Source organism: Ornithorhynchus anatinus, chromosome 3 (genome assembly GCF_004115215.2).
Source record: "Ornithorhynchus anatinus isolate Pmale09 chromosome 3, mOrnAna1.pri.v4, whole genome shotgun sequence".
Classification (NCBI taxonomy): domain Eukaryota; kingdom Metazoa; phylum Chordata; class Mammalia; order Monotremata; family Ornithorhynchidae; genus Ornithorhynchus; species Ornithorhynchus anatinus.
The window spans coordinates 32,798,478-32,942,656 of record NC_041730.1 but is presented as its reverse complement, the minus strand read 5'-3'; the positions used below and the strand labels follow the sequence as shown (position 1 = coordinate 32,942,656).

At 42.3% G+C, this 144,179-nt stretch overlaps 3 protein-coding genes and 1 non-coding gene across 4 annotated transcripts; 1 reads left to right on the top strand and 3 right to left on the bottom strand.

Moving 5' to 3' along the window:
• Nucleotides 1–31,990: 31,990 nt before the first annotated feature.
• On the bottom strand, nucleotides 31,991–32,127 carry LOC114810980. Its single transcript, XR_003758668.1, has one exon. It is a non-coding gene; the product is annotated as a small nucleolar RNA SNORA7 (small nucleolar RNA).
• A 32,988-nt stretch (nucleotides 32,128–65,115) lies between these two features.
• CCND1 (cyclin D1) lies at nucleotides 65,116–85,129 on the top strand. Its single transcript, XM_029060316.2, has 6 exons — nucleotides 65,116–65,132; nucleotides 67,400–67,623; nucleotides 69,368–69,583; nucleotides 70,598–70,757; nucleotides 76,622–76,770; nucleotides 81,782–85,129. The coding sequence occupies exons 2-6, from the start codon at nucleotides 67,426–67,428 to the stop codon at nucleotides 81,935–81,937; spliced, it is 879 nt and encodes a 292-aa protein (XP_028916149.1). The 5' UTR covers nucleotides 65,116–65,132; nucleotides 67,400–67,425; the 3' UTR covers nucleotides 81,938–85,129.
• A 10,099-nt stretch (nucleotides 85,130–95,228) lies between these two features.
• On the bottom strand, nucleotides 95,229–108,431 carry LTO1 (LTO1 maturation factor of ABCE1). The gene is made up of 5 exons (XM_029061542.2): nucleotides 108,318–108,431; nucleotides 101,769–101,874; nucleotides 100,510–100,580; nucleotides 96,919–97,036; nucleotides 95,229–96,594 (listed from the first exon to the last, which is right to left on the bottom strand). Exons 1-5 carry the CDS (start codon nucleotides 108,365–108,367, stop codon nucleotides 96,526–96,528), a joined length of 414 nt encoding a protein of 137 aa, XP_028917375.1. The 5' UTR covers nucleotides 108,368–108,431; the 3' UTR covers nucleotides 95,229–96,525.
• A 10,621-nt stretch (nucleotides 108,432–119,052) lies between these two features.
• Nucleotides 119,053–126,440, bottom strand: FGF19 (fibroblast growth factor 19). Its single transcript, XM_029059488.2, has 3 exons — nucleotides 125,340–126,440; nucleotides 123,251–123,354; nucleotides 119,053–120,754 (listed from the first exon to the last, which is right to left on the bottom strand). The coding sequence occupies exons 1-3, from the start codon at nucleotides 125,617–125,619 to the stop codon at nucleotides 120,431–120,433; spliced, it is 708 nt and encodes a 235-aa protein (XP_028915321.1). The 5' UTR covers nucleotides 125,620–126,440; the 3' UTR covers nucleotides 119,053–120,430.
• Between the last annotated feature and the right edge of the window lie 17,739 nt (nucleotides 126,441–144,179).

Below are 144,179 nucleotides of genomic sequence, written 5' to 3'. Positions count from 1 at the left end.
GGGCGAAGCAGATTTTTTGGAAAGGAATTTTCTAGTGGCAAATTCCTCTTGTAGCTTGAGCCTGCCCAGGGCATAGTTTGGTACAAGGAATCCTGACATCAACATGTCTTTTCAAACAGTAGTGAACCTACCAGACTATTGTGTCCCCTTACTCTGTGAACCTCCCTAGGGTCAGGGACTGTGGAATTCTCTCCTAAATTCTTTCCCAAAGCTCAATACATTGGTCTGCACACAGATAAGCGCTCAATAAATACCATCGATTGATTACTGCTATTACTACTAGTTCTGTCACCCCAACATCCTGCCACCAACCGAGAAGATTCGTAGGAGAAGAGAATAACACAAAGCCCAAGCACTCCATAAAACCAGCAATAATATGGGTAGTCTTATGAGCCAAAAGGAAGATTAATTCCCAATCAAAAATCTCTTTCCCCCTTAAGTGAAATCAGAAGGTTTTAATCAATCAAACTTCATTTTTCACTACATAACTGCTTGGTTCTGTGATCCAGATTATTCTAAGCCATCATTCAGTATACATCTCTCTACTCCTTAAAGACTTCCAGTGGTTAACCATTTGCCTCAACCTCAAGCAGGAACTCCCAACCCCAGCCTCTAAGCCAATTCTCAGCTGTCTGCCTGAACGTACCAGCTCTCTTCTCCCATGACACCTCAGCTCTCTCTCTTTGTTCCTCCTAAACTAGCTTTCTCATTGCATCTCATTTTCAACTGGCTTTCCTCCAGACCCTTGATCACCTCCCCTCTCCAAACTGAAATTTCCTGAATAATAATAATGATGGTATTTCTTAAGCATTTACTATGTGCCAAGCACTGTTCTAAGTGCTCAGATAGATACAAGGTAGTCAGGATGTTCCACGAGGGGCTCACAGTCATAACCCCCATTTTACAGGTCTGTCTCTCAGGATGTAGTGTGTCATACTTAAATTCTCCCATACACAGAGGCAGAGAGAAGTTAAGTGACTTGCCCAAAGTCACACAGCTGATAAGTGCTGGTTAGAACCCATATCCTCTTTATCTTTAATTCTGCCTGATCACTGCCTCTTGAAAACCCACCTCCTCTAGTTGGAATTTTCCAGTTGTGCACCATCTTCCTAGGTCGCATTAAACCAACAACCACACTCAGCACTTATGCTGTAACACCTACCCTTAACACTTATGTAAATTCTGGACTTAGATTAACCTACATTTATTTATGTGTCTATCCTTCCATACCCCTGCTATCAGCCCCTGCTGTATCATTTCTTTCCTCTTCCAGTTCCTGTAAATAACATGTATCTGATGGTCTCCAGCATTCAATTGTAAGGTCCTTGGGTCGGGACTTCACTTCTGACTTCACTGTACTCTCCCAAGTGCTGAGAGCTTTCAGCAAACTAACCAAGCAACTAGGAAGGGGGAAAGATCCAGAATTTTCTAGAATGAAGAAATAACTCACTCTTCAGGACCCCTTCCAGAAGAAAGACTGTTTTGTGTGGAACATGAATCATTTACCTGGTGACATCAGTTGGAATATATCCTACCCACTCAATCAATTAGTAGCATTTATGAGCACTTCCTGAGTGTAAGGCAATGTACTAAGAAGGCTTTGAGAAGTATAACAAGTTAGTAGACACAATCTCTGACCTCAAGGAGCTTGCAATCCAGCAAGGAGAATATAGGGTAGGCGGAAGGGGTTAGCAAAGTGGTTAAGAAATTCCAGGATGATAAGGAAGGAGTCAAGACATCCAAAGAGAATGAACATTAGGAAGCTGATGTTCCCCAGATAGACTGGGGTTCAGTCAGCAGGGTGGATACTCAAAGAAGCACCTGAGAAGCAGTGTGGTCTAGTGGATAGAGCAAAGGCCTGGGAGTCAGAAGGATCTGTGTTCTAATCCCAGCTTCACCATTCGTCTGCTGTTGGACTTGGGCAAGTCACTTAACTTCTGTGGGCCTCAGCTACCTCATTTGAAAAAAAGGATTAAGACTGTGAGCCTCATTTAGGACAGGGACCATGTACAAGCACAGTACCTGGCACATAGTAAGTGCTTGATAAATACAATTTTTTAAAAAAAGGAAAAAAAACAGGACCTGTACTCAGTATGCATACAAGAAAACTGCTAAGATAAGTATAGCAGTGTGTTCGGGGATGGGTGGAGGTTGCTGGGGTAGGGGGAAAGGGTCAGTTTAGAAAACACACCACATCAGAGATGGATGGTTTTCCTGGATCTAGTTTAAGATTTCATTTTGTACCAATATGCTTTATGCTTCAATCATAATGGCTTGCAGGACCTGGGACATCACAAGTGCTGTTGCGGTTTGAAACCTTTCACAAAGTAAATACTGACTATTTATACCAAAGTGTATGCCTGTGTAATCCTTCCACCTTCTGTGTGAAACCTGCAGCATCAGAGACTCCCTCTCAAAAGGGGAGCGGGGTATTCACATTTGACCTCCAAACCTTTCAGTCAGATATTAGGAAGCAGGGCAAATGCTTTCCATGCCTTTCAGGGTTTAAATTTAAGAGTCATAGTATTGTGACATCAAACTATTTGGGACAACCTTGGAGCTACCCCCAATGAAAACTGCTGTGGATATTAAGACTATTGTGCTCCATCGAGCTTTGTGTCCAGTCTCAAAATTGACCAGAAATATCACAATCGTTAAATAATAGTATTGATGAATTGACTGACTACTGAACACCAATTCTATGCAGCTAGCAGTATGCAAGGAGCGTATTTGATGGAAGCATAGTGTGTTCCATACCATATAGGAGAATTTAAGTGTGTCACACTACATCCTGAGAAACAGACCTGATCTGTACTCTCATGGAATTTATCACCCAGTGTGCAGAGCCTATAATCCAATCAATTAATCAAGAACCTAAACTCCTTGGGGTCATGGACCATTTCTACCAACTTTATTGCATTGTAGTAATGATAATTATAATTGTGGTATTTGCCAAGCACTACACTAAGCACTGGGATAAATACAAGATAATCAGGTCCCATATGGGATTCCCAGATTCAGTAGGAGGGAGAACAGGTATTGAATCCCTATTGTGCAGATGAGGGAATTGAGGCCCAGAGAAGTTAAGTGACTTGCTCAAGGGTCACACAGCAGATAAGTGATGGACCTGGGATTAGAATCCAGGTCCTCTGACTTTCAGGCCTGTGCTCTTTCCTTTAGGCCACACTGCTTCTCATATTTAATACAGTTCCTCTCGTGCCTCTCCCAGATGCTTAGTACAGTGCTCTGCACCCAGTAAATGTTCAGTAAATATCATTAATTGATTGATTGTTTTTAAGGAGCATCTATTCCCTGCAAAGAACTTTACTAGGATTTGGGAAACTACAGCAGAATTATGATGCATGAGCTCTGCCCTCAAAGGGTTTACAATCTCCCAGAAAAAAAAAAGACACTAAAATAAATTGGATAGAAATTATAGAGTATAAAGATATGCATATAATTAGTACAGGGAATTGCAAATACCTGCAGTGCCCAGGAATGAGTATATATAATGGAGAGATTAGAAATTAATCAGTAGAAATAAATCAGTGAAGCCTCCTGAAAGAGAAGTGATTCCATAAAGGGTTTTGAACATGGGGAGAGATATGAAGGGGGAAGGAGCTCCAACTAGGGGGGAGGGCATGAGCATGATGTCAACAGTAAGAGAGATGAAAAGGAGGTCCAAGTGAGTAGGTTGGCTTGAAAGGACTGAAGAGTGAGAACTGGCTTGTAGTGGGGGAAGGGAGTGGATTTAGTAGGAAGGAGGGAGTTAATTGAGTGTCTTAAAGTGAATGTTCCAGAGTTTCTGCTTAAAGGAGAACCAAATAGGCAACCATTTGAGATTTTTGAGGAGTGGAGAGAATAATATTTCTGAAAAACGATCCAGGCAGCAAAATGAATTATGGACTGGAAAGAGGAGAGATTGAAGATAGGGAGATCAATAAGTGAGCAGTTGTTAGAGTGACAGGAGTCAAAGTTTCTGCTTAAAGGAGAACCAAATAGGCAACCATTTGAGATTTTTGAGGAGTGGAGAGAATAATATTTCTGAAAAACGATCCAGGCAGCAAAATGAATTATGGACTGGAAAGAGGAGAGACTGAAGGTAGGGAGATCAATAAGTGAGCAGTTGTTAGAGTGACAGGAGTCTGGATCAGCATGAGTACCATTCCCATTGAGAGGAAGGTGGGGATGGTGGGAGTCTTGGAAATGTGAAGATACAACTGACAGGATTTGGAGACAGGTTAAATGTAGAGGTTGAAAGAAATGGAGAAACATGGATAATGCCACAGTTAAGGGCTTCAGAAATGGGGAAGATGGTAATAATAATAATAACTATAGTATTTGTAAGCACTTACTATGTTCCAAGCACTGTTCTAAGCTACTCCAGTGCTGCACTGGAGTAGATACATGGTAATCAGGTTTATCCACAAGGGGCTCACAGTTTTAATCCCCATCTTACAGATGAGGTAACTAAGGCACAAAGAATTTAGGTGCCTTGCTCAAGGTCACACACAGACAAGTGGTGGAGCCAGGATTAGAACCCACATCCTCTGACTCCCAAGCCTGTGCCTCTTTCCACTAAGCCACACTGCTTCTCAACTCATCACAGTTGTGGTGTTGACAACTGTGATGAGAAAGTTTGGAGGAAGGGAAGATTTGGGAAGGATATCAGGAGTTCAGTTTTGCACATACTGAGCTTGAGATGACAGTGGCACATGGATGTAGAGAAAATGTGAGATTACAGAAAAAGAGAGAACAGAACTTTGAAGTAGATTGGTAAGCCATCTGCATAAATGGAGTCATTGAAGTTATGCAAGTGTATGAGCTCCTCAAGGGAATGTATTTAAATTGAAGAGACAGAAGAGACCAGAACAAACTCTTAAGGAACACCCAGAAATAGGATGTGGAAAGCAGAGGAAGAACCGAAGAAAGAGGTTAAAAAGGATCAACCAGAAAGGTAAGAGGAGATAGTGCTTCCAGGAGAAGAGTGTTTCATAGTGTTGAAGGCAGCTGAGAGGTCAAAGAACGATTAGGATGGAGAAAAGTCCACTAGATTTAGGAAGAAATGAGTCACTGGTAACATCGGAGAGAGCAGTCTCAAAGGAGTGAAGCATGCAGAAAACAGATTGTAGAAGGCAATTAGAGGAGAGTAAGTGGAGGCAACAGATGTATATTCAAACTATTCAAGAAACCTGGACAGAAATGGGAGAAGAGAGATGGGGCAATAGTTGGATAGTGTTGTAGGACCCAGAGAAGGATTTTTTTGTAGATAGGTATGATGTGAGAATTTTTGTGCAGGGGGGAAAGAAGCCATCAGCAAGTGAGCAGTTGAGGGTAGTGGTCAGGAAGGAAAGAAGAGTGGAAGCAGATGCTTTTAGAAAGTGAGAAGGGATGCGGTTGGAGACACAGATAGAGGGGATAGATTTTGAAAATGGAGAGGAGACCTCTTCCTTGAGAGGCAGCCAAGGAGGTTAAGAGACTACATATGAGAATGGAAAGGAGTAGGGAAGGTAAAAGAGAGATTTGAGGAGCTCACTCTTGGTGACTTCAATTTTGTCAACAAAATAGTTGGTTAGGTCAATAGGGCTTAGAGATGAGGGAAGTGGACTTTGGGACTTTCAGGAGGAAGGTTTTTCCTAGCTTGGAGGCCCCCAAAATTGCAGTTCCTGGGTAGGTGAAGCAGGAGGCCCCACTTCTAGTTGGATTCTCAAGTAATTGCCCTGCCTACACTCCCTACTAGGTTAGCCATTAACAACCCTCATGGGTACTGGACAGGCACACTTGATGTCACAACATGCCAGGAACACTGCATAATGCAATGACATCATTCTGACCATTTTGAGAAAGTCCTTCTAAAGCTATCCAAATCTAAAGCATTTTCCTGCAGGAGCAGAGGGGTGTGGGAAGAATACCTCTGATCCTCAGTTGCTCCAGAGCCTTTATGTTTCCCTCACAGGCGCCTCTATAGCACGAGCACCACTTCCGGGCCATGGTCCTTAGGAGCAAGAGCTGGGACAGAGGGAGGCTGAACCCTTAAAGTAAAAATACCAGATGTAAAGGCATCCAATGCCAAATCTGTGTCAAACGGATAATAGATGAACTGAAAAAGGGACTGTCAAATAATAATAATCAGGTCGACCCTTAGTCAAGTCGACCCCCGACCCTGGTCATCGCCTGCTTATTAACACTATTTTATTGTATCATACTGTATCATGTTACTATATTACCAATTTCGCATGATATTGTTTATTGTTGTCAGTGCTGCCACCTACCTCCTGGCCTCACCATGTCATTCCACCGCCCCCCATCCCCCACCCCTTCTAATCCTCCCCTTCCCCTTCCCCTCTCTTGACCAGCTCTTTCCTGCTCTCTCCTCTGCCTCCTCCGCCCCTCCTCTCCCCCGCCCTAGAACCCCACTTTACCAGCGCCACCCCTCTTCCCCCTCCCTCTACTCACCTTCCTTCTCTCCTTCTCTCTGCTCACTCTGATCCTCGGAGACTTCAACATCTACATGGATGTACCCGGTGACTTCTCTGCCGCCCGCCTGCTATCCCTCCTCGACTCTGCCAACCTCCTGCTCCACCATACCTCGCCCACTCACCGACTCAGTCATACCCTTGATCTTGCCATCTCCTACTGCTGCACTACCTCTTCCCTCACCAACTCTGATATCCCTCTCTCTGACCATAACCTTCTCACCTGCCTCATCTCTCACACTCCCTCCCCCTGCAAATCTTTGCTACTCCTCCACAGAGACCTCCACTCTCTTGATCCCATCCATCTCTCCAAAATCATCTCTCCCCACCTCGCCCCCCGTCCTCTCTTCCCACTCTCGATGGTCACCGCTCTCAACTCCACCCTCTCTACTCATCTCAACTCTCTCGCCCCCCTTTCCCTCCACTGCTCTTGCTCCACTAACCCACAGCCCTGGGTCACTGCTTCTGTCCACCTCCTACGCTCCTATGTTTGAGCTGCCGAGCGCTGCTGGCGAAAGTCCGAGCACCAAGCCGACCTCATACATTGCAAATTTATCCTTTCCTGCCTTAACTCTGCTTTCTCCGCCAGGCAAAACTTCTTCTCCTCCCTCACTGACACTCATACCCGTCACCCCCGCCAATTGTTCCGGGCCTTTAACTCTCTCCTTAGGCCTCCTGTCCCTTCCCCTCCCCCATCCCTCACCCTCAATGATCTGGCCACCTACTTCATCACAAAAATTAACACAATCAGGTCTGAGCTCCCCAAAGTCACCCCTTCCCTCTTGCCTCCCCCCCACCAACCCTCTCCCCTACTTTCCCATCCTTCCCTGCAGTATCCTCAGAGGAGATCTCCTCCCTCCTCACAAGTGCCACCCCCTCCACCTGTGCCTCGGACCCCATTCCCGCTCACCTTATAAAAACCATAGCCCCTTTCCTTCTCCCCTCCTTAACTTCTATCTTTATCTACTCACTCTCCAATGGCTTCTTCCCCTCTGCCTTCAAACATGCCCATGTCTCCCCCATCCTAAAAAAACCCTCTCTCGACCCCACTTCCCCTTCCAGTTATCACCCTATATCCCTACTACCCTTCCTTTCCAAGATCCTAGAACGAGTCATCTACACTCGCTGCCTAGAATTCTTTAACTCCCATTGTCTCCTAGACCCCCTCCAATCTCCCTACCTCTCCTCCCTTCTCTCTTTCTACTGCCCACCCCGCACCCTCTGCTCCTCTGCCTCCCACCTCCTCACCATCCCCAGTTCTCACCTATCCCACCGACGACCCCTGGGCCATGTCCTCCTGCGGTCCTGGAATGCCCTCCCTCCTCACCTCCGCCAAACTAATTCTCTTTCCCTTTTCAAAACCCTACTTAAAGCTCACCTCCTCCAAGAGGCCTTCCCAGACTGAGTTCCCCTTTTTCCTCTGCTCCCTCTACCCCCCCTTCACCTCTCCGCAGCTAAACCCTCTTCTCCCCCTTTCCCTCTGCTCCTCCCCCCTCCCGTCCCATCCCCTCAGAACTGTACTCGTCCGCTCAACTGTATATATCTTCATTACCCTATTTATTTTGTTAATGAGATGTACATCACCCCGATTCTATTTATTTGCCATTGTTTTAATGAGATGTTCTTCCCCTTGATTCTATTTATTGCCATTGTTCTTGTCTGTCTGTTTCCCCCGATTAGACTGTAAGCCCGTCAAAAGGCAGGGACTGTCTCTATCTGTTACTGATTTGTACATCCCAAGCGCTTAGTACAGTGCTTTGCACATAGTAAGCGCTCAATAAATGCTATTGAATGAATTAATAATAATAATTGTAGTGTTTGCTAAGTGTTTACTACGTGCCAAGCACTGTATTAAGTGCTGAGATAGAGACAAAATAATCAGGTCAGATACAGTCCCTGTTCCACATGGGACTCACAGTCAAAGTAGAAGCGTAGGTATTTAATCCTCATTTTACATGTGAGGGAAACTGAGGCACAGAGAAGGTAAGCAACTTGTCCAAAGTCACATAGCAGGCAAGAGGCAGAGTGAAGTGCAAAACCTGGTGAATGGTTAGCCTTGTGCCCAAAGTAATGCTGTCACTCCTTTTTTGAAAACAAATGTCAGTCTTGCTTTATGCAGTCTTTGCCCAAACCCACCAAATTAACCAAATCTGAAGGGGCCCACCTTCCAGGTAATCAGAAAAGGTGATGTACATGCTTGATTAAAGAGGTTGTGCTTTTTCTGCCTCTCCATATTTGAATAATGCTATTGCTGAGTCATCTTTGTTAGCCACAAAATTTTTACGGCAATAGCAAGGCAATGGTCAGGCACTCTCCCTAAAAAAATTATTTTCTCAGAAATTTCAGGAACTATTTCTGTTCTTAAAGCATAAATCCTGTTTAACCATTTGTATTTCCCCTTTTTCATAAGTTCATATGGGGGATTAGACGTAACTCAGATTTTTGTTGCTCCTGAATTACGTAACTTTCCAAACAGGAACTGTAGGAGAAATTCTGTTTTTATTTTGAGACAAAATCCGGACTCCAGTGTAATTCCAAAATTGAATTTGGGTCATTTTCGGATGTTCTCAAGTGTTTTTCTTATACTGCCCTGATCTTACTTGTGAATTTCACAAATAGCCTGTCTATAGAGGCCCCCTCAAGGAAATGTGCAAATAATGAAGCAGTTAATGTGTTGTTCTTCATCTTGCAATGTGTTCATCTAACCTCCTGAGGCATGATTTCTAGGAATAGAGACACTCACATGTACTGCCCATGACACATATGTGAAAAGTATGCATAGTTTCAATTCAGTTTGAGAAGGAATTCCTTCCAGAACTGAGAAGGGCTTTATTTCAGCAAGGTGGGAATAAAACATAACTGGCCTTATCAAACAATTAATCAATCAATCATTCAGTGGTATTGAAATTCTTATTGACATTCTAATTTTTTAAACTGAAGAAGGTATCTAGCTAGTCATAAACTACTGGGTGTAGGCTGCCCAGGGCAAGTTCAGGTTTTGGAAGAAGATTTTTCTAGTGGAAAATTCCTCTTGTGTCCTGAAAATTCCCAGAGCCAACCTAAACCTTGGCACAAACCAGGGTTTTCAGGATGGGTGCCATGAATCCAGGGGCGATGTCTTAGAGCCAAGAACGACTAGTTCTGCCCCAGAGCCCAGCTTGGATTCCCTGATGACAGGGCTTTTCTGGGCCCCATCCCTGTCCTCTCACACTAACACCCTGACAGACCTCAGTACAGTTCACAGAGTTTAGAGAGGCTGACAGTAGGGAGTGGGCTGTAAAAAAAAAAGACCCCTGGCACCCCTGTCCAGTAGCTGTCAATCAGACTCCTAGATCTGTGGGGAGTCATGCAGGAGAGCCAGATTCAGTGGGGCCCTTCAGTGGAAGGTGGGGCCCTCCGGTCAGCTATGAGAACAGTATTGTTTGGTATACTTTAAAAAAAAGATACCACTCCTACTCTGGAGGTTACTGACCCATCAGTAGGGACCAAAAATAGGACACCAGCAGGGGCAGCAGCAACATTTGCCTTTATTATAATGCTCACTGTGGTATTTGTCAAGTGCTTACTATGTGCCGAGCACTGTACTGTGTACTGAGGTAGATACAATTCAGTCAGATCACCCCATCTCCTTCCCACCCAGGGTTTACAGACTAAGAGAGAGGGAGAGTAGTTATTTAATCCCAACTTTACAGATAAGGAATAGAAAAATCAAATAACTTGTCCAAAGTTACATAGCAGGCACATGGTTGAGCCAAGATTAGAACCCAGGTCTCCCAGTTCCCAATCCTGTGCTCTTTCTCCTGGGCCATACAGCTTCTTGTTATTCATTTGAAGATGATGGATGTTGCTGCTGTGTCCTCTGTAGGAGTCTAAATTCCACCAGGGTACTCTTTCCCAGTACATAGTACAGTGCTCTGCACACAGTAAATGCTTAGAGAATTCCTTAATCTCAATCTCTCCCCTTTCCTGTCCACACTTCACTCTGTTGCTCAGATTATTTTCCTAAAATGTGGTTCTGCACAAATCTACCCACTCCTCAGAAACCTCCGAAGATTCTCCATTCTTCCCACATCAAGCAGTAACTCCAGGCCACTGTCTCTAAGACATAAGACACACAATCAGCTCTTTCCCTCCTACTTATCCACTCTCTTCTCCCACTACACCAGAGTTTATAGTCTCCATTCTTCCCAAATTCACCTTCTTTTTCGCAGATTAATCTGGTAAGGCCTCCCGGAAGAGATGTGATTTCAGAGGGGCTTGAAAATGGGGAGAACAGTAGTCTGTCAGATGTGAAGCAGAAGGGAATTTCAGACAGGCAGGAGGGCATGAGCTAGGAGTTGATTGTGGGATAGTCCAAGCAGAGAGTAGGTATAGGGGGAGAAGAAAGTAGATAAGAAAGATGAGAGAGAGCTGATTGAATACTTTAAAGTAAATGACCAGGAATTTCTAGTTGGTGTGGTGAGGGATGGGTAACTATTTGAAGGTTTTTCAGAAATGGGGAGACATATTCAAGAGCCCATTTTGAAAAATGATCTGGGCAGCAGAGTGAAGTATATATTGGAGATGGCAGAGACTGGAGGCAGAGAGAGCATTGTGGAGGCTGATTCAGCCCATAAGTCACACATGATAAATGCCTGGAACCAGCATGATAGCCATTTGGATGAGAGGAAGTAGTGGATCTTGGAACATCCTTCATTTCCAGTGCAGATTCCATCTAAAGCTCTAGATGAATCCAAAAAAAATATCTGGAAGCCAGTCTATTTCTCTGAATTACATCTTTTCTCTCTCACACATGCTCTTTACTCTCTCTCTCTCCCTCCTTCTCTTGGCCTCCTCTTCCTTTCTTTCCCTTGTTTCCTCATCTCTGCTTGCATCCCTCCCTCATGCACCTCTGTAATATATATTTATATATTTTTATAGTATTTGCTAAGTGTTTATTATGTGCCAGGCACTGTACTAAGTACTGGATAGATACAAGATGTTCAGTTGGATACAGTCACACACAGGGCTCACAGTCTTAAACCCCATTTTACAGATGAAGTAACTGAAGCACAGAGAAGTGAAGTGCCCAAAGTCAGACAGCAGACAAGCCAGGATTAGAACCGAGGTCCTCTGACTCCTAGGCCCTGACTCTTTCTACTATGCCACACTTTCTCTCTAGATAACTTTAGTGATGACTTGAGATCCAGGTTACAGGAAAAAAAGAGTACCGAAAACCAAGTTAAATGGTTAAGTGATAAGTATGAAAATATGAGAAATAACTTTCTATCATTTTATAACATACATCTTGGAAACAGCCTGTTATGTTCCTGTTTGTCTCTGCAAATCCACAGGGCCTTGGAGAGTCTGAAAATGAAATGTGAGGGTGAAAATATTTCCTTTTATATGAAAGGTAGAACAAAGGAAAATTCCATGCCTGTACCCTATAATGGAATACTTTAAATGTGTCAGGAAGCAACAGGCATCTATTAGCATATCTAAAGAATAGCTTAAAAGTCTGTTGATGTGTATGTTCAAAAATATTAACCTGGGAAGGAAGGGGTTGTTCATTTTAAAGAGGGCAGGGCCTACTCACAAAGAAGTGATAATGGAGATGCCATTGACAACAGGTCAACATGCAGGACTCTCAAAGATTCCTCCTTTTGTCTCCAGGCAGATCACAAGGACAAGGATTCATTCAAATATAGAAAGAGACCATTGCTGAGTACTTGAAGGAAGTTCTCAGGGTCCAGCCCAGATAGAACCAAATAAGTATCTTTTTGTTCATTTAAAAAAAAAAACCCACCTCAAAAACTCTTCAAAAAAAAAAGGCTTCTCTGTTGAAAGGCTTTCCTAGGTATGCACAATTGAGTTTTCAGTCAGCCTAAACTCCCCCATCTGGAAAAGAGAAAATCCCACCCACAGAACAAAATGCCTTGTAAGTTTTCTTCATCATATACATACTTTCTTGAAACTGTCACATTCTTTTTTAGCTTCAATTTCTCAAACCTCTAGATTTTTTTCCTCCAATTAGATCATCTTTATTGTTTATTCATTTTGGATCTAGCTGTGTCACTTTGACCTCTTTGTGAGGCCTGGGTAAATCCTGAAGATTCTGGGGCCACAATTCTTAAGAAGGAAACTTCACGTTCTTTCTGCTTCACTTCCCCTTCACATGTCTGAGGCAGTTAATGTTGCCGCACCATAGTCTGCGTGGCAGGAGTTGTGTGCTAGCTGTGGCACCTATTGTCTGCATTTTTCCTCTCGTTTGTCTCCTTGGCCTTTTATTGTCTTCCTCCTGCAGTGTCAGGTCAGTCTTAGTGTAGGTCTCCCTTCTCCGAGGACCCCTTTCCTTTCGTGGATGACTAAACAGGACAATTGCTCGATCCATCTTTTCAGGGCCTATTGTGGAGTCCCCTCTGAGCTGAGAAAGGTTTGATTCACTGGGAAACCTTTTTGGTCAAAGAGAAGTCTGACTATGTGTCCCTTTAGGAACTCTGTCTTAATCGCTGACTTTTTTATCTGGGATATGAAGAGGATTCAGGACATCAAAAGGCCTGGGAGTACATGGGTTTGACCACATTTTTCCTGGAAATAATGGGAAACCTCCCCTGAAAAATGAGCTCAATTACAATGGGAAAACAAGAAGGGAAGCCACAGAGCACTCAAAGGTTCTGAATTGTCCAATTTTCAATGGCTTCCACTGAGGGGAAAAATAAGCAGAAAATGTAAATGGAATGTCACCATTAGTGTATCTCAGAAACATGGCCTACTTGTTCTGTTCAAAACTGAAGCTTTTTTTGTTGTTTTAAATGAAGTCAAGGGAAACAGTGAGGGACCAAAGCACACCCCCAGCTGGCTGGTCCCCTGTTTGACTGGCCAGTCTCTGGGCACAAAGCACAAGGAGGGCTTGTTACTGTACAGGTCGGGCTCTTTGGAAAACCTGCGAGTGCTCCCTTTGTGGCTTTACCTTCACCTTTGGTCAGAAGGATTTTTCTGGGACACAAAAGTTATTTAGAGCTCTGAGTCATTGTTCCTCTGGACAACAATATGTATTCAGTCCTTAGAAGGTCTTGTGGTATGATCAGGTCTGAAGAGCTCTTTGGAGTTATATGTGGTTTGCTTTAAAAATCCTTTTACCCAGAGAAAAGTTAGCTTCTGGCTTCTTGAACCTGATCATTTTCAATAATCCCTCCAGTGGCTACAAGGAATTAATCTGTCCTGAGTCTGGTCACTTTGCTCTGAACCCTACTGTTTTTTTCTTCTTGTGCTTGGAATCTTTTTAAATGTGAAGTTGATCTTCCCCCTTAAGCTGAGAAGCTTTTAACCTGTTAACCCATTTTTTCTAAAAAACATCTTCCATTCAGCAGGGGGTTAACCTCCCAAATGGAGAGGAAGGGGAAGACATGGAGTGTGTACAGAAGTCTGGCCAGAGGCCTGGCAATTGGACAACACATGCTGGGAATTTGAAATCACTAGAAAGCCACAGGAAACCCTAATTCCATGATTGTTAGTGCCTCCTGGCCCTCCCCTTCTGCCCCAGAGGGAAAATTCCCAGCACCATGCTAACAGCAATCAATGTGAGCAGTTGTATTTATTGGGCACATAAGCAAAATAGGGTGCCAGGTTTAGCTTCCCTGACTATCTCTTTCCATTTCCTTGCTTAACTTCTGAATCTGAGACATAGTCAAAGGCTGAATTCTACCCCATATGGAAAGAGAATTAATGAGTAACTTCAACATTCAACTGTGACTCTACAGATCCCTCTGATGCAATTTCCCCTTTCATGTCATTTCCTTTACCCTCCATTTTATGCTTTTCTGCTGTTGCCCAGGTGGACCACTGCAATGAAGGAGAAGGGAGTGGGAAATTCTGCAGCAATGAAACTTTGCAATCCCTCATGCATCCCTGTGTCCCCCACCCAGAGTTTCAGGATTTTCTCCCCTCCCCTCCTTTAAGGATTTCTTCTCTGGTATCCTTTATACTACTCATCAAAGTTGCCGGCAGAAAAATCACAGTAGGAGCTTTTAGCATTTAGTGAAGGTACATCATCCAACTAAGGGTAAACCACCCACTGACCTGACTGGGAAAGAGGGTTTCCCTGTGCCTCCAGACTGGTTGACTGAGACCGAACAGTAAGCCAGTTCCCAAGTTAAACTCCCGCTTTTAAGAGCCTTCTGTGGAACAACAAGGCAACCCAAGCTGCCTTACTCTTAGCAGAAACCAAAGTTCCTGCAATCTGTTTCAAAAAGGAACTGCTAGGACATCTAGTCTCTCCCAGGAGTGTTGCATTACCAATTTCCAGAGACTCCCCATTCTTTCTCCCATCTAATCTCCACCGTGCTGATTTCTAAGGACAATTCCACAACACCCAGGAAAAGATAACTGCATTGTCTTTCTGTCATTCCTGTTTAGAAGTGTTGCTACCCTTTAACCTTCATCTCTGATCTTGTTAGACTGTTTCTTCATTTCTTCATTTTAACTTCACTGTTATATGGGAAGTAACTCCTTACCATAGGTCTCCTTGGGCTTTTTCCAGGAGTGAGCACTAGAGCAAAATAAAAGGATTCTACCTTGTATCTACCCGAATGCTTAACAAATACCACAATTATTATTATTACTTGGGGATCACCGTAACACTTGTCACTGATGCTCTCTATTTCAATCAATCAATCAATCAATCATATTTATAGAGAGTTTACCATGTGCACAGCACTGTAATAAGCTGAGAGTTTACTGTGTGCACAGCACTGTAATAAGCACTCGGGAGAGTACAAGATAATAGACTTGGTAGGTACGTTCCCTGATCCAAAGGAATTTACAGTCTCCAGTCTATTTTGCTGGTCTGGTGGTTTTCATGAGCCTTCATAAGCCAACAAATATAACCTTTTGTCTCTTCAGTTAATCAAGTAACTAATAAAGAATTCATAGAAAGCAGCACCACTTGTAAATACAACCCAGATTATCTTGTTTTACTGAATGAGTGTATCCTTTTTATTGTCTACCAGGACAATCTGGAAAAAAATTGAATTGCTGGTCTATGCAAATTGTTTAACTGGTATTAACTTCACAAGAAATTCACATTGACAGCACCCTTCTTGGCAGGGAACTAGTGGGAAAAAAATAGAGTTATTTCACCTTTTCGATGAAGAAACTGATGCTTGCTTTTTTGTCTTTTCTCCTCCAGACTTTGGTGTGTAAGGAATTGTATAACCAGGGGAGTAAGAAAATTTCTGATGTGGCTTCTAGTTCAAAGTTCCCTAAGATTTCATCAGTGTAAATTCAAACTTTAACCTTTAGAGAACACTTGGCCTACTGGAAAGAGAACAGACTTGGGAATTTGAGGCCCTGGGTTCTAATCCCAGCTCTGCCACTTGTCTGTAATGTGGTCTTGGGAAGTCACTTAATTCTCTGTGACTCATTTGGAAATAATGGGAAACCTCCCCTGAAAAATGAGCTCAGTGACTCATTTGTCTTATTTATAAAAATGGTGATAAGATACTTGTTCTCACTCCCCCTTAGAGCTAGTGTGTGTCTGATATGATGATCTTGTATCTACCCCAGTGCTTGGCCCATAGTAAGTGCTTTACAAATATAATAAATAAGAAAATAATAATAATAGAATATTTGTTAAATGCCAACTATGGGCTGTACTGTTAACATTGTTTCAAGATTAAATAACCAGTGATGACTTTTGCAGTCTTTCAGTCTTTTGTCAATTTTTTGACAAAGTCATTCTATTGGCCAGGTTCTTGTCCTGGTTCTTCCTCTAACTGATTAATGTGGGCAAAGACTACAACTGCACTTTTCAATGTGCAATGTGCTTAGTACAGTGCTATGCACATAGTAAGCGCTCAATAAATCCGATTGAATGTGCTGCTCCCCGTCTACTCATTCATTGCTCTCCATGCCACAGCGGTAAAGTAAATGGCAGGGACACGAGAGTGTGAGTGATCTATGTCATTTTGTAAATCGTTGATATTTATTGAGCACTTTCTATGTGCAGAGAACTGTACCCTAAGCACTTGAGAGAGTACAATGCAGCAGAGTTGGTAGACGTATCCCCTGCCCACAGAAGCTTACATTCTAGAGGGGAGTGACAGGCTTTAAAATAAATTATGGATAGGGACGTGAGTACTGAGGGGCTGAGGGTGGGGTGAATAGCAAGTGTTTAAAGGGTACAGTCCTAAGTACAAAAGCAATGCAGAAGAGAGAGACAGTAGGGAAAATGAGGGCTTAGCCAGGGAAGGTCTCTTGGAGGAGGCAGAGATGTGGTTTTAATAAAGCGTTGAGGTGGGAAAAGTGGTAGTCTGTCATAGGATGATGATGATGATGATGATGGTATTTGTTAAGCGCTTACTATGTGCAAAGCACTGTTCTAAGCACTGGGGGGGGCTAAAACTGGGATTGGGGCTTGACCTATAAACATTAAACATTTTGTTTATAAGTCATTTTTAAGCATGTAAAAAGGTTGCTAATCTACAGAAAAACACCTTTAAAACTCCGACTTTAGAGGCATTACTGGAGAATTATTTCATTCATTTCAGGCTATTTTTATGTTAAGCTATTGACATTGTTCTGTGATTACTACTGTGCCTTTTGCTTCTTTGTACACTCTATCTGTGCAAGTCTCACAGTCAATTGTCAAATCAGCTCTTTGTTCTTATTGCCAGACTGCAAGGTTCTGGATCCTAACCATGCTGGCAATTTACATTTAGGAGGAAGGGAAAAAATGATCCATACATTTCCCATTGGCTTTGGAATGCAGAAACACCTGCTTGAATCATGAGTAGCCTGTTAGCTGAGTTCAACTCTAAGGGAGACCTCAGGATGGTCCCATAGCAGTAGTTAATGCCGATTTACTAGAAAGGGTTTGAAAGCACATGGGAAAAAACGTGAGCATTGAAAACAGAGGTATATATCTGGTAGGCCTACAGAGTACTGTATAGTAATTTTAGAACTCCTGGAGAGAGAGGGAAAATGGCTTGGAAATGATTGAGGCAACGCTTTCGAAGATTGCTTTCAATGGAATCTCCAGCAATACGGCTTTTCTCTCTGTGTGCTGACGGATGAATCTTCTGTGTTTTTTCCTGCTCAGTGGAGAAAATTCTGGTGTTCTGCTCACTATAATCCTGGACTAACTTTGCCAAATTTACTGATGTTCTGATAATGTTCACTTTCCCACTCTTCATGCACAGTATGTTTCTAAGAACAAGAAATGCCTACTTTTGTGGGCACTGATCCAGTCTCCTCCATTCATTTGTATGGGCAGTTCACCTTCTTTAATAAGTGCCTGAAGCTCTTTTAAACAATGTGGAATCGACTTCTGCACTGCCTCAAGGGTTTTCAGTGGGTGAGGTTGGAGAAGTACGGTAACTCACAGGGAAAAAGAGAAGGAAAGAATTTATGAGATCGCCAAGGGCATTAAGCAGTACCTCAGAGACACCACCTGACATGGATTTTAGGGTCTTACTTCTGGTTTCTAGGGATCTGAAGGGTGGGAAAAGTCATTTTCCATTTGAACACGTTGTAATACTTTGGCTCCTTATTCGGTCAGTCAAGTTTGTGGGCAGACTACCTGACAAAGAATAACTGAGCTTTTGTGTCATCTGCTGCTTTCCTTCTCTGATCCGCTTCCACAATTTAGTTGCAATGCATGGGAGAATATCTGTTGTGCAAAGGCAAAGACTTCAGAAAAAAGGTGTTTAGTTTGAAAGTTACTAATGTGAGCTGATAGTTCTCTTTTAGATTCAATGAGGTATCAATCCAGAGTCTTTCAATGCATAAGCTGCTCCCTGAGTGCGTTTGCCTATTCTCAGGGACTACATTTATTCTTCATTATTTATTTATTCTTTTAGGATACTTCTTTGCTAGTTCCTAGCAAAGCTCCCAGACATTTCTGGGGTCATGGTTTGGGGCAAAATCTTGATCATGTTGCAGGTGGACCCAATGCCAATATAAAAGTAGAATAAAGCCCGTTCATCATCCTCAATGGACGACTCCATCATCTATCATTAGGAAAATCATCTGAGCTGTATTTCAAGCCCTAGAGTACCTGAACAACTGGTGATTAGTTCAGGTGTTGGGAGACAGGGAGGAAAGTTTATTTTAGTTTTAAGTAGATCCTTCCAGACCACCTCCCAAATCTCAGGATACCCAACTGGTCCCTATGACCCAGACCCAAATTTTAAGGATCCTCTGGCAGCTAGGCAGTCTGTAATTTCCATGGTTGCATGAATAGCCAAAATTAATTGAGGAGAGTGGCCATTTTCCTCAAATCACACTACCACACAGTTCCACAGACTTTGAGTATCTTATGTTACGCAGTGTTCATCTTCATAGAGTCATAGAATCACAGAGCTCAAGGAGATCTTAAGTGATTTCTCCATCATTAGCCCTGACTTTAGGCAGAATTGCATTAAATTCATTCCAGAGAGTTGGATGACTTTCTACTTTTGAAGTTCTTGTGGAAAGACTGGTATTTCCCTTGATAAATCAGATAGAAATGGTAGCATTCAGTGCCCTTACTTTTAAGCAATAAAATATCTCTAGTCATAAGTAAGGGTGTTATACCCAAGTCACATTTCCATAATTCAATAGTATTTATTTATTGAGTGCTTACTATGTGCAGAGCACTGTACTAAGCACTGGAATGTTCAAATCGGCAACAGATAGAGTCCCTGCCCTTTGACGGGCTTACAGTCTAATCTCTCATAATGAGCTCATAAGTTTTCCATTTTAGGAATAAAAGTGTTTATATAAAGAAAATATGAAGTGTTTATATAAAACATTTTACGCATGGGAATTCTACTTTGGGGAAAGAGGTTGGAAGTTCTTTGACCAGAGAAGCTACACTCAGTCATTGGACAGCAAACCTATAAAATCACTCTAAATTATAGGCAGCAGCACCCCTGTTCAAAGCTCCGTACTATGATGCAGTACCTCACTACTGGAAAAAAATAAAAGAAAATACTGTATATCTAACCAATCTGTTCTCTTCAATAAGCTTAGCACAGACTTTTCCAGAAGGTGTTGAGAATGGCAAATTGCATAGAGATCTGAGTGCAAAGGAAATTCATGTTTATTCTGCCCCATTATTGGCTGGTAGTTCTATGAAGAGGAGGATTACAAAGCATCATTATGTTCCTCATTAGGTGAATGCCTCAGGGAGGTGGGGCACACACTGTCTGCTTGTTTGCTCCAGGTGTAAAACTGGCTTCTGAGGACATGGCATTGGTGAAAATGTGGGCTGGAGAAAAATTTTGTGGGCCAATGGATTTTTTTTTTAAAAGCTAATGGCCAGGTTGGGATCAACCATTTCTGGGAGATCCCACGCAAGCTATTTCCCCACTGGCTCTAGAACTGCGGTTATCAGTCATGGGTTGGCATTTTAGGCTTGCTGATTTACAAGTTAAAAATTCCTGACCACACCCAAGAGAAGAAGCAAACTGGTGTTTGCTATTCAGTGTTTCTGTTTTCCTGCTGAAATCTACAAATACTCCCCAGAAAAACAACCCCAAACCAAATTCTGCCTTCTGTTGGATAGGAATTCTTTTCCATCAGGATACGGTAAAAGAAGGCAGATGTGGCACATCCCTTACTAGATGAATTTCTAATACTGATAGTTACTTGGTTACTAAGGCACATGACTGAGAGATATTAATAAATCGTAAGCCCAGAAAGAATGTAGTGGAGTCAGGCGAACAGAGAATTCTTTAGTTACCAAGTCAAGAAACTGAATTTGCTTTGTACCTTCGACTCTACAAATTCCGACTGAGAATTCCGAATGACCCAAGGCTGAGTCACATCCATCTCAACTTTCATCCATTAAAGTGAGTTTAGAAGCTGATGAGTCATTCCTTAGAGTTTTGTATAAAGATTTTATAAGTTACCTTTCCAAGTCCATTCAACATTCAACCTAATGACCACTGGACAAGGGGCAACGTGCAGGATAATTGCATTCATAATAATGTGGTGAGCTGAAAACTTCTACAGGTGTGTTATCTTAAGAGATTCTGCAGGTATGTCTTCTCCTTTTTAGCATGTTAAGACGCCATCCGTGGAATAGCATAGAGCTTACACAAGCAAATAATAAAGTCCTACAATTATTTGCTATCTAAGTATCACCTGCAAAATGTGGTATGCTTCAAAGACTCCAACCCTCTCCAGTGGGTGTAACATATAAAAATGTAAAACAGCCATGGAGAAATTGGGAAGTCTCACCAAGAGAAGAGGATTATTGGGAGTTTTTCTTATCGCATTCAAATTCTTTCCTCTTCACCTTTTGATAGAAAGCACCATTGAAAGGCCTTATGGAAGAATTAGGTGCTATTTAGAGATTTTTAAAAGGAAATTGTTAGGTGGAAGGCAGTGTGGTCTAGTGGAAAAAAGGATGGGCATCAGGAGACCCAGGTCTGCCATTAGCTTCATTTATTCATTCATTCAATCATATGCATTGAGCGCTTACTAGGTGCAGAGCACTGTACTAAATTCTTGGAATGTACAATCAGGCAACAGATAGAGAGAATCCCTGCCCAACAATGGGGTCACAGTCTAAACAGGGGAGACAGACAATAAAACAAAACAGAACAAAACAAAACAAGTAGACAGGCATCAATATCATCAAGATAAATAGAATCATAGATATATATGCATTATTAACAAAATAAATAGAGTAATAAATAATATATACAAATATGCATAAGTGCTGTGGGGAGAGGAAGGGGAGGAGCAGAGGGAGGGAGCAGGGGGAATGGGGAGGGAGGAGGGGCACAAGGAAAGGGAGGGCTCAGTCTGGGAAGGCCTCCTGTAAGAGGTGAGCTCTCAGTAGGGCTTTGAGGAGGGGAAGAGAGTTAGTTTGGTGGATATGAGGAGGGAGGGCATTCCAGGTCAGCGGTAGGATGTGGGCCAGAGGTCGACGGCGGGATAGGCGCGAAATAGGGGCCGTGAGGAGGTTAGCAGCAGAGGAGAGGAGTGTACAGGGTGGGCTGTAGAAGGAGAGAAGACAGGTAAGGGAGGAGGGGGCGAGGTGATGGAGAGCTCTGAAGCCAAGAATGAAGAGCTTTTGTTTCATGTGAAGGTTGATAGGCAACCACTGGAGGTTTTTGAGGAGGGAAGTGACATGCCCAGAGCATTACTGTAGAAAGATGATCTGGGCAGTAAAATGAAAAATAGATTGGGGCAGAGAGAGACGGGAGGATGGGAGATCAGAGAGGAGGCTGATGCAATAATCCAGTCAGGATATTATGAGAGCTTGTACCTGCAAGGTAGTAGTTTGGATGGAGAGGAAAGGGCAGATCTTGGTGATATTGTGAAAGGTGAGACCAGCAGGTTTTGGTTACAGATTGGATGTGTGGGGTGAATGAGAGAGCAGAGTTAAGGATGACACCAAGGTTGCAGGCCTGTGAGACGGGAAGGATGGTAGTGCTGTCCACAGTGACAGGGAAGTCAGGGAGAGGACAGGGTTTGGGAGGGAAGATAAGGAGCTCAGTCTTGGACATGTTGAGTTTTATGTGCTGAGCAGACATCCAGGTGGAGATGTCCTGAAGGCAGGAGGAGATATGAGCCTAGAGGGAGGAGGAGAGAGCAGGGGAGGAGATGTAGATTTGGGTGTCATCTGCGTAGAGATGATAGTTGAAGCCATGGGAGCGAATGAGTTCAACAAGGGAGTGAGTATAGATGGAGGACAGAAGGGGACCAAGAACTGACCCTTGAGGAACCCCTACAGTTAGTGGATGGAAGGGGGAGGAGGATCTCATGAAGGAAACCGAGAATGAACGGCCAGAGAGGTGAGGAAAACCAGAAGAGGACTGAATCCATGAAGCGAAGGTTAGATAAAGTGTTGAGGAGAAGGGCATGGTCGACAGTGTCAAAGGCAGCTGAGAGGTCGAGGAGGATTAGGATAGAGTAGGAGCCATTGGATTTGGCAAGAAGGAGGTCATTGGTGACCTCTGAAAGAGCAGTTTCAGTGGAGTGGAGGGGATGGAAGCCAGATTGAAGGGGGTCCAAGAGAGAGTTGGAGTTGAGGAATTCAAGGCAGCGAGTGTAGAAGACTCGTTCTAGGAGTTTGGAAAGGAAGGAGAGGAGGGAGATAGGATGATAACTGGAAGGGGAAGTGGAGTCAAGAGAGGGTTTTTTTTTAGGATGGGGTAGACATGGGCATGTTTGAAGGCAGAGGGGAAGAAGCCGTTGGAGAGTGAGTGGTTAAAGATGGAAGTTAAGGAGGGAGGAGGGAAGAGGCTATAGTTTGCTGTGACCTTAGAGAAGTCACTTAACCTCTCTGAGCCTCAGTTTCTCATCTATGAAATGGGGATAATAACTCCTACCTCTCCTTACCTCATAAGGCTATTGGGATAAAAGATCATCTTTCACATAGATGTTTTTAGAAAAAAATAATTTTTAAGTTTTGTAAGGCATTAGTTTTTATTCAATACTGTATCCTCATGGAATGGTGTTTTTTTCCATGCTGGAGCTAGGGATAGAGATGGTACAGTGTGGGGCATATTACTCTGAGAAGACTGAGGCATCTCCTGGCCAAAAGAGCCTGAAAGGACTAGGTATTAGAAATGAGTAGCAGGTTGTAGGGGAGAAGGGAGAAGTTTGTGTTTTGCCTGAGGGGTTGAGGACACATTCATAAAGTCGTTCTAGATATCTGTCTGTCCCCTTGAGAAGCCCACCATTCTTGGGAGGAAAACAGCAAACTGCTGAGCTCAGTTCACCAGGGACCAGCACTACCCAGCCTGCTCCCACCCCAGCCATCCTGATCGGTCTTGACCTATCTTGACCAAGCAGGACTGGAAGAGATGGAAGCAACAGCAGAAGCAGATTTTCTTAGGAGGCAGTGGCTGGTCTCACTGTTCGACTGTGGACAGCCTGCCTGGCTGGTGAAGAGCCTGAAAATGGCTCCTTCCACCACAGTGAAGCTCTTATTGTGTTCATTGTCTTGGGTTCTTATGTTTTCTTATTTTTATGTATTCAATGTTTCCTCAAGTGCCTGTCACCAACCTCCCAATCCCAAGGACTATATCTTATTTATCCTTAAATGTATTATCCTTATATAGTGCTTTGCAAACAGTTGGTGCTCAAAAATTGTGTGCGAATGACTGAATGACTGAGAGACCGACTGACTGAATAAATGAATGAATGAATAGATTAGGACGTATGAATCAGCCATTAGACATAGAACAATAGGTGGGACTATATTCTCTGATTTATACCAAGTCTCTGCTCACCTCTTTGTTTATATTATAAATATTAATCAGCAACTATCTCTTTTACCTAAGTGACACTGATAGTGAGATGTACCTACACTAAAGTATGTTGTTACCACATGATATACCACAAAACAAATCTGCTTGCTCCCAGGACTCTGCAAAGAGCTAAATTTGTTTTCCAAACTTCTGAATTCATCCAAGGCAAGGAAATGTTTTTAAAGTGTCTTTTTCTTCTAAATTTTTGAGAGAAATTTAATCCTTATGCTTCAAATTCATTTACACTTAAATCATCAAAATGCTTTCTGCTGCCCAAGGAGTTCTTTTTATAAGCAATTTTGCTTTGAACCAGGAAAGCACGTTCTGGGAGCTAAAAATGAACGCAAACCCCCAAAGGCTCCAGTTTGACTCAGAATTTAAAATCCACAAGATTGGGAAGAGTTCTAAATTTGGCCAAACTCGTTCTCTTTCCTTCTATACAGTGAACCTCAACCTCTCCATGTTCACAGAAGCTGTATAACCTAGTGGAAAGAGCATGAGCCTGAGAGCCAGAGAGCCTGGGTTTTCTAATCCTGACTGTCACCTGCCTGCTGTGTGACTTTAGGCAACTCACTTGATTTGTCTGTACTGCAGTTTCTTCATGGAAAATCAGGAACTGTAACATGGGGATTCAATGTCATGTTCTCCCTGGTACTTAGAATGTGGCAGACTGTGGAATAGGGACTGTGTACAATCTGATTATCTAGTGTCTACCCCTGTGCTTACACATAGTACAGTGCTTGACACATAGTAAGTGCTTCAAAGATGCCACTATTATAATTATTCACAGTAAAACAAGTTGGTAGGAAGGTGCAAGATATCATATGTGCCTCATAATAAGGGGAAATAAGCCATCAAGGCTCCCTCTCCCCCATGTCCACCAGGTCAACAGAATCCAGCAAGTGGACCATGGGTGCAGGGTCAAATCCAGAGAAAGACTTGATGGAGCTCCTGCAGTCTAGATGCGGTGATTCAGACTTCCAAAAGAAGGTTTCTAGCCTTTTTCTTGTTGCAGCTGTCAGCCCAGCACCAATCCACGGCTTTACATTTAATCAGTAGTGTGAGACTGAGAAATTGAAATCAATGGGGCCAATTCCCTTTCTGTGCTGTGTTTAGTAGGTTGAATAAGGCTTGGGAGAAAGACTCAACCCTTTTTGAGACAAGGCCTTCCCTTGTGGTCAATAGGAGCTTCACACAGAGAGGGGTGTAAGCAAGAATAACTGAGGAATAATGAGTGTGTTTGTTTATATTCACTGTAATTTATCTAATCATTATGAACATTTGCTACAGGGCATTTTGTTTGGTTACAAGAGACTAAGGTTCTGAGGCAGTAGAGTTAGAAACCTTTCTTTGAAGTAAGTGGTGAGAATAATCAGGAAGTGTGAATTTAATAATCATAAAAATAATCACAATATTAATCATGGTATTTAATAAGCACTTATTCTATGCTTAGCGCCGAGGTAGATAACAGTGCAATCAGATCGGATACAGTCCTTGTCCTGCAAGGGGCTCACCATCCAAGGAGGAAAGAGAATAGGTATGGTACCTCAATTTTCCAGATGAGGAAACTGAGGCAAAGAGAAGTTAAGTGACTTGCCCAAAGTCACACAGCAGACAAGTGGGAGAGCAGGATTAGAACCCAGGTCTTCTGATTTCTTTCCAGCTCCCCAAAAGAAATGATAAATATAAGATGTCTTCAGCTTTTTGCACAGTGGTAGCACAAATGAGTGCTCACAACTTTCTATGTGGCTAAACAAGCCTGAAACTCTGAAAAATGGAAGCAGATCATGGAGTCATCATCAAATTCCACTGATAAAACGCCAAGCCCATTTAGTGTGTAGCCATAAATTATAATCCATGTTGAGAAGGATGTTTTATTAAGTTAACCCTTAATTTTTACTGACCCTGGCCAGCCAAAAACTAAATTTTACCTCAACTAAATGGAATGATTTTCCAATCAGTATATTAATATAACTGTGCCATGAAATGGCACTGCTGTATTGGAACTACATAGGTATTTATTCTAAAACATTTCTGAGGTACTAGTAAAGTGATGATGTGTGCTTATTCTAAGAATGATCTTCATCATTCAGAAATAAGAAAATAAATGTTTAGCAGCCACTTTTACATATCTCCACCAGCTGTTCCAATTGGTTCTCTGTCTCTCTAATGGGCTCCTCCTCCACCTCCCTCTCCCTAAAAGTTGGAGACTCTCAAGTTCCAGTTCTGGGTCACCTTCTATTCTTCATCTACCCCTACTCCTTTGGAGAACTCATTCATTCTCAATGGCTTCAACTACCAGCTCTTTGTGAATGATTCCCAAATCTACAACTCCAGCCCTGATCTCTCTCCTTCTCAGCAGTTTATATTTCCTCCTGCCTCCAGAACATCTCTACTTGGATGTCCTTCTGATACCTCAAACTTAACATGCCTAAAACAGAACTCCTTGTCTTCCCACCCAAACCCTTTCATCCATCCTTCCTGTCTCAAAAGCCTGTAAATGTGGCATTATCTTCAACTCACCTCCTTCATTCAACCCACACAGTGCTTTGCACATAGTAAGCGCTCAATAAATATGATTGAACCAATATTTAATGTCACCAAATCCTGTTGGTTCAACCTCCACAACTCTGCTAAAATCTGCCCTTTCCTCTCCATCCACACTGCTACCACATTAATCCAAGCATTTAGCCTATTCCACCTTGATTACTGCATCAGCCTCTTTGCTGACCTCCCTGCCTTCTGTCTCTCCTAACTCCAGTCCATACTTCACTCTGCTGTTTGGATCATTTTTCTATAAAACCATTCAATCCATATTTCCCCTCTCCTTAATAACTTCCAGTGGTTACCCACCTACCTCTGCATTAAAAAGAAACTCCTTACCATTGGCTTTAAAGCAGTCAATCACCTTGCCTCCTCCTACCTCACCTCTCTACTCTCCTACTACAATCCAGCCCACACACTTCATTCCTCTAATGCCAACCTATTCACTGTACCTCTGTTTCATCTATCTCGCCGACAACCTCTCACCCATATCCCACCTCTGGACTGGAATGCCCTCTCTCTTCATATCTGACAGACAATTGCTCTTCCCACCTTTAAAACCTTATTAAAAGTACATCTTCCAGAGGCCTTTCCTGACTAAGCCTCCATTTCCTCTTCTCTCACTCCCTTCCACATCACCCTTGAACTTGCATTTGCACTCTTTATTCTCCCCTCCCTCAGTCCAAAACCACTTATGTATATATCTGTTATTTATTTATTTATTTATATTAATGTCTGTCTTGCCCTGTAGACTATAACCTCATGAGGGTAGGGATGGTGTCTATTAACTCTGTTATACACTCCCAAGCACTTAGTACAGTGCTCTGCACACAGTAAATGTTCAATAAATATGACTGATCGATTGATTCCAATTAGAGATGACAGCATACTTTTGCACTAAAATAGTTAATGGGAAACAAAACATTGCTTTTCTTGATGATAGCTCTGAGAGTGAGAAAGGAAAGAGTGACAAACGTAATGGAAAAAGCACAGGCCTTAGAGTCAGAGGACCTAGGTTCTAATTCTTACTCTGTCACTTACCCGCTGTGTGACCTTGGGCAAGTCGCTTAACTTCTCTATGCCTCAGTTTCCTCTTCCATAAAATGGGGATGCAATACCTTTTCTCCCTCCAGCTTAGATGCTGAGCTCCATTTGGGACAGGGGCTCTATCTGATCTGATTATCTTGTATCTCCCCCTGATACTCATGGTATATGCTTAACAAATTAACTGTTACTATTGTCAGAGACTGTTTCACAAGGTGTTACGATAATGTAAAGAATATGTGCAATCCTATTGGTGCTCCAGGACTGACCATAGGATAGGAACATTGTATCCTTCCCAGGTAAACAGACAGCAGTAACCCCCACACACAGCGGTGGTGGGAGGGAGCTGCAGATTTCAGTAGTTCCACTAGCTAATGGAAACTCAACAATTCCATTGGACTTCAAGGAACAGATATCAATGGATCCCATTGTTTCTATTTGTTGCAGTTCTGAGCAAAGACATTACTGATGCCAAAGATGAAAAAGTACAGTAGGTTGGAGATTGGCAATCTCTCCAGCTAAATATGTGTGGTTTTGTGTTTTGTTTCAGAGAGGGGGTTTGGTTGTTTTTTTTCAAAACTGTTTCAAAATAACTTGGAATTAAATGAATAATGACTTAATCAAACTTCATTGATTTTAGGATGAACTTGCCATTTTAGTTCCTTGGCGAATCACTGATTTCTAAAACCACAGAAAGATATTTTCAGGTTTTTATTCAGTCAGCAATGACAACATTCGTTAAGGCTCTGTATCAGAGTTCTGTCTTGGGGTCTTCCCTCCTCAGTGTCATACCAAATGTCACTGGGTGAAGGAGGGTTTAAAGTCCCAGTTGTTCCTACCATTTTAATCCCAAAATTTAGAAATGGAAGCTCTCTCAGCCACCATGCACATATTCCAAGCCCCAGTCATGAAAGTCATTTTCAGAGTCAATCTGGCCCTGTAAGGAGCCTCACTGCAAGCTTTTGAGAACCACCAACCTAAAAGGACAGCAGATGGGCCTCCTGACACACAGAATGGACCCTCTAAGATTTAAGGAGCCCTGAGGATGTGCCCAGTTGCTCCAGTGGTAGCTCCACCCCAGGTGAAATGTCTATATAAGGGTAATTATATACCATCCCATTGAATAGGTGATGAAAAATTCAAAAGATTTGGTTTCAATAGTTCCAATTGACAATTCTGGGTCAATACTAGCTCAGTAACTGTCTCAGACTATCGGAAATAGGCTGCATTCTAAACCTAAGGCAGTTCATATATACCTCAACATTTTTTGTTACACAACCAGCAGAGTATTCTGAGAGCCGCTTTTCTAAGGTTTCACCACTTCTCCTTTAGGAATGACCTCTTCCTCTTGTAAAGACACCTGTAGGAAGTTCCTAAATGCCTGCATGGCTATTTCGGCAACTCTAAATCCAGCAGCAAATTGGGAACCATCCAGCAAGTTAACCTTATTAACATCACATCTTATATAATCACACCTCCTTAATAAAATCACATCTCAACCAAGAGGCCTTCCCCGGTTAAACCCTCTTTTACCCAACTCCCTTTCCTTTCTGTGGCACCTATGCATTTGGATCTGTACCTCTTAAGCATTTGATATTCACCCTACCGTTCAGTCCCAAAGCCCTTATGTACATATTCATAATTTATTTATTCCTATTAATGTCTGTTTCTCACTTTCAACTGTAAGCTGTGAGTTCCCTCTAGACTGTAAGCCCCTTGTGGGCAGGGAACATGTCTTAACTCTGTGATATTGTATTTTCCCAAGTGCTAGTACTGTGCTCTACATAGAGTAAGTGTTCAATAAATATCATGGTTTGATTAACCAGTATAGAAACAATTTATTATAATTCTTCCTCTCTCTGAAATCTATCAGGAGTTCTTCCACAATTAATCAATCTATTGATCATATTTATTGAATGCTAAATATGTGCAGAGCATTGTGCTAAGCATTTGGGAGAGTGCAATATAACAGAACTAGAAGACGTTCTCTGCCCATAATGAAATTACAAAAAACAAAAACAGAAAACCTGATTTTTTTGGTAACAGAGAAGAGGGACAACCACAGTAAGTGTTCTTTTCTGTAGTGGTGATGATGGAACCAATATGATTCAAAAAAGAGTATCTTCTGTCCCATATTGAGGTAGGCAAAGCAGAAATCAAAACCTACACTTAGTGTCCTGAGTGAATTAATTCAAGTCTGGAAATGAGGCAATGGTGGCAACTGCTTGGACCACCTATATCTCAATTCATTCATTCAATCATATTTATTGAGCACTTACTATGTGTGTCTGGGTCAGAGAGTGGCAGCAGCAGCTGCAGCAGCTGCTCACATGAATGTTATCACTGTGGCCGCCACCATAAACAGTGGCTGAGAGCCATAGGAAGCCCCAAGCCCTAACTACCAGAACTGCTAGAATCTGAAGTCCAGCTATCCGAAGAAGTCCTCTAAAATATTCTATCCCTTCTTTCCTGCCTTTCTCTTCCCTCCTTGTCATATCACCCTTTTCCTCTATTCCTCTAATATATTCCAGTTGCCACTGAACCCTACCTAGAATTTCCTGTCGATACCAGGTTGGATCAAAGTAAAGTCTACTTCTTTTACTTCAGATAAAACTTAATGGAATTCCTCTGCTTAATAGGGAGGGATGATAGCCACCTAAAGGCCACCAAAGAAGAAGTGTAAGATGAGAGACGGGAGTGAAGGGGGAAGACAAAAAGATGAAAAGGAGAGAAATGCATAATATGGAAGATAGGACTTTTTGATTTTAGAAATTCTTCCAATCTTTCTGACTTGAGTTTGTACCATCAAAATTTTGTTCTTACCTGCCCTCCAAATACCGCTCTTCTATGAATTGTTTCACTTGGCAGCTAATGTGTACAGTAAATTTTCAAAGTGCTTTAAAATCATTTACTATCACAGAGGTATTATCCCCATTTAGTGAACATGGAAACCAATGCAAAGAACAATTAAATCACAGCAGCAGCATGGCCTACTGGAAAGAACAAGGGGATGGGAGTCAGAAGACCTGAGTTATAATCTTGGCTCTGCCCCTTCCCTGCTGAATTGCCATGGACAAGTCATTTCATTTCTCTGGGCCTCAGTTTCCTAATCTGTGAAATGGGGATTCAATATTCTACTACTTAGACAGTGAACCCTAGGTGGGATCGATCAATCAATGGTATGTATTAATTGAGTACATCTATGCAGATCTCTGAACTAAGAGCCTGGGAAATTACAATAGAGTCCTCTAGACTGTAAAGGTGTTGTGGGTATGGAATGTGCCTGTTTATTGTTGAATTGTACTCTCCCATGTGTCTAGTGTAGTACAGTAGTGCTTAATAAATACAATTGAATGAATACAATAGGATGGCATCGTCCCCTGCCTCCAAGGAGCTTAGAGTCTAGAGGGGAAGATAGGCATTAGAATGAGTTAGAGATAAGAGTTGTGTCCAGTCTGCTTATATTGTAATTATCCCAGGGCTTAATACACAGTGCTTGACACTTAGTAAGAGCTAATAAAATGCCATTATTATTATTATTATTACTATTTTTTATGGAATTTAAGTGCTTACTATGTGCCAGGCACTCTTCTAAGTGCTGAGGTAGATATAAGCTAATCAGGCTGGACACAGTCCCTGTCCCACACTGGGCTCACAGACTTAATTCCTGTTTTACAGATCAGGTAACTGAGGCACAGAGAAGTGAAGTGATTTGCCCAAGGTCACACAGCACACAAGTGTCGGAGCCGGAATTAGAATCCTGGTTCCTCTGACTCCCAGGCCCATGCTTTAGCCACGAGGCCATGGTGTTTCTATTAGTAACATATGTAAAGTCACAAGACTCACTAACTAATGACAAACCAGTATTGTAAATGAAAATCAGAAATGCCAGATTCCTACACAAACTCTGTGGTCTAGATCAGGCTCTTCCATTTCCATGGATGGAGGAGAGCTCAAGGGAGGGGAAGCTGGAGCTTCCGCCACCACTTCCTAATTCGAGTCACCACTCCCTAGGCTCCCCCTGGAATCACTGTTGTGGCTTCCCTGGATTGCCGTAGTATGCAGTCCACTAGTCCACTGCCACTAGTGCTACTGTCACTACTAAGCCCCCTCACCCCTTACAAGATGTTGAGGGGAGACTGGTCGGTCTTGGGAGTAGGATCATGAATTCAGAGACTGCAGCCATAGTAGAGGGTGTCTAGCAAATGGCCATCATGGGTCAGGTTTTGGTTTGGGGGTTTTTTTGCGGGGAGAGGGTTTGTTATGGTATCTAGACTGTAAGCTTATTGTGGGCAGGGAATGCTTCTGCTTATTGTTGTATTGAATTCTCCCAAGCACTTTCAGTTCACACAGTAAATGCTCATTAAATACGAATGAATGAATGAATGAATGAATGAATGAATGAATGAATAAATTAATGAATTGTTTAGCGCTTACTATATATGCCAGGCACTGTTCTAAGAACTGATGTCTTGTCTTGTCTTATGCTGTCGAGTCATCCCCGACCCATAGCAACAGCATGGAAACATCTCTCCCAGAATGTCCCACTTCCCTCTGCAATTGTTCTGGTAGTTTTTCCATAGAGTTTTCTTGGTAAAAACACTCAAGTGGTTTACCATTGCCTTCTTCCGCACAGCAAACTTGTCTCTGCCCTCGACTCTCACCTATGGCACTGTTGCCTAGCATGGGGGAGTTTTGACTTGTAGCAGATTGCCTTCCACTTGCTAGCCACTGGCCAAGCTAGGAATGGAATGGGCATGCCTTTACTTGACTCTCCCTCCCATATCGGGACTGGTAGAGTACTGGAAACTCTCCAGGTGCGACACTGAGAGGGGAAGAGCTGGGGTAGATATGAGCTAATCAGGTTGGACACAGTTCATGTCCCACGTGGGGCTCACAGTCTTAATTCCCATTTTACACGTAAGGTAACGGAGGCACAGATAATTTAATTGAGTTGATCAAGGTCACCCAGCAGATGACAAGTGATGGAGCTAGGATTAGAACCCAAGAACTTCTGACCTTCTGACTCCCAGGCCATGCTCTATCCCTTAGGCCACCCTGCTTCTCTAGGGCTGTTGTGCCAACCTAGAAGGCATGGCTTGTCATCCTCTAGGGTGCCTACCATATGTAGCTCAGTCCTGATCTCTGTGGTACGGCTTGCTAATGTGGAGAGAGAAATTTCTAACTGAAACATCACTTTTGAAGCAGAGTGGATTTCTGACATGTCCTCATAAAAACCCACAAAGGAGTTCTCCCAGTATTATTAACAGCAGAGCTATTCATTCATTCAATCGTATTTACTGAGCGCTTACTGTGTGCAGAGCACTGTACTAAGCTCTTGGAAAGTACAATTCAGCAACAAAGAGAGACAATCCTTGCCCACAAGAGACTCACAGTCTAGAAGGGGGAGACAGACATCAAAACAAGTAAACAGGCACCAATAGCATCAATATAAATAAATAGAATTATAGATATATGCACATCAAAACAAGTAAATGGGCATCAATAGCATCAATTGATGCTCCAGTTATCGCCCTATCTCCCTACTACCCTTCCTTTCCAAAATCCTAGAACGAGTCGTCTACAATCGATGCTTAGAATTCCTTAACTCCCATTCTCTCCTAGACCCCCTCCAATCTGGCTTCCGTCCCCTCCACTCTACCGAGACTGCTCTCTCTAAGGTCACCCATGACCTCCTTCTTGCCAAATCCAATGGCTCCTACTCCATTCTAATCCTCCTTGACCTCTCTGCTGCCTTTGACACTGTCGACCATCCCCTCCTCCTCCATACCTTATCTCACCTTGGCTTCACGGACTCCGTCCTCTCCTGGTTCTCCTCTTACCTCTCTGGCCGGTCATTCTCGGTCTCCTTCGCTGGCACCTCCTCCCCCGCCCATCCTTTAACTGTTGGAGTTCCTCAAGGGTCAGTTCTTGGCCCTCTTCTGTTCTCCATTTACACTCACTCCCTCAGTGAACTCATTCGCTCTCACGGCTTTGACTACCATCTCTACGCAGATGACACGCAGATCTACATCTCCGCCCCTGTCCTCTCCCCCTCCCTTCAGGCTCGCATCTCCTCCTGCCTCCAGGACGTCTCCACCTGGATGTCGGCCCGCCACCTAAAACTCAACATGAGCAAGACTGAGCTCCTCATCTTCCCTCCCAAACCCGGTCCTCTCCCAGACTTCTCTATCACCGTGGATGGCACGACCATCCTTCCCGTCTCTCAGGCCCGCAATCTCGGTGTCATCCTTGACTCGTCTCTCTCGTTCACCCCACACATCCTATCCATTACCAAGACCGGCCGGTTTCACCTATACAATATCGCCAAGATCCGCCCTTTCCTCTCCACCCAAACGGCTACCTTACTGCTACAGGCTCTCGTTATATCCCGGCTAGACTACTGTGTCAGCCTTCTCTCTGACCTCCCTTCCTCCTCTCTCGCCCCGCTCCGGTCTATTCTTCACTCCGCTGCCCGGCTCATCTTCCTGCAGAAACGATCTGGGCATGACACTCCCCTTCTTAAACAACTCCAGTGGTTGCCTATCGACCTCCACTCCAAACAAAAACTCCTCACTCTAGGCTTCAAGGCTCTATATCACCTTGCCCTTTCCTACCTCTCCTCCCTTCTCTCTTTCTACCACCCACCCCGCACGCTCCGCTCCTCTGCTGCCCACCTCCTCACCATACCTCGGTCTCGCCTATCCCGCCGTCGACCCCTGGGCCACGTCCTCCCGCGGTCCTGGAACGCCCTCCCTCCTCACCTCCGCCAAACTGATTCTCTTCCCCTCTTCAAAACCCTACTTAAAACTCACCTCCTCCAAGAGGCCTTCCCAGACTGAGCTCCTCTTCTCCCTCTACTCCTTCTGCCACCCCCCCTTTACCTCTCCGCAGCTAAACCCTCTTTTTCCCCTTTTCCCTCTGCTCCTCCACCTCTCCCTTCCCATCCCCACAGCACTGTACTTGTCCGCTCAACTGTATATATTTCCATTACCCTATTTATTTTGTTAATGAATTGTACATCGCCTTGATTCTATTTAGTTGCCATTGTTTTTACGAGATGTTCTTCCCCTTGACTCTATTTATTGCCTTTGTTCTTGTCTGTCCATCTCCCCCGATTAGACTGTAAGCCCGTCAAACGGCAGGGACTGTATCTGTTGCCGACTTGTTCATTCCAAGCGCTTAGTACAGTGCTCTGCACATAGTAAGCGCTCAATAAATACTATTGAATGAATGAATCAATCAATCAATATAAATAAATAGAATTATAGATATATACATATCAAAACAAGTCAATATGCATTAATATAAATAAATAGAATTATAGGTATGTATTATATGGGAGCTATCTATCTAATAAGTGGCCTTCTAAATACAATTTGCAAATGAAATTGAAACCAAAAGGATAGGTAAGTTAGAATGTGAGGGGCGTAATACCTCCTGAATGCTTATAATTCCTTGGCTAATGCTTAACGTAATTAAGACATGGACTTTAAAGAAGTTCTCCTAGATTACTTTAAGAAACAGCAAGTCTGGAAGATGATATTTCCTGGACTGCAAGTATATCACGGTGAAATCTTCAAGTCATCATTTCAACACAGGAAGTTATCTGTTACCTAGGGCAATAATGTGCCCTCAAGTACAATTGCCCTGCTGTTATGGAAGTTATTTAAGGAGAAGAGACATAAGCATTTCCCATGAGACTGTCAGAAAAAGGATCAATTGAGTATTCTAAATCAACATATATGAAATTCCTTGAGATATCTGGTTTGCTTTGATGCAAAATGAGAAAAGTAAGCTGTGCTGAATTCTTTATTCTAACTTTTCCAGGTGTCTGTCATTTCCAAATTAAAATAAAAATCAGGTCTAGCCATATTAGCACGCTCTCTTTATTTTTTAACTCTATATTTCAAGCTCTTTTTAAAAAGAACTCTATAAAATAAAATATTGGATGTTTTCCCTAACCCAGTTAGTCAATGCATTCCCAGAAAGAGCTTAACTCCATTATGTTCAAAAACAAGATACCAATTTCTAAAAAATTTAGGCAGTCATCAGAAGAAGGAAAAAAAGCAGCCTATTGCTAAACTGTGTACAATGATTCCTGAAGAAGCTTAGCTCCTAACATGTAATGATCCTTTATGAAGAGATTACGGAATTTCAAAAAAGTTTAGGCAGTTTTCAGAACAATGACCAAAAAAAAAAAAAAACCAGTCTATTTCCAAACCGTGTACAATGCTTTCCCAAGAAGCTTGGCTCCTAGCATGTAATAATCCTTTCCTTAAGATGGGAACTAGAATAGGAAGTTCCAGAAGAGTTCATTTGTGATATGTCAAGTGAAGCTTCACTTCAGTGGAGCCACAATTGTTGTTTACATTTTTGCTAGTAAGAGGATTTTCTGAACATTTCTAAATTGTTATGATTTTATCACCTAGCATCTTGAGTCAAAAACATACCAATCAGTAGTCAGTTAGTGTAAAATGATTAAAAATGCATATTAGGTACATGTATAATGACTTTTGATGGGTAAAAAAATTTCCTCTGGAATCTAAGCATTTTTCCCACCCCCATTTACATTTATATTTCAGGTAATTGTAATTGGTTTGGTTTAACATCATTCCTTAAAACTGCATTTTTCAAGGATATAACTACAGCACTAAGTGAGCTGCTGAACTCACTTTCTCCCTTGGGGTTGGTCTAAGCAAAACTGTAAAAGGGATTGTTTGAAGATATTGACCTGCATATGCAGGGATAAAGCAGGATTTCACCAGATCTAGGATTCTGTTCTCTCCCTCTACCCCCTTAAAATGAAACATTACACCAGATTTCGTATATTTTAGTTTCAACCATCTTCTTCAAACCCACCTAGTCTGCATTTTTATACTCTGGCTCCTTTAGGACAAAGACTGGACCTCCCTCATCTTATGTATGGGGGCCATGTCACTATTGGGATTGTTCTTTTGTTCATCCATTCATTCATTCTTTCTTTCATTTTTATTAATTGTTCCTTTCCATGAGTTATCTTAGGGCTGCAATGATCAGCTATCAATTTTATAATTCATTTGTCCATTTGATTCCATTTCATTTAATCCCATTTCCTTCATAGTTTAGAGCATCCACTGTTTGTACAGATTGTAATAGGCACTACAGTGTTTTCTATTACTTTTGTCCAATGCCCAAAGAACTCCTTCAGCAATGGCAATATGTGATGAAAGCATGATGTACTTTAGAGAACTCTCTGGGATGTGAAACCAGGAACACAGTGTGTAACAGCCATTGGTCACAGCATTGGTTAGACCGTCTGGAGTTCTAGGTCCTGTTCTGGGCTCCATGACAATAAAGGGGTCTAGTTTTGGTGATCATATTTATGGACACTTAAAATGGGACAGAGGTTAGAGCCAAGGGAAGAGGTCTTCAAGGAGAGAGGGCTCAAAGGGCAGGAAAGATAAAAAGAGAAGGAGCTTTGCCTAGTAATGGAGCACAGGCCTGGGAGTCAGTAGGACCTGGGTTCTAATCCGTCCTGCCACTTGTCTGCTCTTTGATCTTGGACAAGTCACTTAACCTCTGTGCACTTCAATTACCTCATCTGTAAAATGGGACATTGACACGTCCAACCTGATTACCTTGTATCTATCTCAGCACCTAGTACAGTGCCTGGCACATGGTAAGCATTCAACAAATACCATAAAAAAAAACAAGAAATAGAGTCCAAGATAGGTAGAGAAAAAAAATTTAAAGAAAGGAAGAGACAGGGAAAAAGACACAGAGAGAAAAAGGCAGAGTGAGAGACTGGGGAAACAAAGAAGAGGGACAAAGAAAGGAACAAAGAGAAGGGGAAAACAAACCACACACACACACACACACACACACACACACACCAAGAAACACACACCCACACATATTCCCAGATTCACACTCACCCAAAAACACAAATAGCCACAGATCCACAACAAAAAAATATACTCACACATACAATTGCCCCTTCATTTGTTTCTGTCAGGAGCACAGTGACAGATCTCTTGCCACCACTGGAGTGTGGGATGGAGCTCCCACTGCTGCCCCCTGAAGTGAAGCAATGGAGTTGCCATCACCCAGAGCCCTGGTGAAACAACAGTCCCATTGGCAAATGCTTTCTGAAAATTTCAGACCTCAAAATTGTATCATAGTGGCCACACCAGAAACCTCCAGAAAACAGCTGGCAAAAGGCCAGCATTATCATCATTATCATCATCACTGACCAAAAATCTGTTGAGTTCAGAGAATTATATTTGGGTCTTGTACATATACAATAGAGGTAAAGATATTCTTGCTTTCACTCCCAAGGGTACTTGCAATCTAGTGGAGCCATGCCAATCACAGTGGTGGAAGTAATATTTATTTAGGTAAAGTAGTAAAGGGAAGGTACTGGCTTTATTTCCTTATGTCTGCTGCTGCTGCTGCTACTGCTGCTGCTACTGCTGCACTGTCACCACCATGGTTGTCAAGTACCATTTTGCTAGCGGCTAATCCTTGAACCCTAATGAGTCCCACAAGAGGCTTTTCAAGTTGTGGGATAGCCCACCTAAACCAGGACACATTAGACCTAAATGGTCAAGATCTGGAAAATAAGTTATATTTGAAAAGGAACTTGGATTATTCCATTTAGAGAAGAAAAAGCTGAGAGGTGTTTTCATGTTTTTCAAGTATATAAAAGGTTCTTATACATATATCCCTCATTTATCGATAAGTATGCTGAGCATAACAGAATCAAAAACCTTGATAAGCTAAAAACAAGATATAAGCTATTGTTTTCCCCAAAGACTCAGGTTTCCAATTAGAGGGGAGACTATTCCAGCAGTGAAACCCTTAGCCATGCCCATGAATAGGAAAGAGCAAATCTCTGTTCTGGGTACCCTCCTTCTGTGCACCAAGGTGCAGAGAATACCAATTATGACCTTCTGCCTGGTTATACCAGCCATCGGCGCCCAGCTCCTGATAACTAGAAAACTTAAGACATCATTAGATGAAACAACTGAACCTCAGATTCCTGAAAAAAATGAGTACAAAGTTATACAGTCAGTAGGATATCATAAAGCAAAGTATCAGAAAATGCTGCATCCCAGCTGAAAACTGGGAGGTAATTGCTGAGGATAGTCTAGCATGGCACATCAGCATTTCAAAAACAGAGAGGCTCTCTTGAAACAAAAAGCTTCATAAAGGAAGAAAGACAGGGAGGCAAAAATGAAAATGGTGTCAGGTGCTGCAGCATGGCCTAGTGGATAGAGGTCGGGCCTGAGAGTCAGAAGGCCCTGGGTTCTAATCCCAGCTCTGCCACTTGTCTGCTGTGTGATGTGGGGCAAGTCACTTAATTTCTCGGTGCCTCAGTTATCTCATCTGTAAAATGGGGATTAAGACTGTGAACCCCATGTAGAACAGGGACTGTGCCCAACCTGATTAGCTTATACCTACCCCAGTGCTTAGGACAGTGCTTGACACGTAGTAAGTTCTTAACAAATGTCATCATTATTATTAAGCATGATAACACATGGAACAGACTTTTTGTATGCTCCATGTGACTGAGACTGTGGTCTCACATTTGTCTTTGCCATCACACATGCACTCCTATGTGGACTTCAAGATGCGTAGTGTTTTCCTCCAATATAAGGGGAGCTAAAGCTCAGGGACATGGCTTTTTGGGAACTAATGAAGCTTCTTTCTTACTACCTCTTTCTTCAGAAAAGCCAAGAAGATGATGGGGAGCTTTACAGAAAGTCAGATAATGTTGGAATTGGAATCATGTAGGATAAGGCATAAAACACAATGTTTATTTAAATTGATTCAATCAAAAGATAATAAGAACATATTTTTAACTCACCAGAAAAAGAAAAGTCACTGTCTTGGCACACTTTATAGTCAAGATTATGACTGAAATTTAGTAAGAGTCAAAGCCAGTTCACAGAGGGGTTGGCAAAGTCTGCATGCAGTATGTCCCACTTAATGTTTCTTTGTTAAGCAAGGCAGCAGTGTGATTCAGAAAACTGAGAGGCTAATTGTCCAATATATCTGAGCAAAAATACCTCAATTTAAGAAGCTCCAGCCATCATATCATCCTAGTATTTTCTTTTTTTTTTCATTCTTGCTGAAATGGAGCTTTTGAGAATCAGTGAAGAGTAAAGAATGTAGAAGGATGGAGTGTCAAGAGCAACTTTGTGAATGGATTCCTTGATTATGAGGACATGAAAAAATGGTGAATTTCCCACTGCTCACACACTTCCTTCAGTTACCTATAAATCCTACTGTCAAAGAAATCACAAGTTTGTTTTTCTAAAGAAAATAATATAAGGACGATGACACATTTACCATAAATGTTCTTCCAAATTCTTGGCAGTTGTTTTTTTTTCTAAAAGATGAAAACTTTCCCCATTAAATAATAGTAAGGACTATTTTGCGTAATATTGCTGTTAGGCTAAAGAAAAGCAACAGATGCAGTTTAACAAGCTGGATTATTAAAGTGTTTCTTGCAATATGAACACTGGATTTCTAAGATCCAACTTTTGCCTTGCATGAAAATTGTGTTTTCTAAAAGGGTTAGTAGGCATTTTTCTCTTCCCGGTCACCTAAAAATCCCAGAAAGACATCAAAAGTCTCTGATGCAGATATGTGGAGTAAATGAAACCTCTTTGAATGTGGTTTCCTTTGTAATAACAGTCTTCTTATTTGTTAGATACTTATGTAACTTAAGATGAAAAGACATTTTATAGCTTTCTGGCGGGAGGACTGAGCATTAACAGCATACCTGTGGCTGCCTTTAGCCAGGGAAAGAGTCAGTTTCAGGCCATGGGAAAACTGTAGCTTTGCATCGCTCACTCCTACTGATTTACTGGATTTCAATATTTCCATACACATACTTCTCATAAGGGTGTTAAAAAACTACTTCAAGTAATTGGTCTTGAGGAAGGTTAATGGTTTTTTCTTTTTTTTTTTTTTGCCCAAGAGAATGTTGAAATTAACTGCCTTCTGAGAGGATTTGTTATGATTTTAAATAATGAAAGAAGTCTGACTACAACTTGGGCTGGGGACTAAGCAGTGGAATTCCTGGGTTTCATTCCTGCCCTACCACCAACATGCTGGGTGATGTTGGGCAAGTCTGTTATTCTTTACAGGCCTCAGTTAACCCAGATGGTAAATGGGTATAATTATACCCACTGAGCTGGAGTGTTGTGATGCTAAATTAGGGTTTGAAAGTGCTTTGAGATTCTTAGATGAAAGATGCTGTAAAAGTGCTAAGTGTGTTGTTATTGTGGAATGCAATCAAATCTCTTCCTCTTCACTATAAAATTCTGACTGCATTAGCTAAATTCTGTTCCCTTTGGCAATAACCATTAATATAATATGCCTCCCATCAGAAGTTCACTCCTCTTGCTCTCAGACTCTGTAAAAACCTTTTTTTTTTTCATTTTACCAAGAGCAATTATATGGGACATTAGGGGTAACACTGATATTAGGTCAGAAAATTACCAAGCAGTTAGCTATCCAAATTCTATCAAGCAAGATAAATGCAATTTAGCTTTTATTTATCTAATTTTATTTTATTTTTTGTTTGGTTTAAGACAACCATGACATCACAGTCAATCTTGCATTAAGATAACTAGGCATTTATTTATGTGCATATATCTGCACTCAGCAAGCCTGACAGGAGTTTAAAAAAATAAAGAAGGTTAATGGCTCCCACCTGTTTCCTGAAAGAGTTAATGATTCCCACCTTATTTTCAACTCAATGAAAGAAACAGCTTGATAATTACAGTAGCACTTTTTGTTTTCTGCAATTATTCAATCAATCAATTGTATTTATTGAGTGCTTCTTATGTGCAGAGCACATATGCAGTTGGCTAGAAAACACTGGCTTATATTTTCACAATGTTTTTCAGTGGATGGAGAAAATAGGACAGATGTTGTTCAATTGTTTCTATAAACATCACTCCTGATAGCCCCAGGATACTGATGATATTCCATGGCCACAATGGAGCTTGTGACCTTCAGCTCTTCCTCAAAGAACAGGCTTCCTGAACAAACTCCGGGGACTTCCCTGAGGCTACCCAAGTTTTCAGTAGGGTGAGGAGACAGGATTTGGGACATCCTGATACCTGAACTGTGAGAGTGTGCTGAGAGGCAGGATTTAAGGAACAATTACTGACTACCATGACTGCAAATTTCAGTCACCACCAATATTAGATAGGGACTTAGTGTGGAATTTGTCCCTTGCAAATTATCTTCAAAACACATGACTGCCCTGGAACACACTCATTCTACATGCTTCCACTTTGGGCCCCTTGTTATTGCCTGCCCTGCTGGGTCATGTTGTGGGATATAAATACAGGTGAAATGAAGATATAGTATGGTGACAGTGAGAACCTAATTGAAATGAGAGGAAACAAAGGCACCATTGTAATTCATGGCCATATGATCTCCATTCATTATAAGAAGTATATTTGGGAATTTTACAAACTCTCATTATATTGGGATTTCCCCGTAAAACATTTTGCTTCTGACATTTGAAGTACTGACTGGGCTGGTATGGGTGGTGTGGTACCATTCTCTTGCTAACAATCTTCAAGTGGGCAAGTTGACTTTCCTTCACCAACTTGATTGAAATTGACCAAAAGTACTCCTGTTATTCAAGCTGAATAAAAATTTCACTCTGGAATTCTTTCCATCTGATTTACAAAGGAAAGTGAACTTGCACTTTTTAGAATTACACTTTAAAATTGGGGGATGTAGTCTGCTTTTTAGGAAACTCTTTCTATCCAGCACCTGGGTTTTGTAGTCACTAAAGTTTGCCTTTAGGTTTTTATTTCACCCTCTTGTTAAGCTTTCAGGGATTTTCCTCTGTTGGCACCCAATTTACTGAAAATGTAAATTTTAATAAGGAAAATATTTGGACATCTGGATTGAGAGGAAAGTTCTGAATCTGCTCACAAATATCCCAAAAGAGGAATTGAAAGAATTGGGAGCAGTCTGGGATTTTCCATATTCTGTCAGCAAGTAAAACTATCTCATTTGGCTCAGGTTCCCTTACTTAATGGGGCCAATAAGTTTTCTGCCTTTTCACTGGTGGTGGAAATTCTTGCACAGCTTACTCTGATCAACAAGAAGGCATACTGAAACTCAGCCTTTAATTGTAAAAGATAGAAGAATAAATCAATCATTTGTAATTAGTGAGTGCTTACCTGTGATGAGCACTGTACTAAGTGCTTGGGAGAGTATAACATAACAGAGCTGGTAGGCACATTTCCCACCCACAAGGAGCATACAGTTTAGTAGACACAAAAGTTAAGCTGGCCTCAAATCATTAAGCAGTTACAGTGGCCACTACAGTGTCATGCATTCAATCAATCGATCAATCAATTATATTTGTTGAGTGTTTATTACTAAGTTCTTGGGAGGGTATACTATGATGGGGTCATAGCAGTCACCTTCCCTGCCCACAATGAGCTTACAGTCTAGAGGGGGAGGCAGACATTAATACAAATAAAAATTTATAGGTATAATTTAAAGATATGTACATAAGTGCTATGGGGTTAAGGGTGGGATGAATATCAAATGCCCAAAGGGTCACAGATCCAAGTGCACAGATGATGCAGAAGGAAGAGGGAGCCAAGAAAAAGAGGACTTAATCGGGGAAGGCCCCATGGAGGAGATGCGACCTTAATAATGCTATGAAGGTGGGGAGAGTGGTGGGAGGGAGTTCCAGGGTAATAGAGGACATGAAAAAGGGGTCGGCATCAAGATAGAAGAAATTGGGGCACAGTGAGTAAGCTGACACCAGAGGAGTGAAATATGTAGGCTGAGCTGTAATAGGACATCAGTGAATTGAAGTAGGAGGGGCCAAGCTGATTGAGTACTCTAAAATCAATGGTAAGGAATTCCTGTTTAATGTGGAGGTGGATGGGCAAACACTGGAGGTCCTTCAGAAGTGGAGAGAATGGACTGGACTTTTTTTAGAAAAATGATCCATGCAGCAGAGACAGGGGAGAGACAGGAGGCAGGGAGGTCAGCTAGGAGGCAGATGCAGTAGGCAAGGCAGGATAGGATAAGTGCTTGGATCATCATGGTATCACTCTGGATGGAGAGGAAAGGGCAGATTTTAGCAGTGTTGTGAAGGTTTTGGTGACAGACTAAATATGTGGGTTGAACAAGAGAGATGAGTCGAGGACAACAACAAGGTTTTGGGCTTGTGAGATAGGGACGATAGTAGTATTGTCTACAGTGATGGAAAAGGCAAGAGGAGGACAGGATTTGGGTGGGTATGTACGGAATTCAGTTTTGGACATGTTCAGTTTAAGGTGTCAGTGAGACATCCAGGCAGAGATGTCCTGAAGGCAGGAGGAAATGTGAGATTGCAGGGAAGGAGAGAGGTCAGGGCTGGAGATGTAGATTTGGGAATCACTTGGATAGAGATGGTATTTGAAGCCATAGGAGAGAATGAGTTCTCCAAGGGAGCGGGTGTAGATGGAGAATAGAAGGAGACCTAGAACTGAGCCTTGAGGGACCCCCACTATCACAGGGTGGGAGGCCGAGGAAGAGCCGGCAAAAGAGAATAATAATTGTAACAATGACATTTGTTAAGCACTTACTATGTGCCAAGCACTGTTCTAAGTGCTGGAGGGGTACAAGGTAATCAGGTTGTACCATGTGGGGCTCATAATCTTAATCCCCATTTTCCAGATGAGGTAACTGAGGCACAGAGAAGTTAAGTGACTTGTCCAAGGTCACACAGCTGATAAGTGGTGGAGGCGGGATTAGAACCCATGACCTCTGACTTCCAAGCCTGGGCTCTTTCCACTGGGCCAGGTTGCTTCAGTCTGAGAAGGAGCAGTCAGAGAAATAGGAGAAGAAATAGGAGGAGAATCAAGAGAGGACAGTGTCAGTGAAGCCAAGCTTGGGTAAAGTTTCAAGGAGAAGAGGGTAGATCTACAGTGTCAAAGGCAGCTGAGAAGTCTAGAAGGATTAGGAGAGAGTAGAGGCCATCAGTCCTCTCCCAGGGTCACACCTGGAGAGTTTCGAGTACTCTACCAGTCTTTGACTATGGGAGGGAGAGTCAAGCAGAGATGTATCCATTCCCAGCTTGGGCAGCAGCGAGCAAGTGGAAGGCAATCTGCTCCAAGTCAAAACTCCCCTCTGCTGGGGAGCAGCAGCATAGGAGAGAGTCGAGTGCGGAGACTCAAGTTGACTGCACAGAAGGAGGCAATGGTAAACCAGTTCCATATTTTCACCAAGAAAACTCTATGGATATATTACCAGAACAAGTGTAGATGGAGTGTGGCTCAATGGAAAGAGCACGGGCTTGGGAGTCAGAGGTCATGGGTTCTAATCCCGCCTCCACCACTTATCAGCTGTGTGACCTTGGGCAAGTCACTTCATTTCTCGGTGCCTCAGTTACCTCATCTGGAAAATGGGGATTAAGACTGTGAGCCCCACGTGGGACAACCTGATTACCTTGTATCTACCCCAGTGCTTAGAACGGTGCTTGGCACATAGTAAGAGCTTACCAAATACCATCATGATTATTCTAGGAGAGATATGTCCCTGGTGTTGCTATGGGTTGGAGACGAAAGACAAGATATGAGGCCATCAGATTTGGTTAGAAGTTTTGGCGCACTCAGCAATAGTAGACATTCAATAACTGCTTATTTTTAATAGTGTCATCATAAATTGCTTCCCATCTAATAAATATTGTTTATTACTCATCAACATAATTACTGAGTGTCTACTGTAAGCAGAGCACTATACTAAGTGCTTGGGAACCCAAAATAAAAGTAAAATATGCAGTCCCTGACCTAGGAAAAAAGTGCTAGTAGTAATAGTAATCCTTAATACCCCTTAAGCACTTTGATACTCACCCCAGCCTCTCAGTGCTTACATAAATAGTCTTAGTCTCCATTATTTCCTCTACCTGTAATCTTTTTAAATGTGTATTGTCCCCTGTAAAATGTAAGCTCCCTGTGGGCAAGGATCATGTCTACCAATTCCTGTTGTACTTTCCCAAGTGTTCAGTACAGTGCTCTGACACAGTAAACCCTCTAAAATACCACTGATTGATTAATTAGCTGATATTATAATTTTTTGAACACACACAATGCAGTGCATTGGACTAAGCACTTGGGAAAGTAGAAACAGAAGTGACACATTCCCTGACCACAAGGAATTTATATTCCAGTGGGGAGTACAGACAGGCTTACAGAGTAATGAAAATAAATAATTAAGTGTGCAATTGAATAAATGCACAAATGTAGTTGCTGAGGTTGGGGATAAACAAGAACGTGACCATTAAAGATGGTTATTGGGCTGAGATTTTATCTGGAAAGACTCAATGGAGGAGGTGGCATTTCAACAGGGCTTTGAATATGGAAGAGCTGTGGTTTATTGGATTTGGAGAGGGAGGGCATCCCAAACAGGGGGAACAGTGTGAGCGAGGAGCCAGAGGCAGAAGAGGTGAGATTGAGTTCTGGTTAGAAGGTTAAGTAGGGGGAAATGAAGAGAGTGAGGCGATGAGTAAGCCAGTAAACACAGCGATACATAAGATAGGAAAATTTGGTGGAACACAACTTAAGGAGCTTACACTTTAATGAAGGAGACAGGTGAACCCATATTGTTTACATACAGGAAGTCAAGGAATAAGGGCATAGATACAAGTGACAAAAACAAAAGTAAACTTAAATAAACATAAAGGCTAAGATGTCCATTGAACCAACATGACCCAGGCAATCAGGATTTACTCAATTTAGTTTTCAGGCAGTTGGCAGATCTGCCTTAGTAAGCAACATTGTTTAATGGAGAGAGCACGGGCTTGGGAGTCAGAGGATGTGGGTTCTAATCCCACCTCTGCCATTTGTCTTCTGTGTGATGTCTTCTGGGTGACCTTAGGCAAGTTACTTAACTTCTCTGTGCCTCAGTTACCTCATCTGTAAAATGGGGATTAAAAGTGTGAGCCCCACGTGGGACAGCCTGATTACCCTGTATCTACCCCAGCGTTTAGAACAGTGTTTGGCACTTAGTAAGCACTTAACAAATACCATTATTATTATTATTAGCCGCCCCTTTCTTCTTAGGGCTGATTTTTTTTCTCTTATATTATTTGTTTCAGTGAATCATGTCTCAATAACTAAGGTGTGATGCTTGAAGGAACAGTGTTTACCCTTGAAAGGCACCAAATGACTGAATGGGTCCTACTAGGTCCTGAGACTTGGTCTTTTCCATACAGCAGAAGTTCTCTGATGTGGCCTGGAAAACTCAGTGTATCCCTAGTCATCTATCATCTCACTCCTTTTCCAGCCTGGCAAGGCCAAACTGAATGACCTACAGTAGGAAATGATGTTTGATTTGAAGTCCAGCTGCCCTAGTAAGAGACCCAAGCACATGCTTCATTGGCCTGCCAAGTCTTATTCCCACCATACCACAAATTCCTTCCTCTTGAATCCTAACCCAGAAAACAAAATGGCATGTCCAGCATTTGGTGAATCTTAAATTGCACTTTTTCCAAAACATGCTGGTGTAGCTGAAGACTCAAGTCAGTACTGGATAATCTTAATCAACAAAACTCCAATTTCCACATAAAGTCAATAATAGCCACACAGAACTAAAAATAGTTTTTTCTTAACATTGGAGGTAAAGGAGGTTGTTGGCGATTGACTAAACATTCCCAAGAAGTTGAGAGAAAAATGAAGAAGTTTAGACTGGCCTTTCAACTGTTTGGGTCTTCTATGTATGTTGTTATTGTACGCATCAACTTAAGTGGAAGCCATGGACCAGTGAGATAAACCAAGGAGATGACAAATTAACATTTTTTACCCCCAGAAAATTCTTCGAATAAGCACAAATTAGGCCAAAATCTGACCTTATTTTACTTTTTGGTACACATATATAATTGAACAAGGTCAACGAATGGTTTGTTTTGGAGCCACAAATAGAGAATAAAGGTTGGAATCATGAATTAAGTGTTGCAAGGGGTTACACCAAAAACCATTTTTGTATATCCATAAAGTCTTAAATTGAAGTCTTCTAGCTCATATCCCTTAGAATCTGTTCTAGATGTGAAAACTCTACTGAGCTGCCATTTTAGGAGACAAATCATTCTAGTGTTATTATTCTAGTAAATTCAAAACAGGAAGCCAATGGAGGCACATACTTGATCCCTCTGGAATGCCCTGTGTTCCTAGCTAATCTTGTTTCCAAATGATCTTCAGTATACCAGTAATCAAAAAAGAAACTTCTGATTCAGGCCTCCTAGTTGAGATGTCACAGTCCCTATAATGGAAGGGGCTTACAGTAGAAAAGGAGGGAAGAGGTGTTATCCCTATCAATCAAAACTAAGGCAAGAATTCACACATTCATATGACAGAGAGAAAAGAAACAGGCATATGAAGGTCTTATCCCATCACAGTTCTCACTAAATGAAAAGAAATAGGAATTTAAATGTTCACGAAGAAAGTCGAACAAGAATGAAACTCCTGCTTCTTGAATAGAAAACTCAAAAAACACCTTAAAATCACCTTTTGCTCAAAATATATCTTGATGTAAAGGGATACAACAATTCAAAGTTGCCATTAAGCAAATTCCCACACTGTAGCTTTAAACCTTGATGGTCTGTGAAAGTTATTATGGCATGTTTTTAGCATTAAATTTCATTCTAAGAGAGGTTTATGATTTGTATTGCAGAAAAATACTGTTAATCATATTAAAATTGAAACTTCATAACATAATTAGTTTCAAACATTTTGAGCAAAATACAACTTTTCAGAAAATCCAAAGTAGTTTATTAATTCTATTTTCTTATTTTCCCCATATGTTAGAAATTCTAAGGAGATAGTTCATTGTCTCCTTCAAATTACTGGAAGCAAAAAAGTTAGCATGATTTTTTAAATTTTCAGATCTTAGTGGTCCTTTCTCTCTTTTTCTCATCTTTCTCATGTCTTCTCCATATCAGCCTCTTTCCATCCACCCTACAAAAATGTAGTTAAAATATCTAGTTAAAACAGATATTTTTTATAAATGGATGCATTCTTTAAAAATTAACTATATGGCTAAATATTTGATTACTAGCCACCTGGAAACCCTATCTGTATGAAGAAAAAAACATTTTTAAATATAAATGCTAATGCATAGAATGAAAAGTTGTAAGGTTTTTCCAAAGCTCTGGGTTTATGTAAATCCATACAAATGTGCCTGTTCTTATCCATCTTGTTCCCACTCTCTGATCTCCACAAGAAAGAATTTTGAAGAAATGCAACTGGACAGGTGTTTTTCAAAACATTTTATTTCAACAGTTGCGAGTTTCCCAAAAATGGGTGTGCTTTCATATCAAAACAATGACCTAGGGAGAAATAAAAATGAATTAAAACTGGGCTGGGACTTGAGTATGGGTTCCCCAAATCTTTATGAAGCCATTTCATCTTTCACGACTTTGAACTGTGCAACCTTCTCCATTACCAACTTGTTTATGGCTGGCTTTAATCACAGGTGCTGTTTGTTATGTCTGGAAACAGCATAAGATTTGCAAGTTCTTCACATTAACAGGACTTAAGCTTTTTCATCCAAATTACAGACTGATGCTACAGAATAGTCCAACAATCAAGTCTTCCCTTTAAATGTTCCTCAAGTACAAACTCTCTTAATCAAAATCCACAGAGTATGGCAGCCCATTCTACAACAGTGAATCAAATCTTATTTTTCCAATTTTGAAAATGAGCTTAGCAGTTTCCTTCTAATTTTTTTTTAAACAAAAGTCTGGGTTCAGCAGGAAGAAAGAAAAATTAGGTAAGGTCCTAAAATTAAAAGCTTTGGTGGTTTTCCAGTTGAGTTGAGTGCTAAATCTCTATAGAACACTAAATAGAGCATGTTCCCTCCATCTTTTTAGATGTTTAATGAGTAAAAGTTGCTGTAATGTTAGCTGTTTAACTGTGCAGTTACCTGAGAGGGTAAGGGGAGCCATTTAAAGAGCAGGTTAGCATGATGGGCAGAGCAAGCAGGGGCCACCCTCCTGCCAAATGGATCGAAGAGCCCGTCACATCAGCAACCTGGCCACGTGCTTGGTGGTTTGTTTGGATGAGCTCTCAAAGGAGCCTCTGGTCTATAAGACATTTGGTCAATGGCTGGGGTGTAGGGTCTGTGTTTGTACGGGATCCAGGAAGACTAAAAAAAATGCTTAGTTTGGAAATCAACTCTGGCTAATCAGGGCCTGGTCATCTGTTAAACCAGGATCAACAGAAAAATCAATTTGAGGCTTATTGTAAAACAGTGATTGAGAAAATAGTTCTACCGAGACTTAGCCAGAGAGTTTTACAATACAATTAAGATTCCTAATTTATATGAATGGGTGAGAAACCAATAGCAGATGGCCAAATCTGTCTGGTAATCTACCTAAAAAGAAAACCAATCAAGAATGCAGCAGCACAAGATCTATTCTGTTTTCAAACCTGGAGTTGTGGCTCAACCCCATGAAAGCACAGTTTATTTATGGTAGCACAATTTGATATATTATTAAATGTCCTGTAGTAAATTTTGGAAAGAGAGAGAGAGAGATGAAGTGTTACTAGACCTCATTCTACCTTTCTGCTATTAAATCTTTTCTGCAACGTGTGGGATGATCAATGGAATTTTTGGAAAGTGTTAGTGGGTTCGTTGACTGTCAGAGGGAAAGCATGCAGTGTTTCAAGATAGTGATAAATATGATCAAAAATCAAAATGTCACTTTTCATCTTCAGCATTTTTTAAATTCCAGCTGATGAACAGATATTGTAGTTATAAATTAAAATGTAAATTTCTTCTTCCTACCAAATCATTACTTCACATGAACTAAAATACAGATTTTTTGTTATGCTTGAGTGGAATGGTAGTTCTAAAACGACAAGAAAAGTTTATTTAATTAATCACATGGAGTAGCAGGAGGCAGTAACATCACAGAATCTTTTAAAAGCTAGTGGGGAAATTCTATGAATAGAAACCTCATAACAAGGTAAAAGAATGTCAACAGGGAAAGTGGGGACTAAAGGAAGCAGAAAAGGGAAATTTAAATTAAGAGATGTTTACTATTTTGAATGATAAATGAAAACATATAAAATTGAAGCAATCTGTTCTCTACAGCTAGAACTTTTGCTTAGTGACAAAATAATAAATCAAATGTGCATTTCAATGATAGTACTCTTTAATTACTTTTAAAAGTTAGTTAATACTCATAAAACACCCGAGAGCTTCATTTAAAGGTACAACAAATCCCACTCTTATTGCTATTACGCACTCATTTACTAACACGCATGATAGGTTTGGCGGGCCAATTCCAGTGAACCGGTGTGTCTACACTGAATGCTGTATGATTCAGTCTTAAAGTTTCCCAATGGGCTATTTAAAATGCAGTGCAAAAGTCATGGGATATTAGAATACTCTTTGGGTATAAAGTCAAGATGAGGATTACTTGGAGAGCTGGGACACTGAATTGGCAAGAGTCTCCTGCTAGATTCTATTTTTTTGAATATCATAATGTCTCCATCACTGCAGAGATTCTGAGCCTATTTTGTCCATTTGTTCGTGTTGACTTTTATTGTTTCATAATAATAATAATGGTATTTGTTAAGCGCTTACTATGTGCCAGGCATTGTACTAAGTATGGGGTGGATACAAGCAAATCAAGTTAGACACAGTCCCTGTGCCATATGGGGCTCACAGTCTCAATCCCCATTTTAGAGACGAGGTAACTGAGGGCCGGGATTAGAACCCACGACCTTCTGACTCCCAGGCCCATGTTCTTTCCACTAGGCCATGCTGCTTCTCAATACTTCTCATCGCTCCTAATGCGTCTGTCTCAAATCCCTTTTCCCCATTTAAACTTTTAGGTCATGAGCCCCACTAGGGACAGGGAGAGTGTTAAGTTCCCACCTGTGTATTCTCTCCTAGCACTTAGTACAGTGCTTTGCACACAATAAGGGCTTAATAAACACTGTTGCTATTACTGTTACTTCTCCAAAACACATCCTCTCTGTTGGATGCAATGAGAGAAGGTTTGGTGCCAGTGGAGAAATTTTAAGGATACGCAGCACATAGTAAACATTTTACATAAACCAAGTCATATGAAACTAAGGAAAAGGAAAGCAATAACATTGTATCTGAAAATTAGCCATGTCCAAGGACACTAGAGTCAAGAAAATATAAAATAAAAAAGACCCAAAGAGTTCTGAAATGAAAGAATGACCAGGCTAGCTCAGATGCCAGAGAACAAGTTAACTAGCAGAACAGCCCCTAGGGAAAATGAATAGGGATAATTGTCTAGGTCCTGTGCTTTAAGGTAATGCACACTTGATCAAGAACAAACCAGCTAGTTTGGAGTTTTGGAACTGGGGGAGTCTGGGCTGGGGAGACAAAGGGAGTTGATTTAAAGAATGGAACTACCACATCTCATAAGTAGTTCTTCTCATCAAACTCCTCTCCCCAGCCCCAGGTGGCCTTGGCATAGCCCTGGGAATTGATCTAAGAAGGTCTAAAACACTGAATAGGTGAACTTGAAGGTCAAGCCCATTCTTTATGGGGTAAATAAAATGTATATAAGGAAATACAGTATCCAAAGATTTCTAGGTTGGTGCTTGTTTAAATAAAGGCTAAAGGTCCTAATGACATAAATATCAAGTCTCCATTGCTTTGGAAGAAACACTGAAAATCTACCTGGATACTGCCCATCAATCGACCTACGGCATTTATTGAGCACTTACTTTGTGCAGAGCACTATGATGAGCACTTGGAAGAGTATAATACAGTTGGTAGACATGATCCCTGCCCTCAAGAGCATATAGTCTAGGAGGGGAGATAGAAATGAAAATAAATTACAGGTAAAGAAAGCAACTGAGTATAAGGATACAAACATGAGTCCTGTCAGGGTGGGTAGTACCTAAGTGCGTGGGATGAGGCACTAGGGAGGGAAAGTAGGATGGATATGTGAGAGTTTACTCAGGGAAGGATTCTTAGAGGAGATATGATGTTAGCAGAGTTTTCGAAGATGGGGAGAATGCTATCAGGTAAAATATGTAGTGGGAGGGAGGAAAATTTGTGGTGGCTGCATCTGGGAGAGATGACTAGAATCTTTTGACAGGACAGAAGGGGCAGGGACAAGGGGAAAGACAGGGGAACAAAAAGAAGGGAAAGGAAAAGGGGGAGAAGGGAGAGTGGAAAAGGGGGAGCAGGGAGAGTGAAAAAGGCGACAAGGAAGATGAAAAAGAGAGGAGAGAAGATAATCATTTTCAATCACCACAGTTTATCTCCAGTGTGATCGCCATAGTTTGACAACAAGTATGAGGATCCAGTTGAGCCAAATCGGCTTCTGGAGTCATTGCCACTCTTGATATCAAAATGTGCATGTCTCCCCACTCCTCAAAAAACCCCAGTAGTTTCGCATTCCTCACTAGATCAAGCAGTGTGGCCTATGGACAGAGCATGGGCCTGGGAGTCAGAAGGACTGGGGTTCTAATGCGAACTCTACCACTTAGGTGTGACACAGGGCAAGTCACTTAGCTTCTCAGGGTCTCAGTTACTTCATCTGTAAAACAGGGATTAAGAGTTTGAACCCCATGGGAGCCATGGGCTGTGATCAATCTGATTTATCTTGTATTTATCCCCGTGCTTTGTACCAAGCCTGGTACATAGTAAACACTTAACAAATACCATTAGAAAGAAGAAAGAAGAAGAAGCAGAAACTCCTGATGATTGTCCTTAGGCACACAATCATCTCCCTCTCCTAACTTATTTTTGTTTTTCCCCACTACACCCCAGCTTGCACCCTGCCCTGCCACCGACCTCTTGCTCTTGCCCTCCCTTCTGTCTGGAACTCCCTCCCTCTTCACATATGGCAGATCACTGCTCTCTCCATCTTAAAAGCCCTACTGAAATTTCATCTCTTCCAGAAGAACTTCCCTGATTAATCTCTCTTATGTTCACGCTCCAACTGCCACATTGTTCTAATTAGAATGATCATTATTATCATCATTATATATTTATTAACACTCACTGTGTGTCAAGCATTGTGCTAAGTGCTCGGATAGATATGAGTTAATCAAGTCGGACACAGCCCGTGTCTCCCATGGGGCTCACAATCTAAGTAGGAGGGAGGAAGATTTAATCCCCATTTTACAGTTGGGGAAACAGAGATGCAGAGCAGCTAAGTGACTTGCCCAAAGTCCTACAACAAGCAATTGGCAGAACTGGGAATAGAACTCAGGTCTTCTGACTCCCAGGTCTGTGCTCTTTCCACTAGGCCATGATGCTTCATGCCATATCAGCACATCCACATCACCAAAGCTCTTAGGTATTCACACTCTCCCAAGCACTTAGTTGTGTACTCTATTGCTTCCTTCTGCCTCAGTTCCCTCATCTCCAAAAGGGGTTTCAGTACCTGTTCTCCCTCCTACCCATACTGCGAGCTGGTCCCCGGGGCCTGATTATCTTGTATCTATCCCAGAACCTAGCACAGTGGTTGACACGGTGCCACTTGTGGTTTTATATTAATGTTTGTCTACCCCCCTAGACTGCAAGTTTGTTGTGGGCAGGGAACATGTCTACCAAATCAAATTCTATCTGTAATTCGTTTTACTGTCTCCCCCATAAATTCATCGAGGGCAGGGATCATGTCTACCTACTTTATTGTACAGTCTCATGTGCATAGTACAGCTCTCACTTAAAGTAAGTTCTTAATAATTGATTGATTGATGACTCAGAGGCAACGGTGGTGGCCCCAGCTCATGGACCCCACCCTGGTTTGGGCCATGAAGGCTGCCATGACCTCCGCTGCCATTACCACTGCACTGGCTAGTTGAGTTGAATACTCTGATAATCCTATCACCTCCTCTAGATCATAAACTCATTGTGGGCAGGGAATGTGTCTATTGTTATATTGTTCTCTCCCAAGCACTTAGTACAGTGCAGCAACAGTACAGTACAGGGAAGCAGTGTGGCTCAGTGGAAAGAGCCCGGGCTTGGCAGTCAGAGGTTATGGGTTCGAATCCCGACTCTGCCACTTGTCAGCTGGGTGACTGTGGGTGAGTCATTTAACTTCTCTGTGCCTCAGTTACCTCATCTGTAAAATGGGGATGAAGACTGTGAGCCTCACGTGGGATAACTTGATTACCCTGTATCTACCCCAGCGCTTAGAACAGCGCTCCGCACATAGTAAACGCTTAACAAATACCAACATTATTATTACAGTGGTCAGCACACAGTAAGCACTCAATAAATATGATTGAATGAAACTAGTAAAAGAAACAGGAGCCACATGTGCCCCCACAACGGCTGTTTGACCACCTTAAAGGCCAGGCATTAAAAAGAGTTTCAGACTCAACAGGAAACAGCAGCTGCCACAAAAACGTCCACCAATTTCCAACTCCAGAGTGGGCTTCCTCTATCCTGCTGCCTGCTGCAACCATTGCCACTGCAGAATGAAGAGGGTACCCTCCTCCCACTCCTGCCGTTTTGGAGTGTCTGGTCACATTACATATGTGCCCACAACTGGCGACACCATTTTAAAACTATGGAAAACTAGGGAAGCAGCATGGCTCAGTGGAAAGAGCACGGGCTTTGGAGTCAGGGCTCATGAGTTCGAATCCCAGCTCTGCCACTTGTCGGCTGTGTGACTGTGGGCAAGTCACTTAACTTCTCTGTGCCTCAGTTCCCTCATCTGTAAAATGGGGATTAAGACTGTGAGCCCCACGTGGGACAACCTGATTCCCCTATGTCTACCCCAGCGCTTAGAACAGTGCTCGGCACATAGTAAGCGCTTAACAAATACCAACATTATTAAAACTAATCATGAAAACAACTAGCAGAAACCTATCAACCATATACTTTCAAAAAATACTTGTATCTCTCTGCCTTTCTGCTTTTTTCAATTGTTATCAGTTACTCAGTCTCTATCAGTCTCTGCCTCCACTTCTGCCCTGGCCTCTCTGTGACTATACATATTCCTCTCATAGTTGTTTTTGAGAACTACTTTTTTTAAGGGGTTTGGTTGGCTCTCCCAATCTTTGGTCCTTTGGAGCAACTCTGATGTTCGAGTACAACAATTTAGGAGAATAACCATACTACTAGAGCAATACGGTGTATATATGGCTGTCTTTCATATTCGAAGAAGACACTATTGATGGCAAAAAAAAACTCACTATGAGTCTGTGCCTGAAAAGACCAAAATGGGACACATAGTCCCAGACACACTGTGCACTTAAAAAAGCCAATCTTTGCGTAGTGAAACACAATATACTCTCTCCATCTTCAAAGCCTTATTGAAGGCACATCTGCACCAAGAGGCTTTCCCAGACTAAGGCCCACTTTTCCTCATCTCCACTCCCTTCTGCATAGCCCTGACTTGCTCCCCTATCTCTTTCTCTCCCCGGCCGCCCGCCCCCGCCCCCATCCCCAGCTCCACTGCACTTATGTATGTATCTGTAATTTTATTTATTTGCATTGATGTCTGTCTCCCCATCTCTAGACTGTGTGCTCATTGTGGGCAGGGAATGTCATTGTTTGTTGTTGTACTTTCCCAAATGCTTTGTGCAGAGCATTGCACACAGTAAGTGCTTAATAAATACGATTAAATGAATGAATGAATGAAATGGCAAAGTTGAAAAGTCTTCCCTTAAAGCAGAGCCTAATGTTCAATGCCATGCATCGCCCATTCTTAGAAAAATGGGGGGCTGAAAGGAAGTATAAGTCCTGCAATTTTTAGATACTTGGATGTAATGCAGATGTAAATATGAGGATAAACACAACCTCACTTTCCAAAACCTGTCCCATGCCAGGGTCCTGAAAGAAATCATGCAGCAGGCTAAAAGTAATTTTTTAAGTTCCATTCTTCTCTTGGTCAGATTCTTGCTTTCCTTTCCTTTCTCCTCTCTTTATTCTTTCTCTCTTGCTTCTTCCTCATTGAAGTACATATTTCAACACATTCCTTATTGTTATCTCAAACTTTTTTATCTTTCTTTCCAAACAGCACCTTTCTTCTCCCTTTTTGTCACAGTTTCATGGGAATTTTATTGTGCATGAACTCTGAATTTGCTAAGTTGCAGATAGGCACCCAGAGATATGGGAGGTGGGGGGAAGGGATGAGGGCAGCCAGAGTAAAAAGACGGACAATTTTTGCAGGCAGCGATTTTATAGCTCAAGGGTCTATATAGCCTCCTGCCATCCTGATGGAATGTTTTCAGTTAATTACTTAGCAGTAATGTATAACTCATATATTATCCTTCACACTTCCCAAAAAGATGCTTCTGATAGATATAGCAGATAGAAACAGAGAGAAATTGGTCCAGAGCGCAAAGGACCATTTGTTCAGCAGACTTCCTGTAGCAGGGTTAGAGAGGCTTTCTGCTCCTGTCAGGAAGCATTCTAATTGGGTTTATGACCTTATTTTTAGAATGGGAAGAGGGTGGCCATGATTGTGTTTTTTTTCCATATCTCCTTCATATTTAACCCTGAGGGGTATAGCAAGTCCCTTAAAAAGACACCAAAAACAATGAATGGAACACTGCATTCCTGAGACAGGTTTGGTTCAGTCTTGTCTAGAGCTCCCTGAGTTTCTGCTCCTTACTGCAGCATAGTATAGTGGATAGAGCATAGGCCTGAGAGTCAGAAGGTTGTGGGGTCTAATCCCGGCTCTGCCACTTGTCTGCTGCGTGATCTTGAGCAAGTCACTTCACTTCTCTGTGCCTCAGTGGGGATTGAGACTTGGAGCTCCATGTGGGACAGGGACTGTGGCCAACTCAATTTGTTTGTATCCACCCCAGCGCTTAGTAGAGTGCCTGGCGCACAGTAAGCGCTTAACAAATACGACTATTATTATTATGCAGTAGTCCCAGTATGTACCCAGCAACGAGGCCAGGGAGACTAAGTCCATTCAGGGCCCTCCCATTGGTTCATGTTGCTGAATGTCCAGCATTGGTGTGGCCCTGGAATAGATCAATCCAAACTAGAATATGGACATACCTTAGCAGGACAGCCAGCCAACACCTGCTGTACTCATAGTCTTCAAAAGCCCATCTACAAGGTAGGAGCTTGGATAGATTAATCAATCAGTGATGTTTGTGAGCACTTACTTTGTGCAAACCACTGTACTAAACACTTGGGATAGTACGATACACTTTGCAGACAGGATCCCTGCGCTTGAGGAGCTTTCAGTCTAATGGAACTTAGAGTCTAACAGACCTCTGCTTCCGTTTCTCATAAACTGGGTAGTCATCTAAGTCATTCCACTTCATATGCTGTAGGCCAACATATTCTGTCTGCTGCTGTCACTTCTAAATCAATCAAGAGTTGGCTTTAAGGTGGATTTCACAAGACACTTTTACCCATTTCATGTTGCTGAACCTCTTCACTGTTCCATATAGAGCAAATTGCTTAGCTTAGGCAATTACCAATGTGTATTTGGAGAACTGTCCCCTCTGCCATGGTATTTATTGAGTGCTTACTTTTTACTGAGCAGCTGTTCGAAGCAACTAGAAGAATACAGTACACAACCTCTGCCTTCAAGAAGCTTATGGTCTAGTAAGGAAGAAAGGCTTCAGGAATCATTCAATTAATAAGTGGTATTTATTGAGCACTGTGTGAAAAGCACTGTACTAAGTGCTTGGGAGAGTAGGATACAATAGAGTTGGAAGACACTTTAGAGGGGGAGGCAGACAGTGAAATAAATTACAGGTAGGGGTAATGACAGGATATAAGGATATGTGCTGTTGTGCTGAGGATGGGGTGAATATCAAGTGCTTAAAGGGTTCAGATTCAGGTACATAATAATAATAATAATAATAATAATAATAATAATGTTGGTATTTGTTAAGCACTTACTATGTGCACAGCACTGTTCTAAGCATTGGGGTAGATACCGGGTAATCAGGTTGTCCCACGTGAGCCTCACAGTCTTAATCCCCATTTTACAGATGAGGTAACTGAGGCACAGAGAAGTTAAGTGACTTGCCCACAGTCACACAGCAGACAAGTGGCAGAGCAGGGATTCAAACCCATAACCTCTGACTCCCAAGCCCGTGCTCTTTCCACTGAGCCAAGGAAGGGGAATGAGGTCTTAGCCTGGGAGGTATAATTTGAGGAGGACTTTGAAGACTTTTCAAATGATTCACAACACCTTAGTCATATGAATCCAACTACCACCCTTAGAAGATATGCATTTATTTTCATCCTCAACACTTATGCACAAATTTATATTCTTGAGATTTTCATTTGCATAATAAATTATATATTCTGCTATTTCACCCTAATGTAGTTGAACTACTTCCTATTATATCTATTATATTACACAATTTGTAAATAATGTTTATCCTTCTATCTCCCCCATTATACTGTGAGCTCCTTGAGGACAGGAAATGTTTGTCTTGCTTTTGTGGTACTTTCCCAAGTGCTGTGTAGAATATTTTGCAATCAGGAGGTGTTCAATAAATACCACTGATTGAGTAATTCATCAGCTTTTTCAGACAAATGAATTTGCTCAAACTGAGAGGACAGGAGTAAAGGAAAAAAATAATACAGAGACCATAAAATTCTTGGTGCAGTTAGAGTAACAGTTAATGGCTTGCCTTAAGCTAGGGGTCCTCCTTTCCCACTACATTTCAATCTGCCTGAATAAACCTCTTCACCATTATCCACATTCCAGTTTTCACATCTTTCACTTTATACACTCCAACCCACCTTTCAGATCTACCTCCTTGCTTTGAATACCCTTCTCCATTATTTCATACTTTCCAAATCATATTCCACTCTCCAGCATCCTGTGTCCGTGCACTGGGAGAAGCCCTGTGGAAATTTCCGAGAGCACACTTAGGTGCTACTTCAGGGAGCAGGTCTACCAAGTCTACTGGATTGTACTCAGTCCAAGTGCTTTGTACAGTGCTCTGCACACATTAAGTGCTTAATAAATACCATTGATGATTGATTGATTGATTTACTTTTGGGTTGGGTCTTGTGGTGCCTTATAGATCAGCTCCACAGGAGGCAGAAGTTTAGTTTCTTGCTCTAGTATGTATAACTCTTGTTCATGGAGCCACCCTATAGGGACCCTTTACTTTGGGGAGATTCATTCATTCATTCATTCAATCGTATTTATTGAGCACTTACGTGTTGCAGAGCACTGTACTAAGCACTTCGAAAGTACAATTCGGCAACAGATAGAGACAATCCCTACCCATCAACGGGCTCACAGTCTAGATGAATCTATCTACCCAGTGGTGTATTCCTCAGTTAAGCTATGGCTCTCTCAACCTGTTTATTCAATTTATAATGTTTATTAACTTGCATCTATTTATTTCAGTTCTTCCATTTGTCATTATGGCATGTTTATTTATGTCTGTAGTCTTCCCTATTAGATTGGAAACTTCTTGAGGGCAAGGAATGTCTTTAACATCTTTTGTATATTCCCTGAGGGCTTAGGAAAGAGCTCCGCGCCACTAGTAACTAAATAAATGCCAATAATGATGAATGTTATCTATTTTATTTATTTAAATTCAGTAACTACTCTATAATTCTGTATGATATAATACTGTATAATATAATTGAAGCAGCATGGCTTAGTGGAAAGAGCACGGGCTAGGGAGTCAGAGGTGGTGTGTTCCAATCCCGGCTCCGCCACCAGACTTTGGCCAAGTCACTTAACTTTTCTGTGCCTCAGTTATCTCATCTGTAAAACGAGGATTAAAACTCTGAGCCCCACGTAGGACAACCTGATTACCCTGTATCTACCCCAGTGCACAGAACAGTTCCTGGCACATAGTACGCGCTTAACAAATACTATCATTATTATTACTAATTCATTTAAATTCAGTAGCTACTTAAGGATAGGTATTTGGCCCAAGCATTCCAAATAATTTTACATGGAAATATCAGCTCAGACATTAATTATAAAACGATATCATTAAGGAGCATGTAATGTAATCTCATCTATACCCATGGCAAACTTAATTTGTCGTCAGCTCACCCAGGAGTGAAATCATTACGGAGATTGTAGAGGATAGTGCTCCAGACCAAAAATCTCCTTTGCATCTTGAGCATATTTAATTAAATACTATATTGTAACCTGTATTAAACACATAATTACAAATTGTCGGTTATTGTAATGAATGAATTAGGTTTTTTTCACCTGAACTATAGTGACTTTTGCACTCTCAGAATGGGATCCAAAATATCAACCACCTGGCACAGATAAAAATTATATAAAAATGTATTATTATTGTCATTTCAGAAAGTTGTATGTTCTCTTTAGTTTTAAATCATTTAATTGCTTTGGGAAGGGCTATAGATTTTTTTAATATAGCAAGATTACTAATATTTTACTGAGTTAATTTATCATGATTAACATTAGAAAATACACTCAGATATTTTAAAATGTCACATAGTCCTTTATCCTTTTCCTACCTCAATAAAAGATTTTATAATACAGTGTCCATAAGTTAACTTTTTGACATATAGGTTGTACAGAATAAGGCTGGCCAATATGAGGTTCATTTCCAGGCATCCAGGGGCTTAGTGACTTTATCTTTTTCTAGATGAATAAAAGGTTTTACAGTACAAGTGTTCACAATGTCACTTTTTGACTCGTAGGTTGAACAGTATAAGGCTAGGCAATATGAGGTTGTTTTTGTTTTTTTTTTCACAAGCATCCAGGGGTTTAGCTGAAGGTGCAGCATAGGATGAATTCACTCGAAGTTTGTCCTTCACTCTGAAGCAGTCACACAGGAGGTTTTTCTTTTGTTTCTCTCCAGCCCCTTTGGTATACATGAGAATAAAGGGCTAGGGCCCCTTACAAAAGAGGAATTCGAGCAGATTTCTGAGTCTAAGAGCTCCGAAAGTTTCTTAGAATCATCTCAGGCTCAAGAGGGAGTCATATCTACACTGACTCCACAACTGCCCCCCGACCCTCCAAAACCAGATATATTAATAAGAAGGAACTCGACTATATAACCAAATTATGTAGATCCGTTTATTTTTTCTTTATTAATTTTTAAATTGTGCACCAATATGCATGCCCAATTCATTCATTTATTTAATATATTCAAGAAAAGGCCCCCCAAAAGTAAATTGGAAAGTCACTGCAGTGTTTTTTTGTTCCAAACACTATTGACACTTTGGTCTTGGAAAACAGCTATATAGTTTCACATAGACAAAAGGTATAAAGGTCTGTGCTACTAACCGACTTTAAAAAGCCAGGTAAAAACTGCAAGAAAAAGGTGAATGCCATGTAGTCTAGTTTTCTAGAATAATATTTCTGTAATATTTATAACCTCAATTAGACATCACATATAGGCACCATTTCAGTCTTTCTACATAGTTTACAGTACATCGATGGAGTTTATCCCACAGAGGGTGGGAATTTCAGAGCTTTTCCACGTTAACTTTGAAAAGCAATTAAAGCAGAATTAGTCTGTCGCGCCAGCTGCTCCGCTGTGGGGATGAATCGTTGTCCTTTCCTTTGAAAAATCGCGGAACTCGGAGAAAATGCGGGAGGCGAGGAAAAAAAGCAAATTTGTCTTTTCCCAGAAGCGGGGAGGCGCTGCTTTTCTAGGCATTACGGTAGGCGGTGGTGATAAGAGAAACCATGTGGACTTGTTAACATAGGCACAGGCAGGAATGTGAGGAATGTGCAGCGCTTCCATTTAATGATCAGGAGGCAGAAGCGCCTCAATTAAAGTGATAGCAGCCTCGGCTTTCCTTGGGGCTTAACGCCCGCGCAGACACACACGTGCACTCACACTCACCCCCACATTCCTGTTTATCTATTTACCTTTAGTTACTTGGGTCAGCCGGGGAAGGAGCTTTAAAGAACTCTCCCTAATGCAACATTAGCAGTGAGAACCACTCCAGGACCTTTCTACAGTCCTGATAGAGGGAGAGACACAAACCGCCTCCCTCCACATCACGAACCCCATTTAAAACTCCTACAAGGTGGGTCCCGCCGGAAAAAAGTTACCCCCAAATCCTGGCCTCTGCAGCCATGCACAGGTTTCCAGGGGAGAACAGGAGGGAGGGAGGGCCCCGGTGGTTTGGTTATATATAATACGTCGCAACTATGTGAAGTACCTCCTCCCCTCATCAACAAGAAATTTCCCTAAGCGAACGTTAAAAACGTTTACCATTTAAAAACTTATCTGTTAATTTACAAGCAGTTTCCTTTTAAATTCTCCTTCCTTTGAGCCCCCCCCCCCCCCACTCACGCGCACACACCCACACACATACACACACCTTTAAATTCCAAGGTAAGAGATGGAAATGCCTCTGGCCTGGAGAACAATGCTATTAAGATCAAGGGCAGGACAAGGCGAGTCTTGAGAGTCGTACAGTTTATAGTCGGGGAGTGGGAGGGAGGGGAATACAGTGTGGGGGAGGATAGTTACGAGGACGGCTTCAGAAATCTTCCAATTTGATAAGGATATGGGAATGGAGAGGCCTATTTGATTGCCTTTTTAGGGGTATTTAGCTTCAAGACTGACTCTCTCATTGCATGTACTAAGATGCATTTAATATACAGTATATACAAATGATGAAAGGAACATCTTGGCAAGGCCAAAATCAGGAAATCTCAAGCGCTATAGGGATTCACGGTAGAATTTCCATTTCAAAGTCAGTTTCCATTAATGAATGAGGGGGCGGGGTATGTAAAAAATAGAAGTAAGGTATGGCACTTGGGTTTGGAAAACAAGGGTCACCTCAACCTCTTGGATATGTATTAATGATAAGAAATGTTATGTGCTTACTGGGTGCCAAAGTACTGTGCTAAACTCTGGTGTAGGTACAAGATAGATCTGACCTGACCTAAAAGTCTCTCACCATATTTCCTCATTTCCTGTGTTATTTCTACAAATTCTTTAAATTTAGCTTTTTAACTAGCTATAAGAATATATGGATTGGGGAAAAAGAACAGAGTGTATAAAAATGAAAAGATTCTTCACTCACCACGAATAATTTAAATAACTAGAAAAAACTATTGAGGATTAGTAGATAAGTAGTTTAACCAACTTGTACGTAAAAGGGCACTTATTTGGGAGTTATTTTTGCTTAGTGTGACTATTTTGGAACTCATTTTCCAGGCCACTGTTACTGTCACCCATCTGCACTAGCAAATTTCCTGAAATACTTGGGGGTCGAAATGGTTTTGGTCTTAATTATCCAGGTAATTAGCATAGACCTGGCCCTTTCCCCTCCCCCCCACCTGCAACACATCTTTCTTTTGCCTATCCTATCTCGACATCTTCCTCCAATATTTTTTCTAGGTGCTCTGGACCTCGGTAGGGTCCCGTCCTTGGCTCTTTTTAAAATTTTTCCAGTGCCCCTGGGAGAGGAAAGAGAATAGGTTTGGACTGGAGTTCATTCATAAATGAATGACATGTACTATGTACACGCTTGTAAGAAACACCGGTTTTGTAACCTCAGATCTCATTGGGCTTTCCAAGCAATTTCTGCGGGGGGTGGTGAAAAAATACCAGGGTAATTCATACCACAGAGGGGTAGGAGTTAATTGCTCTCTGCACTAAGCGACGACTTTGGGGGTTCTGCAGAAATGGCCTTATTTCGCGCAATCTCCATAAACCTGAACAGAACACGTGCTCTGCCTGCCTGGGGAAGACTGATCGGAAAGAGAAGTACTTGCGTGCATGTTTTTAAGCAACCCCTAAGAACTTAGCCAACTGAAATGAGAGCCGGGCTTGAACTAGGGAGCATTTTTCAATGAAGGACTTAAAAAAAAAGTTTAACAATGAAAAACATTGACTGATGGGATTGGGGGGAGGGAGGAGGCGGAGGGGAGGAGGAATGGGGGAGGAGGGGAGGAGGAATGGGGGAGGAGGAGGAGGAGGAGGAGGAGAAAGGGAGGAGGGGTCTCGAAACCCTTTAAACTTGCCGTCAGGTATCTGGCTCAAGGTGATTCCACCTACACGTGTGGGAAGTGGTTTGTTTAATCTATGGCATTCTTACAAACAAAAAAGAGGATGGGTATTCCTGCCGGGGATCGGAGTAAAACTTTCGACCGGTAAAGCCATCCAAGGGCTAGTCCTCAATAATGCTGTCTCTCCCCCCACCACCCTGCCCTGCTTCCCCATTCTGCTCCCCAAGGGGCTACAGAGGATGATTTTTAGAGATTTGGAAAGTTGCCTTCTCCTCTCCTTTCACCCCACACCAACCTCTGCCCGGTTCCTTCTCTGCTTCTCCCCCGCCCCCCGGCTTCCCACACCAAAGGGCGCTCGCGAACACGACGTTTTCCAACTAATTTGCAGCCTTGCACGGTTTGAAGTCATTCCAAAAGAACTTTGACTGCAAGGGAGGGGAAGATAGAGAAATTATTTTAATTGCATTTGGATTTTCCTTTAAATAAACGTGGTTTCACTCTTGGGTAAGGCGGTCTTTGTCTCCCAATCATAATCATAAACTAAGTGTAGTGCACTCTAAAATCAGTTCATAATCCTCGGATGCTGCTTCGTGGTGGGTTTGAAAAAGACAGCGCTCAAAATTTAACATTTTGAACACACTTTCTTTTTTAAATACCTTCTCTTTAAAAAAAAAACAAACCCACGACTTTTTTTTTTTTTTGCACTCCGGAAGGCATTTTTCACCCAAGGTCTGAATGCTTAGTTACCTCGGATGTTTAGACATGCAACACGGTATAGCCGGTGGAGGTCAACCGTGGCCGCCTTCCCTCCCCTGACTTGGCCCCGAAGAAGAATCCCCTTCTTAACCGGAGGTTCCTTGACGGCGTTTCACGTTTCTCAGTTGGCGTTGCACTTTTGAGTCCCTCCCTGAATCGTCGCCGAAATCAACGAAGTTCCTCGTTCAGATCTGCCCGATCCGCCTGGTAACAGATCTATTCCCCTATTGGCTTATGCTAATTCCAGTTTCCTCTTGTATTTCAACCCGGTTTGGGGGAAGTTCCCTCCAGGAATTAGAGCCAATTTTGTTTAAGTGGGCGATCTCCTTTATGCAACATTGCCACACGCAGAAGCGGGGCAGTCGTTGCACCGTCAGCTGGGTGGTGGTGGGTGGAGGGGGGGAGTTCTGTCTCCCTGTCGACAGGAAAAACTGTAGATGATACCACTCAGGCTCATAAATCATCCGGGCTGCCACACCGTCGCGGATTTTATGAATGAAAAAGCCGCATCGCTTGCATCGTGCTAGGGCTGATGCACAAGAGGCATCGCACTGTTGAAATAAAAGGAAATGTTTGTTGCAGGGGGAGGGGAGGAGGGGGGTTGTGTGTGTGTGTGTGTGTGTGAGAGAGACACACAACCAGTCTCTCATCCATCCACCACGCATGGAGAGGTCTTATTGTATATTCCGGTTCACTGCTAGGATTACCAATTCTTGAAGGGACGGAATATCCTTGGGATGACTTGGAAAAATCACTTGGAAAAAGGTCAATGCTCCAAGCAGCGATTTATCCGTCTCCTTTTTGAAGGAGGCGGGGTGGGGAGGGGGGCTTCCGACCATTAAGGATTATTATAACAAAAACAGTTCTTTCGCATGAGGCAGGTAGGAAGGCTCAGGTGAGCTTCACGTGGTTCTCAAGGTGGTCCTCGAGTTTAAAGCTGCAAGCATTAAAAGCGAAGTAGTGTCTTAAACTGGACGTGAAGTGGAGTAGCATTTTTTTTTTAATTAAAGAGAGAAAATCCTCCTTTGCTTTTTATAGGTGCAGATGCATCTTCGCTCAAGTTTGGGAAAATACACTGTTTCAGAAAAGTACTAGAGTGCCGTAGCATTAGAACCTGATAGAGTTTTCACATAAATCAGTATTGCATACAAACCGTAACTGGGCTGCTCTACCTGATTATCTCTCGCAACTTGGAAAAAGTTCAGGCTTTATGTGGGTAGTAGTAAACTTTTTAATACCACGGGAAGCCCTTCCTCTCACCCCCCCAAAGTAAGACTTGTCAAGAAAATACAGGATTATGTGACATGGAAAAAAGCATGTTAAATCCCTCCCGTGAATTTTTATTTTGAGATTCTTGCAACCAAATCTGGGGCTATAATCAGTTTAAATTGTTAAATTCTTCTTTTAGAAAATTAGTTAGCGCTAACCCCATGGTAAATTTAGGAACTGTGGCAATAGACTATATAAATTTTCAGTTTCCTGGATTTTTCTTCCTTTTGAAATATAGTGCAGGAAATGCAATCCACCATTTTGTTATGATAGTCATGTATGGAAGATTTTAATTTTAAATATATATGTGATCTCTTGCCTGTTTAGGGTTAACTTGCTCAGTTTCGATGAACTATCACCCATCTCCTGTTTGCTAGGTGAAAACTTAAATGAAAAAAAAAAACCCTAAAAAGCAGGAATTGTGATCTTTCACAAGTTTCCAAAGTTTATGTAATATTGCAAATGAAAGAAAAAAAAGCATACCTCATTGTATGTCCCTTACATTCTTAGGGTTTTTTTTTCTTTTGCCTACCCTAAGAACACTAATATTTGGTGCAAGTGGCCCCCAAAGTTCGCATATGTACTTGAACGTCTGGCTGTGTGTGGCCTGGTTTCATTCATAATTTGTCACACGCTGCATAACCATCTCCATTTTTAAAACGATGCATGATCCACAGAGATAATTTGGATTTTCCTGCACCTCTCTTCCCTTCTTTTAAAGAAAGCTAGTCTGTCTGATTTGCATTTCTATTAAATCCTGCTTCTGTTTAAACTAAGCAAAGGGGAAGGACTTGGGAGCCTATGGGATGGCTTTAAGGCTCTGCCCCTTGCTTTTGGCTTCTCTTCTTCCCCCTCACCCTCCCACCCCCTCTCCCCTCCTCCCCTTCCCTCTCTTTCTCATTCTCTCTTGTGCTTTGATCTCTGCTTAACAACAGTAACGTCACAAGGACTACAGGAGAGTTTTGTTGGAAGTTGCAAAGTTCTGGAGCCTCCAGAGGGCTGTAGCAGCAGTAGCAGCAAGCAGCATCCAAGGAACTCCTGGAAGGGGGGGAAGAAGAGAGGGAGAGGGAGGGAGAGAGGGAAAGCGAGAGCAAGAGAGAGCGAGCAGGGGGGAGAGAGAGAGAGAGAGAGCCAGAGCAAGAGAGAGCGAGAAGGCGAGAAGGAGAAAGAGGAGCAGGAGAGAGGGAGATAACCTTATTTCTTAGGAAGCTCAACTGAGAAGGAGACCGTCATGGAACATCAGCTGCTGTGCTGCGAAGTGGAAACCATCAGGAGAGCCTACCTAGACGCCAACCTTCTGAATGACCGAGTCCTGCAGACCATGCTGAAGGCAGAAGAGACCTGTTCGCCCTCTGTGTCCTACTTTAAATGTGTGCAGAAAGAAATCTTGCCGTATATGCGGAAAATTGTTGCAACTTGGATGTTGGAGGTTGGTTTGCTCAGAGATTTCTTTAAAACCTTCTGCGGTTATCGACCCCAAAACCCTTGGGTTTTTTTTGCACCCTTTTCCAACCCCTTCCTCTCCACCTCCAACCCTGAAGCCTTTTCAGAACCGTTTTTGAATGATATCGTGGATGGTGGGGGGGGGGGGAGGTCAACTGTGTTAAAAATAGATATGTATTATATCTTTTAGCAAGAAAGAAATGGGGAAGTGTATGGTGGGGGGACAGGAAAAAATCCAGGGTGAGGGGTTGTCTCCTAGGATTATTTGCCGGGGGGGGGGGTTTGAAGTCGATGCCAGAGAAATAAAGCATTTGGGAAAGTTTGCGAACCCCTTGTCAAACCTCGATGCGGTTCCTGCTTTTAGATCGGCCACCGGGTAGACACTGTATCTGCCCGCTCCTTTGCCTCGCCGCTGCAGCCCAAATCCGCCAGCTATTGGGGGGGTATGTGTGTGCGGCGGGGGGGGAACTGATTTTATTTTAAATTAATATCCATGTACACGTATGCAAGTGCTGCTCGTGCCAGTATTCTGCGCCATCTTTGTTCTTTTATTGCAAAGCAAAAGTGTTTATTAATAATTAGGGGGTGGGGAGAGGGGGGAGGCTTTCCTAGAGCCACGCCGGAGGTTGGGGGGGGGCGTTGGGGCCGGGCTGAAGCCGGTGGTGGGGGGGGTCCCCGAAACTTTTGGGGGGAGCCGGCCCGGGGGGGTGGGGGGGCTTTCTTTGTTCGGAGCCCGAGGGCGAGCCGTGACCCTCAGACATGCTGGTGCAGAGAGGGAGTTCTCCCTCTGCAAGGTCGCATGGCCCCAGAGCAACGGGGCCGGGCCCCATCCTTTTTCCCCCACCCTCCCCACCCCGGCCGGCCGCCTTGGGAGGCCTGCCCCAAGGGAGCTAGGAAGGGGGGCAGCCGGTCCTGCATTTCAGGGGGGTCTGGCCGGGAGGTATTTTCGATTAATTTCCCCCCCGAATGCGGCGTGGTGCCCTTGCAGGGAGGAAGTGTCGCACGCTGCTTTCTGGGGGAAGAGAGGAGGGAGGGGGGGTCGGCCGAATTTCCTTTCGGGGGGCGCCTCCGGGGCCACCTTCGGCCCCCCTCGGGGCCGGGATCGGTAAAGGGCCTCGCGGGGGTCATTTTCAGGGGTTTTTCGTGCGGGTGGGGATTTTTTAAATATTTTTAAATATTTTTTGAAAAGATGACGTCTGGGGAAATGCGGCGGAGGCGGCTCAGGACGCCACCTTTGTGTCTCGCAGCAGTAACAGCAGCAGCAGCAGGAGGAAAATCGGATAGCAGTTCTGTCTGCCTGCCGCCTGCACTTTTTCCCCCCCAAAAATGTATTTTATGTCTCTGCTTGCTCGCTCACCGCCCCCCCCATTTTCTTTTCTGCTGGGGATGGATCGTCTGGAGCTCCAGGGAACAAGAAGCACCCCCCTAATTCCCCTCGAGATAGAGATGAGCAGCCTTTCTCCCTGCCACATTTTTCACTTCTGCACTCCCCCCCTTTCGACTTTCTCTTTCAGTTTCTCGAGGTTGGGGGGACCTTGACGGGTGGGTCGAGGAAAGACGGAAAGGGCCGATTTTCTTTTAAATTTGCTCTATACCTCGTCCCACCATCTCTCCCCCCCTCTGTTTGCCCTTCAAGCCCCGATGGCCTCTTCTGTACACATGTTGTTTAAAACATAACATCTGCTTTTTTTTCTCCCCGAGTTTGCTTCAAAGGTCTCTCTCTGTTGCAGGTTTGCGAAGAGCAGAAGTGTGAAGAGGAGGTGTTTCCCCTGGCCATGAATTATCTGGATAGGTTTTTGTCGCTGGAACCCCTGAAGAAGAACCGATTGCAACTGCTGGGAGCTACCTGCATGTTTGTGGCTTCAAAAATGAAGGAAACTATCCCTCTGACCGCAGAGAAACTGTGCATTTATACCGATAATTCCATTCGACCTGACGAATTACTGGTAATTTCCTGTTTACCGCATCCGAGAGGGAAAAAAAAAATATCGAGGGAGAACGGCTGCATTCCCCCCACCCACCCTTTTTCCCCCCAGTCCGGGCCCTTTGCAGACTACCTAACCCCACGATCTGCAGGCTGTTAATAAAAGAGTTAGAAATATAAAGACAACCAAGACATCACCCTCCCAATTCACTGCAACCCCTCGAGTGCACCACGAGTCGGGGACCCGTAAATTTCACCAACCCGGGGCTGCAAAGCCTGCTATGGTGTGGAGAGGCCCAGGAGGCGACCCTACATGGGCCGGCCTGCACTTATCTCCAGGCCCCATCTTCTCCCGAGGGGGAGCGGTGCCTGCCAGATACGGCCTTCGTGGGGAGAGAATCGGGTTGAGATCTACCCCACACCCAAAGATGTTCAATAACTATCGTCACCACACGGCTTTTCCCCTCCCCACCCCCAGCCGGCCCCTTCTTCTTCCTCTTTCTCCCCCCGCCCCCCCCAGGACCGCCCCGACTCGACTATACCGCGGTTGTCACAAGTACAGTAACGTGGCTGGAAAAATGGACCTCGCGCGCCCTCTAGCGGCGCTGCTGTTTTCTCACTCCGCTAATTAGCTGAGCATTTCGTTCCAGATGGTGGGAGGTCTTTTGTCTGCCCTTTTGCAAATAATCCCCCTCATACTAATAATATTTTCACAGAACACCTTCTGCCCTTTTTTTCCTAATGGAGGAGGCAGGTTGTTTTTCCCCTGCGCTATCGAATTATGTTCCTCCCTACCTCTCTACCATAGGGTGCATCTCGCCCAAAGGGCCCGGCCCTGCAAACCAGTATCCCATGAAAGCAGTAAAGACCGGACGATGACCCAAGTCTTGCTCTAGACATCCCCCTTCCCCCCGCCCTTGGTCTCTCTCGAGAAGTGGCTGACAGCTTCTCCTGGAGCAAAATGTCGAGCGGAAGCCTCTAACCACTTTTATCTCCCCTCTCCTTCCGTTTTCTCCCCTTTCTCGCTCTTTCACAGCAAATGGAGCTGCTGTTGGTAAATAAGCTGAAGTGGAATCTGGCCGCCATGACTCCACACGATTTCATTGAACATTTCCTTTCTAAAATGCCCCTGGCTGAAGAAAACAAACAGATCATCCGCAAACACGCCCAGACTTTTGTGGCTCTCTGCGCTACAGGTATGTGAAGCGACAGCCCCCACCCCTCACTCTGCACATTGGGCAGGGAACTTTTCCACTAATTCTGTTTCATGTAATCTCTCAAGAGTTTAAAACGGTGCTCCGCACATAGTAAGTACTCAATAAATGCCATTGATTGATCCATTGAATAAATGCCATTGATTGATCCATTGATCGATCTGGAACCCCTCCTACCCCCTCCCTCTCCTCTTGAACCACTAGAGCTCCAGAGGAAGGGTGCAGCAATCTGGATCTGCCTTGCACCGCACCTCAAACCGGTAAACCGGTAAACCGGTGGGACAGGGGCTTTAAGGAGGTTTTAGCCCCATTGTGTGCAAGGTTAGATCCCTGCCTAGGGCATCGGGTGCCTGGGAAGAGGGTGAGTGGAGAGAGATGTCTTTTAGAAAAGCAAGTAGGTGTGTGTGTGTGTGTGTGCGGGTTTCTTATTTGTTTGTTTGGTTTTATTAATCTTAGTTGGAGTGAGGCGGGGTAGGACTCAGCCTGACTCTGAAATTCCCCCCACAGAGCAGCACAGCTGCAGGCAGGCGGGGCCTTGGCTGCAGGGCTGGAAGCAACCCACAGTCTTGCATGCAAGCCGGGACCCCGGCTGGCTGTATGGAATTTGGGGGGGGGGGATATGGGGGGGCGTGGGGGAGGGCAGGGGGAAATTCCCTGCTGTTGTACCAACTTGCAGGCAGGTTTCAGCTTCCGGGCTGAGGACAGGAGCCGCCTGTCTCCCCCCGCCCCAAGTCCCCATTCCTCCCTCCATGCATCCCTGAAGCGTCCCATCGCCCCCCCCTCCCCGGCCTCTCGCTGGAGCTGGGCCGCCAGCCAGAGGGGGCCTGGTGGGGAGGCGGGGGTGAGGCAGACAGGCAGGCAGGCAGGGAAGGGGCGAGCCCCAAGCAGCCTGCACCACGTGCTCCCTGCAGCCTGGCCATGTGCGGGGGCGGGGGCCGCCGCAGGAGAAGCTCTGGGCACCGAGGCCCCTGGCCCAGTTGTGCCTCTGTGCCAAGGGCCCGTGCGCGGCAGAGGGCGGGGAAGAGGAGGAGGAGGAGCGGTGGCATTGGTGGCGCCGGCAGCCGCGGTCTCCGTTCCTGCCAGAAGGAGGGGCGTGTTGGAGCCAGCTCTGAGGTGGGTGGCTGCAGAGGGAGATCACCTCGTTCTGCCTCCCTGCCTCCTCCCTCCATCCTCCACCCTCCACCCCCGGGCACCACTTTGACCCAGGTTGCCCGCCTCACGTGCTCCTAGGGTTTGCAAGTAGCCCCCAGCCCCCAGACCGATCCTGGCCCAGCTCCCGCCTTCAGTGCTCCACTCCCCCCCGACCAGTTTCCTCATCCTCATTACTCTCTCCTTTAAGTCCATGCCTTGCAGGGCTCCCAACTCAGTGGTTTCTCTCCTGATCACTGATCCTGGTCACACAGGCCTGTGGGAGGGGAAACTGGCAACAAAATGGGACTGTTGACACTAAAGGGCACAGAGTGTGTCCTCGTTGTCGCCCCTGGCTTTCACCCACCCCCCTTCCACCAAAGGAGACCAGGCTTCAGAGGGAGTGGGCAATCCCTCTTTCTACCCGGACTAGCAAGTGCGGGAAAGGCCACTGAATAGGGTAGATGGAGGGGTGAAGGGGAATATTGCAAAACAAACCAAACTCTCCCCCTTCCCCATTCCCTACTAGGCAATAAAGGCTTAACTCTTCTACCAGACAGACTTCCCCCTCGCCCCCCCACCCTTTAATAAAATCTGGACTGAGTTCCGCTTTAGGAATTGTGTCCCTGGTATTTCAGGATAGTTTTGCATTAGACAAGAGCTGGGAAAATTGCCCCCCTGGCCATTCAACTCTGAATCCTCAATTGCTCATTAATCACTCACCCATTTGCTAAGTTCAGATTTTAGGGGGGGCTCATGGAGACTCCTTAGGAAACAAGCATAGAATTTTCTGTGGGTTTTGATTCTATTGCCCTCCCTTGGATTCCTCACAGAGCTATTTCCTGATCCTTCTGGGAAGCCATGACTCCTCCCTAAATATTAAGAAAGGGTTGTGTTTCAGGGCTTTACCCTACAGTGCTGGGGCCCAGGCCCTCGGTGGGAGTCCAGTTCAAATGTCTGACCCAAAGGTGCGCTAAGCAGCTAAGATATTTGAAGCTTTCACATACCCTTTTACGGAACTGGAAATGTTTTCTTAGAATCAAAATCGCTGGAAGATAAATAATGACTGCCTCAAATCAGTGGTTCTGCAGTAAATACATACAGGGCCTATCCTACCGGTTGAGTCCACTTTCAATTGGATGTTGTTCCTGGATGTATGTGAGTAGATGTGTTTAGTTATTACCAATCTCCCATTTGAAATTGGGATGTTTAACCTGGGTTGTGCTGGCAGTGGCAGTGGAGAAAACAAGAATAGTTCAAAGGTTGTCGACTAGCTAGGATTCCAGTACTTTGATCTACTGTCAGTCAATGTTGTTATGTAGAGAGGGCCTATATTTAACACTGTAGTGCATATGACCCTAGTTAATTGAAAGTATTGTACCCTGAGGAATGTTTCAAGATTTATGTTGAAAATGATGATCTTCATTTTTAGTGACCTTTTTCACTCCTCCTTTGGTGTTACCTTTCTTCCTCCTCTCCGCCCCCCCCACCATTTTTTATAATAAGGTCTGCGTAGTTATGTAATGCTTATTGGAAATTTGGGATTCCAAATCGGGATAAAGAATATCTAGTTGGAACAATAGCATCACTTGGGCTTCTTGTAGATTTGGATGTGTGTATGTTGGGTTTTCTAAACTCTGTTTAGGTTAACCTAATTCAGATTAATTGCAATCTGTGTTTTATTTGGTCTGGCCACTTCGGTTGAGCATTACTTGAAATACAGTCTGTGCCCTAAGCTATGGGGAGATCACTTGAGAGGAGTCAGCGAAGTCATTTAAGTAATTTTTTTTTAAAGTTCTAATAAAGGCAGAAGAAGGGTTTTTCTTTTCCACGAGAAAGGATGTTTAAAGGTAATGTGGAGAAGAATTATGATTCCATTTGAATTCTCCAGAGAACAGGATTATGTTTTTTCTTCCTATTAATATGTGCATATATGTATAAAATATACACTTTTTTTTAATACCAAGGACCTTCTTTGTGCTGCGGTAGGTTAGAAAAAAATTACCAGTTTTGTTTGAAGTTAACACATAATTGAGCTTAATGAATGGGCCTTGGCAAGGGCAAGCAATGCAAGGATAACTCAAAGAAATGAGGCTCTTTTGCCCAACCTAAAGAACAGTGTTAAGGAAAACTCAGCCCTTTACAACAAAACAATGAATAGGAACAAATATTGGAGCTTCAGCATTTAATTATGTACCTCTCCTTATCTAAACATATGAGGCCTTTCCTCCACCCCCTTTAATGGAAAAAAAAGCCTTTGAAACAAGTTTGCCACAATTATTCTATTCTATACGCTTTAAAATTGAGTCTCAAGGTATGTGACCAGTTGGAACCTGTTGCATCTTGCAGAAGTGATTTATGTGTGCAGTTTTGATTTGCCTCAATGAAAAGATTTTCATTCATAGCTCCCAGCTCTCAGACTGGATGGAATTGCCCCATTTAAAAAGGAAAAGAGGTGACTCGCCTTGTTAGGAATTTTTTTTAAGTCGTTACAGCGCCTAGATGCTTGCTTTGTCCTCCCTTCAGGGTGGCTGGCATTCTTCTCTCTCCCCCTTCTCTCTCCCTCTCTCTCTTTTTAACAACGCTGAAGTTGTTTATTCTTTTTGGATGAAGTCTCAGATAGGCTACTGGGGATGTGTGCTTCAATTGATGGGGGCCCCTTCTCCATTGTGGCTGTGTCAGGTCTAATTCATCTCACCGAATTCCCCTTGTTCCTGAGCGCTCAATAGCGCAAGATGAGGCGATGGAGGTTGACAATGATGCCACACTCTTAACTTGGGGGCATCCAATTACAGGCGAGAGGGGCCCCCCTGATTAATATGCTGAAATTAGTGGCCTCTGCCACAAATAATTCCTTGTTGAGCACAACAAAAAGACAGTCCATGCTGCTTGTCTGGAGTGGTTATGGGCCAGAAAGGGAAAGACAGAATCATCATTTAAACTTCATTATCACTTTTCCACCTTTAAATAATAAGTGAGTGGGTGTTTGTGTGTGTGGGTGACTGAACTTCTCTTCTTGTTTATCATCCTTTCAAGAAAAGAAAATATTCCCAACCATTAGAAAACTTGTTCATGTTAGGACTCTGTCTACTAATTTGCTTTTTCACATTATAGTTTCATAGAAATCAGTATTAGTGTAATTTTTTTAGCATGTTTAAGGAAAAAGGTAATAAAATAACCATATGCTGTAACTGCCTTTTGTGTACATTTTCAGAAAGGTAAGCACAAGTCTCATCTCGGGGAGGGAGAGGGTGGTTATGTGTACGTTGAGCATCCAGTGACAGCAAACGGGAATCGGAAAATTTAGGAAGGTAGGCAGCAAGGTGAGAATGGACACATCAAAAATAATGGGTGATTCTTCTGTTTACTAATGTCAGTGACTATCAACTTTCTTAAATGAATCCCTAATCTAGATTAAGTACCCAGAACAATTAACACTTTGGGGGAAGTCTAGGATGAATGTGAATCTGTTAAACAGTGCATAGAGAACTTTGTTATAAAACTCTATGGTGTCGTTTCATTTTTCCAGCAGATAATTAATTCCCAATAGTGACAGAACATATAAATCACTTCTCTTGTGCTACAAAATGCATTATGCCAGGTTGCAGTCCTTGGATTACTTTTTTTTTTTAAAAAAAAAAGCATGTCAGATGATTATTTCTTCTAAGTGATGATCGTGTAGGTGATTTTTAAAATTGTTGATGGTTATAGCTTTTTGAAATTCCAGTGAAAGTCAGGTTCATTAAAGGTGCTTTGCCACTAACGTTCCAATCCCCTTCCACCCAAAGCCCCCTGGGGAAATTAAAACCTTGAGAAATTTAGTAGGGCAAAATCTTTCTACCTTTCTCTTAAACTTTGCCACAAATTAAATGCATTCCTAATTAGAAGAAAGAGCTTTAAGCATCAAAATGTGGATTATTCCATAATGCTACTACTAATAATAAAAGAAATAACTTTCTAAATGGCAGAGATAGGCCCCTCAAGGAATCATGGGAGTGGCTTTGTCAAGCGACCTACAGCAATGCGGTCTGGACTGAGGCCCAGGCTCTTGTCAGCATGGTGTCACATCAGAATGTAACTGATTGTCCGCCAGTTCTCCGGACCCCCGTCACTTAAGTTATGCCACATTACATTAAATCTCTGTTGCCAGGATGGATAGCGGCCAGTGACAGGAGACTAGGTGGAGACAAAGAATTTTTAAGATGAAGCCTTCATTTAAATATGTATTATCCAGTGGCTGATAGGTTTGAGCAGTGGGGCTGGGTTTATATACACAATATATGCGTATGTATATTAATGTTCCATATGAATGTTAATGTATATGCACATAAACATTTAAAATGTGGCCTTTTTTGTTTTCAGGTCGATGTGTAGACCTAAATAACATTCTTATGTCTTATCCCTTGCATATCACATTTGCAGTGATTTTGTCGGGCTTGGTAGGCTGTCTGTAAGTAATAGAGTTCAGGAACGTGCCCTACCTCTTCCTATTATCTAACCCAAAGTTACATATTATAAAATAACGTAATGAGTCTCTTGGGACTTTGTAAAAGTGAAATGATCAATAGTTGCTGGGGTATTATTAGGGTGTTTTTTTGTGTGTGTTCCCCAAAATTTTGAAGGGTGAAAACTTTCTCTGATATTTTGGTGTCACGAGTGAGAAGCCTATTCCTGTGCTGAATTTTTTTTCCTTTTTTTCTTTTTTTTGTGTGTGACAGATGTTAAGTTCATTTCAAATCCACCCTCCATGATTGCGGCAGGTAGCGTGGTAGCAGCAGTACAAGGTCTCCACTTGGGAAGTTCTAACACTTTTCTCACCTATCAACGCCTCACACGCTTCCTATCACAAGTTATTAAATGTGACCCGGTAAGTGATCATTGTTATGGCTCTTGGATAGAAGTAGAGATTGGAAGTAGTTTTCTCAGACGTTCTGCTTAGCTCTCTTAAACCCTCACAACCGAGGATTTCATTAAAACCAGAGGGTTTCATTTTCATCAATAACTGGAGAGTTTCCCAGCAGCAGTCCGTTGGTGCAAAATGCCACAGTCAGGTCTAGGGTTCCTAATGGTCACCAAACACATCAACAAAGCAAAGGAAACTATTAATTGGTTTGGGACAATTACAGAGCCCTGTATTCTGTTTGTAGGTAATTAACCAGTAGCCTGCTTAGGACAAAACCTGTAAAATCAGGCTAGAAAATAGTTCCCAAGATTGCCTTTAAATTGGAACTCATGGTATCTCTGACCTTATCTTTGACCACTACTGAGACTCTTTATTGTGCCAAGTGGTGTGAAAAGCCTTTCTGAAGGGGGTTCTAATTATCTAATTTGGTTTATTATGTGTTAGACCTGCACAGTAGCTGGTATTGAATTCCTCTTGGAGTGAATGCTTGTCTCACGACTTTCTGACAAGGTAGATGGTCATCGCAGAACTCTCATGTTACCCTGTGGCTTCCAGGAGATGCACATCAGTAACTAGTGAGCCATAAACCTTTCATGAGTGAATGGGCCAGGAAGAGAGCCTACAAGGAAGGCCTAAAGTCAATGATCCATGACATAATGGTGTGTGAAGTTGGGGCAGAGTTTAGCTTTGTTTGGTGACAATATGGACGACCAGTAAATAGATGGTTTAAAAAGGTTCTTGTGAGGTCCTACAATAATGGACAATAAGTCAGATAAAGACAACCCTTATTTTATATCACTATCTTTGAGATCCTGCATGAAATTCTACAGTTTACCAGTTGTCCCTTGAAATATTAAATTGTCTTCTCTAGTTCCTTTTTGGAAAAATGACAGTTCTCCAATTATTTGCAGTTTATCGGTAGGTTTTTTTTTCATTAAACGTGGATTCAAGTTTTAAAAGAAAGCCATACCTCCATGAGGGTGTATGAAGTGAAGCAATAATTAGTTTGTATGCCCCAACCTTAAGAAATACCACGGTTCTTCTGTCTCCTAGTAGCTGCAAAGGTACAGATAGGATTCTGACTGCCTCCTAGTGGTCCATATTGGTTCAGCATATATTATCATATCATTCAAGCATTTACTACTCGGGTTAATTTTTATTAATCACCAGGCTAGAACCTAGAGATCCCAGCGGTGTTTGCTGAGAGTTTGGAACGCTAAGAAATATGCCATGTGATATTGTAAAGTACACATATATCAGAGTGTAGCTGACATCTGTCTAATTCAAGACCTAGGAGTCTGGTATTCCTAATTAGATGCTGCCCACGTGGGTAATGATAAATTCAGAAGAGTATTTTTGTTAGTCACCACCACATTTAGTCTGCCACAGCATAGGAGTTTGAGCCACAGAGAAGAGCATATATTGGGTCCTGATTTAGCCGTCGTCAGCGTTCCTTAAACTTTAAGGGAAGAGTTGCTTGATTTTTTTTTTATGGTACTTGTTAATGTAGGTAGATACAGGCTAGTTAGGTCAGACTCAGTCCCTCTACCCCATGGGGCTCCCAGTCTAAGTAGGAGGGAGAATAGGATTGAATCCCATTTTACAATTGAGGAAACTGAAGCACAGAGAAGTTAGGTGACTTGTTCAAGGTCACACAGCAAGCAGTGACAGAGTCAGGATTAGAACCCAAGTTCTCTGACTCCTAGACTCGTGCTCTTTCCACCAGGCCATGCTGCTTCTCTTGATATTTGCCTCAGCTCTGCCTTTACATATAAAATTTTGCCTAGAATTCTTATTTGACTTATAAATAAATGACTGGAACCACTAATATGTAGGGTCATTTAAAATTATTGCCAAAGCCTCATTGAATCAGTTCTTCTCATAACCTTCTTCAAAATAATGCATTAAGTAACCCGGAGGATGAAAAACTAATCGGTTAACTGATTGGTTACAGAAATTGAAAAGCTGGCCCTGTGTTCTTTATAGGGTCATTAAAACTTAGTGATGACCCCTCTTTTGTGGCTTAAAATAAAAAAAACTAGCCATCTAAGTGTAATATCAAGGAGCTGCATTAAATTATCTTTAGTAGGAATCAGTTTATTTTAATTTGAAATTAAATTAACAAAACAATCATCTTAAAACATGTCATGGGTTCAAATAGTAATGAATTTGTTATATCCAGTGAGCAAACTGATTCCTATTGACATGCCAAAGCACAGAATTTTGTTTTATTTAGAAAGAACTAAATATTTTTTAAATATTTTGTACAAAAAATGTTTAAAAGTTATTATTCCTGGCTAATTGGTCATCTTTCTCTAGATGTGAGCAAAGGAATGTTACCTGACTGAAATACATATAAATTAATGTAATAGACTAATTTCCCATATTGTCTTTGATTAGTAATCAATCAGTCGTATTTGTTGAGCACTTACTGTGTGCAGAGCACTGTCCTAAGTGCTCGTGAGAGTACACTATGACAGTTGCATAGCCACGTTCCCTGCCTACAACGAGTTTACAGTCTAGTAGTAATTAGAAATCAGATTGTCAAAGTTAGGATTTTGGTATTGACTGACTTCTGTCAATCTGCTGCTGATTCAGATTGGGTTTCTGTTAATATAGTGGGATTTGCTTGCCCTCCTCTTCCTCCCTTCCCTCAACTAGAGACACCTTCACATATGCCTCTTATCCACAGTGATCTAGGCAATAAATAAAGAATTCCCATGTCCATGATGGAGGTTTGGTGGGATTTTTGTTTTTACACTAGGTTGAATTTCATTGTGAACATTTTATTGTGCATGCTTTATTAGTAAAACTTTTTGAACACCTCCAGGTGAGAACTTTTTTTAATACATTGATAAGAATAATTAAGCACTCAATGAATATGATTAATTGAATGAATGAATAATGAATCAATCCAGGAACTACTGACTATTCCTAAAGCACCCTCTACCCCCAGTCTTTCCTGCTAGATTGTAAACTCCTGGAGAGCAGGGATAATGTGTTCCCTTCTATTGTACTCTCCCAAGCGCTCAGTAAAAGTTGATGGATTGGTGATCGATTGATTGAAAGAATTCGGCTATAGTAATTCATTCAGGAGCCCCTGTTCTGGTTATGTTCTATTAAATTCAGCATTAGGCCTGGTACTGTATTCAGTTGAAGCATGTGATTGATAACACTTCCTCTAGATTGTGTTCAGCCTCTCCTGGAGGTAAAATCAGTGTATATTTTTCCAAGGGCTTTTAAAATTTGCCAATCTCAAATCCAATTGTCATTTTCTGAGCTGGTTGAATTCTCAAAAAACTCAAGGCAGCCAAGTGGTAGTTGTGCTGGCATCATTGGATTTTAAAAAAAAAGTACATAATATATATATATATAAAATACAGTCTCACCTGAAGGGGGAATACCAAGGTAACGAATAGGGAGGCAGAAGATCTGCTCAGGGTAAGAGGAAGAAGCAAAAGGTATGTTGATTCCAAAGACATGACAACTTTAGGATATGTGGCATTTCTTTTTTCCATTTAAAATGCTGTGTGTCTCTGTCGAGAGGAAATATTACACTGGGGTTTAAACCAGGAAAGGTCATAGGTTATGTGTTTTCAGTGAGCTGTAACTGATGGTCTGATCTGCTTAGAGGTAGGATTAACCTCTCTCCCCCTCAGAAAGAACTCGCAGGGAATTGTTTGCTTGAGCTTCTGATCTTATTTTACCCTAAATGCCATGTGCCCTCCTTGGTGGCAGAGAAGGGTCTTATGGTTGGTGGAAATCAGTGAAAAGCTGGTAGATCACACAAGATGCCTCTGAATGGAAGCAGAATTGAAAGTGGGAAATAAAGAAAACAGCAGGCAGGTCACCCTCTCAGAAAAACAACATTCATTCTCAGTCATGCACATCCTAACACTTTTGACGGCAATTTATCATGGAAGACTGGGTTCACGGCAAGGGCTAACGCATGTCAGAGGTTAAATCAGAAAAGGCAGTGCTAAAAGGAAACTTCAAAGTCCTTAATAAAATGGAGTTAAATACATTGAGAAAAGCTGTGGTATTTGTTATAAAGATATGAGTAAATAACCTACCGGAAGAATTTCAGCAACATGCTGTATTGGTGAGTATTTGTTCATGTTGGGTTGGTCATTCTGGGCCCTGGCTCTGGGGCGGTAAATGGAGGGGAAGAAGATAGCTGGCATGTCGAATCAGTCCTCTGCTCCCTTAGCACTTCTTACTATGGATCAAGGTGAATCTGTCTGTGGGCCAAGAATTCAAGGGCAGCTGCAGCACAGGGAGAGATCACATGTAGGGGGGCCTAACGGAACACTGCTACACTTAGAACACCTTGCATTTGGATGGGATGGGCATTTGGTTGAGCCATTGTGCAGGGTGATTTGGACGTGTTAGGCCGAGTACTAATAATTGGCAGGCCAAGTGGAGTTCCTCCCCTGAGAACCCATTCACCAACAACATGAATGGTGCCAGATAGGACAGAAAATGTTCAAAGAAGGCAAGGCTGGCTATAATAAGATATAGATGTCTTCAGACAGATATAATAATTCATTAGCTCAAGTTTTGACTTCTCTCTGTGAGGGATTGAAGGGTCTTCCTTGAAGGGAGTCAGCAAGTTCTTTGGCTCTGTAAGATGGCCAGATACTTCCCCAAGGTCCAGGTTGATCATGCATCTTGATTTATATGCCCATTTTGTGGGGCCAAATAACCTTTATTCACTACCTTTTACCAAGCATCACTCAAGCCCAGAACTCAGCTCAAGAAACTAAAGCCTAGAGAAAGTGGCTTCTGCCCTTGAGGCTTGAGTATTTCTTTTGATCCGAAGCAGAACCTCCTTGGAGTGTTACTTCCGAACCTCCTTGGAGTGTTACTTCTGAACTGTGTTTTTGTTTATTTAGAAGTGTTACTTGCCTTGGGCATCTGGTACAATTTTCTAAAATGGTTGCTATCTTCTTTTTATCACCTTTTCAAACTGTAGGATTGTTTACGAGCCTGCCAAGAACAGATCGAGTCCCTTCTAGAATCCAGTCTGCGTCAGGCACAGCAGCACAGCGTATCTTCAGAAACAAAGACTGTTGAAGATGAAGCAGACCTCTCTTGCACACCCACTGATGTGCGAGATGTGAACATTTAAGAGGACTCTTATACTTGTGGCTTGCCGAGCAATAACACAAACAAAGCAAGGGCATCTGGGAAGGAGTCAGCATCGCTATCCCCCTACAGAAACCCTTTCTCCAGGACGTTTTTATACCAGAAGGGAAAGCTTCACTCTCTTTGTTTTGTTTTTTTTCTTGCTCTTTCTCCCTTCCATCTGTGACTTAAAAAGCAAACAAAAAGTACCACAAAAACTGTCTTAAAAAAAAAGAGAAAAATAGTATTTGCATGGCCCTGAAGGGGGGTGGGTCGTGCTACAAAAATAGAGGATTTTATACAACAATAATCAACTAGTTTTTATATTAAGGTGTTTATGTCTGTATGTTGTAAAAATAGGCATTAACACAAGAAAAATGTCTCCAGGGGAGGTATTAGATTTGATTCCTTACATGTAAAAAAAAAATGACAAAACAAACCATTTTTAAAGTAGAAGAGGGTCTTTAGATAGAAGAAATATTCCTTTTGCTTTTCTTTGAAAGCATAGCTTTAACGCAGTTCCTAGGCTTTTCTGTATCTTGCTTGCTTATGCATTTAGTCACTTTATAATTCGTCTGTAAATTTATTTTATTTCGTAGGTTTTATCCTCTTCACCTTATAAATGGTTAATGTAACCCATAAGTTACCGTATCTTAGTATACAGCATTATTTTATGTTAATCTTTTTGTGCCTGTGGATTACCTGTGCATAAGGCTTGTAGGGTGCCAGCTTAGCATTGCCTGAAGAGGCTCAATGTACTACTCATACGATACTCTATTATAAAGAGAAACCGAAATAGTGACATAATATATTATATTTTTGTAATCCTCATATTTTTGTAGTTACCTGTGTATAAAGTGCTGGTTTGACCCAACAGATTTGCAGCCTGCTCATGCCCAGGTTAAATCCACAGCTAGTTTTTGTTTTTATATTCTAAAACCATTCCATTTCAAAGCACTTTCAGTCCATTAGATATAGGAAATACATTCTTTTATTGTGTGGGAAGTTTTTTTTTTTTTTAATGGAATGGTTTGGAAATATATACGTGCTTGTGTGCAAACTTGGAATTGCAAAGCAAGTGCATTTAACTATGGTGTTAGAGAAAAGGTGATTTTTTTCGAAGGTTGTGTTCCGGTGAGAGAGAATTGCATTCACAAATTGCCAGGATATATTCCTTTCCTTTTCTATAGAAAAGTTGAAGTTTAGAAATCCTTTGGTGCCAACTGATGTTTGTAAATTAGGGGCCTTAAAGGTTCACCTATAGAACACGTAGTTTAAGGATTATCTCTAGATGTTTTACAACTGAAGGTTTTTAAACACTAAAATATATAATTTATAGTTAAGGCTAAAAAGAATATTTATTGCAGAGGATGTTCATAAGGCCAGTATAATTTGTAAAATAATGCAATCTCCCCTTAATTTTAAAATATCTTTCTGCCCTTGATGTTGCAGTTTTAACACAGCTTCTCAATGAAAGAGACTCTTTTCCAAAATACCTGATACGGCCCCATGAAAACATTTTCAAAAGCAAGCTAACCATGAGAAACGCCATAGTTAAAAGTGTAGAATTGGTGTACTTGAAAGAAGTTCTTGTTTCAGTGTATTCCCCCCCCTTTTTTTTTGTTTAGCTACAAATAGAAAATTTGCACATCTTGGCTATGTATCTTTTTTTATTATTATTTAGAAAGTAGTTGAAGGGAGGTGGACATAGCTGTTGAAGTTGATGCTCGAGGAGAATGTGATGGTGAATTGTATGTGAGAAACTGCCGTTAAAGGTGTTGATTGTAAAATTAAAAAAAGAAAAGGAGTGGATGATACTCCATTTTTATTGAGCTGCTATGGATAAATTCCCAGCATGGTTTGAAAAAAATTAACATTGCTTTTCTGTATCTTTGTCATTGTGTTTTGCTGCTATTTTGTGGATCAGTTTTTTTTGTTATACAATGTCATATACTGCCATGTTATAGGTTTTTAATTTTCTCATAGAAAATTATATTATTGACATTTTTTGTAGATTTTTTTATGTGATCAATTTTTACTTAATGTGATTACTGCTCTATTCCAAAAAAGGTTCCTGTTTCACAATACCTCATGCTTCAGTTAACAATGTTTAGACCAGGTTTTAATGTTTGATACACAGTGCCTCATAGTTCTACTGCAAACTGAAATGCATTTGAACGCTATTATTTTGAATGGGTCTCACGATTTGCAACGAGGTTGCATTAATTTAAAAACAGACATTTCAGAAGATCAAGTAATGTCAGTTTTTTTTTTGTTGTTGTTGTTGTGCGTTTATAAAGCTGGATTCTTTGTCTGATCTGGGGTTTATCATCATAGTAGTTTTAAGCTGTGTTACTAGCCACGTTGATATATGGAAGGTGCATTATTATAACTTTGTCTTATATACCAATTTGGGGGTTATCCTTGGGCATCACCATTTGGTATGATAGGATATCTTCTGGAACTCTAAGTATTTTGTGTGTTTAATCTGTTATGATATACTAGTTTTTGTTAATAATAGCATACTGCTAATTTAAAAGAAGCCTGTAAATCTCATAATTAAGCCAGCTAACAGAGTTGTATGCTGAAGAATAATCTAGCTGTTGCCTGTATGCTGCTAAACCAAAACAGAATTAGAACTTACTTTGAGGGCAAATGCAGTTAAGATCCTACACAGTATATACATGCATGGAGAAAACGCATTGCAATGCTACTAGCAGGACCCGGGAGGACTGGATGCATCCTGTCCACATTTCAGGAACATTTCTTACTGCTTACCTCAGAACCATTTCTGTTTGTGGCATCTCTGTGTCTCTGAACCAAACAATAATTATTGAGTTAGTGGTTTGTTGGTTGTATTATGCGTTAAACTCAGTGGCAGTGCGTACTTCAAGTTTTTAAAAAATATTGTATGTACTAAAAGGCCAAAGGCTGATAGCGGGTTCATGTGTCAACAGAGATGCTTTATTTGTCACATTATTTACAAATTTGTAACAATCTAGAGTGAGTGAGCAATTCAGATTTGTACATGTTTTTATATTGTACTTTCGGCATCCCTGGTCTGAAATGCACATTTTCACAAACAGACCTGTAACAGACAAGATTCCAGCAAAAAAAAAAAAAACAAAAAAACAAAACAAAAACAAATACAAAAAAAACCAACCTAAAGTCTAGAAATAAAATTTGTAAAACCCAATGACCCAGCTCTGTGTTCTTCATTGACTAAAGTCTTTCCCCACCTCCCCGCCACACCCCAACCAACCCTCACCATACATTTCAGAAAAGTTACTGACATACTGATGTTAAAGAGCAACACTGTTGAAATCATTATTTTTTTGGAAGTTGAGGATTATAGCAATATTGTGAGTCTTAAATAGTAAATTTGACCATTTGCTATTCAACAGGCATCATAACAGCATGAACTCATTATCTCAGCCCCCTTCTGACAGACCACTAGTGAAAAAAGGCAAGGATAGGGAATTGGTTAAGGGGAGACAGACTTGTTAATGGTCCTTTATGAGGTTTTTTTTACATCCCCCACCCCCTTTGTGGCTTTTTAGTGATTAGAGTGAAAAGTTAGGAGTGAGATCACAGGTTTAGCTGTGTAGTATTAGCTCATGTACTTGATAGGCTGGCCCTTAGCATGGTGACCAGTTTATCCAGATGTGAAACAGAATAATTGGAGAAGACAATAAGAAAAACAACCAAGAGTTGTTTCATTGTTAAAAAAAAGGTTTTCAAGTTTCAGCTTTAGTTTGGTATGACCTAATTCACTCCAGGGTTGTATGCCAGTCTTGCAACTAACTTCTAAAACATTAACAATCCCAAACACATAAACAGCTTATCTTTCTCATGGGAGGTACAAGGCATTCTTTGCTACTTGCCTGCATAAAATGATATAGGTATTTGTAAGGCAGGACTTTGTTAAAAAGCAGCCCAACAAATTAATTTGCATGCTTTAATTCAGTTCTTAATGTATTAGACATAATTGAGCTACCTTTAAAAAAAGACCAGCAAGAGGTTTGAATATCTTAAACCAACCCAAAAGAACAACTCAAATCCTAAAAATTAGCAGTGTGAAAATATGGCCATGGCAACATAAAACACAATTTGGTTTAATTCTCGGGATATCATTTTTGAGTGACTCCATTTTCCTTTAGAACAACTGCTGCAAAGTTGGAGTACTGTGCTTTTCGCTATTTGGAGTTGTAACCAAGATGACGATGATTGTATCTGTTAAGCACATATGTGTCAAGCATTGTCTTGGGTAGATAAAAGAGAATCAGGTTTGACACCCCCATCTCAGGGTTCAGTTTGTATATAATAATAATAATGATGGTATTTGTTAAGTGCTTACTATGTGCCAAGCACTGTTCTATGACCTCCAATATCTATTAGTGGCTGACAATCTCACCTTTGATTACAGATGTAGAAGTCAGTTTGGCATGAATCTGGAAAAGGGTGAAATGCTGAAAGGGTCAACCATTTTCTGGCGGCTATGGGAAAGTTGTGATGGTGGAAGCTTACAAGAGTTAAGTCAACTGCTGAGAAAAAACGTCATCATTCCCTTGCTTAAATCCAGCCCAATTAGAGAAGTGATTATCTGGAATCACAGATACCAGTAATTATCCTTTGAAAAGTGAGGTCTGCCTTGAAGAAATGGGGAGAGACTCTCTAACCCAGAACAGGCTTTGTGTCCTCCGAGAGCACAGGTGAACTTGGGGAGAGAAAGGAAAACCTAAACTTGAATATGGATTGGGTACACAATATCTGTTGGGCATAAAGGTTTGAAACGTTCCTTGGTACAGATCATATAGCATAAATTCAGAGTAAGGGGAATTCCTTCACACACCACCACCACTTGTAGTCAGTCACCTTTAGAATTAAAGAAACTAATGGGGTTTCTTGAAATTTATGTGCCAACTTCTGAGATGCACAAAATCATTCTTGTTAATCTTACCTGCACAGGGGTGATCTGGCCTAATTCTCAGCATAATTTTTTGGCAATTTCTCTTATGTGTTTTTTACACTTTATCTGAAGTTGCCCCAACCCTTTTTTGCTGTGCTATCAATCTGAAAAAGATGACATCCCTGATTCTAGGCTGGGCACAAAATTTATGGATTTTTCTTAGCCTCGGCTGTATTCTGTGCTCAAGAGGTAAAATTTTCTTGTTGGTTTTTAGCATAAATTGTGTTGGATATTTGATGGAAAGCTATCATATTTGTGGTAGGCCTATTAGGACAAATATTCCTAATAGGTCATTCCTATAACAAAAATATTTATAGCATTTCATTCCCCAAATGAGCACTTAAACCACATTACAATTTTTACATATAGACATTAACAAGAAAAAACAATTAAGGATGCACCCAGCTCCAACCAGTGGTCAAGAGAACATCACATTTGCAGCTGCCCTACAAGGAGATTCAGAACAGATGTAACTTCAAGGTCCTTGTACAAATGATAGTATTATCTGTTAATGTTGACCCTTCATTTACATTTGATAATGAAGAGTTCACATTTTCATTCCTTTTTATGTGGCAACTATTTACAATGAATTTCTTTTTCTTTCAGGAGGCTAATAAAGGTCTAAAATTTTTAGTGTGACTATACATATATTGTAAACTAAAATGCAAGTTAGAGAACAATGTATGCATGTGTTTTTAAACTACTATTCGTGCAGTCTGGTCAGGACTGTGTGACACAGTATACAGTGTTTTGTCATCCAAGGAATGTCTTTGATCAAGAGTTTATGCAAGAAGGGAAAAAAAGCCATGAAACCCTAATCCGTTCCCACAGTCCACTAAACGTGAGCTGGACAAACACTGGACAATAGCAGTAAAGCTTGCTGCTTGAACAATAGCAGCAACTAAAAATTAAAGGGCTGCTGACTCACAGTTCCTACATTCAAGAAAGATTCCATGCAATATTGATTATTCCCTGGGATTCTGAGGATGCTAAAGATTAACATTTTGATTAGTATATGGCATGAAAATAGAAAATACAATGTTCCACTCCAAAGACAAATGCTGGTATTTGTTCTATTAAGGATAAAGTCCTGCCTGAACAGAGACCACTTAGGCTTCTGATAATCTTTTTTTTAATCTATTTGCAACTTAAACTTGCACCTTGATTTGAAATTCTTTAATGAATATTAACAGTGACATTTAGAGGGGTCTAACTATAAATACAATACTTTTCTTTTCTCTGGCTTGTGAATGGTTTACTACTAAGCACATTGCCTTTTCCAAACAGTACATATGTATTTAAGGTACTACTACATTCCATGTGCTAATTTAATTGCATGAGCATAAGACAAGCTTAGAGCCATGTAAAATGAACCATCAGTTCTGCTAAAGGTTGCCTAGGATATTAGTGTGGCCTGAATTTCACCTTACATATATTTTTTACTAAAAACCAGTAAAATCATGAGTTGTGCAAAATTTTCCAAATCTTTAAAAATACCTGCCATGGTACGCTTAGCTCAGATTCATGAAAGATTAAAGTTCTGTGTGTTTTCAATATTCCACTAAAAAACAAGCATTCCTAACGATCTGAAGTCTAGAAAATGAGAAGTGCATCTTTTTCCTTATTTTAAAGAGACCAGTCCACTGCCTGAGCTCAATTAATCAGAATTTAAAATAACATCATTTTGTTATAAATGCATGTAGCTGCTTTAAAAAAACAAAACAAGAGGAGGTCTACATGGGAAACACGATGAACAAGACTCATCAATCCCCAAACCAAGCCAAATAGCTCATGTAATCACTAAAGCATCTGAGGGCCACTTCAACTGGTTGGAACTAGATTTTGGGAGTTTCCGATTCTATTTCAAACAACTATCTATGAGCCAGCGGTTGCTAAGAGACTGTCTGCCATTTTAACTCTTACCTTCACTGTGACCTGTACAGCCAGGAGAGGTTGTCTCTGTTTAGCTTTTACCTTCACATTGCCATGGCTGAGCCTTTCTGACTGGAGGCTCATAATCTTGTCTGAGGATATCAGTCTCCAGGCAAGAGCTCTGCAAGCCTCATTTCTTGCCCTGGTGCCCACAGTAAGATCAAGTTGCCTGAACTTTTCCTCATGAATGTTTAGCATCCCTTCCTCCCCCAGTTACCTTCATGGTATAGCAGTGTCAACAACAGTTGCTATTAAGCATCCAGAGTCATGTTCTGCCACTGCTTCCATTACTGTCACAGAAGAGTAACTTTCTGAAGAAAACAGGCGGTCTATTTAGGAAGGGGCTTGGCAACTCTCTCTAATGAAATACTAAAGTTGAATTGATTTGTGAGCAGGAATAGTCAGGCAAAGTCTACCTAACACTAAAGATCTATGCAGTGCATTCATCACAGATATCTCCTAGACCATGACACCCCACATTTATAATGACTTTTAATGGGTGTGGGATAACCACTTTTCATGAGAGTTACTACGCAGACAGAGGGGTTGGAAGGCAAAATGCTTAGATCCATTTCCAGATTTACCAACCATTTGTCCTGGTAACATGGGCAAAAGGCAATCTCTCAATGTATCAGGTTTCCCAGTTGAAAAATAATCTACTCAGCATGATGCCAGACAGCCTGATTTATGAATATCCAAAAGTACTCTGCAAAATTAGATGAAATAATATGTAAAAATAAAAATATTCTCACTATAACTTCTTATCAGGTTCCGGCCCCATCCAGTTGTTAAGTTTGACAATATCTTAAGAGTTGCTGTGCTTTATTCCTGTTACAGTCCAAGAGAACAGTAAAATCGCTTCTCTTCTTTTAACTGATTTCTGAACTACCAGAGGCTTCCTACAAGAACAGAGTTTCAGGGACCCTGAGGAACCTCCATTTTCAAGTAATTGACAACACAGATCACACAAAAGTTTCAGGAAAGTTATGGTCCTGAAAAATAACATGGCATGAGTCACACTTTCCCATCAGTGCCAATTTTTTAGAGTAGAGGTGGATAAAAGATGACCTTCTACAACAAAGGTTGTACAATATACATTGTGCACTAATTTTAAGTTTTACTTCTCATTGTGCTTCATTTATGCCTTCCTGGAAACTTAATGGTAACAGTCTGTACTTTCAGTTTTTCCTTTTCCAAGTAGCAAACACTAATTTCCCCCCAACAGATCTAATAGAGCCAAAGGGCCACAATGATTTAGTCAGTTGTCTTAACTTATAAAGAGCATCATCACAGATGTCAGCCGAATACTTGAAGTAGCAATCATTAATAAACTTGTGCTCCCTCTTCTGGCTGGCTACTTTGGAAGCACTGGTTGCAAGGATTGCAGGAATAGACATTTTTCAGTGGTGGTGATTATACATAAAAATATATCTATATTTCAGTCAAGTTTGTAATAGATTTAAAGAGTAATATCCTGGTCTGAAAATCCATACTGTCACAACATTCATTTTAAAGTTAAGTGTCTGGTCTGGGTCATAAGCAAGAGTAAAACTAAATTCCAGGGTTTTTTTGAATTTTGGAATACATAGCATATTTTAAATGCTATGTAAACAAGGAGCAAAAATGTAAAAATATTTTCAAAATAATCTTAGATTTAAGTGCCATTCATGTAATGCAATAAAGTCATATTTGTTTTTTGAATATTTTCATAACAAATCAAGAGGCATGTGATTTAAATTTAAATTCATTCATTCATTCAATCATATTTGTTGAGTGCTTACCGTGTGCAAAGCACCGTACTAAGGACTTTAGAGAGCATAATGTAACAGACACAGAAGTGATTTACTCTTTTTAACTAGACACTTGCATTTCATATCAGATCAGTGCTCTGCACACAGTAAGCGCTCAATAAATACAATTGAATGAATTTACATACTTTAGAACTGCTATATCCCATGGAATTCCCATGGAATTCTGAGATTTTTGTCTTAATACATTTATGCAAGCATATAAATTCTAAATGCAACCAATCAAGATTAGGCCCTTCCATCCACTACTCACTACTTGGCAAAATTTTAAATGATTCATGTTACAATAAATCTTAGTGAGGAAAAACTTCCACAATCCATACAGAACTGATGAAATGAAACAATGCTTCTGGTGAAAGTAGTTGGAAAAAATACTTAACTATAATTTCACTGATTTAAATTTATACAGCATCTTAATTTAGCATTGTTTCAGTAAAGGTATAATTTAATTTTTTCCTAGAGGTAGGATTATGTGCATACTTGTGAAAGTTGATAATATTTAAAACTTTAAATATGCAATCTTGAAGGCGACATTCCACATTTGGCATGGCCCATATTTAATTTACACGAATGCAGAACAAAAGGTGTTGACAAGCTGGATTGTAGGGATCTAAAGTTTCAAAATGCCTATTCATTCAAGTGAACATATTTCCTTTAAAGGAATAACATTTTTTGGCTGTTATATTTTAAAAGAGTAAATAACCTGAGAAAATGTATCACTGATATACCTCCATCTGTCCCAAATACAGACTCAGGAATGAATGAAATAAAACAAAATTATATCTTGGAAATAACAGGATCTATTTAACAAACTTGGTATCAATTTGTGTTAAACAGTTTACTGGACATTATCTATCCATCCAGACAAGATTTTCCCTAAGACTTACTATATAAATCCATGGTATATCACGGTATGTTTCATCATTATATTCACGTGTTAGGACAGTGGTTGACACACTAAGTGCTGAAATACAATAATAACAATGATAATAATTAAATTCTCCCAAACAGTCATTTGCATTAAGTTAGAGTAGTTAGAGGTAACATCATACAATGACAAAATCATGGGTTGAGTTTCTGGGGACTTGGGTTTCCAAGCTCTCTTAGTTAGCTTTGAATAAGTCATTTAATCTCTCTGTACCTGAATTTCCTCATCTGTAAAATGGGAACAATGACCCATCTCACAGGGATGATGTGAGGAAAAAATGTGATAATTGATGTGAAAGCACTTTGGCTACATAAAAGTGCTCTACCTATTGAAGGTATCATTACAATAAATGAATTTTGTTAGCTAAGGCAAACACAAATATCAGATCTCATGCTTCTTAACCAGCGCAATGTTAGCAACCTTTCTTCCTTTCTAACCAAAAAAATGTTTGGTAACTAGTACTTGGAATAATTCAGCTGGAATTATTATTATTACACTAAAGCTGGAAAATTCCAGCCTGGTCTCAGGGAAATGGGGTATTTCTTGTGAGATTAACAGTGTGTCTTAACTCTACGGTACTCTTCCAAAACTTACTGCAGCGCTCTTCACAGAGTATGTGCTCAATCCATATTATTGATTGACTGTTTTGGATCATTTCCTCAGGAGTGCAGGCTGATTGGCCAAAGCACTGGCAAATTGCCTTGTACTTTTGCAACCTCGTTCCATTCTCTTGCCCAGCCTTTTCAACTCCTCACTCGGATATCACATCTTTATTTGGATGTCTTACTGACACCTCAAACTTAACATGTCAAAAAGAAAACTCATCTTCCCATCCAAACCCTGTCCTCTCCATGATTTTCCTATCACTGTAGCCAGCACCACCATCCTCCCTAGCTCACAAGCCTATAACCTTGGCATTATCTATTTCTCTCTCTCATTCAACCTTCATATTCAATCTGTCACCAAATCCTGTTGGTTCTATCTTCACATCTGTAAAATTTTCCTTCCCTCTCCATCCCAACTGTTCCCATGTTAATCTAAGCACTTGTCCTGCCTTGACTTTCCCCACTTTAGTCCATACTTAATTATGCTGCCCAGATCATTTTTCTACAAAACCATTCAGTTCAGTTTTCTCCACTCCAGGAGAATCTCCAGTGGCTGTCCATCCACCCCTGCATTAAACAGAAACTCCTTACTATTGACTTTTAAAGCACTCAATCACCTTGCCCTCTCCTACTTTACCTCCCTGATTTCCTACTACAACCCAGCTCACAGACTGAAGTGGAGTGAAGTGGGCTCCTCTGATGCCAACCTACTCACTATACCTCAATCTTGTCTATCTTGCTGCCAACCCATCATCCACATCCTGCCTCTGGCCTGGAGCTCTCTCCCCCTTCACATCTGAGACCATCACTCTCCCCACCTTATTAAAAACACAACTCTTCCAAGAGGCCTTCCCCAAGTAAGCCCTCATTTCTTTTTATCCCACTCCCTTCGCCGTTATCCTTGCATTTGAATTTGTACTCTTTATTCACGCCACCCTCAGCCCAACAGCACTTACGTATGTATCTGTAATTGATTTGTTTTATTGATATATTTAATGTCTGTGTCCCCATACAGACTGTAAGCTCCTTCTGGGCAGGGAACATGCCTACAAAAAGATGCACTTAAATATCATAATTATTGCTATTTTTAGTTATTATTAATAAGTTTTCAGAGAAATGAATTTAACTGAGGCCCTGCTTTCAAAGAAGTCACAACCTAGGGCATAAAACAGAGAAAGAATTTATAATACTGAAATTCGGAGAACAAGTGCTGCCACAAGAGGTCTTTTGAGGCAGAGCAGTGGAATCTGTCCCATCCCGAGTTTACAAGGTTCTGCTTCACATGTCCTCTGCCTCTGTACAGAGGCAAGTTCTTGGGCATCGTGATAGGACGTGGTCTGGTAGAAGCACAAAGAGGGAGTGCAGGCTGCACTCCAAATTCATTCACCCTCCATCCCCATGGAGAAATGAGCCATAGATACTGCAAAGTAAATTTTGCCTAAAAAACTTTTATAAAGACTTATAAAAGTCTTTAGCTCATTATGGGCAGGGAACATGTCTGCTAATTCTGTTGTACTATACTCTCCAAGTTCTTAGTACAGTGCTCTGCACATACTAAGTGCTCAATAAAAACCACTGATTGATTGAATACATTCTAATCGTTAACATTACCCCTTTCCAAGAAAAAAATAAATTGTATATCTCTGCAGAACTTCATGGTAAATCACTCTTTCCCAATTCTCCCTCCCAAAAAAATCCAGTACCAGCTTCCCCTTTCCTGAAGGCAAACCCCTAAATCCTTTCCCTTGTATTCAGTGGTATATAGTTTATTTCTGAGATTCTTAGAGATCCATCTGAGGTCTTCTAAAATTTAAACTGTAGATCATCTAGTTTATTTTATGCCCAAATTGTCCAAACTAGATAGCAGACTACCCTTCATTGGCAAGGGCTTTTTCTTGCATCATAACATCCACCCAATATGAACTATATTGTTTTCAGTTATTCACTAAAAGGATTTTTTACACTAGTGAAATTTACAAAAACATGGAGTTCAGGTATATTTCCCTTTTATCGGAAGAGCCCAATTAAAACTTGTGGGTTGAAAAATAAGCATGTAGTACAGTACTCTGCACACACTAAGCACTCAATAAGTACCACTGATTGATGTCTGCACAGTTTTTTTTTAAAGGCATTTTTTATGCGTTTACATTCAGGTTGAACATAGTCCCTGTCCCTTAATGGGCTCTCAGTCTAAGAAGCCTACAGTTAAGATGACTATCCCCAAATTATATTCCATTTACTTCAAATCCCCAATTATGACAGCCTTGTACCACAATCGGCCACATGCTCCCCAGTTCATGGATTTTGCTCTTACCACATAAATTCAGATCAATGAGTCATCAGTAGTATTTACTGAGTGCTTACTCTGTGCAGGGCACTATCCTATGGGGTTGGAAGAGTTCAATCGAGAAAGTAGACACAATCCCTGCCTTCAGATACCTTATAGTATATCAGGAGAGACAAGACATTAAAATCAATTAAAGGGAAGGGAAGCACCTGAGTATAAGGATACATACATAAGGGCTGTGGGGATGTGGTGAGTACTTACATTCATAAGGGGTAGGACTAAGTATATGGGTGAATCAGTAGAGAGGGAAAATAGGATAAAGGGAATGAGAGCTTAATCAAGGAAGATTTCTTGAATTTGGGTAGGATTTTGAAGATGGGGAGAGTGCTCTTCAGTTCAAAAGCAGCAGAAAATTGCAGAAAAATAACAAAGGCTACTGAATCCAGCTAAAATCTTTACCCTTTTACCTTACCCCAACTCTGTGCTATTTTTGGATGAAGCTGAGGAACTCCAGCCTCCTTGCTGCAGAGGAGTAGGTTATCGTGACTGACCCTGAAGTTAGAATTTTAACTCTGCCACCATTTCAGACTCTTGCTATTAATCTTATTTTACTTCAAAAATAAGTATCAGTTGACTATGTTTTCCTCATGTCACTATCATTTTGGATGCCATGTGGTTCAAGCATGTATATGCTTATATGATCGGAGGCGATAGTCAACAATGCTTGCTTTATACCATCGATTACTAAAAAGAAGAAAAGAAATTCAACTTTTAAAAAAAGTAGCATTTATTTACATATACAGTATTCAGAAAAATAATTTTTGTTAAAAAAACTCCCATATTCCCAAGCCCCTGAAGAATAATATGGACAATATCATGTTTAATTGGCTATTTACAGGGTATCGTGGAAAAGAGTTCTTCCAATAACTCCCAAGCAATCAATGGTATTTATAGAGTACTTACTGTGAGCAAAGCAAGAGGGAAGCAATTTTTTAAAGGAAAGAGATTGAAGTGTCAAGCTCACCTAGGTCTTCCATAATTATGATAAAAATGAGGCTTCGGTTTTCTTAACAAAAGACTCTTACCTTACTAAATGTAATTCACTTTTCTGGCACAGTCATTTTCAAACTTATTTTCAACTGAAAATTAAAAGAATTCTGTATGCCCAATTAAATGAATAATGGGTGAAATAGTTTCACAAATACACACTTCACATGAGTGATAAACCTGTTAATGTGTTGAATCACCATATAAATATGATTGACCCTGTATTGGTCTCTAAAAATAATTGTTTTTAATAGTGTCAACATGAATATTTTGTACCAACTATATTTCATCTTTTGAAAACAAACTAAATAGCGTATCCATTTTGGGGGAAAATAATTAAATGCTTGCATTTCCAGATCCTAGACTGTAAGCTCCTCGTGGGGCAAGGAATATATATTAATCTATAATATATCCCTAGTCATTGTCATATGCTAATATAAAAATATAATGGATCAGATGGCATTCTCCATAACCCAATGAAATAATATACTAACCAAGTTTTCCTGTCTCCCTGCTATTCAATAACTAATAATCAGTTAATGGAATTCTGTAGTTTTCTTACATCAGTCATTTGGATTTGTTACTCTAATTACCCACTCAAGCGCTCATATATTACTTTTACAGATGCTAAAATCCATGGGGAAAAAACCTATATGAGAGTCTATTCAGATTCAGAAGACTGCACAGCCTCCTCTGCAGAGGATTAGGAAAACCAATAAGGAAAACCAACAAAATTAATCAGAACTGAGTAAATGTTTTCTAAATTAGGCTTATTTTAAACTGCCAGGCCAGCAAACCTTTAACAGAGGATAGGCCTGCACATACAGGATTCAAAGAAAGGGTCTGAAGACTGTAATCTGAAAACCTAGGAGGGAAGTCTTTTCACTAGCAAAACTGTAACCCACCCTTCAGGACAATGAATAATCACGCATTGCTTTGACTTTAATCTCATTTGTAAACACAATATACACAGATACTTGTTCCTTTAATGCTTCATCTCAGTACATCTCTTATGCTCAAAATGACAGTGCAGAACAACCTGACTTATCTCTAAAATCGGGTTGAACATTTAGCAATGAGCAAACCTGAAACGACAAGACGTATATGTACATTAAGGGCTGCATATATTTTTCAGGCCATTTCTGTTCTAAGATCATGACGTGTTACCAATTGATATTCAATGACCTCATCCTTTACCTTTAAAATATGTATGTGGGTATATATATACACACATGTATACATTTATATATGTGTGTATACATATTTGCAATCAGGTCTGATCAGACACCAGTAACTGGAGAGAATATGTATATTTCTATGAATCTCAGAAAGCAACATTTTTCATTTATAATGTGAAACCCAAAGTGAACAATTTCTGACTTCCTCTGCAGGGGTTATATAGTAGTTACCTGTTTAAATTTTCCTCTAATTTTCTCTAAATCTTCTTGAAGTTTGTCATAAGTAGGGTCATCAAGTGGGAATTTCTGAATCATCCCTATTAATGTTTCTAGGATCTTCATTCTTTTGCTGTAAACCATTAAAATACAGGAATTTTAGTGTCATCCAACTATTAAAAAATAAATCCCCTAAAATTAAGCATAATCTATTTAAAAGTTGAATATAATTCTTTATTTATTAGAAGCACTTTAATACAATTTCATTAAACTTGGTGACATTTCAACAAGCTTCCATTTTCGTCATCATCATATTCATGTCTCACTGATTAACAGGAACAAGTTGCTTTCCTTACTCAACAATAAATTGGCAGTCTGTGCTTATGTGAGGGTAATGAACCATCAGGGAGACTGATACATGACTAACTGAACATAAGGAAAAAAAAGTTGGTTATCAAAGAGTTTCTATTCTGGTGACCAATTTCTATTTTAAAAGATGTTTAGGTACCTAACAATAATGGAAATAAAAAATCAGCCATATACATAAACATTTTAAAAACATGCCCTTCTAAAGCCGGATATGAAATCTAAACCAGCAGTGTGTTTTGATGGAAAATCCCCTCAGCACCAGGTGAGGGAATCAAAACATCAAAAGGCTAATGAAAACTGCATTCACCACAGAATAAATGGACCCAGTTTCCAGGTTATACTCATGGAGGGGGAAAAGTTACTTGGCTGTGATCTTTGTGATGCTCAGAGCAGTAATGATTAACTTATCTCCCTTACTTATCTCCCAATGCTTTAATGGAAAAAAAGAAAAAAAAACCCACCAACCTACTTGCTCAAAACAATTGTGGCTCAAATTGGTCATCTAGTATTGGAGATTACATGATCCAATAATGGCAATTCAGAAGGTCAATAGCATTAAATATGATCTAAGGTGTTTTGAGATGAAATAAAATGTAAGTGGCTATCTGAATCGATATATAAGAATCTACCAGAGCAAAGTCAAACTGAACGCTAATGAAGATCAATCAATCAATGGTATTTATTGAGTGCTTACTGGGTGCAGAGCACTGTACTAAGCACTTGGAAGAGTAAAATACAACAGAGATGGTAGTTATGTGCCCTGCCCACAACAAGCTTAGAGTCTAGAGGGGGAGAAGAGTTACTGCATATATTATAATCACTGACTAGAACAGAATTAACCACAAACCCACTGATCATCCTCAACCATGGCCCTTTTCAAAACCAATTTCAAGTTCATACACTGATCAGAAAAAATGCTAAATTAAAGCCCTCATATCTCTCATCACTTATCTCCCAGAAAGGGCAGATGAACAGGGTCTGCCAAATCATAATAAAAAGTTTTGCAAATTACTTGAGAAAGGCTCAGTGTTTAGCAATTTTTTTAACCTTCACACTACTACCAGGGGGTGGGCAAAAATATTAATAAAAAAATTAACTGCCAACCAAATTGCTCACCAGCTATGTGAAATACAGTAGTTGCTTGCTAGATATCAGCAGAGGAGTATTTCCTTTCCCCCATCATTCCTCTACCCTAGATGGAAGGAGCCACTGAAGCTGTTGGAGAAAAGGTCACTCCACTAGCAGAGGCAGCAACAATCAGCAGATATGGAGAGGGAGCCCTGTCTGCAATGTCAGGAAGGTTGAGGACAATGGGAGCTAGTTGCCTCCAAAGAAAGCTAGTGGCCAAAGGAACTCACATGAAAGGTCTGAAAAATAATAATGTGGACTTAAAAAAAAAAGATTGTATCTGATTGATTGTGCTGCTGAAGACCCCAAAAATGTTAATACTGGATTGCTCCATGACTTTGCTAAATTTTAATCTATGACTTGGGGATTTACTACTTAAAATAACTAAGGGAACAGGGAGTTCTGAAGACTGAAAAGAGGAGGAAAAAGAGACAAAAATAAAATTATAACTAACGGCATCCGAGAAGGCCCCTAAGCAAAAGAGAAAAGCTGGACAGCTTCCTTAGTCTCAGCTGGGAATACTGTTTGGGGAGGAATATTGAACACTATCTGGGGAGTCAGCGAGAGCTGGGGCAACCTCCACAAGACCCCAGGCTCAGTCAGGCCTTATGAACTACAGAGGAGAAGCAATAGCTCAAGCCTGAATTGATAAAGATACGTAGACTGAACCATCAACAGATAAATTCTTGCAAGAGAACCTACAGCCTGGGCAAGGATGTGGCCAATGCCCTTTACCTCTCAAGTTGAAGCTTTCATGTGAGAGGAAGAGGTAGTCTGCCTCTCTCAGTACTGCTGATTTATTCATTTATTTTGTTTAACCCCATTTGTAAATATTTTTTGTCTGTTCCCCCCTTGAGAATGTAGGCTCTTGGTGAGAGTGTGTCTTACATTTCTGTTAATAATTGTGGTATTCACTAAGCACTCATTGGGTGCCAACCACTTTTTATTTTTTAATGGCATTTGTAAGCGCTATGTGCCAGGCACTGTTCTAAGCACTTGGGTAGATACAAGCTAATTAGGTTGGACATGATCCTTGTCCCACATAGGGTTCAGTTGGACACAGTCCATGTCCCATAGAGGACACACAGACTTAATCCCCATTTTACAGATGTGGTAACTGAGACACAGAGAACTTTAGGAACCTGCCTAAGGTCACACAGCAGACAAGTGACAGAGCTGGCAGACAAGTGACAGAGCTGTGATAAGAACCCAGTTCTTCTGACTTCCAGGCCCATGCTCTCTCCACTGGGCCATGCTGCTGCTCTGAACAGCCCACCCTATACTATCCCACTGTACTAAGCACTGGGGTAGAAACAAGAAAATCAGGTTGGGCACAATCCCTGCCCCATATGGGCCTCACAATTTAATTAGGAGGGAGAATAGGTATTAAATTCCAAAGCTATAGAGAAGTTAAGTGACTTATCTAAGGTAAGAAAGCAGGCAAGTGGTAGAGTCAGGACTACAACCCAGGTCACTAGGCTGTTGTATTTTCCCAAGTACTTAGAAGCCAGTGGGTGCTCAATAAATATCTTGCTATTACTGGGTCTATAACCCTGCCAAGACCTGGGTGAATTTTGCAGTCTTGGCTTAGTGGATAGAATACGGGCCTGGGAGTCAGAAGGACCTGGGTTCTAAACGCAGCTCTGCCACATGTCTGCTCTGTGACCTTGGCAAGTCATTTCATTTCTCTGTGCCTCAGTTACCTCATCTGTAAAATGGGGATTAAGACTGTGATCCCCATATGGGACAGAGACTGCATCCAACCTGATTAACATGTATCTACCCCAGTGCTTACAACAGTGCTTGGCACATAGTAAGCGCTTAACAAGTACCATTATTATTACTCTACATTATCTTGTTAATGGGCATTTCAAATAGCTATTACTAATCCCAATTTATTTATGTAGAATATTGTGTGCAGCGCTAAAATAATAGTTAATTTTAATTTTATTTCATTTCAGAAGCATCTGAAGACAATGATTTTAGTGTCTGGACAAATGAAACACCATGGAGCACTAATGCTTTTTGGGGAAATCACTGAAAGCTATTTTTGGAAAGAAATATTACGAGAAATAATGAATACAGAAGCAGTGCAGTTCTGGACTCTACCTGTCTTTGTCAGTTGTACCTTTGCTCAGAAGAAACTTCCAAGTAAGTGCAAAACCTTGGTAGTTTCCAATCTGTGAATTTAGAAGATATCAGTTAGTGGAGTCAAATTAATAAGCACCTGCAGTTTTCCTAACGTTCTTCTGTAAATGAGGCATCAAACTGTGGAATGCTATTTAATTCACACTGCAATTAAAAAGAGGATTGGGTTATCATGGAATTGTATTTTGCTTCTTTGGACTATTTACCGGCAACAGGCTCTGCATCAAACAGAAACTCCTTACCATAGGCTTTAGAGCACTCAATCACCTTGCCCCCTCCTACCTTACCTATCACAATCCAGTCCGCACACTTCGCTCCTATGACAACCTACTCACCGTACCTCAATCTCGTCTATCTCATCATCGACCTCGTGCCCATGCCCTGCCTCTGGCCTGGAATGACCTCCCTCTTTGTATCTGACAACTTAGTCTCTCCACCTTCAAAGTCTTACTGAAAGCACATCTCCTCCAAGAGGCCTTCCCTGACTAAGCTCTCATTTCCTCTTTTCCCACTCTCTTCTGCGTCAGCCTGATCTGTTGCCTTTATTCACCACTCCCTCAGCCCCACAGCACTTACATATATATTCATAATTCATTTATTAATATTAATGTCTGTCTCTCCCACTACACTGTGGGCTTGTTGTAAGCAGGGAATATGTCTACCAACTTTGTTATATTGTACTCTCCAAAATTCTTAGTACAGTGCTCTGCACACAGTAAATAAATACAAGTGAATGAAAAAAACAGGCTAAAAATCCGGATCCCTATGATAAAGAACATGCAGAAGACAGGGAAAATAATGAACTTTGGAAAGATTCTCTTCTTTCACTAGTCTGAAATATTCTTCTACATAAATGGATGTTGGCATGACAACCTCTACTACAATAACTAAGCACCTGGGATACATGCGTCAATCTGAGACAGCCTATAGCACTATTGCATCAGAACTTAACTAGTCAACAAGGTTTGAAACAAGATACTTAACACAGATTATTTTATTATTTTTCAGGCCTATAAACTAGTTGCTTACATAATAGCAAGATGACACTGCAGTAATTAGCGAGCGCTTTCCTCTTCAAAAGATATTTAAACTTGCCCCTAATTGCAGATGGGCGGTCTAACAATTTCAAAAGTTCTAACGGTCTATCTCATTTCAAAATCTATTAAACATAAAATGTGGCCTAGACTAACAAAAAAATTTCCAGGGAAGGTGTCACTTACCTCTAAAGCAATTTTGGCACCATGAATTACTCCATAGTGTCTTCCTTCTGTTATACCAAAACAACTGCCTTCTGTATAACCTTCATGATAGCCTTCATCATGATACCTGGGCCAAATAGAAACATGTAGAGTCAAACCAAACTTTACTGAGGTTGCTGTTTTCTAAAGTTGACTATGTACCATATCAAACTCTCCATGAAGTTTAAATGGCTAGGCGCAGATACCAGGAACAGTACTCTTACACATTTTACTCAAATGTTCCATAAAACTTTACCTGGGACATTTGCCTGGGATCATTACTGGAATGTAATTCTTTTGATTACATTCCAACAGACTCTAAACTGGGAAATGGCTCAATGGATTATTGCACATTTAGTCTGGAGTATTTTGGGGTTTTCATCCAGCCTGAGTCAATTTTTTACTAGGTGTAGCTACACGGACCTTGCCTATTTTAGAATATAACATAGTAGATGGTAGACATGGCCATATAAATGTACACATCCACAATATCATGAACCATCACTACCACCACCAAAAAGCACTAAAACACCTATCCACAAATGGTGCTGTGCTCAGTTGTATAAAAAGTGAAAAATAACTATATTTGTTAAGCACTTACAATAATATAATGATGGCATTTGTTAAGCGCTTACTACGTGCAAAGTACTGTTCTAAGCGCTGGGGAGGATACAAGGTGATCAGGTTGTCCCACATGGGGCTTAGTCTTAATGCCCATTTTACAGATGAGGTCACTGAGGCCCAGAAAAGCTAAGTGACTTGCCCAAAGTCACACAGCTGACAAGCGCCAGAGCCGGCATTTGAACCCATGACCTGACTCCCTAGCCCGTGCTCTTTCCACTGAACCACGCTACTATGTGCCAAGCACTGGCATAGATACGATACAACCAGATTAGACGTAGTCCTTGTCCCACCTGGGGTTCACAGGCTGGGGGGCAGGAAAACAAGTATTTCATCCCCATTTTACAGATGAAGAAACTGAGGCACAGATGTCTTGTCCAAAATCACACAGCAGGCAGGAGGCAGAACTCAGGTCCTTTGACTTCCAGACCCGTCTTCTTTCCACAGGGTCTTGCTACTTAAATGGATGGACATAATTGTAGCATTTGTTAAGTGCTTACTATGTGCACGGCGCTGTTCTAAGCGCTGGGGTGGATACAAGCAAATCATTCATTCATTCAGTCGTATTTATTGAGCGCTTACTGGGTGCAGAGCACTGTACTAAGTGATTGGAAAGTATAATTCGGCAAAAGATAGAGACAAATCCCTACCCAATAACGGGCTCACAGTCTAGAAGGGGGAGACAGACAACAAAACAAGTAGAGAGGAATCAGTAGCATCAAAATAAATACAATTATATATGTACACATCATTAATCAAATAGAGATACATACAAATATGCACAAGTGCTGTGGGGAGGGGGAGGGAGTAGAGCAGAGGGAGGGAGTCGCGGTGTGGGGAGGGGAAGAGGAGCAGAGGGAAAGGGAGGGCTCAGTCTGGGAAGGCCTCCTGGAGGAGGTGAGCTCAGTAGGGCTTTGAAGAGGGGAAAAGAGTTAGTTGGACACAGTCCCCGTCCTGCATGGGGCTCACAGTCTTAATCCCTATTTTACAGATGAGGTAATGGAGGCCCAGAGAAGTTACTTGTCCAAGGTCACACACTAGACAAGTGGAGGAGGCAAGATTAGAATCCACGACCTTCTGACTCCCAGGCCCGTGCTCTAACCGGTACACCTTGTATAGGCTTAGAAGTGAAGTATGCACAGCATTTTAATAAATAAAAATTCATTTAAAGTGCCAACAGTCGTACTAATTTGGGGGAAGAATGAGCAGCATCCAATCCAGGCTAACTGTCAGCAGCCAGAGATTCGTGCATGGCATAAGTCGTGCAAACACTAGTCAGGGCCATGAGGCGGCAGGTAAATGAAGGCACCTATGTGGTCGACCCACACGTGTGCAAAAGGATTACAGCTTCCCAATCCCTCTTCTATGCCAAAGGTATCTTTTCCCCAGATGGGTCGGGGTAATCCTGAAGGGGCATGCCTGGCAACAGAAATTTGGCGGCTTTGGCCTTCCATGATACCCAGCGGGCACCTTCCAGATGGTGTAGTGGAGAAGCAGCGTGGCTCAGTGGAAAGAGCACGGGCTTTGGAGTCAGGGCTCATGAGTTCGAATCCCAGCTCTGCCACTTGTCGGCTGTGTGACTGTGGGCAAGTCACTTAACTTCTCCGTGCCTCAGTTCCCTCATCTGTAAAATGGGGATTAAGACTGTGAGCCCCACGTGGGACAACCTGATTCCCCTATGTCTACCCCAGCGCTTAGAACAGTGCTCGGCACATAGTAAGCGCTTAACAAATACCAACATTATTATCCTCGGACAGCCACTGGGCAACATTCGTCACTGGAGGAGGGGAAAAAGGGAGGTCCAGCTGGCCTTCAGGCCTTGGCAGATGTCAGGCTGTGACCCTGACAGGTGGAGTGGGTCCGAGACGGCTTTTCAGGGGCCGGCGAACCCCGACCCTGTCCCCGCCTAGGTTTGGATGGAGTGGAGTTATTAAGGGAGGTAATCAAGGGAGAATTGATGGGCAGAGATGTGGATTTTTGGGGGGGCCGGAGGGAGGGAGGCCCAGCCAGGATCGGCAGCCCAGGGTTGGAGGCAGCCCCAACCAGCCTGACCGATGGAAACCCCGAGCCCGGGGGCCGGGTGGGGGGACGGATTCCATCATTCAATCATATGAGCAGAGGACTATACTAAGCGCTTGGAATTTACAAGTTGGCAATAGATGGAGACAATCCCTGCCCAACAAAAGGCTCACAGTCTAAAAGGGGGAGACAGACAACAAAACAAAACAAGGAGTCAGGCATCAATACCTACAAAATAGATAAACAGAATCATCGATTCATTCATTCAATCCTATTTATTGAGCGCTTATTATGTACAGAGCACTGTACTAAGCACTTGGAATGTACAATTCGGCAACAGATAAAGAGAAAATCCCTGCCCAATGATGGGCTCACAGTCTAGAAGGGGGAGACAGACAACAAAATAAAACAAGCAGTCAGGCATCAATACCATCAAAATAGATGAACAGAATCAAAGATTCACTCATTCATTCAATCAATTGTTTTTATTGAGCACTTACTGTGAGCAGAGCACTGTACTACATGCTTGGAATGTACAATTCAGCAACAGATAGAAACAATCCCTACCCAACAACAGGCTCACAGTCTAGAGAAGCAGCGTGGCTCAGTGGAAAGAGCGTGGACTTGGGAGTCAGAGGTCACGGGTTCTAATTCCGCTCCGCCGCCAGTCAGCTCTGTGACCTTCGACAAGTCACTTAACTTCTCTGTGCCTCAGTTACCTCATTTGTCAAATGGGGATTAAAACTGTAAGCCCCACGTGGGACAACCTGATTACCGTGTATCCCCCAGCTCTTAGAACACTGCTTTGCACATAGTAAGCGCTTAACAAATACCACAATTTATTTTATTTAAAAGGAAGAGACAGATTACAAAACAAGTAGACAATACCATCAAAATAGATAAACAGAATCATAGATTCATTCATTGAATTAATCGTACTTATTGAGCGCTTACTGTGAGCACAGCACTGTTCTAAGCGCTTGGAATGTACAGTTCAGCAACAGATAGAGACAATTGCTGCCCAACAACAGGCTCACAGTCTAAAAGGGGGAGACAGATGACAAAGCTAAACAAGTAGTCAGGCATCAATAACATCAAAATAGATAAATAGAATCATAGATCATTCATTCAATTAATCAATCATATTTATCGAGCGCTTACTGTGAGCACAGCACTGTACTAAGCGTTTGGAATTTGCAAGTTGGCAATAGATAGAAACAATCCCTGCCCAACAACAGGCTCACAGTCTAGAAGGGGGAGACAGACGACAAAGCTAAACAAGTAGTCAGGCATCAATACCATCAAAATAGATAAACAGAATCATAGATCATTCATTCAATTAATCATATTTATCGAGCGCTTACTGTGAGCAGAGCACTGTACTAAGTGTTTGGAATTTACAGTAGATGGAGACAATCCCTGCCCAACAACAGGCTCACAGTCCAGAAGGGGGAAATAGACAACAAAACAAAACAAGGAGACAGGCACCAATACCATCAAAATAGATAAACAGAATCATAGATCATTCATTCATTCAATTAGTTGTATTTATCGAGCGCTTACTGTGAGCTCAACACTGTACTAAGCGCTCGGAATGGACAATTCGGCAACAGATAGAGACAACCCCTACCCAACAACAGGCTCACAGTCTAGAAGGGGGAAATAGACAACAAAACAAAACAAGAAGTCAGGCATCAATAACATCAAAATAGATAAATAGAATCATAGATTATTCATTTAATTAATTGGATTTATCGAGCGCTTACTATGTGCAGAGCACTGTACTAAGCGCTTGGAATGGACAATTCTTCCCCTTGATCCTATTTATTGCCATCGTTCTCGTCTGTCGGTCTCCCCCGATTAGACTGTAAGCCCGTCAAAGGGCAGAGACTGTTTCTATCTGTTGCCGATTTGTGCATTCCAAGCGCTTAGTCCAGTGCTCTGCACATAGTAGGCACTCAGTAAATACTGTAGAATGAATTGAATGAACAACTGGGCAACGCTTAGAGACAATCCCGGCCCAACAACGGACTCAGTAGTCTAAACGGGGGACAGCAAAGCAAAACAGAGCGAAACAAAACATCACTAATAAAATAAATAGAATAATATGTAGAAATATGCACAAGTGCTGGGGGGAGGGGGTAGAGCAGAGGGAGGGAGAGGGGCAATGGGGAGGAGGGGCGGAGGGAAAGGGGGGATCAGTCTGGGAAGGCCTCTTGGAGGAGGTGAGCTCTCAGGAGGGCTTTGAAGAGAGGAAGAGAGTTAGTTTGGCGGAGGTGAGGAGGGAGGGCATTCCAAGTCAGAAGGAGGACGTGGGCCAGGGGTCGATGGAGGGACAGGTGAGAACGGGGGACAGGGAGGAGGTGGGCGGCAGAGGAGCGGAGTGTACGGGATGGAGAAGGAGAGAAGGGAGGGAACGGATAATAATAATAATGTTGGTATTTGTTAAGTGCTTACTAGGTGCCGAGCACTGTTCTAAGCGCTGGGGTAGACACAGGAGAATCAAGTTGTCCCACGTGGGGCTCACAGTCTTCATCCCCATTTTACAGATGAGGGAACTGAGGCACAGAGAAGTTGAAGTGACTTGCCCACAGTCACACAGCTGACAAGTGGCAGAGCCGGAATTCAAACCCATGACCTCTGACTCCAAAGCCCGTGCTCTTTCCACTGAGCCACGCTGTTAATAATGTTGGTATTTGTTAAGCGCTTACTATGTGCCGAGCACTGTTCTAAGCCCTGGGGGAGATCCAGGGTCATCAGGTTGTCCCATGTGGGGCTCACAGTCTTCATCCCCATTTTGGAGAGGAGGGAACTGAGGCACAGAGAAGTTGAGGTCATGGGTTCTAATCCCGGCTCTGCCACCTGTCAGCTGTGTGACTTTGGGCCAGTCACTTGACTTCTCTGGGCCTCAGTTCCCTCCTCTCTAAAATAGGGATGCAGACTGGGAGCCCCATGTGGGACCACCTGATGACCCTGTATCTCCCCCAGCGCTTAGAACAGTGCTCGGCACATAGTAAGAGCTTAACAAATACCAACATTATTAAGGGACTGGCCCAAAGTCACCCAGCTGACAGGTGGCAGAGCCGGCATTCGAACTCATGACCTCTGGGCAGCAGCGCGGCTCACTGGAAAGAGCCTGGGCTTTGGAGTCAGAGGTCATGGATTTGAACCCCGGCTCTGCCACTTGTCAGCTGGGTGACTTTGGGCAAGTCACTTCACTTCTCGGGGCCTCAGTTCCCTCATGTGTCAAATGGGGATGAAGACTGGGAGCCCCACGTGGGGCAACCTGATTCCCCTGGGTCTCCCCCAGCGCTTAGAACAGTGCCCGGCACATAGTAAGCGCTTAACAAATACCAACATCATTATTATTATTATTATTAACTCCTCGGTGCCTCAGTGACCTCATCTGTCAAATGGGGATGAAGACTGGGAGCCCCACGTGGGACCACCTGATTCCCCTGGGTCTCCCCCAGCGCTTACAACAGTGCTCGGCACAGAGTAAGCGCTTAACACATACCAACCTTATTATGCACTTCTCTGTGCCTCAGTGACCTCATCTGTCAAATGGGGATGAAGACGGGGAGCCCCACGTGGGACCACCTGATTCCCCTGGGTCTCCCCCAGCGCTTACAACAGTGCTCGGCACAGAGTAAGCGCTTAACACATACCAACCTTATTATGCACTTCTCTGTGCCTCTGTTCCCTCATGTGTCAAATGGGGATGAAGACGGGGAGCCCCACGTGGGACCGCCGGATGACCTTGGGTCTCCTCCAGCGCTTAGAACAGCGCTCGGCACATAGTAAGCGCTTAACAAATACCACCATTATTATTATTATTATTATTATTAAGCCCATGCTCTTTCCACTGAGCCACGCTGATGCCCCACGCACCTCTCTTCGGCCGTCGTAATAGCATCGAACAGGTCCCGCTCCCCGCTCATGGCGGCCGCCTCGACTGGCGTCCCCTGAGCCGGCCCCACCGGAGGCGTTAAACGCGCGGCTAAACTACGGCGAGCGCGCGGTTCCATTTCCTTCCGCCAGGAACGCGGACGCCGGTGCGCATGCTCGCGTGCCAAGCCGGGCCCGCCCCCTCTGACTACCCTCCCCCCCCCCCCCCCCCCGACACACAATGGAACCTTCCGCGCTCCCTCCGAGCTGGAGCCGCCGTCGCGGCTGGCAGGGTCCACTGCATCGGGCGTGGGGGGAGACGGGGGCTCAGCCCCGGCTCCTGCTTATAATATTAATGTTGGTATTTGTTAAGCGCTTACTATGTGCCGAGCACTGTTCTAAGCGCTGCTTACTATATACTTTATACTATTATGATGTGCATAATAAGGTAGGTATGTGTTAAGCGCTTCCTATGTGCAGAGCACTGTTCTAAGCGCTGGGGGAGATTCAGGGGCATCAGGTTGTCCCACGTGGGGCTCCCAGTCTTCATCCCCATTTGACAGATGAAGTCACTGAGGCACCGAGGAGTTAATAATAATAATGTTGGTATTTGTTAAGCGCTTACTATGTGCCGAGCACTGTTCTAAGCGCTGGGGGAGATTCAGGGTCATCAGGTTGTCCTACGTGGGGCTCACCGTCTTCATCCCCATTTTACAGATGAGGTCACTGAGGCACCGAGGAGTTAATAATAATAATAATGTTGGTATTTGTTAAGCGCTGACTACGTGCCGAGCACTGTTCTAAGCGCTGGGGGAGACCCAGGGGAATCAGGTTGTCCCACGTGGGGCTCCCAGTCTTCATCCCCATTTGACAGATGAGGTCACTGAGGCACCGAGGAGTTAATAATAATAATAATGATAATAATGTTGGTATTTGTTAAGCGCTTACTATGTGCAAAGCACTGTTCCAAGCGCTGGGGGAGATTCAGGGGAATCAGGTTGTCCCACTTGGGGCTCACAGTCGCGCTTAGAACAGTGCTTGGCACATAGTCAGCGCTTAACAGAGGCCAACATTATTATCCCCATTTGACAGATGAGGTCACTGAGGCACCGAGGAGTTAATAATAATAATAATGTTGGTATTTGTTAAGCGCTTACTATGTGGCGAGCACTGTTCTAAGCGCTGGGAGAGATTCAGGGGAATCAGGTTGCCCCACGTGGGGCTCCCAGTTTTCATCCCCATTTGACAGATGAGGGAACTGAGGCACCGAGGAGTTAATAATAATAATAATAATAATGTTGGTATTTGTTAAGCGCTTACTATGTGCCGAGCACTGTTCTAAGCGCTGGGAGAGATTCAGGGTCATCAGGTTGTCCCACGTGGGGCTCACAGTCGCGCTTAGAACAGTGCTCGGCACATAGTAAGCACTTAACAGATACCAATATTATTATCCCCATTTTACAGGTGAGGTCACAGAGGCACCGAGGAGTTAATAATAATAATAATTTTGGTATTTGTTAAGTGCTTACTATGTGCCATGAGGGACAACCTGATCACCTTGTATCCTCCCCAGTGCTTAGAGCAGTGCTTTGCACATAGTAAGTGCTTAACAAATGCCATTTTTTCCCTTCCTTTCTCATTGTCTCTCTTTCCCTCCCTTTGTCCCCCCAGCTCCTCCTTTTCTCCTCTCTCCTTTTCCCTCACCCCAACCCTCTCTTCCTCAACGAGCCTCCTTTGCCCTGGCTACGTGCCCCTCACCTTCCATCATCCATTCCCACTTGAGGACAGGGATCATACCGACCCATCTATTTTATTGCACTTTCCCGAAGCTCGTTGAGGGCACGGAACGTGGCTGTTTATTGTTGTATTGTATTTTCCCAAGCGATTAGTACAGTGCTCTGCACACACTAAGTCCTCAATAAATACAATTGAATGAATGAATAAATAAATAACATTGATTGATTCCCATCTATCCTTCCCTAGTCATGCAAACAGGGATTTGGGCTCTACATTAAAGTATCCAGAATAATCCAGAATAATAAATAAACAAATAAGATATTTGTTAAGCACTTATTATGTGCCAAGCACTGTTCTAAGCACAGAGGTAGATACAAGATAATCAGATTGGACCCAGTCCCTGTCCCATATGGCTTACAGTCTCAATCCACATTTTACAGATGAGGTAACTGAGGCCTGTAGAAGTGAAGTGACCTGCCCCAGGTCACACAGCAGACAAGTGGAGGAAGCGGTATAAGAACCCATGACCTCTGAATTCCAAGCCCGTGCACCTGTCACTAGGCCAGACAAGTCATTTTTGTTGCCAGTGCAATTTGCATTTTTGCCTCCTTTTGTTCCCCTTTCACTGATCATTGAGATGAATTTAAAATAAGAATAAAATTCATTTTTTTTCCAAAATGTACCAATTTCAAGCAAGTATTTGATTAGGAGGCTAACTTCTGGAATGGGTAATCTTCAATAAGGCTTTTTAGAAGCCTTTTAAAAATCGGTTTGAAGGCCAGTTAAGACTATATTAGTTCAGCTCAACACTAATGATCCAGCCATCCAAATTGTGAGCTCACAGTGGGCAGGGAATGTGTCTCTTATTATATTGTACTCTACCAAACGCTTAGTATGTGCTTTGCAGTAAGCTCTTAAGAAATACAAGTGAATGAATGAATGAATCATTCAAATCTGACAAGCTGATGTATAATGGTAGCTGCAAAAAAGTAAAATTTACTAACAAAATTCCTGAAAGAACTCATAAAGCAAAAGAGAGAAAACAAGTAAAATAGAAGGAAGTTTTGGAGTCAGAGCTGAATTCGTTCTACTAAGAATCAGCTAAATTAAGTCAAGAAATCAACAGAACACTAGCTTTTTGCTGACAGAATGAACAGCAGTCGATGACTATTTACTTGTTCAACACTTGTTCAACAGCTAAATGGACACTAGATGGAGCGAGTGACTTTTGAAATGTTTATATTTTCACACTTCTGTGTCATTTTAACTTTGGGAATCGGTTTCCTTGAACACCACTGGATGGCACCAGTGCTCTTTGCAAGAAAAAGTAGTTTCTGATCCCAGAATCGTGCCGGAAAACTCCAGCCACTGCAGTCGTTAGGTTGGCCAGTCTAGCAGTAGGGGTGGTGAGGTGGAGGTAGTGGTGATGGAGGAGGAGTAATAGGAGCAGCATTTATTGAGCTCCCATTTGGGGCAGTGAACCATAGAAAATTTTAAGAAGTACAGAATAATGGAGCGACCGCAACCACCTTGCACCCTAAAGGGGGTTGTATACTATGTAGCCCATTTTTGAATTGCTTTGTCCTCAGGCCGATAGGGGTCAAACACTTAGTTCAGTGCTCTGCACATAGTAAGCACTCAATAAATACAATTGATTGAATGAATATGGCACTATTATTCATTCAATAGTATTCACTGAACATTTACTGCAAGCATAACAACTAAGCGCTTGGGTGCATACAATTTAATAATAAACCGGCACATTCCCTGCCCTCAGTGAGCACCAGATATCTTTATATTTGGCATTTTTGTTTTCAGCTCTCAGCCTCCCTCCACTTCAGCTCCTGCCACCAAGTTACACCATTCGGAAGAGATGTGGGAAGGAAATGCAAGAGTCTGGATCAACTTAAGTGGTCAGGTGTCCCCACCCCCGGGATTAAAGCTGTAATTACTCTATTATGTATTAGCTCTAGGTTTGGGTGAATGTGGACATTCTCCCACAAAATGGTGCATACGTCATCGTTTTGTTACACTGTTGGTCTGGCATGATGCATGTGACTTCATGAGCATCTTTGTGATCCAGTATCCTAGAGAACTTGTTAGTGGCCACCTTAATAGTCATTCCCATACTTGAAGCATATTTCCTTCCATTCCATGCACTAATCACTCCCAATAAGTACTTTAGGATATTTGATTTATTTATGAAGATTTTCCACAGTTTGCTTTCAAAGTGAAGTTCCTCCAAACCTTGTATACATTTATCCAATAAATGATGCCCAATTGCCACCCTTTCTCCTTGGGCTCATTTAACCAGGTAATGAAGCTGAGATCCTGAGAAATCTTGCTTTGATTAATTTAAAGAAAGAACTTTTCAAAGAGTTTCAGATTTTTTAAATCCAGTTTTACCATTTGCAAAGATTAGTGTGCTGAGTCTATGCTAATATAGATCTTTCTGATTCAAGTTAATTAGGTCACAAAGAGTCCTTGTCCCATAGAGGGATTGCAGTCTAAGTAGGAGGGAGAACAGGTATTGAATGGCCATTTTACAGTTGAAGAAACTGAGGCACAGAGAAGTTAAGTGATTTGACCGAGATCACACAACATACAAGTGGCAGAGCCTGGATGAGAACCCAGGTCCCCTGACATCCAGACCCATGCCCTTTTCACTAGGCCACAACGTCTTCCGAGAATGACCCTAATATGCTCCCAGTTTGACCAGGTTGGGAGCAACATAGATCATTCCTTGAGCTCCTGCTTGAATCTGAAGCTAATACTTGGCCAGATGTGGACTGGAACTGAGAGAGACCATTTGTTTTAGATTTTTTTTTAAGGGAATTTAAGTGCTTACTATGTGGTAGGCACTGTACTAAGTGCTGGGGTAGATATATGCTGATCAGGTTAGACACAGTCCATGTCCCACATGAGACTCACAGTCTAATCTCCATTTTACAGATGAGATAGAGTTACAGAGAAGTTAAGTGAACTCACAAAGTCACAGAACAGACAGGTGGCAGAGACAGGATTAGAACCCAGGTCCTTCAGACTCAGGTCTGTCCTCTATCCACTAGGCCACGCTGCTTCATTTCTCAGATTTCCAATCCATGCAGGGTTCAATTCTAGGTTCCCTAGTCAATGGCAACTCTCAAACCAGGGACAGATGCAGAAATTAGATGCAAAACGTATCCTAATATTTTAATATATTAGTATATTAATCTGCCCCAGTCCTACAGTTCATTATATATGACCCAAATTTCTCAATCTGATTTCAAACCACAACCACTGACTAGTCAGTTTTGTTCCCACCTGTTTTCTTCAACCTATGAGCTCTGGTCTTTTTCACTCCCTCCTCACCCTTCTAAAACTAGTTCTCAAAACATATTTATTGAAGGTGGAAAATTATGAACAAGAAAAGCTGTCAGCTTTGGTGGATGGCCAAGAAGCAGAATACCAGCAAAGTTAAAAGGAAAAGAAGAAGGCTGAACAAATCACTGATGGTAGTAATAGTAATTATTAAGGGCTCACTGTGTGCTAAGCACTGTGCTATGTACTGGAAAAGTAAATGGAGGTGGGTATTAGACATCTGGCTGTGGGAGAGAGGATGTTGACTGACAAATAAGGACATTTAATCACATTAAAGCACTCTATGACCCTATTCATTCATTCATTCAATAGTATTTATTGAGCACTTACTATGTGCAGAGCACTGTACTAAGCACTTGGAATGTACAATTCGGCAACAGATAGAGACAATCCCTGCCCATTGATGGGCTTACAGTCTAACTAGGGGAGACAGATGGACAAAAACAAGACAGCTTCATCATGGTAAATAGAATCAGGGGATGTACACCTCATTAATAAAACAAATAGGGTAATAAAAATATATACAAATGAGCACAGTGCTTAGGGGAGGGGAAGGGAGAGGAGCAGAGGGAAAGGAGGGGAAGGGGGCTTAGCTGAGGGGAGGTGAAGGGGGGATGGGGAGGAGTAGAGGGAAACGGGGAAGCTCAGTCTGGGAAGGCCTCTTTGAGGAGGTGACCCTATGAGTACCACCTATCTGTAATCACTGATTCTCAAATGCTCCAAGCTGATTTATGTAGTTCCCAAGGTCAGTAAATATGGTCCACCCTAATCCCAATTTTAAACCTTCCCTCATCTCGACTAAGGTGAGTTGAATTAGAAAGATTTGGATCATGATGCGAAATCTACCCTCAAACTACCTAATCGCAGTTGTAATTTAGGCAGAGCAAGAAAAACATATGATTGAACAGAAGTCTAAATGCTTGTTGGAAACACAACATATGGTTCAGGATGGGGAAGGTAATAAGCAATTGATAACCGTAAAGCTCTGCTAGATTGAAAGGTCCATGATGGCCAGGATCATGTTCATCTGCTCTCTGATACTCTCCCAAGTGCTTAATACAGCAGTCTGCATGTGTAAGCACTCAATCAATACTACTAACTGATTAAATTCTGCCATGACATAGAAACTGCCAACTTTTTAGGTTAAATGTATGCGAAGCCAAAGGGAATAAAAGAGATGTGGATTCTGGCCAGATTCTGAAAGTTGAGACCTGCTTGAGTATTTTGAAGAATTATAAAATGCTCATTACACATATCCATTCACAAATGATGCTGTAATTGGAGGTGCTGTTGAAAATCGTGCCAGGAAATAAATTCAAATTGAGATTTAAATCTGCAAAATAAGATTTGCACCAGAAAGACTCCCAAGCCCATCTTCAACCCCCTACTTCCCTAGCCTGCTTCCCCATCAGCTAATTAAGGGATGTGGACTTATCCTTGGGGAATTAGCTCTGCAGAATTAGATGAAAATCTTCTCACTCTACCTCTCCAGAAGAATGAAAATCAATCAATAGTATTTACTGAGTGCTTTCTGTGTGCAGAGCACTGTAGTAAGTGCTTGGGAGAGTACAAGATAAGAGAACATGTTCCCTACCATGAGGAGCTCAAAGTCTAGAGGGAAAACAGAGCTCTTTCTCTGCCTCTACCCAAAGAACTCAGTGGGGGGGTTGACTCCTCCTGAAATGGCCCCTGATTGTGCTGCAAGAAAGGTCATGAGTCAGCCCCCTTGCTTCCTGGGAAATGTAATTTCTCCTTTCCTTCAGTACAATTTCCTTACTAACCTTGAACTGGACCTTTTTGACCTTTAAAACACCTAAACTGCTCAGCAAAGACTGACCACAATATAGCAGTTTTACACTTTATATTTTAGCCAATGACACTTGAGATATCATAACATACTGGAAGATTCTGGGCTGAGTGACAGGGTAGTTTTGTAATAAGTAAAACGGATCAAAGAAGACGTCTTTTTCAAAAGGACAAGAGTGTGATCGGGTGGCTCACAGAGAGAAGCTACCTTGGATTTAGATAAAGAAAGCAATGGCAGAGATTGAAAGGGGCCTTAACTCCTAAGCGTAATGCTAATAAATACACAAGCAGATGATAAATTCATTCATTTATTCAATCATATTTATTGAGCACTTACTGTGTGCAGAGCACTGTTCTAAGTGCTCGGAAAGTACAATTCGGCAACAAATAGAGATAATCCCTACCCACAACGGGCTCACAGTTTAGAAGGGGGTTCACAGACAACAAAACAAAACAAGTAGACAGGCATCAATAGCATTAAAAGAAAATAAATAGAATTATATATATACATATATATATGATATATACAAATCAATTGTATTTACTGAGTGTTAGTGTGTGCAGAGCACTGTATTAAACGCTTGCAGGAGTACAACACAACAATATAATAGACGCAGTCCCTGCCCACAGTGAGCTTACAGTCTAGAGGGGGAGAATGATAGATATAGTGACCCTCCTGTCTTTTTCAGAGGTAGTTGTTGCTGTGTATCTGTGTGTGTGTTCATTCATTCATTCAATCATTTATTGAGTGCTTACTGTGTGCAGAGCACTGTTCTAAGCACTTGGGAGAGTACAATAAAAACGTTTAGTTCAGTGCCTGGCACCTAGTAAGCACATTACAAATACCATAGTTATTATTATTATTATGTGCGGGTGAATGTGTGTGTGTGTATGATCCTGGGCTCTTTGGGAATCTAGAATCCTCTATAAGGAGACCTGTGATCTAAGAGGTCTCTAAGGGTTCCGCAGTCCAACATTAATCATGCAGTGCTTTTAGGTTTTATGTCTCTAGATGCCAACTTTTTATCTTGATCGTGGGGTTCCAAAGTGAGGCAATATTTTGGGGGAGAGAGCAAATGGCATTGTTTTTGTTATGTTTTTTATGGTATTGGTTAAGTGCTTACTATGTGCCAGACTAAGCACAGGGTAGACACAAAGTAATCAGGGTGGACACAGTCCATTTACCACATGAGGCTCACAGTCTTAATCCCCATTTTACAGATGAGGTAAGTGAGATTGATTTTCAAAGAGCCCCTGTGTCAGAAAGACCAGATTTTGGAGCTTTCCAAGCCTACTTTAAAGCTATAGAGTCCAGCCCCCAAAAGTGGTGGCAACAAAGATAATGGAAATTCCTGAGAGCAGTAGCGGTGGAGATAGCAACTGTGCTATGTAGTTGTAGGAAGCAGGAGCAGTAATGGTCAGGCACAGCCCCTCCTCTCTGCCATGGTCACCTTTACCTCAAGCCCTGGGTTTTCAACGGGCTGTGCTCTCCTCTACCTTATGCAACGTGGCATTCGCCTTTTAATCAATTATTCTTACCATCTCTACCCGCTGACCAGGCATTATGGGACCTTGAACAGGGAGGTTCTTTCAAAAGCCTGAGAAATTTTTCTAAAATGTGCTTTGTCACTCATTTCACAAAAATCAAGGTAACTGTTGGTCATGAGTTAAGTTAGATGCCAAAGCCACAATCCAGATAAACTGGCATCCAGATTTTTTTGTAATAATTACCATTTACTGAGGTAAACATAAATGCCATATGAACTCACTGTCAACAACATCCCACTTTCTGTCTAGTACCATGTAGTATGAATTTAACTTTGAATTGCTCTAAAAAATTATTTCAGTAGCTGTTTGAAAAAGGAAATTTTGTTCTTTGGTAGCTTTGAAAGGATTGATTAAGTTCTGAACTTTCAAAAGAGCCAAGATATTGCCCATGACCTTTTTTGTAAGTAAGTATCATGAAGGCAAAGTTCAGATGAACTATTTTTATTCTGAAATAGTATTGCAAAATTAATCAATTTCCTTCTATATATCATTAGATTCAGTCCTTTTTCTTTTTCTAAGTGAGAAAGAAATACTACCCCTATAATAATTATAGTATTTAAGCGCTTAATATGTTCTGTGCACTGAACTAAGCACTGGGATAAATATAAGATACCAGGTTGGATTAATCCCTGTTCCTCTTGGGGGTCACAGTCTAAATAGGAGGGAGTAGGATTTAACCTCCATTTTACAGATGAGGAAACTGAGGCACAGAGAAGTTAAATGACTAGCCCAAGGTCACACAGCAGACATGTGATGGAGCTGGGATTAGAACCCAGGTCCTGTGACTTCCAGGCCTGGGCTCTTTCCTCTAGACCATGCATTTCCCCTATACATAGAGAGATCAATTCATATTATGACTATTTCAATCGGTCTTGAAATTGTTAAATAATCAATATCATTTCTCCGTTAAATATTTGAAAATTTAAACTAAAATTTGGGTGTTTCAGTCCAAAGACTACTTAACTTTTCTAATAACTTACACCGTAATAAAACTCCTAAGTATATTTATATAGCACCTATTATCTTTGACAAGCCTGATATTTTATCTTTAGGTAACAATAATGCTGTATCTTGAATTTATAAAACACCTTCCTTATGAGGAGTTCAAAGCAATTAAGATCTTATTTATCTTCACATTATCCCTCTGAGGTATGGAACATGTCTTGGGGCAAGGGTGTTTCCGAGGATAGAACTTTGCTTTGAAAGTAGTTTCTGCGGCTTTCTCTGTAGGGGGATAGGCCTAATTCTAAGGTCCAATCAAACATTAGCAGATTTAGTGCCATGTAGACCATAGGGACTTAGACAGGCACACATTACTAGCCCCTAGCACCCTGAAATCATTACATCTGCATCTGAGTTCTAATCCCATCTCTGCTACTTACCTGAAGTGTGACCTAGGACAAGTCACTTAACTTCTCTGCACCTCAATTTCCTCATCTGTAAAATTGGGATTAAATCCCTGATCTTCCTCCCCCTTACCCTATGAACCCAGTGAGGGAAAGGTACTGCATCTGAACTGATTATCTTGGATCTACCCCAATACGTAGTGTTGTGCTTGGCCCATAGTAGGTATTCAATAATAATCATCATCATTACAATTGTTACTACAGGTATTACGATTAGTATTATCTTGATCTGCCTAACTGATCCAGAACACTCAGTTGCCTTACACTGCTGACATCTCATGGGACTTCAAAGCCAATTTGCAGAAACCAGGATTCTTGGGCCACAGGAGACAGAAGAAGCAATCTCACAGAAAAAAATACTGTCTCTGCCTACCATTTTTTTTTCCATTAGTTAATCAATGACATTTATTGAGCATTTACTGTGTGCAGAGCACTATACTATGCACTTGGGAGAGTACAAATACAAAATTATTATTATTAATTCTGTTAAAGAAGGAGCTGACTAAACTGGAAAACAGAGTTTGAAAATTGAGGCAACTATGTGATTAGTTCAGAACAAAACTGACTATGGGCCTGAGTTATCCACATACTTATTCATTTCCCCATTTCACACTGCTAGGGTATACTAGACATGTGCAGATACAAAGAACACCAAACAGATTTTGGTTCTGGAGGATCTTCTGTATGTACTTGAGCCGGAGATTTGTTTCCATTCTCTAGAATTCCCCAGATTGGGTATTATAATCTGTCTTCTTCCTTCTCCCTTCTATTCCTTAATTTTCAGAAACCTGAATCAATGCCAAAATATCCACCACCTGGACATCACCAGGACAGCCTTAAAATACCAATGGCACCATATTTAGTAACAAAAAACAGTATACTTAGGTACAAACAAATCCCATTTAATGTAGAAAACAACTTCTATGAATACATAAATAGAATTTTGAGTATAAATAAAGTAAGAAAATAAAGAGATGTCTCTATTCAAAATAAATTACTTATAAATATATTGATAACTAAGTGCTAGGAAAAGAAAATTCTAAAAATTCCCCAAACTGTTTTCCATTGAACAGTACCTATTGTAAAAAGTGAATTTCCCTAGATTTTTTTTCCTGGAAGAAATTTTCTTCAATTCCGATATGCATTAGCTGGTGTGCTTAAGACAGCAGTAAAAAAAATTCTATACATTTAGAATTGCCCTGAATTATCTCCAGCATTGACTGAAGGGAGTATATTGGGTTCATGTATGACTTCTCTAAGAATGAAGCAGAGTTTCAATAGCTGGGGAACACGCTAGGCAACAAAAATTCTGTTTTCATAAATAGCTGAGGTATAGAGAAAAAGGGAAGAGAAACAGAAAGGAAGCAAAGGGTATGAATTACAGTGTTATTCAAAAGTCTAGAAAGCTCAATTTTCCCTCAAGCAGCATAAGTCATTCTCCTCTATTTAATAATTTGGGAATTCCCAAAGGGTTACATAGAGTGAGAACAGACTCCAAGTTAATACTATGTTGTTACCTGGCTACTTTCTGTTTCTCTTTAGATTTCTTTTAAGAGGGAATAAAGTGATCATTAACTCCAAACCCTTTACTTTAGTTTTTTTCCACTCGATGAGACCACAGCTCAAGAAAAAAAAAAATTCTCATCCGGTAGCAGTGGGCAGAAACCTTGAAGAGCTTTATCTCCTAGTGGTATTCTGATATAGCATGAAGACCAAAAGCTTCTCTTCCATTATCTTTGAAAACTGGGATGAGGAGCCTACTTCAAAAATCAAGAGAAGCTCCAGGACGTCCAGACTTAGCCGAGTCTTTCCCTTTTGGAAGGATCCTGGAGAAACCAAGCTATCACTTGAATACCGGTTTCAGGGACATGGCTTGGTTTAGCACATCCAGGCTAAAAGGAAGTCCAACCACCCTATGTTGTTGGGCATAACAACGTAGGCATAACATTCAGTTGGCAATTATCTGAACAGAAGGAAAGAGAGGGGACCAGGTTTAGGGTACGATCTAGTTAATCACCAGAAAGATGTGGAATATTGCTTATTTACACATTCTAAACATTGCTACTGTTCAAACTAAATAGTACCTTGGCCCAGAAATGATTTTCTTAAGAACAGTGTCTATGACTAGCCCTCAGAACCCACTGCAAGAGGGTTGCAGGTGGCTCAAGAAACAGGTCTCTTCCTGCAGTCTGTGCTCAGTGGCCAAAATCCTGATTCCCTTGTCCTGTGGCCACAGTTTAGACCCAGTGTCAGCTTGAGTTATTTCTGAAAGCTGGGGCTCTTTACAGGGGACAGTTTAGGGGCAATTCTAAATGGGTCCATGCTGTCAGTTTCCAGAGGTGAGGAAAATATATCTGATTCAAAGTAATCGGCATAGTCCCCAAACTCTGCTGGCTCCACAGGCACTGTGTTGATCATTGGCAAGAAACGAGAAAGAGGCAGAAAGTCTCTTCCTTTGAATTGCTGCCTTTGTTTGGCGCTGCTTAAAGAAACAGGAACACCATATTTCTTAGATTTATACACATTGTAGCCATCTGGACGTATTTCCTCTTCAAAAGCACAGTCTTCTGCAGAATACCAAATCTGGGGAGAAAGAACCAAGTAACATTAAATATATGCATTTTTCTATTATAATTCATATACATACATATACATACACATACATAAATATATATATACATATTATTCCAACTTTGGCATGGAATGATTAGTGGATGTGGAAATGCAGATAAAAACTTTGCACTAGAGATCATCTTTGTCCTATATTGAGTGGGCAAGTTGAGAGTTTATACCTCATATTTATACAAAAGATGGATGATATATTTTAATCAATGATTAGCCTCATTTAGGTATCAGTCCCAAAATAAACCATTTTCAGGTTACCAATCAAGTTTCCAAACACTAGTACATATTTTATCATTGCTAATGATTTTGAAAACTTATTTAACTTACCACTTACTGTTGCTTTTAAAACTAAATTCCTACCTTTTTACATCATTTCTATAATAAAAGGTGTTGCTTTTAACACAAAGTTCCTACGTTTTTACATCACTTCTGTAATAAAGGTCTTCCTACAGCTACCATGTTATTTTTGTCACAGTCAATAGAGGTTACTGAACTACAGGTCAAAAACTGAGAGTTACTGATTATGCCTTGGTCTTTAATGATGCAACACATTGCTCCCATGTTAATTTGTAATAAAGTCACTAGGATATATTGGAAGCTGCTAAATTTTGAATGTCTTGGTCACAGTCTGACAATAATGAAAAAAACTGATTGTGTGGAGTTCTTCAAACTAAATGTAGTTTAGGAAATTACGTATCGTTTGTAACACAGCAGCATATTGCCATTTCAGAGTACCTAGATAGACAGAATTACTTAAAAATTAGAATTGAACTTCTAAACTATGTTGAATGTGAATAGGTGAGTCAGATGACTTACCTTGACCAGGGTGGATTCACACACTCTTGGTTTCTGTTGTTATACTTTGGTTTTATGGCTACCCTCCTGAGCACTTAGTACAGTGCTCTACACACCGTAAGTGCTCAAACAATATGATTGATTGATGTATAGGTAACTCTCAAATGGAATTTCTCTCTCAACCCTCTAAAGTGAGAACTATTACATTAGCTCCCTAAAACCAGTACAACAGTGCTAAGGAGCAAAAGTCAAAAAGTCAAAATTTGAAACAACAAATGCCACAACAGTGTTGTTTAGAGTTGTGTTAGCAATTGAAATATTATGAATCTTAGATTTCAATTTGAATGCTTTAACTTCCTACTTTCCTTCACAGTCCCTTAACCCATGAATTTAACATAATAATATTATTTTTAACATGTTAATCCCTGAACGTGATGCCAGATGTTGTACAAATGGTCTTGGACACAAAACTAAATTTTGTAAGAAAATAAAAGCTTGTGTTGTATTTCACAGAAGGGTTTAATTTAGGTCAATCAAAGCAGGACATTTAGTCCCAGAGAACATTGCTTCTATAGTATGCTCTGACTAGGTGTTGCAAGACCACCCCAGGCATGCTAGCACACATGAATTGATTGCTCTGGGAACATACGGAGTTGTTAACAACTGAATCTCTCTCAAGAACTCAGGTTTGCTATTTTTCATAGTGCAAAGGAACCAAATGGACACTGTTGATCACAGGTAAAATGAGAGGACAGGTGATTTTTTTTTCTTTGAGGGTGTCTTTGTTTCGTGAAATTCTAGCTAAAGAAACAGCAGTCTCCTGTTTCTTTGACTTGCATACATTGCATCAGGAATCATTTCATCCCATTTTCTGAGGCTTTATGGATGGTCTCCTCTAGAACTAAACATTGAGTAACAGAATCCACTATAACACTAGATATATTCCATTATTATTTGGAAGATCAGAATTGCAACAGCTCATACATTTTAGAGCATTTCTGACAGAAATGTATTCATATTTTTTTAAACTGGAATAAAAATAGATCTGTATTTCTCAGCACCAGGCTTAGAGTGGAAGTTTAAATTGATGATGCCATTTGGGATTAATGAAAGCTTGTTCCAGGTAGCAGTTATAACAAACCTACAATAAACAATCTTTTATTCTGTGGCTTTAAAATCACTTTTAAAGAATGGAACTGCTCAGTTTGTGAGCATGAATTTGCTTTGGTTTCCTGGCAATAGCAAAAATTACTTCATTTTTTAGATGGAAACATTTGGGAGAACTGCCTGATTTTCCTCCTTAACCAAAACAGAACCTGATCCGCTGTCTTCAACACGCATCTCTTCTCTGCTTGGGGAGCTCGACTCGGACCTCGAGGGCTGGGTGTGCCAGTAAAAGTGTGGATGTTTGATGTGATCACTGCCAGCTCCCCTAAATTGAATAACAATCCCGGCTTTGCCGGGACCCTCCGGGAATTAGGATCTTCTGCCTTGTTTCAGTCTAGCGGGTCATGCAAATGTCCACTCTTCCCTCGTCTCTAATTCCTTTAACTTTTCTGACTGTGGTCACTGGCGACCCTAAGGTAGCAAGCACTCTCTTCACACTGGTGGAAACCCACCGGCTCCGGTTTCCCCTCCAGGGGTTCTTGAGAAACTCACCTGCCCATGGAGTTTTCCATCCTCTTCCATGCAGAGGTACCGAGAGCTGTGGACCCCTTTGATGGCCACCGTGCGCACGGCCACCGCCTTGATCTCCAGCAGACCTAGGCAAAACCACACAGGAAAGCATGGGCCCAGAGGGGGAGAAACGGGGGAGGGGGTAGAGGGAATGTGTGGGAGAGGGACTTTCCAACCAAGTTGGGCAAATCGCTCTGGCTTGGTCCCCAGAAGCAGCGTGGCTTAGAGGAAAGAGCCCGGGCTTGGGAGTCAGAGGTCGTGGGTTCTAATCCTGACTCTGCTACTTGTCTGCTGTGGGACCTTGTGCAAGTCACTTAACTTCTCTGTGCCTCCGTGACGTCATCTGTAAAAATAGGGATTAAAAAAATGTGAGCCCCATGTGGGACAACCTGATTACCCTGTATCTACCCAAGCGCTTAGAACGGTGCCCGGCACAAAGTAAGCGCTTAACAAATACCATCATTATTATTATTATTAATAGCATTCGTCAAGAGCTTACTGTGTCCCGAGCGTTGTACTGAGCGCCAGAAAGGCATACAGAATTGAGAACTGAACGGGTCGTGTTTTCGACCAACCAATACTCTTTATTACTGAGCGCTTGCTGTGGCAGAGCGCTGTATTCAGCGCTTAGAACGGTGCTTGGCACAAAGTAAGCGCTTAACGAATGCCATTATTATTACTAAAACCTTGAGGGAGTTTAGTGCAAAAGAGTAGGTATAGACGATCCCTGCCCACAGGGAGCTAACAGCCTAGGGTAGCAATTCCAGGACGAGAGAGACGGATCTCTATCTGCCTTTTTATACGAGCGAGCAAAGACCTTGGAATTAATGATAATTGTGGAATTTGCTAAGCGCTTATTACATGCCGGACACTGCATTAAGCGCTGGGGAGGATACGAGCCAATCGGGCTATGAGGTGAATTGTGAGTGAAATGAATCTTTCCTCGACGCTGATTCCGACTATCCGGAGTCTTTGGGTCCAGGCATAATAGGAATAATATGAATAATAATAGCTATAATAGGTCCGAAGCCCCACCCCATCCGTCCGTTCGTCCCTAGCCCTGGACCCCAGGGAGGGGGGAGTGGAGAGGACCACTCCTCCTCTGGACTGTAAACCCGCTGTGGGCAGAGGAATGTGTCTGCGATATTACTTATATAATAAGGGCATTTGTTAAGCGCGATACTGTTATTATTGACAATATAATAAGGGTATCTGCTAAGTGCTATACTCTTATTATTAACAATATAAGGGTATCTGTTAAGTGCTATACTATTATTATTAACAATATATTAAGCGTATCTGTTAAGCGCTTACTATGTGCCAAGCACCGTCTAAGCGCTGGGATAGACGCGAGGTAATCAGACTGTCCCTCGTGGGGCTGACAGTCTTAATCTCCATCTTAGAGACGAGGAAACTGAGGCACGGGGAAGTTAAGGTCGTTCCGTCGTACTCTCCCAAGCGTTTCGTGCAGCGCTGCGCACCGAGTAAGGGCTCAGCCCTTCCGATCGACGGACCGGAGGGTGGCCGGCAGATCCCGCAGGACCGACCCCCGGCTTGGGGGTCCGGTGGGGAGCGGGGTCCGGTAGGGGGGTCCGGTGGGGGGTCCGGTATAGGGGTCCGGGGGGGTCCGGTATAGGGGTCCGGTGGGGGTGTCCGGTGGGGGTGTCCGGTGGAGGGGTCCGGTGGGGGGTCCGGTATAGGGGTCCGGTGAGGAGGTCCGGTATAGGGGTCCGGTGGGGTGGTCCGGTGGGGGGTCCGGTATAGGGGTCCGGTGGGGGGGTCCGGTGGGGGGGGGGTCCAGTGAGGGTCAGGTGGGAGGGTCCGGTGGAGAGGTCCGGTTGGGGGGGGGTCCGGTGGAGGGGTCCTGTGGGGGGGGTCCGGGGGAGGGGGTCGGTGGAGGGGTCCGGTTTGGGGTGGGGTCCGGTGGAGGGGTCTGGGGAGGGGTCCGGTGGAGGGGGTCGGTGGGGGGGGGTCCGGTGGGGGGGTCCGGTAGGAGGGGTCCGGTTGGGAGTCCGGTGGGGGGGTCCGGTGGGGTCCCGGACCCTGCGGGCCCGGGACTGGTGGCACTTACTGTAGGCGGTCTGGGTCCGGCTGGCGTCCACGGCGCCGTCGGGGTGGATCCGGAGGAAGGAGCCGAAGAGTCCGCGCTTGCCGGCCGTGTAGAGGTGTCGGAGGCGGATGGGCTCCCCCCAGCCGTAGTGGACGTGCGGACCCGCGTCGGACAAGGGCAGGCAGCCCACGGACGCAGCCAGCAGCCCCAGCCCGGCCAGGGCCAGGGCCAGGCCCGGGACAGGGACAGGGACAGGGACAGGGACAGGGGCCGCGCAACGCTCGCCCCGACCGCTCCCCATCGCCGCCAGGCCCCTCGCCCGGGGGACGGATGGACGGATGACCGGCTGGATGGATGGATGGATGACCGGCTGGATGGATGGATGGATAGATGACCGGCCGGCTGGATGGATGGATGACCGGCTGGCTGGATGGATAGATGACCGGCTGGATGGATGGATGGATGACCGGCCGGCTGGATGGATGGATGACCGGCCGGCTGGATGACCGGCTGGACGGATGAGCAGACGGATGACCGCCTGGCTGGATGACCGGCCGGCTGGATGGCTAGATGACCGGCTGGCTGGCTGGATGACCGGCTGGACGGCTGACCGGCCGGCCGGCTCCCTGGCGCTGAAAGAGGGGCGGCCCAGCGCGGCCCAGCGCTCCCACGCACAACACCGCACCCCGCACCGCCACAAGACACACCAAGCAAGCACGCAGCTCCCACGCCGCCCGCTGCTGGGACACGCGCTCACACACACACACCCAGACACGCACAACTCGCACACTCAAGCTCTCAGGAAGATCCAGACCCGCACAGCACCAACACGTCCGCTGCTAGGACACAACACACAGACACACACACAGGCTCTCACCCCCACTCAGGCTGTCAGGGACAGCCAGGCCCGCACAGCGCTAAGGCGCCGGCTGCTAGGACACAACACACACACACACACACACTCCCTCACACATACACCCAGACCAACACACACACACACACCCTCACACATACACCCAGACAAACACACACACACACACACACACACCCTGAGGCTGTCAGGACCAGCCAGCCCCGCTCAGCGCCGAAGCTGCGACCCGCGGGCGCCCGCGCCTAGTCCAGCGCCCCGGAGGATGCTGAGGAGGCCCAGCCCTCAGGCCTTTTATAAGGCTCCTTATCGGCCCATCGATTAGGGCTTCCAATATCGAGGGTATTTCGTATCAGAGGATTACATCACCTCTTCTCCGCCCCGCCCCGCACCTCCCCGCGGCTCCCGGCCGGGGCCCTTTGCCCGATGAGGCGGCGGGGGGCGGTGCGGACCCTCCCGGAGGAGGGGGGCAGCCGGAGGGAGAGGGGGTCGGGCCCCCCAGCTGGACACCACGACCTGCTCCCCCCTTTCCCCCCCTTTTTGCCGGGGGGAGGGGCGGGAGAGGAGGGAGGGAGGATGGAGAGGCGAGAGGGCTATAATAATGTTGGTATTTGTTAAGCGCTCACTATGTGCGGAGCACTGTTCTAAGCGCTGGGGTAGGTACGGGGTAATCAGGTTGTCCCACGTGAGGCTCACAGTTCATCCCCATTTTCCAGATGAGGTAACTGAGGCACAGAAAAGGGAAGCGACTTGCCCCCGGTCACACAGCTGACAAGTGGCAGAGCCGGGATCATGCCCTCGGCACGAGGGAGAGCCGGGCACTCCGCTTTTAATAATGATAATATTATTTGTTAAGCGCTTAGTATGTGCGAAGCACTATTCTAAGCATTGGGGGGGAGTACAGGGCCATCAGGTTGTCCCACGTGGGGCTCACAGTCTTCATCCCCATTTTACAGAGGAGGGAACTGAGGCCCAGAGAAGTTAAGCGACTTGCCCAAAGTCACACAGCTGACAAGCGGCGGGGTTGGGATTAGAACCCACGGCCTCTGACTCCCAGTCCCGGGCTCTTGCCAGTGAGCCACGCTGCGTTTCTTAGTTGGGTCAGCGCAGCTGTGAGCCCGTTGTGGGCAGGGATCCTCCCGGTTGCCGAATTGATCTTTCCAGGCGCTCAGGACAGTGCCCTGCACACAGTAAGCGCTCCGTAAATGCGACTGAATGAATGAATCCCCTGTTGGGTAGAGATCGTCTCTCTCCGTTGCCCAATTGTTCTTTCCAAGCGCTCAGTACAGTGCCCTGCACACAGTAAGCGCTCGGTAAATACGACTGAACTGAATTGAATTGAATCTGGCTCCGGAGCTCACCCCGACAGAGAGAGAAGGGGCATTTTCTAGGCACGCTGGATTTAGAAAGTCAGACCGGATCGTCTGCCAAAATAAAGGCTGGAGACATTCTAGGGGCAGAAACCAGGGGCAAGAAATATCAGGGGCGGGATGACCAACCACCCCTTCCGGGCGGCATCACAAACCTCCTCCCTGGAAGCCAGGACTAGCTCCTCCATCCCCCTCCGCCCCCCCCCACTTTAATAATAATAATAATTATTATTATTATGGTATTTGTTCAGCGCTTACTATGTGCCAAGCACTCTTCATTTATTCATTCATTCATTCAATCGTATTTATTGAGCGCTTAATGTGTGCTAAAATACAATTCGGTAACGGATAGACACAATCCCTACCCAACGACGGGCTCCCAGTCTAGAAGGAGGGAGGCGGACAACAAAAGTAGACAGGCATCGATAGCATCATTATAAAGAAATAGAATTATAGATCTATACACATCATTAATAAAATAAACAGAATGATGGAATTCTCAGGGCTTTCTGGGCAAGGGGGTGGGTGGGGGGCGTCTCGGGAGCAGGCGGGGACCGTGTGGGTGGGAAGGCAAGGATCTGGGCTGAAAGTTAGCCGGTCCCTCCGTTGACTATTGAACGGTCCTTTTCGACCCCTTTCACTCTTTAGGGCGCCACTCCCATTTGAGAGGAGCTGTGCTGCTCCCGCAACCGAACGTAGCTTTTTCTCACCGTCCTCTTCCGTTTCGACCCTCCTTTGCCATTTCCTTTTAATTTCGTCCTGTCCCCAGCCCTCGCCACCACCTGCTGCCAACCGCAGGCCCAAACGGGGAGCAGGAGGCAGAGAAATCACTGTAAAATCAGTTTCTTCCACCTGAGCCTTTTTACCGTATATCCACTAGATGGCGCTTTCAACTTAATTTCAATCATGAAGACTCCGCCACTTCCCCCCCCCCCCGCACCTCCCCATCCACTCGGATTCCCACCCCCTCTTTCCCCCCTTCTCTTCATGAGAACGGCAACTGGAGTTCGTAATTCTGAAAGCCTTTCGATCCGACATCCTCTAAAAGTCGAGAAGTGAAATAACTCGCAACCCTGAGTATAGAAAATATCTTTTGGCTGGCACTCTGGGTGTTGCGTGGATTATTCAGTAGTGAAATCCAACTTGTTTTGTAATTTATAAAAGAGAACCCTGAAATGACCCCAGAAACGTAGCTTAATGAAAAAGAAAATAAAAGCTGGAAGGGGATGGTGGTGGTAAAAAAATGAAAAAAAACCTGTGACTCCGAATGGCTGTCAACGGGCCCACCCCAGTTTCGGCCTGATGCCTTTTCTTCCCTACTGACTCCCGACGCGTGGTTACATTGAAGTGACAATGGCAGTTCTTGGCTTTGTGAGCCTGGGGCCCCTCAACAGTTGTGCATGCTACTCATCCTGGCGTGCATAGTTCAAGGTATGGTCTCAGCCACACACATCAAGTGTAAAGAGGTTATATTCTGACATCCGATAACGGGAAAATGCGGTGGGTAGCTGGCGGGGGAGGGGAGGAGGAGAAGGCGCAGGGAGATTTTTATGCATTTCAATGAGCAAAGGGAAAATTAATACAATGGTAAATGACTGGCATTAATAACCGGGAATACAGAAAATGTCACCACTGTAAGTCTTTGAAAGAATACTTATAAAGCTTTCTATACCCAGGGCCCCAAATACCATACATCTTTGTTTAGAAGCCATGGCTTCTGTTAAATTTAATTACTTCCCCCCTGTGGCTCTAAATCGAAGGCTGCTCCTATTAAATTTAATTACTGTCCCCTGCGGCTTTCATTTCAAAGTTCCGTGGTAAAGGCATGGCTACTAAATGGTAGTGGCTGCTATTAGAGGTACTCACCAGATATTTGGTAGAGCCTAAAGAAGCACTACTGCAGCATCAAGCAGTGCAGTACTTAATGCTACTTCCAAATTCCTATTTATTTTCCAGTCGTCCTTCTAGCGAAGGATGGATTGAAAGAAAAAAAGATGAAATGCCATGTAGGAAGTCGAATGAGATGGGTCAAAGAAAAGACTAAACCCTAAAGTGGGTGGTATTTAATTTAATGGAGCACACACCTGCATCCCCTTCATATAGTCAGTAGTCAGAAGAGCTGCTAAGTTAAGCTTTCTATACATAAGCTTTCGTGTGTGTGCATGTTACTATGTCCATTATGCTGAATGTGCTTCTTTTACATTGCATAAAACAGGCATGTACAGTTTGATCAATCAAGTATACAAAGCCAATTCAAACTGTTTTAAAGAGAAATGATCCTTGTAAATGTTTCTTTTTTCCATGAAAAAGGTTCATATGAATATGTTCTTTGGGATAATAATGATGGCCTTTATTAAACACTTACTAATAATTATGGTATTTGTTAAGCGCTTACTATGTGCCAGGCATGGTACAAGCTGGGCACTGTACTAAGTGCTGGAATAATAATTGTGGCATTTGTTAAGCATTTACTATGTGCCAGGCTAAGGTAGATATAAGCAAATCAGATTGGAAACAGTCCATATCCCACATGGGGCTCACAGCCTGAATTCTCATTTTACAGATGAAGTAACTGAAGCACAGAGAAGTGAAATGACTTGTCCAAGGTCAGACAGCATACAAGTAGTGGAGTCAGCCCTAGAATCCAGGTCCTTCTAACTCCCAGCTCCATGTTCTATCTACTAGGCCACACTATTTCTCTTACTATGTGCCAAGCACTGAGCTATACACTAGAGTAGATACAAAATAGCCAAATTGAACATAGTCTTTGCCTCACATGTGTTTTTTGGAAGAAAGGGAGAACAGTCGTTTTATCCTTATTTTTCAGATGAGGAAACTGAGGCACAGAGGAGCTAAGTGCCCAAGGTCACACAGCAGGCAAGTGACATCATAAATGAATAGTCAAATTTTGATTGCAAAATAAAAGTAATGGACTAAACGACTTTTCACAGTTCATTTAATCTGTAATTCAACTTTTACAAAATATTTTTCCATGGATTAAAATGCATTTTTTCCAAAGATATGAATATGTAAAGAGAGTAGTGTGACAGTATAACATAGTATGACAGTAACTAAGTAGCTTGAGAAATTTTTTTCATATGCTTCTCCCTATGCATTTGCATTGTAAATAGAAAGGTCAACAAACAGTAGCCATGTATAGTCAAAAATAAATTTATTAGGAACAGATTAGTTAATGAAGTTCACATGCAGGGCTGCATCTTACTTTGGCTTGAATAAAGTGAGTTAATAGAAATAATATGAGCACTGTGGCTATGAATTTGGAGAACACATGGCTTTTACCCTTTTGGCCCTTCTTATCAACAAGTATTTATAGTAATTTGGTTATTATTGAGGCTTACGTTTGCATAAGCAAGGCGAGGGATCCACCGAATGGTCTGAATGGATTTGTCAGGCAATCCACTGGGTGGCTGGGAGGCCTAAGGCAATTCTCATATTCTAAGCCTCAATTTCTAGTGTTTGTAAGTTGACAGTAATATCATCAATGTTTGCCTATTCACAGGAATGCGAGGGTTAATGACAAAACACACAGAATCTTTTGACTTCCTCGAAGATAGATGCTATAAAATATTACATCTTTGGGAGCAATATGCATTCTGGCTTGAGTTTGTGCCAATGTACCTGGAACGTGAATTTTTGTGGGACAACTCGTGGTTTTTTACCTCTATTATATGCATCCATCTGTTAATTGTGATGAGAATTATTTGTTGAGTCTCCAAGCCCAGAGGCATAAAATTCCTACTTTATGTCTTTGGGAGTACTAGGTTTTCTGTGGGTTTCACTTAACAACTGACTCTGTGGAGATAGCCCCTTCTCAGATTAATTATCAGAGGTATTGGACAATTTAGTTGATGCATTTGTAGAACAGTGCAAGTCAATGTAAATAAAACAGAATGTCTATGGATATAGTAACTATGCAGGAGTTCTCTTATGGGAAGGTTGGGTTTTTGAAGAAAATTTTGTTAAAATAACCATTGATTCCATGGGAATTGGTGTTTGGGCAGGGAGGGGGAATTGATTGTTCAAATAGCAACCTGACCAACATTTTTGGATTCAAATGTATATCCAGTTATGTCCACCACCACTGTTTTACATCATCACCACTCACTGTTGTTTTACTATACTACTTATGATAAGAAACAAAGTACAGTTTGGTTCAGTAGAGTACAATTAAGGCAGAAGCTCGGAAACAAAGTACCATCAAGCTTTGACCAACTTCATGCATGCAGAATAAGGATTATTTTCTAACACTAACCCTATTTGTGGCTACTTGTGGATTATGGTGTTCAGCAGAACAGACGTGTATTGTGGGAAGAATGGTCCCTAGTCTTTCCTTTGTGTTATTTACAAATCATGTAATGAAAACATATGTAATAGGAAAACTAAGTGCAGTTTGCTTCTACCCTGTTTTGGAAGGCATATGAATTCAAATCTGAAGGACTACTGCATTCTAGTTTCTTAATGGAGAAGCAGTGTCGTGTAGTGGAAAGAATACAGGACTGGCAGTTAGGTGACCTAGATTCTAATGCCAGCCCTGCCACTTGTCTGCTGTGTGTCTTTTGGAAAGTCACTTAACTTATCTGTGCCTCATTTTCCTCATCTGTAAAGTGGAGATTGAATTTCTTCTACCTTAGATTGTCTCATCTGATAGTATCTACCCCTGTACTTAGTTCAGTGTTTGGTATATAGTAGTTGCTTAAAAAAATCACAGCTGTCATTATTATTATTATTGTATTCATTGATTCACATAACCACAGATACCAGAATTTATACGCCCTTCCAAATGTTGTATTTAGTTCTGTTCTTTCTACTAGTCTATTTGGATCATTTTGAGACATTACTCATTCTCTGGTCAAGCCAGCATGGACAAATATTTTTTTTGGAGATCATTTTTCAGAAAAAAAATTTGCTCTAAAAATACCCTGATCAAACCTTGTGCTAAACACTAATTAACACTTTTGGTGACTAGGTTGTGCAGCCAAAGCTAACATTAGCAGAACCACATACCACAGGGGAACCCTGTAAACCCATCTCAGAAGTGTGATGTCAGCGTATTAACCTATCTGATACAGACAACATTTCTGACACTTCATGTGGACTGTAAACTCATCTCAGGCAGGGAATGTGTCTAACAAATCTGTTGTATTCTGCTCTCCCAAAGGTTTAGTACGGTGCTCTCCATACAGCAAACACTCACTAAGTACCATTGATTGATACCACTGCCCCAGAATCTAGGTAGCCTAGTGGCAACAGGTGTTAGAGATGGACTACAAGACCACTGGCACTGCCAGTAGCAGCTGTCATTTGTGTTGTTATATCATCAACATCATCATCATCAACATCTACTGAGTGTCTATCAGTGAGAGATAGCATAAAATAGAAATAAAAGACAAGGCCTGTTGGAAAGAGCAGGGGCCTGGGTGTTGGAAGACCTGGGTTCTAAACCCAGCTCTGCCTCTTGTCTGCTATGTGACCTTGGGCATGTCACTTAACTTCTCTGTGCCTCATCCGTAAAACGGGGATTAAAAATGTGAGCCTCATGTGGGGCAGGGACTGTGTCCAACCCAATTATCTTGTATCTACCCCAGCACTTAATACAGTGTCTGATACATAGTAAGAGCTTTAACATGCTCTTTCCCTCCTTAAATTAACAATTTAATAGATAGACAGGCAGATGCAAATTGCAAAGATCTAATGGAAATACACGTAAAAGCAAGCTATGACTGATAAAACCCAAAAGAATGAACAAAATAAATACACGGAATAACCAATCAGTCAGCAATAGTCATTGAATCCTTATTGTGTGTAGAACACTGTACTAAACACTTGGGAAAATACAGTAGAATAAGTATGTATGTTCCCTCCAAGTGTTTATAGTCTAGCAGAGGAGTAGATGTATACATTAGTACTAGGGGTGGCTGATGAAACCATATGATTATGGAAATGGGAAACAGTCATGGAATACCTCTTGGGGGAGGTGGTGCTTTACAGGGTCTTTGAAGGTGGAGATGGACAGGGTTTAGTTGATGCGAGTGCCCACTGGCCAAATAGGAGGCATATTTGAGGATGAAATTCAGACAAATCCCATTTATCTGCTTGAACACTATGTAGTGTTTCTCCCTTACAGGGACTAAAGTGCAGCAAAAAGTAATGTCTCCAGTCTCATTTTGTTAGCTGGCTAGAGAGATAGATTGTATTAACATCATTAGGGAATAGATGAGAACCCTGAAGTACTTCACAATTTGCTGGTAGGTTTGCCCTGTACAAACATGACAACTATTTTTTGTTGGCATTTCTGTTTACATCTTGACTGCAAGTTATGTCTTTTAGATGTTTCCATTTGATAAAATAATGCAACTTGGGCTCCTTCAGGAGAAAGTGAAAATTAATTGGAAGCCTAATGCTCTTTGCCCAAATTAACACTCTTGAACCTGCCAAACCTATTAAAAATCAAAATGAAATTCCTACCACCAGTCTAAAGCTCTGAAAATTCTGCATTTTTATTGAACTTTTCACCGAATTTCTCCCTTTCACAGCTACTGAAACAAAAGTATTCAAAGAGGGCAAGTATTTTTATCTATAATCAAAGCTACCAGAAATTCCTTTCTAATTATAAACAATAGCAAACATCTTTCAGAGTTATGTTGGATTTCTAATAGTTACAGTCAGTAAACATATTCTCCAGGGAACCACTTCCCTTGGGAACATGAAGTTCATGTCATACTATATTAGCCATTTCCTCAATAACTATTTTCCATTGTACTACACAAATAAATAGTGACTCAACTTTTTCTTAACTAGTATCTTCTATTTAGAGTAATGTTTGATTCCCAATTTTTATCATCTAATTGGTAAAACAAATCAAGAAGACATTTTTAGTTTAGCTCTTTATTATTTTAACACTACTATGACTATTCACCTTTTAATAAGGAAATATCCCTCAGAACAGCTATTGTACAGTAAAGAAAGAGATACACTGAATGTCTTGAAGATGAATTGTATATTTTCTCCATTCTCCTATCAGCAGATCTCAGGACTAAAAGAGGGCTTTGGAAATCCTGAATGCCCCTTTGGAGATCTCACCAGGGAGTGATGGGAAATACAGCATCATTTCCTGGTGAGTTTTTGTTGCTATTATTATTTATTTTTTATTGTTTTTTTAATGGTATCTGTTAAGTGCTTATTACGTGCCAAGCACTGTACTAAGTACTGGGTCATGTTGGACATAATCTATGTCCCATATGGAGCTCATAGTTTCAATCTCCATTTTACAGATAAAGTAATGGGCCAGAGAAGGTAAATGTCTTGCCCAAGGTCACACAGCAGATAAGTGAAGGAGTCAGGATTAGAACCCAGATCCTCTGACTCTCTGGCCCATGCTCATCCAAGCAATTCCAGAAAAAAAAGAGCCGGCGATTGTAGTATGGTACTTGTAGGGTTTTTTTTTAATCCTTTCACCCCACATCCTCCCCACAGTCCATATCATCCTGCCAGATTAAAAAAATGGCTGAGTTTGTCTTGAAGGTGCCATCATCACCAGGTGGCTGCTCAGAACACCATTACACTTTTGTCTTTCTACATCTTGAAGAATGAGAAGGAGAAGGCTTAAAGACTGAGAGAAATGACAGTTTCTTCTGTGCTGTAATTGTCTCCGGCCATCACCAAACAAGAGTTGAAACTCTAGTGGGGTCATGATGGGGGGGGGGGGGGAGATTTACTTGAGGATAATTTGTTTAGATTTCTAATATGTCCAGGCTTCCAACAAATCTATCATTCCCTCCTAGAAGGGGTTGAACTATGACCCAACATGGCACCGCATCCCCTTTGATTGATATCTGCTAGTCATACGATGCAATCTGACCCTGGCCTGATGGCTGCCTCCCACGTGGATACCTAGCAGATGTTCCATTCCCCAGCCATGCCAAAAAACCCATCCCTCCCTGACCCTGCTAGAGCAAACACCCTGCCACTTAGAGAAATGACAGCCCTAAGGGCTAGGAGATACTGAGGGAAATGCTCCTATTGGGAGCCACATTCGTTTGCACTTGCCCCCTAGTTTGACAGAGGAAACTATGTGTGCACATCCCCACTGCCTTCTCTCTACCCCCCTGGAGGGGAGACAACCCCAGGTAGACAATATCCCTCCGGAGAAGCCAGGACAAGGCTGCTTCAGTTTGTACACACCCTACATGCTTGCACCCCCAGCAAACAGTCCACTCCCTGGTCAGCTCTGGAGGAAGGAACCCAGTAGAGATATAAAAGACATAATCAGAAGGAGTGTGATTCCTTGTTAATTAATTCCTAAATAATTGAGAATAGGAGGAGAGCATCATTTAAATATTGTTAAATTTTTTTCCTTGTCTGACCTTCCTCCGCCCACCCCACCTTCGATTCACTGTGGGGCCACCCTGGATCTGTGCACCCTCTGCATTCATATTGGGTCCCTTCCTCTGGAGTTTCAGGGAAAGTTCTACCTCCCTCTTCCCCAGCACAACCCCCTGGTTGCTTGACTGGGCAATGTCCTCATTTAAAGTATGAAGACAATGGCTCAGGAACCAATATAAACAGCTCCTTTATCAGATCTGCTGAAGAATTTTCCCCGATTACTGTGCCGAAGTATGAAATGTGTCCATCCGTCGTGAAACAGCTCCAATCTCTGGGGCCTTCTCAGTCCTCTCCCAGGACCCTCTGTAGACTCGCCCACAACTTTGAAAAACCTTTATTCTATTGCAACGTTATCTGAAGTGTGGCCTGGGAATCCCTGAGGGTCCCCTGCAATGTTGTGATTTTTGGCCTGGTCAGAAGTTGCTGCCAAAAGGTAGAGAATGAGATGTGAGGGAAAAAGGAATAAGAATCAGGAGTTGCAACATAATATTCTGAGGGAAAGGGGTAAGCGAGTGTACAGATTTTTAGAGAGGAAAGGTGGAATCTTGGAGATATTTTAAAATTTTAAAGTGAATATAGCTGTTGGGGCTTCGGGAAGGAAGAAAAAGTATGAAAAATTAAAGATAATTTAGTCAGGTGCCAAAAGTCTCTCAGCAAAAAAGAAAAATGAGTAACTTGTACTGACTGAACAGATCGGACGACTGAATTGGGAGCTAATAAAGCAGACTGTAAACTTAGTGTGGGCTAGGAATGTGTCTGTCGTATTGTTGTGCTGTACTTTCCCAAGCACTTGTACAGTGCTCTGCACACAGTAAACTCACGATAAATACAATTGATTGATTGATTGTGTTATGTCTCAAACTCCACCACCAACTTTTTTTTACTATCTTTTTCAATCAATCAAAACCCCCCCAACTGTAGTTTACTCAACTGTAAAATGGGACAAATAGCCTTTCAGGCCATGTTATGAGGCTACAGTCTTTCATGTCTGTCCAAAGGCTTTAGTTTTGCTTAAGAAATGTCACTAAAAAGTTACATGCTCCCTGCCCACAGTAGTGGTTTGAGAATTTGGATGACGTTTATTTGTCAAATTGCTTGGTCTGCAAGAAGCACAGGGCAATGAGACCTGACAGCTTTAAAATGAAGCACTCTGAACATCTACTAGGATATGATTCCAAATCTCGGAAACTCGAGTACTTGTGCCAGTACACACAAATGCTGGCACAGCCAAAGGAATCAAACCTTAATACTCTGAAACCTGATGCCCCAGGTTGATAGAATTCGGCCTCCTATCTCTTACATTCCGGTTCCCAGAAGTTCTGTGTTTGCTTTAGGGATTCATCTGCTGGAAAGCTGGATTTCATTTGTAAATTTCCTTGCCTGAAAGCTTTACATTGCTTGTGCCTGTCCCTCTTGAACTAGGGGCTAATGACCTGAAACAGTGTTTACTCAACATCTCTGGTGAAAAACATGTAGAAGTTCTTCAGTTCTTCACGGGGGATTACTCTAGGTTGTTGCCTGCTCAGTCAATAGCATTTGTTTCATACATTATTTTTGACTTTCTGCAACTGACTAAACAAAACTGCTTTTTAACAAAATGCAAATATTTTCTATTCCTTTAAACTGCCACTCACACCCCCAAAGCTATTCTGATGCCAGTGACGAATGCTCTGGGCTTGCTAGTAATGTGCCACCAACAAAATTCTAAAAATTCCGACCTACACTTTCTTCTCCAATTTGGAGTTATTTAAATTGCATAAACATTCCGAGAGTATTCATATTTGCCTACTAACAGTCCTGGGGAAGCTGAGGGCTGCTTCGTGGGGAGGCTCTGTGGCTGAGAAAGTCATGTGACTTGACTAAACAATCACAACTGTGGGCACATGCACAGACACCATCCCAGGTTTGGTGGTTTAGCTTTTGATGTGATGCCAGTTGGAAAGCTCTTTCTCTGTTGTACTGCTGTGATTTTGCCCTTGCAGGTTTTTTTTTATTTAAATTGTTCATTTTGTTAAAAATCTGTTCTGAATGTTTTGGGGGTTTGCTGCGTTCCTTTGTTTCCCCATCACCAAACTTTTGTGTTGTGATTCAGATCAAGCTCTCCTCAAACAAACCTGCAAAGGTCTTAAAGAGCAGCATGGCCTAGTGAAAAGAGCACAGGCCTTGAGTCAGAGCACCTGCCTTTTAACCCCAGCTCTACCCATTTCCCTATTGTGTCACCTTGGACAAGTCATTTAACTTCTCTGTACTTTATTCTCATATGTAAAGTGGAGACTCAGAGGCCTTCCCAGACTAAGTCCCACCTTTCCTCATCACCTACTCCCTTCTGCTTCGCACTTTGCTCTTCCCCCCTCCCAGCCTCATCACACTTACGTACATATCTGTAATTGTACTTATTTGTATTGATTTCTGTCGCCCCTCACTAGACTGTCACCTCATTGTGGGCAGGCAATGTGTCTGTTTATTGTTATACTCTCCCATGCGCTTAGTACAGTGCTCTGCACACAGTAAACTCTCAATAAATATGATTGAATGAATGAATGAGTGAATGAATGAATTCAATATCTGTTCTCCCTCCTACTTGGGCTGTGAGCCCCAGGTGAAACAAGGACTGCAACTGGCTTGATTGTCTTGTATCTACCCCCTAGTGCTTACTATACTGGTTGGCACATAGTAAACATTAAACAAATATCACAGTTGTTATTTTTAGGGGGTCAGCTCAGTCTCTGAAAGAGCTTGTATTAAGGACCACTTTAAGAATTTGAAGGCCTTGGTAATATAGGTAAGGAGAAGAGATTTCCCACTGAGGTGGTAAAATGCTGACTACCAGAAATCACTCAGTGAAGAAAAGGGGTGGTGTCTCTTCATCACATAATCTGATGTGTGTAGGTTGATTGACTTGGAATTTGGCCAGAAGCAAAGGGTCAATGTCCCTGAAGTTTACAGGCAGTTCTGAAGGGAAGTTGGAGGCAATCCTAGGGTAGACAGTACTCTCAGTGCTCCAGAAACTGGCTGGAATGCTGATTCCAATTATTTACTCACTGGGATGCGTGATGCCATCTGAGTTATCAAATCCATTTACTGTAATCGCTACAGGTTTCTTGGAAGTTTTCCACCAGTATAAATTGGTTTCCAGAGTAAAGACCCAGGGTAACGTGATACTTTGGCAGTCCTATAGCACCCATCTAGTCTGGTAGTGCCCTTACAGCAAATTCTAAAGTAGGGAATCCTAGGTTATATGGTGCTCTCCTTGATATTCAGTTGTTTAGGATACCGGCTGAGCCTTTGGCCAGGCACAGGATGTACCTCTGGAGTCTGGAATCATTCTTAAAAGTCCCAGTATCCTTTCTTGAGCATGGGTGAGGTCTGAGCTGGACCTTCTTTAAAGACCTGCGTTAGGCCAGAAACACTTTTGAGCCCTTCAGAGGATAGAGAAGCAGTGTGGCTCAGTGGAAAGAGCCCGGGCTTGGGAGTCAGAGGTCATGGGTTTGAATCCCGGCTCTGCCACTTGTCAGCTGTGTGACTGTGAGCAAGTCACTTAACTTCTCTGTGCCTCAGTTACCTCATCTGTAAAATGGGGATTAAGACTGTGGGCCTCACATGGGACAACCTTCATTCATTCATTCAATAGTATTTATTGAGCGCTTACTATGTGCAGAGCACTGTACTAAGCGCTTGGGATGAACAAGTCGGCAACAGATAGAGACAGTCCCTGCCGTTTGACGGGCTTACAGTCTAATCGGGGGAGACGGACAGACAAGAACAATGGCACTAAACAGCGTCAAGGGGAAGAACATCTCGTAAAAGCAATGGCAACTAAATAGAATCAAGGCGATGTACAATTCATTAACAAAATAAATAGGGTAACGAAAATATATACAGTTGAGCGGACGAGTACAGTGCTGTGGGGATGGGAAGGGAGAGGTGGAGGAGCAGAGGGAAAAGGGGAAAATGAGGCTTTAGCTGCGGAGAGGTAAAGGGGGGATGGCAGAGGGAGTAGAGGGGAAGAGGAGCTCAGTCTGGGAACGCCTCTTGGAGGAGGTGATTTTTAAGTAAGGTTTTGAAGAGGGAAAGAGAATCAGTTTGGCGGAGGTGAGGAGGGAGGGCGTTCCAGGACCGCGGGAGGACGTGACCCAGGGGTCGACGGCGGGATAGGCGAGACCGAGGGACGGTGAGGAGGTGGGCGGCAGAGGAGCGGAGCGTGCGGGGTGGGCGGTAGAAAGAGAGAAGGGAGGAGAGGTAGGAAGGGGCAAGGTGATGGAGAGCCTTGAAGCCTAGAGTGAGGAGTTTTTGTTTGGAGCGGAGGTCGATAGGCAACCACTGGAGTTGTTTAAGAAGGGGAGTGACATGCCCAGATTGTTTCTGCAGGAAGATGAGCCGGGCAGCGGAGTGAAGAATAGACCGGAGCGGGGCGAGAGAGGAGGAAGGGAGGTCAGAGAGAAGGCTGACACAGTAGTCTAGCCGGGATATAACGAGAGCCCGTAATAGTAAGGTAGCCGTTTGGGTGGAGAGGAAAGGGCAGATCTTGGCGATATTGTAGAGGTGAAACCGGCAGGTCTTGGTAACGGATAGGATGTGTGGGGTGAACGAGAGGGACGAGTCAAGGATGACACCGAGATTGCGGGCCTGCGGGACGGGAAGGATGGTCGTGCCATCCACGGTGATGGAGAAGTCTGGGAGCGGACCGGGCTTGGGAGGGAAGATGAGGAGCTCAGTCTTGCTCATGTTGAGTTTTAGGTGGCGGGCCGACATCCAGGTGGAGACGTCCCGGAGGCAGGAGGAGATGCGAGCCTGAAGGGAGGGGGAGAGGACAGGGGCGGAGATGTAGATCTGCGTGTCATCTGCGTAGAGATGGTAGTCAAAGCCGTGAGAGCGGATGAGTTCACCGAGGGAGTGAGTGTAAATGGAGAACAGAAGAGGGCCAAGAACTGACCCTTGAGGAACTCCAACAGTTAAAGGATGGGAGGGGGAGGAGGCTCCAGCGTAGGAGACCGAGAATGATCGGCCAGAGAGGTAAGAGGAGAACCAGGAGAGGACAGAGTCCGTGAAGCCAAGGTGAGATAAGGTATGGAGGAGGAGGGGATGGTCGACAGTGTCAAAGGCAGCAGAGAGGTCAAGGAGGATCAGAATGGAGTAGGAGCCATTGGATTTGGCAAGAAGGAGGTCATGGGTGACCTTAGAGAGAGCAGTCTCGGTAGAGTGGAGGGGACGGAAGCCAGATTGGAGGGGGTCTAGGAGAGAATGGGAGTTAAGGAATTCTAGGCATCGATTGTAGACGACTCGTTCTAAGATTTTGGAAAGGAAGGGTAGTAGGGAGATAGGACGATAACTGGAGGGGGAAGTGGGGTCAAGAGCGGGTTGATTACCCTGTATCTACCCCAGCGCTTAGAACAGTGCTATGCTACATAGTAAGTGCTTAACAAATACCAACATTATTATTATTATTACTGTTATAAAATTATTTTCTCTGATCCAGGGCAGAGTTGAGATCCAGAACCATATCTACTGTCTCTAACCTATCTTTATCATCATCACCAGTATTTATTATAGGATACTGAGTGCAGAGCACTATACTCTGTGTGGGAGCATATAATAAAAGTAAAAGGCATGGTTACCGTTTCAGGGAGCTAAAAATCTGACTGGGACTCAAAGAGGCCCCTCTCAGGGTCACACCTCGAGAGTTTCCATTATTTTACCAGTATCAGCTAGTGAGAGGGAGAGTCAGGCAAAGGCCTACCCATTCCATTCCTAATTTGTCCAGTGGCTAGTGAGTGGAAGGCAATCTACTACAAGTCAAAACTCACCCGTGCTGGGCAGCAGCTGCATGGAAGAAAGTCGAGGGCCGAGACTCGAGTTTACTGCATGAAAGGAGGCAGTGGTAAACCACTTCTGTAATTTTACCAAGAAAACTCTATGGTTACACTACCAGAACGAATGCAGATGGAAGAGGGGTGTTCTGGGAGAGATGAGTCCACAGTGTCGCTATGGGTCGGAAATGACTCAACGGCATAAGACAAGACAAGACTCAAAGGGAACCAGAGCTTCACTTTTGAGGCAGTTTTGGCCCATATTTAAGCTGTGTTTAGGAATGCTCAGTGGGCTTCTGGTACTCCCTGTCCCAGTTCAGAAAGACCCAAACCATACAGAGGCACTCAACAGTCCTGAACTTCATGAGAATATTTCAGAAACTAAACTCCCATCTTTTCTGAGTGATGTTGGATGAGAGGCACACAATTTTCGAGCATGCCAAAATTAAAAAAGCATAAAAGTTCATGTTTTAGATGGTATTGAAAGTATTGAACTTTGTAAATTACTTGACAGGCATTATGTATTACCATACGAATTTGAATAGTACTGTTTTATTTATTATCATTCTCTGAACTGTATTTTATTTGTGGAAGGAAGTAACAATATAAACTAATTTTGTGGGATGCCAATTCATCACTGGGATTCTCAGGGGCACAAAGAAAATCAATTAAACGTGGAAGTCAGATCAATATGTTGACTTGAGAGTCTGCTGAAATGGAAAAAGATTATAAACCAGATTTAAGAGGGTCTCATTCCAGGGACCCTCTTAGATCAAGACCAAAAGGTATTCCCTGTGCTCGAGGCATTCAAAGACAAAGAAGCATGACCAGAAGGGCTTCTTGTGTCTTACAGAGGCAAACGGTATGGGAAGTCAGAACTTCAGATAGGTATCAGGATTCAAGCTGTTACGCTGGCATGTTACCTTCAAACAATGAGGGTACTGCTTGTTGTGAACCATTTCACTCCAGTGCAAAACGAGCCAGGAAGTTGCAAGAAATGATTAGTGACCGCTAGTAAATGTCAGTGGTGTCAAAAATGTCAATTTGGTGCTTAAATGGGAGGTTTTTGAGTAATGATTACTCACTCCCTGACATCATTTTGCTTATTATATGATTTCAAAGAGAATTCATAGCAGCAGTGAATAAGGGCTTCTAGAAAAGGTCCTGAATAAGTATGTTAACGTTGAACAATTTGATTTCTAATTTGGCAACCAATTACCCGAATTTTGGATTTGCCTGAACACAACAATAGATCAGAAAAAAACAGATATGGATACTAAGTAGCTCCATAATGTCATTCATATATTGAGTTTAATATATGTGTAGAAGTAGCAGAACAGCACAGAACAGCAGAACAGAATAATACAGCTCTGAGAATCAGGAGACCTGGGTTTTAGCTTTGATTTACCAAGTAGGGAAATGCCGTTGGGGCTTTTTTTCTGTTGGACTAGCCACTTAGGTCTTTCTGTGACAGTGAGATGGTTGTGGGCAGAGACTATGACAACAAATCTGTTGTACACTCGCAAGCACTTAATACAGTGTTCTGCACACAGTAAGCACTCCATAAATACCACTGATTGACTGTGAAGTGGACAGACCCAGAAGGAATCCTGAAAAATTAGCTGGCTAATGTGAGCAGCAAAGGCTGCAAGCAGTGATAGAGACATACTGGGTGATGGCTCTGTGGCACAGCATTGGCACTTCATCGTAATCATTTTGGCCATAAATAGTCCTGCAGATTACAACTCTTCTGCCCTTTGCTATGTGTTGCATTCCTGTCCAACTAGTTGGTTGCACTCTGTGTCCCAACAGGAACATGACCGGCAGGGATGGGACTGTGAGAGTGGTACAGATGACCAGCACAAGAATTAATTCCTTCCCGCATGTTCTTGGTCCTGAAGTCTTAGAACCAAGATTTATCAGTCGTTCTTGATAAAAGCCTCCATCATCATCATCAGAAACAGTTGGAAAATGTTGTCAGTATCCCCAAAGCACTTTGAAACTGATCCTACTCCCATACTCAAGCACTTCTGTGCAGAGTCTTACATGTTGCTTCCCCTATCTGTAATTTTTTCTACATGCCCTTCCCCTTACTGATAGACTGTAAGATCTTTGAGGGAAGCACTGTGTCTACATACTCTGTTGTACTCTCCCAAGCATTCAGTACAGTGCTTTGCACACAGTAAGCACTCAATAAATATCTTTGATTAATTGTTTGATTGATGTTCTGGACTAGTAGTTCCCAGAAGCATCTCTCTCTCTCTCTCTTTCACTCTCCCTACATTTCTCTTCTCTCTCCCTTTCTCTCCATATTTGTGTTTCACTGTGTATGTGTGTGCATACATTTCTTCCCTAACTCTTGAAAAGCAGCATGGCCTAGTGGATATAGTACGGGCCTGGGAGTCATAAGGAT

Bases quoted from the DNA above. Each gene is read 5' to 3' on its own strand.
- LTO1 (XM_029061542.2), bottom strand. From the start codon at position 108,367: ATGAGCGGGGAGCGGGACCTGTTCGATGCTATTACGACGGCCGAAGAG. The intron at 101,875-108,317 runs GTGCGTGGGGCA...TATTTGGCCCAG, and splicing joins ATTACGACGGCCGAAGAGAG to GTATCATGATGAAGGCTATC. The intron at 100,581-101,768 runs GTAAGTGACACC...CTAAATTCACAG, and splicing joins GTGCCAAAATTGCTTTAGAG to ATTGGAAACTACCAAGGTTT.
- CCND1 (XM_029060316.2), top strand. From the start codon at position 67,426: ATGGAACATCAGCTGCTGTGCTGCGAAGTGGAAACCATCAGGAGAGCC. The intron at 70,758-76,621 runs GTATGTGAAGCG...TGTGTGTGACAG, and splicing joins TGTGGCTCTCTGCGCTACAG to ATGTTAAGTTCATTTCAAAT. The intron at 76,771-81,781 runs GTAAGTGATCAT...TTCAAACTGTAG, and splicing joins AAGTTATTAAATGTGACCCG to GATTGTTTACGAGCCTGCCA.
- FGF19 (XM_029059488.2), bottom strand. From the start codon at position 125,619: ATGGGGAGCGGTCGGGGCGAGCGTTGCGCGGCCCCTGTCCCTGTCCCT. The intron at 123,355-125,339 runs GTAAGTGCCACC...GGTTTTGCCTAG, and splicing joins CCGGACCCAGACCGCCTACA to GTCTGCTGGAGATCAAGGCG. The intron at 120,755-123,250 runs GTGAGTTTCTCA...CTTTCTCCCCAG, and splicing joins ATGGAAAACTCCATGGGCAG to ATTTGGTATTCTGCAGAAGA.